This window comes from Pongo pygmaeus, chromosome 10 (assembly GCF_028885625.2).
Source record: "Pongo pygmaeus isolate AG05252 chromosome 10, NHGRI_mPonPyg2-v2.0_pri, whole genome shotgun sequence".
NCBI lineage: Eukaryota > Metazoa > Chordata > Mammalia > Primates > Hominidae > Pongo > Pongo pygmaeus.
In genome coordinates, this window is record NC_072383.2 from 7,972,544 (window position 1) to 8,115,107 (window position 142,564).

The following is a 142,564-nucleotide window of genomic DNA, read 5'->3' on the forward strand; positions in this document are numbered from 1 at the left end:
GAACCTGGGAAGCAGAGGTTGCAGTGAGCTGAGATCACTCCACTGTACTCCAGTCTGGGCAACAGAGTGAGACTCCACCTCAAAAAATAAAAATAAATAAAAGAATTTGCCAACTATATGGTCTATGACAACGACTGAACTCTGCTGTTGTAGCACAAAAGAAGCCATAGAGAATACATAAATGAATATATGTGGCAGTGTTCCAATAAAACTTTATTGAAAGCTACTGAGCTGGGCACAGTGGCTCACACCTGTAATCCCAGCTACCCAGGAGGCTGATGCAAGAGGATCACTTGAGGCCAGGAGTTTGACAGCATCCTAGGCAACATAGTGAGACCCCACCTGTACAAAACATTTTTTTTTTTTTGAGACGGAGTTTCGATCTTGTTGCCCAGCCCAGAGTGCAATGGCACGATCTTGGCTCACTGCAACCTCTGCCTTCTGGGTTCAAGCAACTCTACTGCCTCAGCCTCCCAAGTAGCTGGGATTACAGGCATGGGCCACCACACCTGGCTAATTTTGTATTTTTAGTAGAGATGGGGTTTCACCATGTTGGTCAGGCTGGTCTCCTGACCTCAGGTGATCCGTCCACCTCAGCCTCCCAAAGTGCTGGGATTAGAGGAATGAGCCACCAAGCCCGGCCCAAAACAATTTTTTTTTTTTTTTTTTTTTTTTGAGATGCACTCTCACTCTGTTACCCAGGCTGGAGTGCAGTGACGCAATCTCGGCTCACCACAACCTCCGCCTCCCAAGTTCCAGGGATTCTCCTGCCTCAGCCTCCCGCGTAGCTGGGATTACAGGCATTACCATTTTTAAAAATCAGGCCTAGGAGCGGTGGTTCATGCCTGTAATTTCAGCACTTTGGGAGGCGGAGGCAGGAGGATCGCTTGAGCCCAGAAGATCCTCAGAATTGCTTGAGGACCACAGAGCCTAGGCAACATAGCAAGACCCCATTTCTACAAAAAAATTTTAAAATTAGTTCAGTGTCGTGGTGCAGACCTATAGTCTCAGCCACTCAGGGGGTTGATGTGGGAGGATTGCTTGAGCTTAGGAGGTTAAGCCTGCAGGAGAGCCGTGATTTTGCTGTGTACTCCAGCCTAAGCAATAGAGTGAGACCTTGTCTCTCAAAAAAGACGAATCAAATACAAACAAAATTAGCTGGGAATGGTGGCATATGTCTGCACTTCTAACTACTCAGAAGGCTAAGGCAGGAGGATCGCTTGAGTTCAGGAGTTCCAGACCAGACTGGGTAACATAGTGAGACCCATTCTCTACAAGTGTTTTTTTTTTTAATTAGCCAGGAGTGGTGGCACACACCTGTAACCCTAGGGACTACGGAGGCTGAGGCAGGAGAATTGCTTCAGACCAGGAGTTTGAGACTGCAGTGACTTAGGACAGCATCACTGCACTCCAGCCTGGGTGACAGAGCAAAACCCTGTTTCTTTCTTTTTTTTTTTTTTTTTTGACACAGAGTCTCGCTCTGTCGCCCAGGCCGGAGTGCAGTGGCACCATCTTGGCTCACTGCATCATCCACCTCCCGGGTTCAGAGATTCTCGTGCCTCAGCCTCTAGAGTAGGTGGGATTATAGGCGTGTGCCACTATGCCCAAGCTAATTTTTGTATTTTTAGCAGAGACAGAGTTTCACCATGTTGGCCAGGCTGGTCTTGAACTCCTGACCTCAGGTGATCCTCCCACCTCAGCCTCCCAAATTGCTGGGATTACAGGCAGGAGACACCTTGCCTGGCCAAAACCCTGTTTCCTTAAAAGAAAAGAAAAGAAAAAAAACCAAAAAGACACAGAAATTTGAATTTCATATACTTTTCACAAGTTATAAAATATTATTTTGATTTTTCCCCTAATCATTTAAAAATGTGAAAATCATCCTTAGTTGGCTGGGCGTGGTGGCTCATGCCTGTAATCCCAACACTTTGGGAGGCCGAGGCAGGCGGATCACCTGAGGTTGGGAGTTCAAGATCAGCCTGACCAACATGGAGAAACCCCGTCGCTACTAAAAATACAAAATAAACTGGGGTGGTGGCACATGCCTGTAATCCCAGCTACTTGGGAGGCTGAGGCAGGAGAATCGCTTGAACCTGGGAGACGGAGGTTGTGGTGGGCCAAGATTGCGCCACTGCACTCCAGCCCGGGCGACAGATCGAGACTCTGTCTAAAAAAAAAAAAAAAGAAAGAAAGAAAAATGTGGTACTTAAATTCAGCCTTAAAAGATGAGCAGAGGCTGGGCTCAGTGGCTCATGGGCCCGGCCTTTCCTTCCTTCCTTCTCTTTCTTTCTTCCTTTCTTTCCTTCTCTCTCTTTCTTTCTTTCTTTCTCTCTCTTTCTTTCTCTCTTTCTCTCTCTTTCTTTCTCTCTCTCTCTTTCTTCTTTCTTTCTCTTTCTTCTTTCTTTCTTTTTCTTTCTTTTCTTTCCTTTCTTTCTTTCTTTCGATGGAGTCTCGCTCTGTCACACAGGCTGGAGTGCAGTGGTGCGATCTCAGCTCACCACAACCACCACCTCCCAATTTCAAGTGATTCTCCTGCCTTAGCCTCCCAAGTAGCTGAACTACAGGTGCCACCATGCCCGGTTAATTATTGTATTTTTGGTAGAGACGGGGTTTCACCATGCTATCCAGGCTGGTTTCAAACTCCTGAACTCTCGATCCTCCCGCCTCCGCCTCCCAAAGTACTGGGATTACATGCGTGACTCACTGCGCCCGGCCGGTGATATAATTAATTTTTTTTCCTAGCCGAATAGCAATCTCTGCTCACTGCAACCTCTGCCTCATGGGTTTCAAGCGATTCTCCTGCCTCAGCCTCCTGAGTAGCTGGGATTACAGGCAAGCGCCACCATGCCTGGCTAATTTTTGTATTTTTTTTTTTAGCAGAGACGGGGTTTCACCATGTTGGTCAGGCTAGACTCGAACTCCTAACCTCGTGATCCACCCACCTCGGCCTCCCAAAGTGCTGGGATTACAGGCAGGAGCCACTGCGCCTGGCTGAACTCTTTTACATAATTAAATTTATTTGCTCCTGGTGGCAGGGACCTCTTGCCCCCTCTTCCTCCTACCCCTTTACAATAACTGACATACTCGGATGTCCTGCAATATTCTTACTATTTATTTATTTTTTGTAAAAAGCTTTTAATACTACTCAATTGCAGTAGTGAGAAGGGGGGGGGGAAGTAGAACAAGGAGTTTGATCTGTAACTGACCCTGAACAATCAATTGGGATAACTCACTACGTAGATAATTCACTATTTAGATGCTGTATTATTAGGGTCAACAGCTTTATTTTATCCCACATCAGCTAACTGGAGCAACAGCTAAGATCAAGATAAGAGAATTGTCATAGCTGCTGGACTTCTCTCTCCCCAACATCATCATCACTTCACCTTCCTCAACTCCGCCTACATGTTCTTCTTCCTCCTTCTCTGACACCTACTGAGAAATTGAGAAGGCGATTCTCTTCTGGCCAATAATATTATACTATTCCAGAGCAAGGTTCTATATGCTAAACTTTGCAAGGCATTCTTAGATATTCCTCCTCTCCCTGCGGGCTAGACTTACTAGGGGTTAAAAAGAAACCCTTTTTACATTGGGTCAAAGGTCCCCTGAGGGTAGGGTGGGAAAGAGGAAGTCATAAATACCCTGGCAACAATATTGTTCAAGGTCAGGACTATTGTTTTTTTCCTCCTATTTTTCAGGAACCAAAAAACAGTCAGGACTATTTTTGACAATTCAGTTTGATGGTTTAGTCTTCTGAACTCTCCAGTAGACCTTAGAACTTGGTATACATAGTAATTCAGTCCTTGAATATTAAAAGCCTTCAGTTAGAGTAAGATCTGACGAATTCAAAACCGAGCCATGAGTCAGAAATTTTTTTCTCAGCACCATAGGAAAGAAAATTATAATACAAAAATTAAAAAATTAAAAGAAGAAATTTGTTGTTTTGTTTTGGGTTTTTTTTTTTTGGACGGAATTTTGCTCTTGTTGCCCAGGCTGGAGTGCAATGGCATGATCTTGGCTCACCGCAACCTCTGCCTCCTGGGTTCAAGCAATTCTCCTGCCTCAGCCTCCTGAGTAGCTGGAATTACAAACACATGCCACCATCCCCAGCTAATTTTTGTATTTTTAGTAGAGACGGGATTTTACCATGTTGGTCAGGCTGGTCTCGAACTCCTGACCTCGTGATCCGCCCGCCTCGGCCTCCCAAAGTACTGGGATTACAGGCGTGAGCCACTGCACCTAGCTGCTTGTGTTTTTATAGGTATAACAGGCAAAATAAGTGAAGAATATGCTGTATAATTCCATCTGTAATCTCCAAACTAGCAGTTTCAGTAGCTGTGGTGTTCGTCTTTCCAACATTGGTAATTGGAGAGTAACTCTACCTCCCAGAGGAAGGATGACTGTTGTAAATTAAAGGCTCATTGTTCAAGCCTCATTGAATTGTCAGTGTAGGGGACCTGAGGCAAAGAGCATTGTTGTTTTCAAGAGTTATTTTGTATATCACATTGATGTGCAGTTCAATATTTAAATATAAGGAAATGACTCCTATCCTCTATTTGTTTACAAAACCCTAGTTCTCATTTATGCCCCCCTTCCTTCATCAACAAATAATGATTTTCTACGTTTTGCCTGGCTCTCTCTAGAAAAGTAGTTCTTAAACAATAGCATTCAGAAAAATCACCTGGTTTCAATGGTAGGCTGTCATGAAAAAAAAAAAAATCACAGGGAGAATTTTAAAACACAGATTCCTGGTCCCAACCACCAAAGATTCCTATTCAGTGGTGAAGCCCATCAATCAGCATCTCTAACAAGCTCCCAGGTGGTGCTGAGGATGCTGGTAAATGAACCATTCATACTCTTCTAGGGCTGTAGATAAGACAATAAATTAAACAGGCAAAAATAAAAATAGGCCGGTGCGGTGGCTTACACCCGTAATCCCGGCACTTTGGGAGGCCGAGGTGGGTGGACCACCTGAAGTCAGAAGTTCTACACCAGCCTGGCCAACATGGCAAACCCTGTCTCTATGAAAAATACAAAAAAATTAGCCAAGCATGGTGGTGTCTGCCTGTAATCCCAGCTACTCTGGAGGATGAGGCAGGAGAATCACTTGAACCCAGAAGGCGGAGGTTGTGGTGAGCCGAAATTGCGCCATTGCATTCTAGCCTGGGCAACAAGAGGGAAACTCCATCTCACAAAAAAAAAAAAAAAAAAAAAAAAATTGCCCTCACAGAGCTTACATTCTAGTGATAGTAGGGGGATAAATCAGATAGGTAGGTAGGTAGATACATAGATAGACGGATAGATAGATAGATAGATAGATAGATAGATAGATAGATAGATAGATAGATAGATAGGTAGATAGGTAGATAGATAGACAGATAGATAGATAGATAGACAGACAGACAGACAGACAGACAGACAGTATATTACCTGTGTTGCCTGGCCAAAGGGTAGGTTCACATTTGGCATGTGTGTCAACTCAAGCTGCACTTGACCTTTTATAATCATCTCCAACACTACCTATTGCCCTATCCAAATCCTATCACTTGAATTATTCAAAAAGTCTCCCATTTTCGTTTTGGTGGGATTTGGTCAGCTCCTTTACTGCAACTTGTTTTATCAGGAAGGTCTTTACGACCTGTACTTTGTGCTGACCTCCTGTCTCATCCTATGACTTAGAACACCTTAACCATCTGGGAATGCAGCCCCGTAGGTTTCAGCCTCATTTTACCCAGCTCCTATTTAAGATGGAGTCATTCTGGTTCACACGGCTCTGATAGTAATCTGCTCACTAAGTGTTAGTTGCCGTGTTGTCTCCCACAACTCCCTCCTGTTGCAACCCTGTCTTTGAGTCCTGTTAAAAAGCAGTATTGGAACCCATCATTTTCTCTCATGTCTTTACTCAAACTGTTAGTTTTCTGGAATTCCCTTCTCTCCACATTTTTCCTTCTTAGATCGCTGAAGATCGTCCAGTCTTCCCCGCCCATTCCTCCCCTACCCCAACCTCCATTATTTGTACTCTCTTAGCATCCAGTGTATTTTTTTCCTTACTTATTACACAACATTACAATTATAATTAACATTATAATTGTCTTTTTGGTCTATTTGATCTACTCTACTAAATCTTTTTTTTTTTTTTTGAAACAGGGTCTCACTGTGCCTCCCAGGCTGGAGTGCAGTGGAATGATCTTGGCTCGCTGCAACCTCCGCCTCTGAGGTTCAAGTGATTCTCCTGTCTCAGCCTCCCTAGTAGATGGGATTACAGGCGTGCACCACCACACCCAGCCCAGCTAATTTTTGTATTTTTAGTACAGACAGGGTTTCACCATGTTGGCCAGGGTGGTCTTGAACTCCTGATCTCAGATAATCCACCTGGCTTGGCCTCGCAAAGTGCTGGGATTACAGGCGTGAGCCACCGTGCACAGCCGTTAGCTCATTTTAACACATCCTTAGTCCAGCCTGTTCCAAAAAATCTAAAGTCAGATAGCTTCCTAAACCTCAACTTTATTCCAATTGCTTTCCTTGGCGAAGAATGTAGTAAGTCGGCCTTCCAGCCACCAACCCCCTTCCCTTTGGTCTTTCACTCCGGAGGCTCTTACCCTAGACACAATGGGACAGGGAGCGGGGGATGGGGGAATTCAGCCCAGGCTTTTATGCAAAGACCCCCTTCTGCAAAGAACAAAGCTTCTGGTACCTGCCCTTTCGAGAGCTGTGGGCAAACTCAGCCTCGGTGAGTCTTGGTGGCCTTGACAGCCCCCACTTAACAAACTGTGCTCATTAAGAGAGACAGGAGGGTAAGTTTTTCCCTTTTTTTTTAAAGAAATCATCCTATTTCCTATGAGACACAGACTATCTGCCTGAAGCATGATGTACTTAGCTCCACTCGCCAGCTCCCTGATGCCCCCCTATGCTTAATCTTCTCCCGAATGGTGGTCTGAGGAAAAAGATTACGCCCAATTTCATTTCCTTGTTTCACATCCAGCAATACTTTTCGAGTCTTTGCATTGTAATCAAAAGTCAGCTCGTGTGGGAGCAAAGCCAGCTGCTCCCGGTGCAGACCCAGGAGCAGAGTGCAGAGGAGAACGAGTCAAACAGTTGTGTCTTCAAAAATTACATAATCGGGATTTGCTAAGAGTTTACTTTTTGGTATGAAAGATTGGAAAAGAGAAAGAAATCTTAGGTTTCTTGAATGTTGGGTTTGGGAATAGGAAGGAAAATCGAAAACTGTAGACTTTGTCCGTAAATGTTAGTGCTGGAACCCCACTCTAAAAACTTTGTTCCTTTGGAAAACACCTCCCTTCCCCCAGAAACACACACACACCCACACAAGGTGGGCACGGAGTAGTCTTGAAAGACATGACAAATCACCAGACCTGAGAAGAAGCTAAAGAGCCAGAGGGAAAAAGCCAGAAGTCGACTACCTGGGAGGAGGGATAGACAAGAGACCAAATTGCTGGGATTACAGAGGTGAGCCACCGCGCCCGGCCTTTTTCTTTATTTTTAAAAATATTAAAGTTTTATCCCATTCCTGTTGAACCATATTCCTGATTTAAAAGTTGGAAACATGGTGAACCTCGAAGCATTTGTTGCTGGGTTTGTCTTCAGGTTCTGTTGCCCGGTTTTCTAGTTCCCCACCTAGTCCGGGTTACTCTGCAGCCACTTTTGCATTACAATGGCCTTGGTGAGACTGGTAGACGGGATTAACAGAGAATTCACAAGGGTGGGTCGGTGGGGGGTGTGCCCGCCAGGAGGGGTGGGTCTAAGGTGATAGAGCCTTCATTATAAATCTAGAGACTCCAGGATTTTAACGTTCTGCTGGACTGAGCTGGTTGCTTCCTGTTATTGTGTAGGCGACTCACTTTATCCCAATTTCTTGATACTTTTCCTTCTGGAGGTCCTATTTCTCTAACATCTTCCAGAAAAGACGTAAAGCTGCCTTAACCTTTTTTCCAGTCCACCTCTTAAATTTCTTCCTCCTCTTCCTCAATACTAACATGAGTGTGGATCCAGCTTGTCCCCAAAGCTTGCCTTGCTTCGAAGCATCCGACTGTAAAGAATCTTCACCTATGCCCATGATTTGTGGGCCTGAAGAAAACCATCCATCCTTGCAAATGTCTTCTGCTGAGATGCCTCACACAGAGACTGGTAAGAAAAAAATTTATCCTTGAAAGGCCAAGTTCCTTAAGGGAAAAGAGAGAAGGAGAGAGGGTTAAGGGATCATTTCCCTCTTGAGCAATGATAGACCATTACTATAAGCAAGTGTTATTATCAACTAATCCTCTGGAAACCCCTTTTTCAATTGTAACTTGGTGGCACCTGCCCTTTGAACTATGTCCCAGGTCTCAGGAGTGTGCATTGAGTTGAAGGACACAGAATTCGGCAGTTGAACAGTGTGCAGTAAATTTGAGAACCTATGGGCTTAGGCCTGGTGGAAACAAAAATGTATCATTATAGTTAAACGAAGGTGATGTGTACATCTTCACATAGCGCTGGACACACAGCTATAGCAGATTTATTGCTAATTAGCCGGAAGACCTAACATCATAGCTCAGGGATGAGCATGATGTTTTTGTTTTGCCAAAAATGGCATGACAAATCACGATGAGATTTCTGTAATTAATATATAATTTGGGTAATTCTTTCTATGTCAGTAACAGCTGTCTCTTCTCCATTCTCTGGGTTTCTGGATGTTACTGGGCAGCTCTGAGTTTGGGAGCATCTCCCATGTCTACTTATCCTAAGTCCTGGGAAGTGTTGACCCAACTTTATGGTAAAGATAATTCCAGAAAGTTTAATCTACTGACAGTCAAACAGAATGTAGCTAGAAGTCCAGTTTGGCTTCAAAACCTGTGTTAGTACTCATGCTTCTGACTGGTAGGTGCAAGGGGTGGGGGATACTCGGGATACTCATAGAGCCGCTACCACTTTTTTGAAAATCAATTTTTCAGTAATTTTCAAAAACTTGAGAATGAACCAACTTTACCAAGAATGCCATTGGTAACACTGAACGCTGTAAAATAGCTTAAAAAGCACATTTACATTATGACTACAGTAGTAAAGAGTAGGTTGTGGAAAAGGAATAAGTAAACATGATTGCTATATTTGAGCCTTAGATTTGAATGTCACCCTGCTTTTCTCTTCTTTAGAATCAGGGACTCACTCTGTCACATAGGCTGGAGTGCAATGGTGTGATCATGGATCACTGCAGCCTCAACCCTGAGCTCAAGTGATCCTCTTGCCTCAGCCTCCCAACTACTAGGACAAGAGGCGTGTGTCACTATGCCCAGCTAATTAAAAAAGTCTTTTTGTAGAGATGGTCTCATTTTGTAGCTCGGGCTGGTCTTGAACTCCTGACCTCAAGTGATCCTCCACCCTCAGCTTCCCAAGTCGCTGGGATTACAGGCGCTGACCCACTCTGCACGGCTATTCACCCAGTTTTTCTAAACTTTGCATTAATGTTCTTGCCTTTATAATTTCTTTCTTTCTTTTCTTTCTTTCTTTCTCTTTCTTTCTTTCTTTCTTTCTTTCTTTCTTTCTTTCTTTCTTTTCTTTCTTTCTTTCTTTCTTTCTTTCTTTTCTTTTTTGAGACAGGGTCTCATTCTGTTGCCCAGGCTGGAGTGCAGTGGCGTGATCTCGGCTCACTGCAACCTCCACCTCCCAGGTTCAGGTGATTTCTCCTGTCTTAGTCTCTCGAGTAGCAGGTATTACAGGTGCATGCCACCACGCCTGGCTAATTTTTGTATTTTTTAGTAGAGAAGGGGTTTCGCTATGTTGGCCAGGCTGGTCTCAAACTCCTGACCTCAAACTCCTGACCTCAAGTGATTCACCTGCCTCGGCTGGAATTACAAGCATGAGCCACCGCGCCTGGCCACCTTTATAATTTCAAATGTTAAAAATACATTGCTGGGTTTGGGAATGAGCAAGTGGGGATGTTTTCTTTAGCACACATCAAGTGACAGTTTATATAACTAGCTAATATTTAGGACTTTCCCCAATTCTAATCATTAGTTGAAAGGCTTCCTCTGCTTTTCAGATCTACTTGCAAGAGAGAAGAGATTGTGAATTTTTGCTGTTTTAGAGCCTGTCCGATTGTTCTGTGACTGCAGGGGTAGCATTGAGAGTTGAACACTGGGAAAACCGCAGAGCAATTAGGTATTTAAGTGATGACTAAATCTGGATATTCATTTCTAGTTACAAAATCAGTATATGCCAGGCCCTATGCTAGAGAATTTCAATTAGTTACCTCATTTTAATTAATAAAATAATTTTGGAGATGAGGTCAGAGCTAGTAAAGGGAAAGCCTGGATTGAAACTGAAGCTTATCCAAATTCACATATCCTGCTGGTCCTAGCACTGAGAACTGGGCAGTCAGTTGCTGGTTTTGTTTTTTATTTTTTTGAGACACAGTCTCACTCTGTCGCCCAGGCTGGAGTGCAGTGGCACTCTTGGCTTACTGCAATCACCGCCTCCTGGGTTCAAGCGATTCTCCTGCCTCAGTCTCCCCAGTAGCTGGGATTACAGGCATGCGCCACCACTCCTGGTTAATTTTTGTAATTTTTAATAGAGATGGGGTTTCACCATGTTGGCACGCTGGTCTTGAACTCTTGATCTCAAGTGATCCGCCCACCTCGGCCTCCCAAAGTGTTGGGATTACAGGCGTGAGCCACCCCACCTGGCCGAGGTGCTGGTTTTCTAGAATCCCCCATTCTAATCACGTCATTTAAGCAATTATGTAGGTGTTGATGAAGATCATAAACAGAAAGTGATGTAGCGTGAGATGCAATACGTGAAAATTGGTGGATCTCCATTTTGACCTATTAACACCCAGTGTGGGGGCTTTTGAGCCTCAGTTTAAAGCAAAAGGTGGTAGCGCCGGCCTGGTGAGGTGGCTCACACCTGTAATCTCAGTACTTCAGGAGGCTGAGGCAGGCGGATCACGAGGTCAGGAGTTCGAGACCAGCCTGACCAACATTGAGAAACTCTGTGTCTACTAAAAATACAAATTAGCCGGGCGTGATGGTGCATGCCTGTAATCCCAGCTACCCGGGAGCCTGCGGCAGGAGAATCTCTTGAACCCGGGAGATGGAGGTTGCAGTGAGCCAAGATTGCGCCATCGCACTTCAGCCTGGGCAACAAGAGTGAAACTCCCATCTTAATAAAAAAAAGTGGTAGCGCCGCTCAGCAATGCATTGGCCACCATTATAGATCTCTCCCAGTGCAGTCTATTATATACAAAATGGAGATACTGATAAGACTTCTTGGAGTAATACTGTACAAAGCTTGCCCAAAGTGCCAGGGCTGGTTAAGAAGTTGCTTCTTGGCCGGGCGCGGTGGCTCACGCCTATAATCCCAGCACTTTGGGAGGCCGAGGCAGGCGGATCACGAGGTCAAGAGATCGAGACCACCCTGGCCGACATGGAGAAACCCTGTCTCTACTAAAAATACAAAAATTAGCTGGGTGTGGTGGCGTGCGCCCGTAGTCTCAGCTACTCGGGAGGCTGAGGCAGAAGAATTGCGTGAACCTGGGAGGCAGAGGTTGCAGTGAGCTGAGATCGCACCACTACACTCCAGCCTGGGCGACTGAGCAAGATTCCTTCTCAAAAAAAAAAAAAAAAAAAAAAGAAGAAGTTGCTTCTTCTTACTTAGATCTGGGGTTCTGGGAATTATCAAAGTACTCTGAAAACAATTTTTTTAACAGGATATTTTAATATTTGAAAAATTTTAGACAAAAGTGTCCTTTTATTTGTTCCCAACAGTCTCTCCTCTTCCTTCCTCCATGGATCTGCTTATTCAGGACAGCCCTGATTCTTCCACCAGTCCCAAAGGCAAACAACCCACTGCTGCAGAGAATAGTGCCACAAAAAAGGAAGACAAGGTCCCGGTCAAGAAACAGAAGACCAGAACTGTGTTCTCTTCCACCCAGCTGTGTGTACTCAATGATAGATTTCAGAGACAGAAATACCTCAGCCTCCAGCAGATGCAAGAACTCTCCAACATCCTGAACCTCAGCTACAAACAGGTAGGCTTGTTTTGTCCTTGGCTTGCAATAAGGTGAACAAAAATTAGACTAATTTGCATGGCTAAGATCTCTGTGGATGCATGTAGATGTGTGTACTATATGTCTGTACATCGCCTCTTGCAAATAATTTAACTATGAGGATGAAATGCTTTTGTAACTTTCTTCACCTTTCTTTCCTTAAATACTCTATTATGTGAATAATTATGTCATAATTTAACCACTTTCTTGCACAGACCAATATTGTGAAAATCTTTCCAACGTTTCCTTAATAAAAAAGAAGTATGTAACTCCACTTTCCAGGTTATGAGAATCCCTAACTCACACTGGTTCTCATTAAAATAAAAACTTTTTTTTCCTTTTTTTTCTTTCTGCCAGCAACCTCCAGCTTGTTTTGTTTTTATCTGTGTGCATTTAATAAGTCCAATCATTGTTTATTACTTGTTGGCCATTTTCTTTCATTAATTGGCTTATCCTCTTCTAGGCTTTATTTCCTTCTTTTCTTTTGTTTATTTTTGAGACGGAGTCTCACTCTGTCTCCCAGGCTGGAGTGCAGTAGCCTCATAATGAGACATCGTAATGACGTTAGCATTACTTTGGCTGGTTTAAGTACAAATGAATGAAACCTCCACCTCCTGGGTTCAAGGGATTCTCCTGCCTCAGCCTCCCAAGTAGCTGGGATTACAGTCACCCGCCACTACACCTGGCTAATTTTATTGTATTTTTTAGTAGAGATGAAGCTTCACCATGTTGGCCAGGCTGGTTTTCAACTCCTGACCTCAAGTGATCCACCTGCCTTGGCCTCCTAAAGTGTTAGGATTACAGGTGTGAGCCACCACACCTGGCCCTTGCCTTTATTTTCTATCCAAAATGTTCATTTCTCTCTTTTCTGAGACAGTCTGGTTCTGTCATCACCCAGCTGGAGTGCAGTGATGCAATCTCGGCTCACTGCAACCTTCACTTCCCAGGTGCAAACAATCCTCCCGCCTCAGCCTCCTGAGAAGCTGGGACCACAGACGTGCAGCATTACATCCGGCTAATTTTTTGTATTTTTGTAGAGACAGTGTTTCCTCATATTGGCCAGCCTGTAGCGAACTCCTGGGCTCAAGCAATCTGCCCGTCTTGGCCTTCCAAAGTGTTGGGATTACAGGCGTGAGACATGGCGCCTGGCCAGGAATAAAAGTTAGTAATATTCTTTGATTCAAAGTACCTCTGTATTACTAATATTTTACAATTTCTGTCATTTTTTCCTGCAGGTGAAGACCTGGTTCCAGAACCAGAGAATGAAATCTAAGAGGTGGCAGAAAAACAACTGGCCGAAGAATAGCAATGGTGTGACTCAGGTAACAGGAAACTTCATTCTGTTCTTTCCTTTAGGTGATCTTTCAATCTTGTCCATCCCTGAAACACACAACTGCAGTCACAGACAGTTCTGGTGGTCCTTGTACCCTTTCTGTTAATCCCTCCTTCTCTTTCAGAAAGCCTCAGCACCTACCTACCCCAGCCTCTACTCTTCCTACCACCAGGGATGCCTGGTGAACCCGACTGGGAACCTTCCAATGTGGAGCAACCAGACCTGGAGCAATTCATCCTGGAGCAACCAGACCCAGAACATCCAGTCCTGGAGCAACCACTCCTGGAACACTCAGACCTGGTGCACCCAATCCTGGAACAATCAGGCCTGGAACAGTCCCTTCTATAACTGTGGAGAGGAATCTCTGCAGTCCTGCATGCAGTTCCAGCCAAATTCTCCTGCCAGTGACTTGGAGGCTGCCTTGGAAGCTGCTGGGGAAGGCCTTAATGTAATACAGCAGACCGCTAGGTATTTTAGTACTCCACAAACCATGGATTTATTCCTAAACTACTCCACGAACATGCAACCTGAAGACATGTGAAGATGAGTGAAATTGATATTACTCAATTTCAGTCTGGACATGGCTGAATCCTTCCTCTCCTCTCCTCCCATCCCTCATAGGATTTTTCTTGTTTGGAAACCACATGTTCTGGTTTCCATTATGCCTATCCAGTCAGTCTCATGGAGGGTGGAGTATGGTTGGAGCCTAATCAGAGAGGTTTCTTTCTTTTTTTTCCTATTGGATCTTCCTGGAGAAAAGACATTTTAATAACCTTGGCTGCTAAGGACAACATTGATAGAAGCTGACTCTGGCTATAGATAAGTAGATCTAATACTAGTTTGGATATCTTTAGGGTTTAGAATCTAACCTCAAGAATAAGAAATACAAGTACAAATTGGTGTGATGAAGATATATTCCTATTGTTTGGGATTGGGAGGCTTTGCTTATTTTTTAAAAACTATTGAGGTAAAGGGTTAAGCTGTAACATACTTAATTGATTTTCTTACTGTTTTTGGCTCTGTTTTACTATATCCCCTAGTTTGTTGGTTATGCTAATCTTTGTAGAAAGAGGTCTCATACTTGCTGCATCATAATGACATTACTACGACTTTAGTTGGTTTAAGTTCAAATGAATGAAACAACTATTTTTCCTTTAGTTGATTTTACCCTGATTTCACCTAGTGTTTCAATGAGTAAATATACATCTTAAACATAAATCTTTGTTAAATTTTTGGTTGGGGTGGAGAAGGAAATTAGCTGAGGAGACTGCTGTCTTAGAAATGCGTAGAAATAGCTGAGCGTGGTGGCCCATGCCTGTAGTCCCAGCTACTTGGGAGGCTGAGGCAGGAGAATCGCTTGAACCTGGTAGGTGGAGGTTGCAGTGAGCCAGTATGACACCATTGCACTCCAGCTTGGCGCGACAAGAGCAAAATTCCATCTCAAAAATAAATAAATAAATAATTAATAAATATGCCAGTTTTAGAAAAAAGGGCACTTAGTGTATTGTAGGTAATCTACAAATATAATGGGTTATTTCAGTGTATGAATCTATAATTGATGCTAACATTTAAAGTTCAATCAGAGACCAATATGTAAGTAAATTCTAAGGCTAGTTGAAATAGATTTATGTTCTCACCTTAAGAGCAGCTACGCAGGCATCTGTGAATTATACTAATCATCCTTTACTGTTCTTTTCCCATCTTGTGCCTGCCCTAAATGTATCTGATCTCAGAGCACTTCCCTTCACTCTGAAGTGGCATGATGCAGGTCACCAGAGTGGTTTTTTCCAGTCTTTTCTCTCATTATTTCCCCAATTGTCCAATGTTACTCTCTAAGACTACCCAGTTTAATTCTCTAGATATTGGCCAAGAGAAGAAGTAAGGTATAGTTCCAAGTGTTTGGTTTTTTTTGTTTTATTTTGTTTTTTTTAAGAACAGAGTCTCACTCTGTTGCCCAGGCTGGAGTGCAGTGGAGCGATCTCGGCTCACCGCAACCTCCGCCTCCTGGGTTCAAGTGATTCTCCTGCCTCAGACTTCCAAGTAACTGGGACTAAGGCGTGAGCCACCACGCCCAGCTAATTGTATTTTTAGTAGAGACAGGGTTTCACTATGTTGGCCAGGCTGGTCTTGAACTCCTGACCTCGTGATCCACCCACTTTGGCCTCCCAAAGTGTTGGGATTACAGGCGTGAGCCACTGCGCCTGGACTATTGTTTGTTTTTTAGACAGTCTCGCTCTATTACCCAGGCTGGAGTGTAGTCGCGCAACTCTTCTTTTTTTTTTTTTTTTTTTTTTTTGAGACGGAGTCTTCGCTCTGTCTCCCAGGCCGGGGTGCAGTGGCACAATCTTGGCTCACTGCAACCTCCGCCTTCTGGGTTCAATCAATTCTCCTGCCTCAGCCTCTTGAGTAGCTGGGATTACAGGCACCTGCCACCGTGCCTGGCTAATGTATTTTTTTTTTTTTTATTTTTAGTAGAGATAGGGTTTCACCATGCTGGCCGGGCTGGTCTCAAACTCCTGACCTCGTGATCTGCCCCCCTCAGCCTCCCAAAGTGCTGGGATTATAGGCGTGAGCCACCGTGCCTGGCATAAATTTTTTTTTTTTAATACAGAGTCTTGCTCTGTCGCCAGGCTACAGTGCAGTGGCACAATCTCTGCTCACTGCAACCTCCGCCTCCTGGGTTCAAGCGATTCTCCTGCCTCAGCCTCCTGAGTAGCAGGTATTACAGGCGCCCACCACCATACCCAGCTAATTGTTTTGGTATTTTTAGTAGAGACGGGGTTTCACCATGTTGGCCAGGATGGTCTCGATCTCTTGACCTCGTGATCCACCCACCTTGACCTCCCAAAGTGCTGGGATTACAGGCTTGAGCCACTGCGCCCAGCCTTTTTTTTTTTGAGATGGACACAGCATGGAGTGCAGTGGCACAATCTGGGCTCACTGCAACCTATACCTCCCAGGTTCAAGTGATTCTTTTTCCTGCCTCAGCCTCTCTAGTAGCTGGGAGTAGAGATGGGGATTTGCCATGTTGGCTAGGCTGGTCTGGAACTCCTGACCTCAGGTGATCCACCTGCCTTGGCCTCCCAAAGTGCTGGGATTACACGTGTGAGCCACTGCACCCGCCTTTTTTTTTTTTTTAATTAAATGACTCTTGCTTTATCCCCGGTTTTTGAGTGCAGTGGTGTGATCACAGCTCACTGCAGCCTCTACCTCCGGGGGCTCAAGCAACACTTCTGCCTCAGCCTTCCAAGTAGCTGGGATTATAGGTGCAAGCCAGGGCATTCAGCTCAAAGTTAGTTTCTGCTACAACATAAAGAACAATTCATTTCAAGTGTCCGATACTTCAGTTTCGTGCCAAGCCCTATTTGTTGTGTACCTAGGAGATAATAGGAAGTACTGCTTGAACAACTAAAATAGTATGAAAATTCCATTCTCCAAGTCACTACTTCACACACTCTTACGATTTGAGAAAATTTGAGTATGATTTGTAAAGATCCTGTTGCCTATATTTGGCTTTTTCACTTTAAACACCTTATATCTTAAATGAGAAAAGAAAGAACTCCTCTAACAGATTTAAACTAGGACTTTTTGTTGTTTTTGTTTTATTTTCAAGCAGGGTCTCACACTGTTGCCTGTGCTGAAGTGTGCAGTGGCATGATCTCAGCTCACTGCTGCCTCGACTTCCAGGGCCCAAGTGATCCACCTCAGCCTCCCGAATACTTGGGACTGTAAGCATGCACCACCACACCCGGCTAATTTTAGCATTTTTAGTAGAGACAGGGTTTCACCATGTCAGATTGGTCTCAAACTCCTGGGCTCAAGAGATCCAATCACCTCAGCCTCCCGAAGTGCTGGGATTACAGGCGTGAGACACAATGTCCAGCCACAATTTTTTTTTTTTTAAAGATGGTGTGTAACTAACTTTTTTTGGAGAAAGAGTCTAGCTCTGTCACCCAGGCTGGAGTGCAGTGGTGCGATGTTAGTTCACTGCAACTTCTACCTCCTGGGTTCAAGCAATTCTCCTGCCTCAGCCTCCCAAGTAGCTGGGACTACAGGCGCCTGCCACCAAGCCCAGCTAATTTTCGTTTATTTTTATTTATTTTTTGAGACTGTTTTGCTCTTTTTGCCCATGCTGGAGTGCAATGGTGCGATCTCGGCTCACTGCAACCTCTGTTTCCTGGGTTCGAGCGATTCTCCTGCCTCAGCCTCCTAAGTAGCTGGGATTACAGGCACCCAACACTACACCCGGCTAATTTTTGGTATTTTTAGTAGAGACGGGGTTTCATCATGTTGGCCAGCCTGGTCTCGAACTCCTGACCTCAGGTGATCTGCCTGCCTCAGCCTCCCAAAGTGGTGGGATTATAGGCGTGAGCCACCGTGTCTGGGCAACATTTTTTTTTTTTTTTTTTGAGATGGAACTTTGCTTTTGTTGCTCAGGCTGGAGCGCAATGATGCAATCTCTACTCACTGCAACCTGCACCTCCCAGGTTCAAGCGATTCTCTTGCCTCGGCCTTTCGAGTGGCTGGTATTACAGGGATTTGCCACCACGCCCAGCTAATTTTTTGTATTTAGTAGAGATGGGGTTTCACCATATTGACCAGGCTGGTCTCGAACTCCTGACCTCAGGTGATCCACCCTCCTTCGTCTCCCAAAGTGCTAGGATTACAGGCATGAGGCACAGTGCCTGGCTTTCTTATTTATTTTTTAAGACGGGCTCATTTTGCTGCTCAAACTGGGGTGGGCTTAGTGGCACCATTTCACCTCACTGTAGCCTCGACTTCCCAGGTTCAAGCAATCCTCCTGCCTGAGTCTCTCAAATAGCCCAGACTATAGGTGCACACCACCATGCCAGCTAACTTTTGTGTTTTTAGGAGAGACGGGGTTTCCCCATGTTGGCCAGGCTAGTCTCAAACTGCTGAGCTCAAGCAGTCTACCAGCCTTGGCCTCCCAAAGTGCTGAGATTACAGGCATGAGCCACCAGCCTAGCCCTGTAATATGTTTTCTGAACTTTTTTTTTTTTTAATCACCCAGTATTAATCTTCAACCTCTTGGCATATAAGAATTTAGAGATCTATTTGGAATAATCTTTAAAGTAACAGTAATAACTACACTCAAAAGCAGTAAGATTAGTGGGCCAGGTCCCATGGCTCACACCTGTAATCCCGGCACTTCGGGAGACCAAGGCAGGTGGATCACCTGAGGTCAGGAGTTCAAGTTTAGCATGGCCAATATGGCGAAACCTTGTCTCTACTAAAAATATAAAAATTTGCCAGAGGTTTTGGCCCACGCCTGTAATCTCAGCTACTTGGAAGGTGGAGGCAGGATAATCGCTTGAACCCGGGAGGTTGCAGTGACCCGGGATCATGCCACCCCACTCCAGCCTGGGCGACAGAGCATCACTGTCTCAAAATAAAAATAAAAAAATATAATAGGAGATTAGGCAAAAAGGATAGTACAAGTTTGTGTCGGGCTCTCTGTTTAACATTTCTTCCTTTCCCTAGAAAATTTTGCTTTGTTTTCCCAAAATGAGGTGTGTGTTACTTCCAATAGTATATTTTAGTAGCTTTACCATATTTTAGTTTTTAAAATTCATTTTTTTGATTTCTCAGCTTTCATTTCCATTTCAGTTTGTACCTGAAGGAGAGAAGCATGGATTGAATTGGCCTGGGTTTTCTGAATTTCATAATATAAATTCAAAGCTCAGAAGTGGGAGGAATACAGGCCTTGATTAGTGAATTTCAAGCTCAGTTCTTGGGGTAAAGGACAAGGTTAATTCTACTCTAAATAATCCTACCTACCATTCAGAAAACCTGGTGTGTCTAAGGAAGAAAAAACAGGCTGTGACTACAAACCTAAAAGTAAAGGCAAACAACTGCCAGACAGAGGCAGGAAAACGGGGGAGGACCCTTGGTAAATATTGCATGCCTCCTGGGGCCCCCATGGGCTTTGACTCAAGGGGGAGATGAAGGGAATTTGTTAAAGAAAGAAGTCACTGGGACAGACAAAAGCTTCCGGCACAGGAAGTTAGTTCGACTAAGGATACCGAAATGTAGGAATTTGAATGGGTTCCTGGGTGTGAGGTTGAAGTGAAACTTGATTGAAAAGAAGCTGCTGGTGGTGAGTCTCCTTAAGCTATTCCTGGCTTGTGGGTAGTTGGTGTAAACTCTGGTCCTCGAATAAAGTGTCCTTGAGAATTTTAGAAGGTTAAGCATCTGGGAAATTACTTCAGTGCAATGGTAGCACTACCTCTGATGACACTACCAAGCAAATCATTAAGAAACAGAAAAGCTCACAGATCAAATTAAGATGCTAGAATTGTATTAAATCAATTAAATACATGCAACAGAACAGGCAAAAAGATGGGATACATTAATCCATTTAGGATAAGGTGCATGTGGAGGAGAAAGGGTAGCAGTGTTTATATGTCCTCTGATGCACTGGTGTAGTCACAAGAGCTAAGGACAAGAACCAAGGGTGAGAATTTGAGATTCATTTAGGGCCAGGGATCTTCAGAACAGAGGTACCTGGACACATGGGTGTGAATGCGCTCTTATCAGAGAGACAAAGGGGCAGTTATTGCTGGCCACGAAAGTAGTTCTTGGCTCATTGAACAGCTATGAAATCTATTTGCAGGCCAGGCATGGTGTCTCAAGCTTGTAATCTTAACACTTTCGGAGGCAGAGGTGGGTGGATCACCTAAGGACAGGAGTTGGAGACCAGCCTGGCCAACGTGGCGAAACTCCGTCTCTACTAAAAGTACAAAAAGTACCCGGGCATGGTGGCAGGTGCCTATAATCCCAGCTACTCGGGAGGCTGAGGCAGGAGAATTGCTTGAACCTGGGTGGTGGAGGTTGCAGTGAGCCGAGATCACACCATTGCACTCCAGCCTGTGAGAAAGAGCAAGACCCTGTCTCCAAAGAAAAAAAAAAACCAAAAAAACAGTGAAAATTAAAATGAGTTTCCGTTTGGAGGTAAATACCTTTAAGAGTACTTTAGATTTACATAGCACTGGGCTGGGCATGGTGGCTCACGCCTGTAATCCCAGCGCTTTGGGAGGCTGAGGCTGGTGGATCACAAGCTCAGGGGTTTGAGATCAGCCTGACCAACATGATAAAACCTTGTCTCCACTAAAAATACAAAAATTAGCTGAGCATGGCGGCGCATGCCTGTAATGTTAACTACTCAGAAGTCTGAGGCAGGAGAATCACTTGAACCCGGTAGGTGGAGGTTGTAGTGAGCCGAGATAGCGCCACTGCACTCCCGCCTGGGCAACAGAGCAAGACTCCATCTCAAAAAAAAAAAAAAAAGATTTACACAGCACTCAATTACGTAGGAAAATATTTATAAACTGTATTACACTTGAACCTTAAGCTATACTCTGAGGTTAACTACCATTTGTGGGTTAAGAATCTAAAGCTCTGTTTTTCTTTAAGACAAGTGCAGTAGTGAGAAGTGGGGAAGAGTAGAACAAGGAGTTCGATCTGTAATTTACTGTGAAGAAACAATTGAGGTAACTGACTACCTTCAGACGAGGCTGGAAGTTTTTATTTATTTATTTAGTGACCGACTTTTGGTCTTGTTGCCCAGATTGGAGTGCAATGGCATGATCTCAGCTCACTGCAACCTCCACCTTCCCGGTTCAACCGATTCTCCTCCCTCAGCCTCCTGAATAGCTGGAACTACAGGCGCCTGCCAGCACGCCTGGCTAATTTTTATATTTTCAGTAGTGACGGTGTTTCACCATGTTGGCCAGGCTGGTCTGGAACCGCTGACCACAGGTGATCCACCGGCCTCGGCCTCCCAAAGTGTTGGAGTTAACAGGCGTGAGCCACTGCACCCAGCCACATTATATATTTAAATTTTGATTTAAATTTAAAATTTGAATTTTAACTTTTAAACTAAAATTTAAATTAAGAATTAAATTTCAAAATTAAAAATTAAATTTTAAATTTAAATTAAAAAAATTTAAAACCGTGTTACCCAGACTGGAGTGCAGTGGTGCATTCATGGCTCACTGCAGCCTCAATCTCCTAGGCTCAAATGATCCTCCTGCCTCAACCTCCTCAGTAGCTGGGGCTATAGGTGCACACTGCTACACTCAGCTAATTTTTAAAATCTTTTTTGTAGAGACAGGGCTCTTGCTATGTTGCCCAGGCTGGTCTTGAATTCCTGGGCTCAAGTGATCCTCTCACCTGGGCCTCTCAAAGTGCTGAGATTACAAGCATGAGCCCCTGCATCTGGCCTCAGTAATAATTTTTACGGAAGAAAAAAGCTAAGAGCTTAAGCAACATGCCGAAGGCGGTACTGGCTGTATGTGGTAAAATCTGGATTCAGTCCCTTAATTGCTTGACTCCAAAGCCCCAGATGTTGCTCTCTGTTGCATTATGTTATATAGCTTTGCAATAACCCCAGAAAGTTACATAGTTTGATGTGGAGTGAACTCCCCTCTTCCTTCGAGTCTGATGTCTTATCAGACACCATATGTGAGAACTTGGGAATGAGCTCAAGCTTCCCTCAAGAATGTTAACCAAATTTGATCAGACCCAACCCCAAAGGTGGGTGTTTAGACCTCAACTACTGAACTTCAAAAATACATACAAACTCAAGAGTTTGACGGACACTTTGAGAGCTTAGGCTGTAGCAGGGTTAAACTTTATTGACAGCTTTTCAGAAAATCAAGAGTGCATGCTATAGGCGGGGTGTGGCAGCTCGCACCTGTAATCCCAACACTTTGGGAAGCTGAGACGGGTGGATGGCTTGAGCCCAGGAGTTTGAGACCAGCCCGGGCAGCATAGTGAGACCCCAGCTCTACAAAAAATACAAAAAAAAAAAAGTAGCCAGTTATGGTCGTGCACACCTGTAGTTCTAGCTCCTTTGGAGGCTGAGGCAGGGCGATCCCTTGAGCCCATGATTTCGAGACTGCAGTGAGCCTGTGTGACAGATGAAGACTCTTGTTTGGTTTTTGTTGTTCTTTTGTTTTTGTTTTTTTAATGAGTGTGCTTTCTAATATGCTGCACTCTGCACTCAAGCCCTCTTCTAGCCTCTGAGCTCAGCCTACAGTAGGAAGATACTCTGTTAGCCTTGAAGCTAATCTTTATTTTTCTTTATTTTATTTTATTTTATTTTTTGAGACAGAGTCTCGCTGTGTCACCCAGGCTGGAGTGCAGTGGCGCAATCTTGGCTTACTGCAACCTCTGCCTCCCAGGTTCAAGCAATTCTGCCTCAGACTCCCAAGTAGCTGGGACTACAGGCACACGCCACCATGCCCGGCTAATTTTTGTATTTTCAGTAGAGGCAGGGTTTCACCCTGTTGGTCAGGCTGGTCTCCAACTCCTGATCTCGTGATCCGCCCGCCTCAGCCTCCGAAAGTGCTGGGATTGCAGGAATGAGCCACCATGCCCAGCTTTTTTTTTTTTTTTTTGAGATGGACTATTTTTCTGTCTCCCAGGCTGGAGTGTAGTGGCTCACTGCAACCTCCGCCTCCTGGGTTCAAGCAATTCTCCTACCTCAGCCTCCCGAGTAGCTGGGATTACAGGTGTGTGCCACCACACCCAGCTAATTTTTGTATTTTTAGTACAGATGGGGTCTCAAAAAAAAAAAAAAAAAGGGAGAAAGGATGGCAGTATAAGACGGTATACTAGAGAAACGCTAAAATAAGATAGGCAAAATATGAGCCTTTAAAAGCTTTAAGGAGTAACATACTTAGATTTGCATTTTAGATTGTTCTCCCTGTACTACGGGAAGGTATTGGAAGGGAGCAAGACCAGAGATTAGTCTATTTTAATGATTATGCCTATTTATAAGGGCCTAGATTAGGATTCATTGGAAAACAGTGTGTTACCTATGACAGAAGTAAGGAGATGATCAAAGAATGATTTCATAGCCGGATGCAGTGGCTCATGTCTGTAATCCTAGAACTTTGGGAGGTCAAGGTGAGTGGATCACTTGAGGTCAGGGAGTCCAAGACCAACCTGGCCTATAGGGGGAAACCCCTTCTCTACTAAAAACACAAAAAAATTAGCTAGGCATAGTGGCGGGTGCCTGTAATCCCAGCTGGCTTCAAGCAATCCACCTGCCTTGGCCTCCCAAAGTTTTGAGATTACAGATATAAGCCACTGTTCCTGGCTCAAGTATACCACCCTAATCAAAATTATTTTTGGAGATTTTTTTTTTCCTTCTTCAACAGCTATGTTAGAGATCATGGATTTTTTTGTTTGTTTTTGTTTGTTTGTTTTGAGACGGAGTCTGTCTCTGTTGCCCAGGCTGGAGTGCAGTGGTGTGATCTCTGCTCACTGCAACCTCTGCCTTCCAGGTTCAAGTGATTCTCCTGCCTCAGCCTCCTGAGTAGCTGGGATTACAGGCATGCACCACCACGCCCGGCCAATTTTTGTATTTTTATTAGAGACGGGGTTTCACCATCTTGGCCAGGCTGGTCTTGAACTCTTTTTTTTTTTTTTTTTTTTTTTTTTTTGAGACAGAGTCTTGCTCTGTCTCCCAGGCTGGAGTGCAGTGGCGCAATCTCGGCTCACTGCAAGCTCCACCTCCCGGGTTCAGGCCATTCTCCTGCCTCAGCCTCCAGAGTAGCTAGGACTACAGTCGCCCGCCACCACGCCCAGCTACATTTTTTGTATTTTTAGTAGAGACAGGGTTTCACTGTGTTAGCCAGGATGGTCTTGATTTCCTGACCTCGTGATCCACCCATCTCGGCCTCCCAAAGTGCTGGGATTACAGGCGTAAGCCACTGCGCCCGGCTGGTCTTGAACTCTTGACCTTGTGATCCACCCACCTCGGCCTCCCAAAGTGCTGGGATTACAGGTGTGAGCCACTGTACCCAGGCTTTTTTTTTTTTAGATGGAGTCTGGCTCTGTTGCCCAGGCTGGAGTGCAGTGGCACGATTTCGGCTCACTGCAAGCTCCGCCTCCCAGGTTCACGCCATTCTCCTGCCTCAGCCTCCCGAGTAGCTGGGACTACAGTCGCCCGCCACCACGCCCAGCTACATTTTTTGTATTTTTAGTAGAGACAGGGTTTCACCATGTTAGCCAGGATGGTCTCAATCACCTGACCTCGTGATCCGCCTGCCTCGGCCTCCCAAAGTGCTGGGATTACAGGCGTGAGCCACCACGCCCGGCTTTTTTTTTTCCTTTTAGATGGAGTCTTGCTCCTGTCTGGAAGGCTGGAGTGCCATGGTGTAATCTTGGCTCACTGCAACCTCTGTCTCCCGGGTTCAAGTGATTCTCCTGCCTTAGCTAGCCTCCCAACTAGCTGGGATTACAGGTGCCCACCACCACGCCCGGCTAATTTTGTTTTTGTTGTTGTTTTTGTGCAATTGGTTGTCAGCCTATTTTACACATTCTTCTAGAATTGGCCATTTCTCCAAGAAGCATTAGTTACTTTTAGCAAGGAATAATATTTAGAGATCAAAACTGATTGCTGGTATTGCTATAATTAAGGGTAGTTGCAGATATTGACTTTATGTGCAGACAATTGAAAGGCCAGAAAAATCTCAGAAGTCTTTCTGCAACTTCTCTTCACATATTATCCGAAATTGACATAAGTGCATGATTAAACTAACAATTTGGCAAAGCAAATGAGATCATTGCAATTTGCCTCCCACAGCTGGGTATAGTGGCATACATCTGTAATCCCAGTATTTTGGGGGCCGAGGCTGAAGGATCACTTGAGGCCAGGAGTTTGACACCAGCCTGGCCAACATAGCTAAACTCCATGTCTACAGAAAAATTTAAAAACTTAGCCAGGTGTGATGGTGCGTGCCTTTGGTCCTAGCCAGTCAGGAGGCTCAGGCTAGGCTCAGGCCTGAGCACAGGAGTTTGAGGCTGCAATGAGCTATGATTGTACCACTGCACTCCAGCCTGGGTGACAGAGGGAGACCCTGTGTCTAAAAAAGTAGTAATAAAATAAAATAAGATTTACCTCCTAACTAAAAGACATGGCCTTCAGAAGAAGTTAAGATAATTGTATGTGAATGGAAAACGAACAGTTTCTGCAACATAGCAACCAGTGTAGATCTGCTCTAGCACAGCTACAACTAAATCAATTTTACAAGGTAGAGAGTCCAGGAATACTGCCAAATATATATAGAAACTGCATATTTGATTAAGAATTCTAGTTTAGATCACTATATTATTAGTTAGAAAAACAGGCCGGGAGCAGTGGCTCACGCCTGTAATCCCAGCACTTTGGGAGACTGAGCTGGGCAGATCACGAGGTCAGGAGGTCAAGACCAGCCTGGCCAACATGGCGAAACCCTGTCTCTATTAAAAATACAAAAAGTAGCCGGGCGTGGTGGTGGGCACCTGTAATCCCAGCTACTTGGGAGGCTGAGGCAGGAGAATTGCTTCAACCCAGGAGGTGGAGGTTGTAGTGAGCAGAAACCAAGCCACTACACTCCAGCCTAGGTGACACAGCAAGGCTCTGTCTCAAAAAAAAAAAAAAAAAAAAAAAGAAAAGAAAAACAAGGCACAAAACCATATGAATGATTTATTTTATTTGAATTAAAAAATGTAAGCCACATAGATACAAACATTTTCTGGGAGGATAAAAACATATGCCCAAAATTTACATTTCAGATGAATAGATAAATAATAAATTATTTAGGAAATAGAAGTAACAATTAATTCTCAGTTTGGGGGAAAGTTGATAGAGTCCTGCTTCATTCTAGGTTACATGAAAGCTGGGTGCCATGGCTCACACCTGTAGTCCCAGCAATTTGAGAGGCTGAGGTGGGAAGATCACTTGAGCCCCCGAGTTCTAAACAAGGCTGGGCAACATAGCAAATTCCCATCTCTACAAAAAATAAAATAAGTTAGCTGGACACAGTGGCACTTTCCTGTAGTCCCAGCTGCTTGGGAAGCTGAGGAGGAAGAATCAATTGATCCTGATGGTTGAGGCTGCAGCGAGCTGTGATTGTGCCACTGCACTCCAGCCTGAGCGACAGTGAAAGACCCTGTCTCAAAAAACAAACAATCAAAAAACAATAGGCTGTAAGAGGTTGCTCACGCCTGTAGTCTCAGCATTTTGGGAGGCCTAGGCGGGTGGATCACTTGAGGCCAGAAGTTCAAGACCAGCCTGGCCAACATGGCAAAATCCCATCTCTACAAAAAAATACAAAAATTAGCCGGGCGTGGTGGTGCATACCTGTAGTCTCAGCTATTCGGGAAGCTGAGTCAGGAGAATCACTTGATTGAAACCAGGAGGCAGAGGCTGCAATCAGCTGAGATCATGCCACTGCATTCCATCGAGAGAGTTAGGTGTGAAACTCTGTTTCAAAAAAAGAAAAAAGAAAAGAAAATACACACATCAAAATCTCAGCTCCACCATTATGACCTTGGGCAAATTATTTTGCAGCCTTTTAGGTCTTCCCTTTTGTGTAAATAGAAATAATACTTGAAGTGATTTCTGTCATCTAATATGTATTTTGTCTAGCTCATAGAATATATGCAATTAATGTCAGTTACCTGCATGGCAATGTAAAATGTGATCATCCTTTGATACACCCCCTAGGAATGTATGCCAAGGCATTAATCAAACAACCACATACAGATACTCATTACAGCACTGTTGGTAATAGCTAAAAAAATTTTTATTTTTATTTTTATTTATTTATTATTTTTGAGGCAAAGTCCCAATCTGTCACCAGGCTGGAGTGCAGTGGCATGATCTCGGCTCACTGCAACCTCCACCTCCCGGGTTCAAGCAATTCTCCTGCCTCAGCTTCACGAGTAGCTGGGACTACAGTTGTGCACCACCAACACCAGCTAATTTTTGTATTTTTAGTAGAGACGGGGTTTCACCGTGTTGGCCAGGATGGTCTCGATCTCTTGACCTGATGATTTGCCCGCCTCTGCCTCCCAAAGTGCTGGAATTATAGGTGTGAGCCACTGCGCCCGGCCAAAAAATTTTTTTTAAATCTAAATGTTTATCAATAGGACTTTCCTTAAATGTGTTCTGATATATTGGAGTACTTATGTAGCCATAAAAAACAAAAAAGATGGCCAGGTGCAGTGGCTCACGCCTGTCATCCCAGCACTTTGGGAGTCTGAGGCTGGTGGATCACAAAAAGTCAGGAGTTTGAGACCAGCCTGACCAACATGGCAAAACCCTGTCTCTACTAAAAATACAAAAATAAGCTCGGCATGCTGGCGAGTGCCTGTATCTCAGCTGCCTGGCAGGCTGAGGCAGGAAAATTGCTTGAATCTGGGAGACGGAGGTTGCAGTGAGCTGAGATCGCACCACTGCACTCCAGCCTGGGCAACAGAGTGAGACCCTGTCTCAAACAAAACAAAACAAAACAAAACAAAAACAAAAAGGATGAGGCAGATTTAAATGTATGGGAAAATTCCATTATTAAGGTAAAAAAGCAGATTCGTTTATAGGTTAAGGTGATTCCATTCATGTCATATATGGAGATAAATTAAGTGTGGAAAGATAGATACCGATATAGAAATAAAAGTAATAGTTACCTCTAGGAAATAAAATTAGGAGGCATTTTTTGCTTTTTCTCTATTTTTAGAACATATCAGACAAAAATAATAGATATATCTATTTGGAAAGCATGAGTGGCCTCTAAGGAAATAAATAATTGCTAGTAAAAGTAACATTTCCATGAACATTTTTGAAATATGAAAATAACTCAAGTACTTGTACTAATACCTTTAGGACAAGCTAGAATACTGGAACTCTTGCTTTTGAAACACAGATGAGACTGTCTCTCTTTGGACAAAGCCGTTAAGTCAATGTTAAGCTCACTTAGAGAGTCACACCCCCCTCTAGTGGTCTACCATGGCACTGGGCTCAACAATCTCCCAACTGTTTTACAATGATAGGGAACTTTCCTTAACCATCACATGTTCAGGGACAAGGGAATGGATGCCCAGACATATTCTTCAATTACATGTGGTTCAAGATAGAAATCAATTGACAATGATGGATCAGATATACTCAGATGTACTTGATGAAGTAGAAGGTCCTCTAAATGGAATAAACTGGAGGTCCTAGGGAAAAAAATGGATTGAAAACCTTAGCAGAATAAGTGACACTGCTTTTACAAATGATTGATAGTGGTTATAAACCAAGCCAGCAGGCAGCCATGGAAATGTTCTTGGAAGAGTGTGTTTAGATATTGTAATGAAGATACAAATTTGCTGAGGACATTGGAAAAAAGAAATCTGTTGCTGTGGAGTTTAACTAAAAGTGTATCAGTCTCTTTTATCTTTTTCTTTTTTTGAGACAGAGTCTTGCTCAGTCGCCTAGGCTGGAGTGCAATGGTGTAATCTTGGCTCACTGCAACCTCTGCCTCCTGGGTTCAAGCGATTTTCCTGTCTCAGCCTCCTGAGTAGCTGGGAAGTAGCTGGGATTACAGGCGCTGCCACCATGCCCAGCTAATTTTTAATTTTTGTATTTTTTAGTAGACACGGGATTTCACCATGTTGGCCAGGATGGTCTCAATCTCCTGACCTTGTGATCTGCCCACCTCGGCCTCCCAAAGTGCTGGGTTTACAGGCGTGAGCCACTGCGCCCAGCCTCTTTCTCTTTTGTCACCTATTTAGCTTTAGAAAATTGGGTAGCAAGCCTGCAGGTGTGTATGAACAGGGCCACGGTTGAACAAAGACTAACAGAAGGCAAGCTGAACAGAGTGTCGGAGTCATAGGATTGGCTTCAGCTTCCCTCACAGTTTACAAGAGATCCTTGTGGAGATTCATGGTCAAGGTCATGCGTTAGCTGAGGAAAATTCAGAGTTTGTTAGAATTAGAACATCTAGCACAGCTATAGTATGGGACAGGTGCAGGACATCCAGCAAGATGGCACCAGGGAGGTAGGCTCCTGGGATCTACCGCCAGTACTTGTTAGGGGTGACGTGAGCTAGTCATTTTGGATTGAAAGCTTGATGTTGTAAATATTATGTTGTAGAAATTCTGGATTCTCTTGTGTTCTTCTGGGCATTTTGTATTTTTGTTCTAGTAGGCAAAAACGTTATCTTCCCAGCAACGAGCAACAGCTGATCACTCCATCCTAATCTAGGGTCTTCATCTGCTGCGTTTTGGCCAGGAGACTTACCTGTGCTTACAAAATTCGCTGGTCAGGAATTTGAGCAGAAAATATTATCAGACTTTTAGGAATGACTTTCTCTATGGTTTTTTCCCCCCTTTTTAGTTGTTTTTGGTAGGATTCACTCCTAATTTTTTTTTTTTGAGATGGAGTCTTGCTCTGTTGCCCAGGCTGGAGTGCAGTGGCGCGATCTCGGCTTACTGCAAGCTCCGTCTCCCGGGTTCACGCCATTCTCCTGCCTCCCAAGTAGCTGGGACTACAGGCTCCTGCCACCATGCCCGGCTAATTTTTTTTGTATTTTTAGTAGAGACAGGGTTTCACCGTGTTAGCCAGGATGGTCTTGATCTCCTGACCTCGTGATCCGCCCACCTCGGCCTCCCAAAGTGCTGGGATTACAGGCGTGAGCCACCGCGCCTGGCCCCAGTCATTTTATTTTTAACATTACTTATTTTTATTTTTTACTTTTTTTCAGTTTGCATTTACATGAGCATTTAAATTTTTTTTTTTTTTTTTTTTTTTTTTTTTTTTTTTTTTGAGACAGGGTCTGGCTCTGTCACCCAGGCTGGAGTGCAGTGGATCGATCATAGCTCACCCCAGCCTCGAACTCCTGGGCTCAAGTGATCCTCCTGCCTCAGCCTCTCCAGTGGCTAGAATTACAGACATGCACCACCACACCTGGCTAATTGTTTTTAGGAAATAAAATCCAGGCTGTCCTTGAACTCCTGGCCTCAAGCTATTGTTCTGCCCTGGCCTTCCAAAGAGCTGGGATTATAGGCATGAGCTACATGGGCCGGTCCAAACTTAATGTACTCTTTTTTGTCTTCTCCCAGGCTGGAGTACAGTGGTGCTATCGTAGTTCACTGCAGCCTCCAACTCCTGGGTTCAAGCAATCCTCCCACCTCAGCCTCCCAAGTAGCTGGGATGATAGGTGTGCACCACCATGCCCAGCTAATTTTTTTTTTTGAGATGGAGTCTCCCACTGTTGCCCAGACTGGAGTGCAATGGTGCAATCTTGGCTCACTGCAACCCCCGCCTCCCAGGTTCAAGCGATTCTCCTGTCTCAGCCTACCAAGTAGCTGGGATTAGAGGCACATGCCACCGAACTCTGCTAATTTTTGTGTTTTTAGTAGAGATGAGGTTTTTCCCTGTGAGCCAGGCTGCTCTAGAACTCCTGGGCACAAGTGATCCGTCCACCTTGGCCTCTCAAAATGCTGGGGTTACAGGCATGAGCCACCACATCCAGCCAACCTGGCTTGCTTTTGTGTCTTTAGTAGAGACGGGTTTTGCCATGTTGGCCAGGCTGGTCTCGAACTCCTGGGCTCAAGTGATCCACCAACCTTGGCCTCCCAAAGTGCTGAGATTACAGGCATCAGCCACCATGCCGGGCCAGCATAATAGATACTAATGGCTTAGTATGTAAGTGTGGATTTCTATACCCACAGATAGGGAATGAGGAAAGGAAATCAGATCCTCGGTAATCAGAAAAACTCAGTAACCTGTTTTCAGTTTAAAAACTAAGGCCGGGCGCGGTGGCTCACGTCTGTAATCCCAGCACTTTGGGAGGCCTGAGGCAGGCAGATCACGAGGTCAGGAGATCGAGACCATCCTATCCTGTCTAATGCAGTGAAACCCTGTCTCTACTAAAAATACAAAAAATTAGCCGGGCGTGGTAGCGGGCGCCTGTAATCCCAGCTACTCGGGGGGCTGAGCCAGGAGAATGGCGTGAACCCGGGAGGCGGAGCTTGCAGTGAGCCGAAATCGTGCCACTGCACTCCAGCCTGGGCGACAGAGCGAGACTCCGTCTCAAAAAAAAAAAAAAAAAAAGACAGGGTTCTGCAGCTGCCCACGCCTGCGCAGTGAAGGGGACTTGCGGGGGAGACAGCGCGGCCCAGACCCTGCCTTTTGTAGGGTCTGTAGTTTTGCGCCCCCCACCCCCAACCCCGCCAGCCCGAGACTCATGAGGTGCTGGGGCGGTGGGGAGGTGGGTGGTCGCGGCCGCAGCGCCAAGTCTGGGGCTGGCGGGCTCGGTGCTTGCTGGGCACACGGGCGGCGAACGGGAGGAAGAGGGTGGACGTTGGTGAGAACCGCAGTTTCAGCCACGCCAGTGCAGCGAAGGCCCCCATCAAAAAGACAGATTTTTACTACATGATCCGTCGGTGCCATTCTTTGGGTATCTACAGCTCATGATGAGAGAGGACGGCGTGATGAAGGCCCACAGCGCAGAGCCGGAGCCGAAACCGAACCGGAGCGGGCCGCGTAAGCCTCACCTGCAGCTTGGCTCAAACAGCATCTTGCAGCTCTGACACTGCAGGCCCAGAGGCGCTCCCTCCACCTTTTCCTTGTCTCACTTGCCCAGCCCTCGGCAGGCGATCCCTAGCCCAACCTCAACCAACTGGGGCCACTTGGAACCTTGGCCAAGTTTCTGCAACAAACATTTGATTCCAAGAAAAAAAAAAAAAAAGGAAGGGGGGGGCGTCGGGGTGGGGGACAAGTTTTAACTTGAATTTTCTCTAAAAGCCCAGGTGGCTTTGGGAGGTGTGGAAGGGGGAAATCCCCTCAACCAAATCTCACTATTATCTACCCAGCCATCTAACACTCATTGTGCTAGTTGTCAATTTATTGTCTGTCAGCTCCGAATTCATCCTTCAATACCTGCTTTTAAATGGATGGAATTCCTTTAAGCATTTCCTTTTTAGAGTACTAAGAGCAATGCTTTCTCAGTCGATGGTGCTGGAAGGATACTGCAGGATGAAGGGGGATTCTCTTGCTGGTTCCAGTGGCTGCACCATAGGCCAGCAGTATAGACGAGAGGAAATTTGGTGGTGACCTGCCCCAGCCACACCCTGGCCTGGTGGTCCCTTTTCACAGGGATGCCACACTCCAGGCCTCCCACCCCTCTGGTGCCTCGACTCCGTCTGCACATCTGCATGTCTGGTCACCAGCTGTGTGTTCCGTACTTGCCCAGGGACTGCACACCAGCACTGACCCAGGCAAACCAGCAGACTTCTCTGCTCTCCAGTAAACTGCAACTCTACATTCTCCAGTAAGGTGTGCACCGCAGTTTTGAGGAGATGGCAGTGGCCTTCCTTCCAGGTATGTCCTTTCTTGGATAATCTCCCCCAGCTCTAGGAAACTGCATTTTCTCTTACATCTTACAGTTACTTTTATTATAGTTTGGTACTCTTTATATTAACCTTTCCCTGTTAAAAAAAAAAAGGTGTGATTTTTGTCTTCTGATAGGACCCAGACTGATACACTTAATAAACATCAATTAGGGCTGGGCACAGTGACTCACACCTGTAATCCCAGCACTTCTGGAGGCCGAGGTGGGTAGATCACCTGAGGTCAGGAGTTTGAGACCAGTCTGGCCAATATGGCGAAACCTTCTCTATACTAAAAATACAAAAATTACCCGGGCATGGTGGCCTGCACCCGTAGTCTCAGCTACTCCAGAGGCTAAGGCAGGATAATTTCCTGAATCCAGGAGGCAGAGGTTGCAGTGAGCTGAGATCGCCCCACTGCACTCCAGCCTGGGCAACACGATGAGACTCTCTCAAAAAAAACCCCAAACCAAAAACATAACAACAACAAAAACCACACAAAAAAGTCAATTAAATGTTAGGCAATGTTCTAGGCATGAATAAGTCTGACAAAGTATGCTTCTTATGACGCTTATATTCCACAGACGTTGTTAACTAAGACCTAATTCATAAGATAGATTCAGACATGAAAAACTGAGGCAGAATATCCCAAGCACAAGGGGACAAGTGCAAAAATAACCTAAGTGATAATGAATTTGATGTCTATGACAACTGGAAAGACAAATGGGGCTTGACTTCAGTACGCAAGAAGGACAACGAGATGAAATTGAAAAGGCAAGCCTTTTAGGTAGGGTAACTGTAATAGGGAAGTTTTGAAAATGGATCAAGGCAGGCTGGGCGTGGTGGCTCACCCCTGTAATCCCAACATTTTGGGAGGCCGAGGCGGGCGGATCACCTGAGGTCAGGAGTTGGAGACCAGCCTGGCCAACATGGCAAAACCTGGTCTACTAAAAATACAAAAATTAGCTGGCCGTGGTGGCACATGCTTGTAATCCCAGCTACTCAGGAGGCTGAGGCAAGAGAATTACTTGAACTCAGGAGGCAGAGGTTGCACTGAGCTGAGATCGCGCCATTGCACTCCAGCCTAGCGAATAAGAGTGAAACTCTGTTTCAGAAAAAAAAAGAAAATGAATCAAGGCAATTTAAACTGGGACCTAAGGTCACTAGATTTGTTAGTCATGGTGAAGGAGTCTGGATCTTATTTTAAGTGGTAAGGTGTAATTGGAAGGCTTTAAGCAGCAGAGTGACATGATTCAATTCTAAAAGATCACTTTGGGCTGGGCGTGGTGGCTCACGCCTGAAATCCCAGCAATTTGGGAGGCTGAGGCAGGCAGATCACTTGAGGTAAGGAGTTCCAGACCAGCCTGGCCAATATGGCGAAACCCTGTCTCTACTAAAAATACAAAAATTAGCTGGACGTGGCCAGGCATGGTGGCTCACACTTGTAATCCCAGCACTTTGGGAGGCCGAGGTGGGCGGATCACCTGAGGTCAGGAGTTCGAGACCAGCCTGACCAACATGGAGAAACCCAGTCTCTACTAAAAATACAAAAAAATTAGCCGGGCGTGGTGGCACATGCCTGTAATCCCAGCTACTCAGGAGGCTGAGGCAGAAGAATCGCTTGAACCCAGGAGGCAGAGGTTGCAGTGAGCCGAGATCTCACCATTGCACTCTAGCCTGGACAACAAGAGCGAAACTCATGTCTCAAAAAAAAAAATTAGCCGGGTGTGTTGGCGTGTGCCTGTAATCCCAGCTACTCGGGAGGCTGAGGCAGGAGAATCACTGGAACCCTCCACTGGAGGTGGAGGTTGCAGTGAGCTGAGATCGTGCCACTGCACTCCAGCCTAGGCAACACAGCGAGACATCATCTCAAAAAAAAAAATTACTCCGGTTATACAGAGAATAAATCATAAGAAAGCAAAGGTGGAAAAGAGGGAGCTATGACAATTATGGAGAGGTGGGTGCAGTGGCTCACGCCTATAATCCCAGCACTTTGGGAGGCCAAAGGTGGGAGGATCATTTGAGCTCAGGCGGTTGGAGACCAGCCTGGGCAGCATAGGAAGACCTCATCTCTACTAAAAATTAAATTAGCTGGTCGTGGGTGTGGTGGCACTCCTCTATAGTGCCAGCTACTGGGGAAGCTGAGGTAGAAGGATCCCTTGAGCCCAGGAGGTCAAGGTTGCCAGTGAGCTGTGATCATGCCACTGCATTCCAGCCTTGGTGATAGAATGAGACCTTGCCTCAAAAAAAATTAATAATAATTGTGTACTCACCAGGCACTTTTGGGACAGTCAGGGTATTTCATCTTTTCATTCTTTCTAATATGCACAATTTCACAGTGTAAGGAACATTTTGGGAAAATGGAAGGCTTTATGGAGCACATGACTGGGGTAAATAGAAATAGAAAAGGTGGCTCCTCAAATATTTTCACTATGTGGAATATCACAACTTATAAATGAAGGCATGGAGGTGTGAATGAATATGGTAATGGGGAAGATGTTTTATATAAATAGGAGCTAAGAAATAAATGGTAAGTCAAACTGAAGAGGTAGCAGGGATCTTGTCTTAGAGGGGTTACATGATCCACTGGTGGGTTAAGTTTTTTCTGTAGTTAACTGGAAGCTATTGAAGAATCTCTTTTTTTTTTTTTTTTGAGATGGAGTCTCGCTCTGTCGCCCAGGCTGGAGTGCAGTGGCGCGATCTCGGCTCACTGCAAGCTCTGCCTCCCGGGTTCACGCCGTTCTCCTGCCTCAGCCTCCTGAGTAGCTGGGACTACAGGCGCCCGCCGCCACACCCCACTAATTTTTTTTTTTTTTTGTATATTTAGTAGAGACGGGGTTTCACCGTGTTAGCCAGGATGGTCTCGATCTCCTGACCTCGTGATCCGCCCACCTCGGCCTCCCAAATTGCTGGGACTACAGGTGTGCGTCACCGTGCCCGGCCAAAGGATTTTAAGTAGGATAGTGATACACAGTCCGACTCCTGTATCTGCAGATGCAAAGAACTACAGATGGAAAATATTTGGGAAAAAAGACAATACAATAATAAAAAACAATACAGTTTAACAATTATTTACATTGTATTAGGTATTAAAAGTAATCTAGAGATGATTTAAAGTGCATGAGATGATGTGCATAGATTATTTGCATTTAAATCATCACAATAATAATTTTATGCGTTTTTTTTGAGACCAAGTCTTCCTCTGTCACCAGGCTGGAGTGCAGTGGCATGATCTCAGCTCACTGCAAACTCCGCCTCCCAGGTTCAAAGGATTCTTTTGCCTCAGCCTCCCGAGTAGCTGGGACTACAGGTGTGCGCCACCACGCCCAGCTAAGTTTTGTATTTTTAGTAGAGACGGGGTTTCACCATGTTGGGCAAGATGGTCTGGATCTCTTGACCTCGTGATCCACCCACCTTGGCCTCACAAAGTGCTGGGATTACAGGCATGAGCCACCGCGCCCAGACTATATGCATTTTATATAAGGGACTTGAGTATCTCTGAATTTTGGTATCTAAGAAGGGGTCTGGGAACCAGTCCCCTGGAGACAGCAAGGGAGTACTGTATGTCACATGGATGCCCTGACAGCAGTGTGGGATGAATTGTAGAGAGCAAAGACTGGAGGAGGAAGGAAGTGGAAAGGAACACAAGACAAAAACAGAAAAAAAAAAACTAGTTCTCACTGGGGAAAGAAGGCAACATAATTCATCAAGTATGAAAAGTAAGGCACGAAGGCTTTTTCACTTAATCTTCATAATAAACACATATTGCTGTTCTCTCTCTCTCTTTTTTTTTTTTTTTGAAACAAAGTCTTGCTCTCGTCCCCCAGGCTGGAGTGCAATGGTGCAATCTCAGCTCACTGCAACCTCTGCCTCCTGGGTTCAAGCGATTCTGCCTCAGCCTCCTGAGTAGCTGGGACTACAGGCGCCCGCCACCATACCCGGCTAATTTTTGTATTTTTAGTAGAGACAGGGTTTTACCATGTTGGCCAGGCTGGTCCCAAACTCCTGATCTCAGGTGATCCACCCGCCTTGGCCTCCCAAAGTTCTGGGATTACAGGCGTGAGCCACCGGGCCCGGCCAAATATTGCTATTCTCTTATGTATGAGACTCTAAGAACAGAGTCTCATACAAGTCTCAAGGTCACAACAGGTACTGAGTAGCCAACTCAGGATTTAAAGCTGATTTTGTTGTTACAGGAACAGCAAAAAATAAATAAATAATGTACTCTTGTTGTTGTGTACATTCAGAATTTTTATTTTAAAACAAAGAATCAAACTAACAATAATGGAAAATCCATATGGAAATATTCACAGTCTTCTCAGTGAGAAATAGGAAAACAACTTCCCTGCCTTACTGCCAACCTGTTTGAGGAGCCAGAAGTTAACGTGAAGTTGGAAGGTCACCTTTCCAGCTAAACCCCACTCCATAGCTATGTGCATTTTTATTCAAAGTCTCCATGACCAGAGGGAACAGTGAGAACTGAGAACGAAAATACTGTCATTGGCAAGGGTTTGGCTAAAGGGTCTGAGATGTGTAAGCACCAAGAAGGGAAGAGAGATTGAGCAACATATGAAAAGGGGGCTGTAGGAACAAACACAGAGAAAATAAGTCAACAATAATGTACTTCCACCCAGAGCAAAGTGACAGTGCACATACATTCATCCTCTCAAGTGTGGGCTACACTGCACATTGACTCATACTGTCTAAACGTGGTTTATTGGAAAGATTCAAGTCCCCTGAGGGCACTCGGCATAGGACTACAGTGACATGGTAACAGACATACGCAAGCGTGCCGAGAGCCTAAAGCAACAACACACTTTAGATAATAATCGATCAGAAAAAAATCCTCTCCCAGAGCTGAGTTTACAAATTCCAAGTTTGCTATAAACATTCTTTGGGGAATTCCTTTAAAGGTATGAGTTTAAATAAAACAGAAAATCAACATTTAAAATCTCCTAAAGAACAAAGTGGAGAAATAATGGATCTCTACCAAGAACCAATTATTTTAGGTTTCTCATTTGGATGGCTCTCCCACAAGATAGGTGGCGGGATTACTTCAAAAGTAATGAGACTACTACAAGAAGAAGGAGTTATTTCGTCCAGTGAGGGGAACAGGCTTTCTAGAAATCACTTTCCCTTCCCTCGACTCCATCCAAAATTAGAACCCATCAACTGCCATTAACTACAATGCCCATATTAGTTAATAATCCTAGATTTCAAGTACTACTACATGTAAACTATTATCTTAAAGATAAAGTTCCAAAGGAAATGAGTAGCTTTATTAAATAGGCATACGACTTTTCTGAGAAATCAAAGAGTTTCCATCTGAAGGACAGAAATTGTTAAGAGTAACGTACAGACCTCAGGCACCACATCATTTGCCCTCCAAAACTGAACAACATTTCTCCCTGAATTCTTATTGCACCTTAACCTCTCCAGCATCAAATCTTCTACTCTATAACCTCTCTTTAAACACCTCCCTCTAATCTCAATTTCCTTCTGTTTCTATTATTTGGCAAAATTACACTTAAAAAATAAATATTTATGTAATTAAACCAGAGGATAAGATAAATAAAACTCAAGTTAATTTGCCGGGTAGAGCTGTCCCCCTCTGCCTTCCACACTCATATGTATCTGCTTCCTGATAAGTCTGAGGTTGGGGGAACTGCACCTTACTTTTCCTCTCCTATATCCCCTAGTGCGGCAATATCAGAACCCAAGGGAGGAAAAGCTGGCAAAGTTGTCATATGCCAAGCGGCCAACCCCTCCTGAAATGAAGGTAGTTCACTTGGTCTCTTCTAAGCAGAAGAGAATGTCCAGGAAATAAAATATTTAAAAAGCCATTGAAGATCCAACAAACCCCAGCCTTGGGGTGCTCATGGAGTGCGTGCGATGAGAAAGGAATCAAGTAGCAGCATTCAGAAGCAGTCCTGGGTTCATCCTGGTGAGGTCTCTCCCTTGCTCAGGGAGAGGTGGCTTTCCCATGCTGGGAGGGAGGTGGAAGGAGGCATGACTTAGACATTGGTGGTGGTCTCCTTAGCAGGCTCCATGCTGTTCATCTCCATGACACCGTCTTTCCCAGATCTATCTGCACCGTGTGCCTGCCCTTCAAAGGCCCGTGTGATATCCTCAAAAGTCCTGCCACGGGTCTCAGGGACTTTGAAGAAGGTAAAGGCCAAGAAGGTAATGAGGAAGCCGGTGAAGATAATAAAAACGTAGGCTCCTAAATAGTACTAGTGAAAGGACAGAAAAAAGGAAGGTTAATATAAAAATCTGGTCATTGACAAACTCAATTTCCTTCACATTCATATTTCCAATAGGCTTCAAGCTATAACCCTTCCATATTTAATGAAAACAGGTTTCTTCAGAGATTCACTTAAGATTCTATTGCTAACTTATTATATTTCTCTATATTTTTCTTTTTGTCATTCTTTTTCATTAAAGTTAGATGCTTCCAAATGTCTACTGAGTATTTTTGGACTTTTGAGTATTATTATTATTATTTGGAGACGGAGTCTCGCTCTGTCACCCAGGCTGGAGTGCAATGGCAGGATCACGGCTCACTGCAACCTCCTCCTCTTGGGTTCAAGCGATTCTCATGCCTCAGCCTCCTGAGTAGCTGGGACTATAGGCGCCCACCACCACGCCTGGCTAATTTTTGTATTTTTAGCAGAGATGGGGTTTCACCATATTGGTCAGGCTGGTCTCAAACTCCTGACCTTGTGATCCGCCCGCCTTGGCCTCCCAAAGTGCTGGGATTACAGGTGTGAGCCGCTGCACCCGGCCTTGAGTATTATTTTTAAAATCTGTGTTGCTGAGCTGGGTGTGGTGGCTCATGCCTGTAATCCCAGCACTTTTAGAGGCTGAGGTGGGTGGATCACTTGAGGCCAGGAGTTTGAGACCAGCCTGGCCAACATGGCAAAATCCCATCTCTACTAAAAATATTAAAAAAAAAAAAAATTGCTGGGAGTGGTGGCACGTGCCTGTAATCCCAGCTACTCAGGAGGCTGAGGCAAGAGAACCACTTGATCCCAGGAGGCGGAGGTTGCAGTGAGCCGAGAGCCACCGCATTCCGCCGTGGGCAACAGAGTGAGACTCCGTCTCAAATAATAAAAAATGAATGATTCCCAGTTTTGGCATCCCATTTCAATCTTTTCTGCCATCATTTTTTTCTATGTATTATTGAAAATCTGGTTTATAGCCCTTGATGTCTAATCTTTCATAGCATCAGTAATTACAGTAGTCCCCAGTTATCCAGTTTTTTTTTTTTTTTTTTTTTTTTTTTGAGACAGAGTTTCGCTCTTGTTGCCCAGGCTGGAGTGCAATGGCATGAGCTCTGCTCACCGCATCCTCCGCCTCCCAGGTTCAAGCAATTCTCCTGCCTAAGCCTCCTGAGTAGCTGGGATTACAGGCATGCACCACCAAACCTGGCAAATTTTGTATTTTTAATAGAGATGGGGATTTTCCATGTTGGTCAGGCTGGTCTCGCACTCCCATCCTCAGGTGATCCTCTCGCCTTGGTGTCCCAAAGTGCTGAGATTCCAGGTGTGAGCCACCGTGCCTAGCCAGTTTTGTTTTTGTTTTTGTTTTTGAGATGGAGTTTCGCTCTTGTTGCCCAGGCTTGAGTGCAATGGTGCAACCTCGGCTCACTGCAACCTCTACCTCCCATGTTCAAGCAATTCTCCTGCCTCAGCCTCCCAAGTATCTGAGATTACAGGCGCCTGCCACCACACCCAGCTAATTTCTTGAATTTTTAGTAGAGACGGGGTGTCTCGATATTGGCCAGGCTGGTCTCGAACTCCTGACCTCGTGATCCTCCCACCTCAGCCTCCCAAAGTGCTGGGATTACAGGCGTGAGCCACCTCACCCATCCTCTATTTTCTTCTTCACAATTTTATGGACAAAAGATATTTTCTTAAACTGGGCACAGTGGTGCATGCCTGTAATCCCAGCACTTTGGGAGGCTGAGGTGGGAGGATCACTGGAACCCAGGAGTTTGAGACCAGCCTGGCCAACATAGCAAGCCCCTGTCTCTATTCGTAAATTTTTTTGTTTTGTTTTTGAGATGGAGTCTAGCTCTGTCACCCAGGCTGGAGTGTCATGGCAAGATCTTGGCTCACCACGAACTCCACCTCCTGGGTACAAGCGATTCTCCTGCCTCAGCCTCCCGAGTAGCTAGGACTACAGGTTTGTGCCACCACGCCTGGCTAATTTTTGTATTTTTAGTAGAGATGGTGTTTCACCATGATGGTCAGGCTGATCTCGAACTCTTGACCTCAAGTGATCCGCCCGCCTCCACCTCCCAAAGTCCTGGGATTACCGGCTTTGAGCCACTGCTCCTGGGCACAATTTAAAACTTATGAATTGTTTATTTCTGGAATTTTCCATTTAATATTTTTAGACTGCAGGTAACTGAAACTGCAGATGAGGAGGGACTGCTGTATTATTATTATTATAATATATATTTTTTGAGATGGAGTTTCTGTCTTGTTGCCCAGGCTGGAGTGCAATGGCTTGATCTCGGCTCACCGCAACCTCCGCCTCCCAGGCTCAAGTGATTCTCCTGCCTCAGCCTCCCGAGTAGCTTGGATTACAGGCATGCGCCACCATGCCCGGCTAATTTTGTATTTTTAGTAGAGACGAGATTTCTCCATATTGGTCAGGGTGGTCTCTACCTCCCAACCTCAGGTTATCTGCCCACCTCAACCGCCCAAAGTACTGGGATTACAGGAGTAAGCCACCTCGCCCAGCCTGACTACTGTATTATTAAGGCGTATCTTCAATATATCAGCCTACGTAGGCTGGTTTTAAGATAAGGTGAGTTGGCCGGGCACGGTGGCTCACGCCTGTAATCCCAGCACTTTGGGAGGCCAAGGCGGGCAGATCACCAGGTCAAGAGATCGTGACCATCCTGGCCAACATGGGGAAACCCTATCTCTACTAAACATACAAAAATTAGCTGGGCGCGGTGGCGGGTGCCTGTAGTCCCAGCTACTCGGGAGACTGAGGCAGGGGAATCGCTTGTCAGTGAGCTGAGATCGGGCAACTGCACACCAGGGCGAGACTCAGTCTCAAAAAAAAAAAAATATATATATATATATATAGATAGATAGATACATACATACATATATACATACATACATACATACATAGATAAGGTGAGTTTACTTACAGCAGCAGAGGGGAAGAGCAATCCGACTAGGAAGTTGGAGGTCCAGTTGGAGCAGCCGGCCACTGCCATCGCAGCTGGGCGGGGGCCCTGACTGAAGAGTTCGGCCACAATAAACCAGGGAATGGGGCCTGGTCCAATTTCAAAAAAGGCCACAAAGACCAAGATAGCCCCAATACAGACAAAGCTCATCCCATTATAGTGATCCTGTAAGAGGAGGGAACACAGAAGATTAAATTTAAAGACAGTGTAACCCAAGATCTAGGTTCCCAGAGGCAACTAATGGGAAGCTCCTCCTGTCCTGATGTACAATACAAAGAGTGGCTGTGGAGTGGCTGTGGAATCAAAAGGCTTGGATTTATTTTTATTTTTATTTTTTGAGACAGGGTCTTATTCTATTGCCCAAGCTAGAGTGCAGTGGTGCTAAAACAGCTCACTGCATCATCGATCTCCTGGGCTTAAGCAATCCTCCCACCTCAGCCTCTCAGATCGCTGGGACTTGAGGCATGTGCCACCACACCTGGCTAATTAAAAAAATTTTTGTTGTTGTTTTTTTGGCTGGGCACTGTGTATCACGCCTATAGTCCCAGCACTTTGGGAGGGTGAAGTGAGTGGATTATTTGAGGTCAGGAGTTGGAGACCAGCCTGGACAACATGGTGAAACTAAAAAAACACAAAAATTAGCTAAAAAACACAAAAATTAGCTGGGTGTGGTGGCGCATGCCTGTAATCCCAGCTACCAGGGAGGCTGAGGCAGGAGAATCAATGAAGCCTGGGAGGCAGAGATTGCAGTGAGCCGAGATGGCAACATTGCACTCCAGCCTGGGTGACAGAGCAAGACCCTGTCTCAAAAAACAAAAAACAAAAACAAAAAAATACTTTTTTTTTTTAGAGACAGTTTCTTGCCATGTTGCCTAGGCTGGTCTTGAACTTCTGGGCTCAAGCAATCCTCTCACCTTGGCCTCCCGAAGTGTTGAGATGACAGGAATGAAGCACTGCGCCCAGCCCGGCTTGGATTTTTGAATCCCATCTATGTGATCTCATATATGTCACTTTGTACTGAGACCCCGTCATCATCCATAAAATGTGATTACCTTGATATTATTTTAAGAATTAAATTAGGCAGGGCACAGTGGCTCATGCCTGTAATCCCAGCACTTTGGGAGGCTGAGGCAGGTGGATCACCTGAGGTCGGGAGTTCGAGACTAGTCTGACCAACATGGAGAAACCCTGTCTCTACTAAAAATAAAAAATTAGCTGGGCGTGGCGGCACATGCCTGTAATCACAGCTACTCGGGAGGCTGATGCAGGAGAATCACTTGAACCCAGGAGGTAGAGGTTGTGGTGAGCCAAGATTGCACCACTGCACTCCAGCCCGGGCAACAAGAGCAAAACTCCGTCTCAAACAAACAAAAAAAGAATTAAATTAGATAATTTATTTTATAAACCATAATAATGTTCTATAAATGTAAGGATTCTAACAGTTTACCTCCAGTTCTCTGATGACCCATGTTTCTTAAACTCTGGGCATCCTGCTTCTCTCCTCTGACTTTACTGACAAACTGCAACGTTAACAACCCACCCCTTGTGTCACAGAAGTCAACTGTAACCTCTCTTCCTTTCCCCCTCCCTCGCTTTTCTTCACTCAAAGAGCACTCACCTTTAATAACAAAGAAACAGTCATGAGCGTGGAACAAAAAGCCATCCCTCCAAGGCCTATCATATGCAAAGTCCTTCTTCCTGCCTTTTCCACCAGAAATAGCTGGAAGAAGAATATGACATGAAACTTCAGTTTTCCTTTCCATGAAAACAGCGTCTGAGTTACTTGAAATCTGCCTTACCAACAGCAGGACACTTGTTATGGATACACCTCCTGTGATTTATCATTTTATATACATACATATTGTGTTCCATTCACAGGTCCTGGCTCAAAATCCCCATAGCCCTTGGTAGAGTCTTTTGGTATAATGTTGGGATGCTTTAGGCCTCAGGAGCAGGCCTCAGAAAATAGAATTCTTCTCTGACTTTCTCCTGTCCTCCCACTTGGCAGGACGCTAATCTGACTGTGGGTCATAAAACCCTCATTTCAGAGAGGGTCCTGCCCCACACCCTAGAGGAAGAAATGCTACAGAGAGGCCAACAAATACTCTAAGCAGACAGGCCCAGCTGGGTTCAGATCATTCCCTTTTTATCCAATCACATTTCAGAACAGTTGTCCATGCTTCAATCACGGAGAACCAATGAAGTCTGCATAAAAGGTCCAAAAGGCAGGGTGTGGGGAGCTTCCAGATATCTGAACCCGTGGAAGCTGACAGGAAGGTCAGCAACAAATCATCTATGTGCTAGGAGTGCACCCCAACCCCACAGAGACAGAAGCGCCCATGCTCAGGATCCCTCCAGACCTCGCCCCGTGAATCTCTCTTCAACTGGTTATTTCTGTGCTTTCAAATATCCTTTAAATCAAACTAGGAAACAATTTTCCTGAGTTCTGTGAGCCACTGTAGCAAATTAATCAAACCCAAAGAGGGTGTCGTGGGAATCCTGATCTACAGCTGGTGGGTCAGAAGCACAGGTAAAACAACCTGGAGCTTGTGATTGGCATCAGGAGTGGGGGGCAGTCTTGGGAACTGGGCCACCAACCTGTGAGATCTGATGCTATCTCCAGGTAGACAGTGTCATAATTAAATTACAGGACACCTAGATGGTGTCCACTACAGAACTGATTGCTTACTTGATGGGGACAAATCCTTATATATTTTGGGGGTCACAGAAATCTTCTGTTATTATTGTTGTTTTAGTGTAAAAACAGAGGAATAACAGTTTGAAAGTTTTTCCAAACACCTCTCCTCCAATTCCAAGTTCAAAGCATACTGTATAGTCCCTCCTGTACTTCCTCTTTTCCCATCCATCCCATATTTGCTTGAAGAGTGAAGACTACACTCAGCATTGAATGTATCTCTTTTTTCCAAAGGAAAATTAAACAACAGTCCGGGCACGCTGGCTCACACCTGTAATCCCAGCACTTTGGGAGGCCTAGGCAGGCGGATCACCAGAGGTCAGGAGTTCAAGACCAGCCTGGCCAACATGGCGAAACCCTGTCTCTACTAAAATTACAAAAATGAGTTGGGCGTGGTGGTGCACGCATGTATCTGAGCTACTTGGGGAGGCTGAGGCAGGAGAATCACTTGAACCCAGGAGCCCGAGGTTGCAGTGAGCCGAGATTGCACCACTGCACTCCAGCCTGGGCAACAGAGCAAGACTCTGTCTCAAAAAATTTAAAAAAATAAAAATAACAAAAAAGGTGTAACTAAATAGTGGTGGAGCCATGCAATCCATCTTTGAACATCTGTAGCAAGGATTCTTTTCTCCCCCTAAAATTACCAAACCATCCAACTTACAGAAACTACAGTGAAGACAGTATTAACCACACCCGCGCCGATGGTGGCATAGATGGGATCTTGAACACCTGCATCCTTGAAGATTCCTGTTGAGTAATAGAACACCTAGGAGAAAAGAAAACATGCAACTTTGATACAATTCTGCACACCAGTTACACAGAACCCTCAAAAAATACTTAAGGCTGAGCGTGGTTGCGCAGGCCTGTAATCCCAGCACTTTGGGAGGCCAAGGCAAGCAGATTGCCTGAGGTTAGGAGTTCGAGACCAGCCTGGCCAATATGGTGAAACCCTGTTTCTACTAAAAATACAAAAATTACCCAGGCGTGGTGGCGCACACCTGTAGTCCCGGCTACTTGGGAGGCCAGACAGAACAAGACTCTGCCACCACAAAATAAAATTTAAAAAACACTTAAAAGTCCCAGGAGGTAAGAAGTCCTTTTACTACGATTTTTGTTCAATCCTAATATCCCTTCTGCAAATGAATTATCTTCTGAATCTTATCTCCTTTCTCTTTTTCTTTTTTGACGGAGTCTCAATCTGTCACCCAGGCTGGAGTGCAGTGGCAAGATTACAGGCTCCTGCCACCACGCCCAGCTAATTTTTGTATTTCTTTTTTTTTTTTTTTGGAGACAGAGTCTCTCTCTGTTGCCCAGGCTGGAATGCAGTGGTGTGATCTCGGCTCACTGCAACCTCTACCTCCTGGGTTCAAGCGATTCTCCTGCCTCAGCCTCCCAAGTAGCTCGGATTACAGGCATGTGCCACCAGGCCTGGCTAATTTTTTGTATTTTTAGTAGAGGCAGGGTTTCACCATGTTAGCCAGGATGTTCTTGATCTCCTGACCTCGTGATCCGCCCGCCTTGGCCTCCCAAAGTGCTGGGATTACAGGCGTGAGCCACTGCGCCCAGCCAATTTTTGTATTTTTTTAGTAGAGACAGGGTTTTGCCATGTTGGCCAGGTTGGTCTTGAACTCCTGACCTTGTGATCCGCCCACCTCAGCCTCCCAAAGCGCTAGGATTACAGGCGTGAGCCACTGCACCTCACCCTCCTTTCTCTTTTTAAATGTTCTCAATTTTAGCTACTAATTTCAATTGTTGCTTCTAACTATGCTTATTCCCACTGTTCCATTTCCTCTTGCTTCACCAACTTATATGAAGGTGTAGGCCGGGTGCAGTAGCTCACGCCTGTAATCCCAGCACTTTGGGAGGCCGAGGCAGGCAGATCACGAGGTCAGGAGATCGAGACCATCCTGGCTAACGTCGTGAAACCCTGTCTCTACTAAAAATACAAAAAAAAATTAGCCAGGTGTGGTGGTGGGCGCCTGTAGTCCCAGCTACTGGGGAGGCTGAGGCAGGAGAATGGCGTGAACCCAGGAGACGGAGCTTGCAGTGAGCCGAGATGGCACCACTGCACTCCAGCCTGGGTGACAGAGCAAGACTCCGTCTCAAAAAAAAAAAACAAAAATAAACAAAAGAAGGTGTAATTCCTACTAACTAAAAAAAAAACAAAAATAAACAAAAGAAGGTGTAATTTTATAAGTTGAGACAGCAACTCACTGTGTGTGGTCCTAAACTCTTGGTTTCCAAGTGATCCTCCTGCCTCTCAGCCTCCCAAGTTGCTGGGATTATAGGAATGTGCCATCAGGCCCAGCTAAATGCTTTTTTAATTGACTCTTCCCCAAACCCTCAAGACACTGAAAGGCACATCGATGTCTCAATTTGATAGTGAACTAATTGAATAACCTTATCCTGCTCATTGAATAAGCAGAGGTTGGGCTGTATTTCCTAGGCCTAGGCCCTTTTGAAGTGTTTTATGAAATAATACTAGCTACTATTGTAATTTAATATATATTAAATAAATTACTATGTTTGTTATTTACTAGGCACTGCGCTAAAATGTAAGGTTGCTGGCCGAGCACAGTGGTTCATTCCTGTAATCCCAGCACTTTGGGAGCCCGAGGCTGGTGGATAACCTGAGGTCAGGAGTTCGAGACCAGCCTAGCCAACATGGTGAAACCCTGTCTGTAATAAAAATTAAAAAATTAGCTGGGTGTGGTGGTGGGTACCTATAATCCCACCTGCTTGGGAGGCTGAGGCAGGAGAACCACTTGAGCCTGGCAGGTGGAGGTTGCAGTGAACTGAGATTGTGCCACTGCACTCTAGCCTGGGCAACAGAGCAAGACTCCGTATCAAAAAAAAAAAAAAGAAAAAAAAAAAGTAAGGTTGCTACAACTACCATAGCTATGAGAAATTGGCCATGTGCAGTGGCTCACGCCTCTAACCCCAGCACTTTGGGAGGCCAAGGCGGGCAGATCACCTTAGGTTGGGAGTTCAAGACCACCCTGACAACATGCAGAAACCCCGTCTCTACTAAAAACATAAAATTAGCAGGGCATGGTGGCGCAAGCCTGTAATCCCAGCCACTCGGGAAGCTGAGGCAGGAGAATCAATTGAACCCAGGAGGTGGAGGTTGTGGTGAGCCAAGATCGCACCAGTGTACCCCAGCCTGGGCAGTGAGTGAAACTCCGTCTCAAAAAAAAAGAAAAGAAATATTAAAATATTGGACTCAGACCTCAAGTTAACAAGGGAACATTATCTAGGTTACCCAGGTTTACCTCAGTTTATTTCACCCAGAGTATTTGCCTCCATAGCAATATTTATTAGTCTTTTTGATAATATGGACCTCTACATTGGGATTTACCTTCTCAAGAAATAACTATTTAAATCCCTAAGATGTAAGATGTAAACTATGTATATTTATATTTTCTAAAATAAGATTATAATTGGCCAGGCGCAGTTGCTTACGACTGTAATCCCCGCACATTGGAAGGCTGAGGCGAGTGGATCATCTGAGGTCAGGAGTTCAAGGCCAGCCTGACCAACAAGGTGAAACCCTGTCTCTACTAAAAATACAAAAATCAGTCAGGTGTGGTGGCAGGTGCCTGTAGTACCAGCTACTCGGGAGGTTGAGACAGGAGAATTGCTTGAACCTGGGAGGCAGAGGTTGCAGTGAGCCGAGATCGAGCCACTGCACTCCAGCCTGGGCAACAGAGTAAGACTGTCTCAAAACAAAACAAAACAAAATCTCAACATATTATATGATGATGTCAAGCTTGTGGGGAAAGATATTAGGTTGGTACAAAAGTAATTACTTGAGCAGTTTAAACAAGCAATAAATAGTTATCACAATTATCTTCCTTATCATAATGTCTACACATCAAAAACCCAATGTACATGTACACATCTCAATCAAACTTCTTGGGCCAGGCGAGGTGGCTCACACCTGTAATCCCAGCACTCTGGGAGGTGTAGGCGGGCAGATCACTTGAGGTCAGGAGTTCCAGACCAGCCTGACTAACCTGGAAAAACCCTGTCTCTACTAAAAACACAAAATTAGCCAGGCGAGGTGGTGCACGCCTGTAATCCCAGCTACTCAGAAGGCTGAGGCAGGAGAATCGCTTGAACCCAGGAGGTGGAGGTGGCAGTGAGCCAAGATCACGCCACTACACTCCAGCCTGGGTGACAGAGTGAGACTCCGTCTCAAAAAAAAAAAAAAAACAAAAAAACAAAAAAAATACATCGTTTGCACAAAAGTAGGTTGGAAAAGTGATTTCCAAGCCTGCTATGCATCAGACTGATTGATTGATTGATTGATTTTTAGATGGTACGTACCACCACGCCCAGCTAATTTTTATATTTTTAGTAGAGACAGGCTTTTGCCATGTTGGTCAGGCTGGTCTCAAACTCCTGATCTCAGGTGATCTGCCCGCCTCAGCCTCCCAAAGTGCTGGGATTAGAGGCATGAGCCACCGCCCCCGGCCCAGATTTATTTTTTTACAGGCAATTTCCAGCCCTCTTACATGGAGACTCTCGATTCAGCCGACTCAGGAATCCCATCCCCCATAATTCTGGTGCAGCTAACTTTGGGTGATGATTATATGTGGAGCAAAATCCGCTCATTGACTAAATTGGGAGCCACCTTAGTACAACAATAATTAATGTACAGGCCGGGCATGGTGGCTCATGCCTGTAATCCTAGCATATTGGGAGGCCGAGGCAGGTGGATCACTTGAAGCCAGGAGTTCAAGACCAGACTGGTCAACATAGTGAAACCCCATCTCTACTAAAAATACAAAATTACCTGTTTGTGGTATCGGCCGCCTGTAATTCCAGCTACTTGGGAAGCTGAGGCAGGAGAATCACTTGAACCTGGGAGGTAGAGGTTGCTATGAGCTGAGATTGCGCTACTGCATTCTAGCCTGGGCAACAGAGCAAGACTGCCTCTCAAAAAAAAAAAAGAAAGAAAGAGCCAGGCGCGGTGGCTCACGCCTGTAATCCCACCACTTTGGGAGGCCAAGGCAGGCAGATCACAAAGTCAGGAGATTGAGACCATCTTGGCTAACATAGTGAAACCCCATCTCTACTAAAAATACAAAAAATTAGCTGGGCGTGGTGGCACGTGCCTGTAGTCCCAGCTACTTGGGAGGCTGAGGCAGGAGAATCGCTTGAACCCGGAGGCAGAGGTTGCAGTGAGCCGAGATTGCACCACTGCACTCCAGCCTGGGTGACAGAGCGGGACTCCTCCGTCTCACAAAAAAAAAAAAAAAAAAAGAAAAGAAAGAAAGAATGCACATACCATACTCTGAAGTGGTGGGAGGAGTCTGTTCCTCAGAGTGCTCATGGATCATCTGTAATTTCCCACAGGTGATTTTTTTTTCTAACCCTGTTTTGCAGGGCCCGGACTGTGGTGAGGCAGCTAGGGAGTTGCCTCAGGTGCATTCTTTTATTCTTTCTTTTTTTTTTTTAAACAGGCACAGAACTAACGCAAGGTACATTCTTTAAAGAGGTGCTCATTCTCAGGGCTACACTTGCACATAGCTGCCTCACCTGCCTAGTCCCAGCTCTGCTGCTCTGGAAAGTCTCGGGAGCACATTTTTCTCCAGTAATACGTGTGGCCTACATTATCATTTCCAAATGAGGAAATTTGAGACTGGGATTCATCAAAATCACCTAGGAGGCTTTTTCTAACTACTTTGTATTTCCTCCCAAGTTGGTTTTTTTTTTTTTTTTTTAAGACAGGGTCATGCTATATTGCCCAGGCTTGGCTCCTTGGCTTAAGTGATATTCCCACCTCAGCCTCTGAGTAGTAGCTGGGACTACAGGCATGAGCAACCACCACACCTGGCTCCTTGTACATTCTGATAAAACAGCTTCTAACCCCTCACAAGAAGCACTGCCACTTCAAATACAAATATCCTGGTGTTAGGTAGGAGAAAAGGCCAAGAACCAACTTAGTATTTTGAGCATTTTGATGCTCAAATTTTTGAGTATTTGATGCTCAAAATACTAAGTTTTGCAAAATGCTTTGTTACAAAATGATTTAATCCCATTGATCAAAGACTAATGGAAAACCCTCAGGGGATGAAGTACAAGGGTGCTCTTCATATCCATATTTTATCCACAGTTGACTAGAAGGCGCAGGAGTACTCTCTTCCCACAATCCACACTCAATAGCAGGAAGCTGATATTAGCATGGAATACAAGGGCTACCTGCCAAATGCTAGCCTCTGTTTTGCCACACTCTTTAAACAATCATGCTCCCTATTCTAGTTGTAAAAAACATAGAGACTGGCAAAGTCAGCTCAGTCTGAAGTTGCCAGTGTCCTTCCAGGCTCGCTTGCTTGCTTGCTTGCTTTCTCTCTCTCTCTCTCTCTTTCTTTCTTTCCTTTCTTTCTCTCCTTCTTTCTCTCTTTCTCTCCTTTCTCTCTTTCTCTCTTTCTTCCTCTCTCTCTCTCTCTTTTTCTTTCTTTCTAGAAGGAGTTCTGCTCTGGTTGCTCCGGCTGGAGTGCAATGGCGCAATCTCCACTCACTGCAACCTCCGCCTCCTGGGTCCAAGCGATTCTCCGGCCTCAGCCTCCTGAGTAGCTGAGACTACAGAGGCACACTGCCACCATGCCTGGCATTTTAAGTGAAATATTTTAAGACACATTTGACCCTAAAGTATCATACTCACAGCATTGATCCCAGAGAGCTGCTGAGAGAGCTGCAGCACAATGGAAATGATGATGGGCTGTCGGTAGCTGGACACTCTAAAGAGCTCCAGCACGGTGACTTGCTTTTCTTGTGACATCCTTGCACTCTCATCTTTCATCTCCTGGATGTCTTGGGATACATCCTGGGTGCCCCACAACCGCTGGAGGACTGGTGAAAAGAAGAAAGAGGAAAGGATAAAGACAACGTGCTGCCCCAAATTCATTCTTCCTATAAGGCAGCCAGGAAAGGGCCGCACGAGATGAGGTGATGGATAGCATCCGTTCCTGAACTGCCCTCTCACCTCATTCTTTAGGGGCTGAAAATTTTACTAAAGAGTAATCAGAGCCCAGTGTGGTGGCTCTTGCCCGTAATCCCAGCACTTTGGGAGGCCGAGGCTTATGGATCATCTGAGGTCAGGAGTTCGTGACCAGCCTGGCCAACATGGTGAAACCCCATCTCTAATAAAAATACAAATTAGTCGCTGTTTTGTCTATGGAGTAGCCATTCTTTTATTCCTTTACTTTCTCAATAAACTTGTTTTCACTTAAAAAAAAAATACAAATTAGATGGTCCAGGCACGGTGGCTCACACCTGTAATCCCATCACTTTGGGAGGCCGAGGCAGGCGAATCACAAGGTCAGGAGTTCGAGACCAGCCTGGTCCACATGGTGAAACCCCATCTCTAATAAAAATACAAAAAAAAAAAAATTAGCTGGCGTGGTGGCGCGCGCACCTGTAGTCCCAGCTACTCGGGAGGCTAAGGCAGGAGAATCACTTGAATCTGTGAGGCAGAGGTTGCAGTGAGCCGAGATTGCGCCACTGCACTACAGCCTGGGCAACAGAGCAAGACTCTGTCTCAAAAAAAAAAAAAAAAGTACAAAATTAGCTGGGCGTGGTGGTGGTGGCACATGCCTCTAATCCCACCTACTCCGGAGGCTGATGCAGGAGAATCGCTTAGAACCCAGGAGGCGGAGGTTGCAGTGAGCCGAGATCGCACCACTGCACTCTAGCCTGGGCAACAGCACGAGATTCTGTCTCAAAAAAAGAAAAAACAAACAAGAGTAATCAGAACCGTCTTCACTTGGATTCTGACAGGCAGGGAAATGGTACGACAGAAAATGGGTCCAGTACCCTCACCCTTAAAACAAACCACAACCATATACTTCGTATACTAAAGAGTGAAAGATACTCACTCCGCTTAGCATTCTCCTCTTCTTTTCTGTTAATGAGCAAAAATCTGGGACTTTCAGGGCAACATGGAAGGGCTGCACTTTGCAGGATAGCTGGAAGGATGGTAAAGCCTAATAGCACCGGCCATAGCTCTTCAGACCCAAGGATGAATTCCAGACCAAAGATCTAGAAACCACACAAAGATAATGCTATAAACCCCATACTTCATAGGCCACAAGTTCATTAAAACACAAAAAGTTGGCTAGGCGCAGTAGCTTACGCCTGTAATTCCAGCACTTTGGAAGGCTGAGGCAGGTGGATCAGGAGTTGAAGACCAGCCTGGCCAAGACGGTGAAACCCTGGCTCTACTAAAAATACAAAAATTAGCCAGGCGTGATGGTGGGCACCTGTAATCCCAGCTACTCAGGAGGCTGAGGCAGAGAATTGCTTGAACTCAGGAGGCGGAGTTTGCAGTGAGCCGAGATCGCACCACTGCCCTCTAGACTGGGCAACAGAGTGAGACTCCGTCTCAAAAATAAAACAAAACAAGAGTTCAGAAAATCATACATTATTTTACCATTGAAAAAAATAAAAAAATTGCTAGGCACAGAGGCTCACACCTATAACCCAGCATTTTGGGAGGCCGAGGCGGGCAGATCACCTGAGGTCAGGAGTTTGAGAACAGCCTGGTCAACATGGTGAAATCCTGTCTCTACTAAAAATACAAAAATTAGCCGGATGTGGTGGTGTGCACCTGTAATCCCAGCTACTCGGGAGGCTGAGGCATGAGAATCACTTTAACCTGGGAGGCAGAGGTTGAGCCAAGATCATGCCACTGCACTCCAGCCTGGGCAACAGAGTGAGACTCCCTCTCAAAAAAAAAAAAGGAAAAAAGAAATTGTGCTCCTTTTCCTTTCTCTACTCAACCTGCTTCTTCAGCTACTATCTATTATCTAAAACTTCCATATGTAATTGAACATGTGCCAGATATTCTTCAGTGCTTTACCTATGATAACTTTTTTAATGACCCATGAAACTAACACTCATTAAGTATGAGAAGTTCTAGAGTACCTGGGCCACCAGAATTCCAATAACTATGCCCAGCTGGTTGAGAGTGCCAAAGGCACCCCTCAGGGCAGTAGGCGAGATCTCTCCAATGTACATGGGCACAAAACCTGTGCAGAGTCCGCAGAAAAGGCCAATAACCAAGCGGCCCAGGATCAGCATTTCAACCGACTTAGCTATTTTACACAGTCCCATAAGGCAGCCACCAGTGACAGCCAACAAGTTGACGATCAGCATTGAATTGCGCCTGTAAGGTTAATCAAAGACAAAGTGGAATTAGCAAAGTGAGAGGCTCCTAACCTCTCCTCTTCTGTATTCATTAAATTTCTGCTCTTCTCCAGGCTCATATCAACTCCTTTTTTGGTCTAACTTTTCTTTTTCACTTTCTTTTCTTTTCTTTTTTTTTTTTTTTTTGAGACAGAGTCTCGCTCTGTTGCCCAGGCTGGAGCGCAGTGGCGTCATCTTGGCTCACTGCAACCTCTGACTCCCAGGTTTAAGCAATTCTCTGCCTCACACTCCTGAGTAGCTGGGATAGCAGGCACCTGCCACCATGCCTGGCTAATTTTTTTGTATTTTAGTAGAGATGGGGTTTCACCATCTTGGCCAGGCTGGTCTTTAACTCCTGACCTCATGATGCACCCACCTCGGCCTCCCAAAGTGTTGGGATTGCAGGTGTGAGCCACCACACCCAGCCCTTTTTTACTTTCTATGATCAGAACATTTCTAGTTGGGAGCCAGGCATGATGGTGCCCACCGGTAGTCCCAGCTACTCAGGGAGCTGAGGTGGGAGGATTGCTTGAGACTGGGAGGTCAAGGCTATAGTGAGCTATGATTGGGCCACTGCACTCCAGCCTGGGTGACAGAGCAAGACCCTGCTTCTTGGGCAGAGGGAGGACAGAGGGGGAAGAACATTAGCAAGTAAAATAGGTTGCCTTATCAATTTTTAAATGTGAATTACACTCTTGCATTTCTAGAATACCTAATTGGCAAATTAAAAGAGTTCCTTTGTAAGTCATAACTGAAAATACATTCTACCTTCTAAAATAGATTACTAAGCTAGTATAAAATAAGAAGATTCAGTTTTCAGCCAGGCGCGGTGGCTCATGCCTGTAAGCTTAGCACTTTGGGAGGCTGAGGTGGACGGATCACCTGAGGTCAGGAGTTTGCAACTCGCATGGCCAATATGGTGAAACCCCATCTCTACTAAAAATACAAAAATTAGCCGAGCGTGGTGGCGGGTGCCTGTAATCCCGGCTACTCGGGAGGCTGAGGCAGGATAATTACTTGAACCCGGGAGGCAGAGGTTGCAGTGAGCCGAGATTGCACCATTGCACTCCAGCCTGGGTGACAAGAGTGAGACTCCATCTCAAAAAAAAAAAAAAAGACGATTCAGTTTTCTTTTTTTGGCCATTATCCACATTTGCCATAGACTAAAGATAATTCCTACCAATCCTGTGTAAGATAACAAAAACATTTATATGAGACCCCAGTTTTTTTTTTTTTTAGAAGAGTAATCAACTTTGGACCTTGTAAATTAAGTATGTTTCTGGAAACCCCATAGCTGAGTTTACTAGGGAATAATTCTGAACTATCCCTAGCTGGACTGCAAAGGCCCATCACTCACACAGTTCATCTCTTGCACAGTTGGGTGGGAGCTAGCCAGGGTAGTGGAGCTCCAAGCAAGGGCAGTCATATTCGGGGCCAGTTAGACTAGGTTTCCCTTGATTAGAATTCAAGGTGTTCTTATTCAAAGGCATCATCACCTCCCTGCCCTAACTCTCCACACTTGTCCTCAATGCGGCTGGTAGAGCCCACTTCCTTGCCCAGTTTCTAGTCAATACCTGCCAAAGCGGTTGACAAACAGTCCGACGGAAAAGGAGCCTATCATACCCCCGATGGAGAATATGGCCACAGACCAGGACCAAAGAGACGTGAGCAGCACCTCAGAGGGAGGGGCATTTGTCTTGTCCGTCAAACTTTTATCGATAAATTCCTTTATGATCTGCAAAATAAAAGGTGGGAGGACAGACTATTACAGTTGGATGAGAACAAAAGATACAAATATGCTGGGTGCAGTGGCTCACGCCTGTAATCCCAGCACTTTGGAAGGCCGAGGCAGGTGAATCACCTGAGGTCAGGAGTTGCAGACCAACCTGACCAACATGGTGAAACCCCGTCTCTACTAAAAATACAAAATTAGCCCGTTGTGGTGGCGCGTGCCTGTAGTCCCAGCTACTCGGGAGGCTGACGTAGGAGACTCGCTTGAACCCGTGGGGCGGAGTTTGCGATGAGCCGAGATAGCGCCATTGCACTCCGGCCTGGGTGACAGAGCAAGACTACATCTCAAAACAAACAAACAAACAAAACAAAACAAATATTAGGGATCATTTCCTCCCTCGAGAATCAAGGGAATGAATAGACGGGAATGGAAGAGGCAGATAACATATTGGAATTAATGTTAACTCTCTCTGGAATAGTAATTTTTCATTTGTCCTGAATATCCCAGTAGGGGGCAGCACTGATGTTCACCCCAGCTCTCTGCTAAGCGAACCTGGCCAGCTTGGTAACTAACTAACCCCTAAGGGATAATACAGGAAGTGTATTACTATAGGGTGAAAGAGTGGGAGGAAGAACAGCACCGCCCAGGGTACAAGGAGTAAATGAGCTTTTTCCTTTGATTAAATGACCCCACTAATTTTCCCCACCAATATTGTCTCCATCTTCAGTCTTGGACAGGATAGATACAAAGTTTAATTCCCCTAGTTGGGGGAGGGACCCTCACTAACTGTTGCTCAGGATGGTGTTTAACTCCTGGGCTCAAGTGATCTTTAAGCCTCAGCCTCAGGAGTAGCTGGGACTCCAGGCAGGTGCCACCATGCCTGGCCTTAAATTCTGAATTCTTGAAACCCTACTTAAAGGAATAACTTCCCTATTCCAGATTCTAATTCTTGTGGCCTGGCACTCACCGTCTCAGGAGCATTGATGACCCCAGTGTTGTAGCCAAATTGGAAAGAGCCGATTGTAGCAACTGTGATGGCAAAGATCAGAGCTGGGGTGACCTGGAGAGACAGAGGACAGGGAGGAGAGAATAGTCCTTAAAACTTGTGATTGATGACTGTTTCTTATTAATTATGGAGCTGTATTAGGAGAATCTGACCTATGAGTGGTATGAAAAGGACAAACATCAAATGAGATTTAGATAATTAATGGGGAAGACAAAGGAATAGATTATACTAAAGAACTTATCTGGAGATAAGAATGTGAAGCTAACTTGGTAAAAGTGGAAAAGAAAATTGGGGAAGGAAGAAGTTAAGAGAAACTGGGTTGGTCAGTTTGGAAATATTTAAAAACTTGCATCAGGCAAATGTAGGCATAGAATTCCACTCAAGAACTGGGAGGGCAGAGGACAACACAGCCTTGGGTAGGATTACTAAGAATTGATCATTTTGGAAACAAATACAGTGCAGTCTGATCTGTACCCCGGACTCCACGGAAGCCCAGTGGTGGTGGTAGGGGGAGGTGGTAGTAGTTTGTGTCTTCACTGCTGGGTGGCTCTTTGAGTCTCTTTTCTCTCAGGACCATGTAACCTACTGGATCTACTTACTGCATCCTGGACCCATTTGAGTCTTCTGGTTTATTAAACACTGTTCTGCTATCCCTAACCTAACCCCCGGGTGGGAGAAGAAAGAACACTCGGCTCACTACAAACCTAACAAATAAGACATTTCTGGCCGGGCACGGTGGCTCATGCCTGTCATCCCAGCACTTTGGGAGGCCGAGGCAGGTGGGCCAAGGCAGGTGGATCACCTGAGGTCAGGAGTTCGAGACCAGCCTGGCCAACATGGTGAAACCCCATCTCTACTAAAAATACAAAAATTAGCCAGGCATGGTGGGGTGTGCCTGTAATCCCAGCTGCTAGGAGGGGCTGAAGCAGGAGGATCGCTTGACCCTGGGAGGCAGAGGTTGCAGTGAGCCGAGACCATGCCACTGCACTCCAACCTGGGCAACAGAGCAAGACTCTGTCTCAAAAAAAAAAAAAAAAAGAGAGAGAGAGAGACATTCCTTAGTGGGGAGAACCAGTCATCTTCACCTTGCCTGGAATAATTCAACTGGGCAAGTGGATATTATTTTAGATTTCCACCTTGGGGCAGCTCAATTTTTATACCTGAAGCCATCTTCTATGTCCTTTCCCACACCCCTACCAATCCCTTCAACCTTTCCTATCTTAAATTCCTTTCCTTTCAGGTCAGACAGGGTAGATAACAGGCTGGGAGTTTCAGTAGGAGAACTGACCTTGCCTGCAGCCTCCCAGATGTCTCAGTCACAACTAAGCATCGATATCCTGGAGGGCCCTGCCAGTACAATGCTCTCTGTTAAATCTTTTTCCTTTTAGTAAAAGTCCCTTCTTTCTCCTCTCATCATTCACTATCTTTAAGAGCCTTTTTTTTCATTAGTCTCATAAGTATCCATCCCTTCTCTTATTTTCCTTCATTTTCTTTCTTTCTTTTTTGTAGAGATGGGATCTCAGTGTATTGCCCAAGGCTGGTCTCAAACTCCCAGCCTCAAGTGATCCTCCTGCCTCAGCCTCCCAAATGCTGGGATTATTTTTAAAGGTTACAATTCGAATTAAACTGAGTCTCGAGAATCTAAAAAATGTGTTGACCTGGGCACAGTGGCTCACATCTATAATCCCAGCCCTTTGGGAGGTCGAGGCAGAAGGATCACTTGAGCCTAGCAGTTTGAGACCAGCCTGGACAACACAGTGAGACCCCTTCTCTCTCTCTTTTTTTTTTTTTTTTTTTTTGAGACCCCTTCTCTATCAAAAAAAAAAAAAAAATTAGCTGGGTCTGGTAATGGCAGGTGCCTATAGACCCAGCTACTTGGGAGGCTGGGGTGGGAGGATCACTTGAGCCCAGGAGATAGAAGCTGCAGTGAGCTATGATCGTGTCATTGCACTACAGCCTGGGTAACAGAGTGAGACCCTGCCTCAAAAAAGAAAAAAAAAGTGTGTTGAGAATATTGAGACAAGTGTTCCTTGAGCAAGTGGGACCTAGGAGGAACCTGATGCTCAAAAACCAGTTCTGGACTGGGCTGGCCCCCAAAGCAACAGAGATGTCCAAGCTAGATAATCCTTCACTCTGGCCACTAGAGAAGAGTTGCTCAATATAACTGTTTGCTGATGTGCTTCGAGAGATTGGTTGGTTGAGCTGGGTCTTCAGTGTACATTGGGAGGAGCCTGGCTCAGTCACAGTCACAGCTCTGGTGATGAGGCATGAGGGATTAAGTATGTCAGAATGGGCCAGTGAAGCTAGATGCCCTCAAACACCTATGCTGTGTCATTTGATTCCTTTTGAAATCGTTCTGTATCTTTATTTAAAAAAAAAAAAAAAGAGGAAATGTGATGTGCGATGGGTAAATTTCAAAACAGAGTAACTTAGTGAGAATGTTATAAAATTTACACCTACAGCCTGACCAATATGGTGAAAGCCCGTCTCTACTAAAAATACAAAAATTAGCCGGCTGTGATGGTGTGCGCCTGTAGTCCCAGCTACTCAGGAGGCTGAGACAGGAGAATTGCTTGAAACTGGGAGGCAGAGGTTGCAGTCAGCCGAGATTGCGTCACTGCACTCCAGCCTGGGTGCCAGTGAGACTGTCTCAAACAAACAAACAATCAAAATTTACACCTAATACTTTAATGTAGGTCTGCCTAGAAAAAAAGGAATGAATAGAATAATTGTCTGAGGTCTCTTAGTTCCAAATGCAGTTATCTGCAGAATGTAAATCTCAATCCTAGTTTCATGCAGCTTTGTGGGATGGATGTTTGCTAGTATGATAACCAAGTGGAAAACAAACATAAAATCTAAAGTCAGGGAACACAAGGCTTTAAACACATTGAGGTAAAGACAGGGAAAACTGTCTCTTTCATAAAACAATGTAAGTGGCATTTCAAGACACACTAAAAAGCTAGTAACTGCTCTAAAACTTTGCTTGCATCTGTAATAGTCCTCATAAAGAACAACTTTTGTTAAAGCAACTTTTTAATCTTCCTTTATTAGGTTAGTGTAGGCAGAGTTCACTTTGAATTTGAAAACACTGTAGAAAATAAGTCCTCAGGATTAAGAAAGAAAACATTTGAGAAATGTTGATTTTCCTGTCTAAACTGGGTTTAAATCATCCATCCATCACTCCCGTTGATCCTGAAGGGCCTAATCTCAGCTCTCAGGCCCGTCCCACTTTCAGGAAGGTCTTCTTTCCTCCTCCCTCTCCCTTCTTCAAAAATGAATCCATTCCACATCAGGGCTAGGTGAATTATCCTAAATCAAAATTTGAATCGTGTCAATGTCCTACTGAAATATCTTCAATGATTATCAAATAAAGCCTAGGCCAGTACTGTCCAATACAAATATAATGTGAGCCACAGATGTAATTTTTTTTTTTTGAGACGCAGTCTCATTTGGTCACCCAGGCTGGAGTGCAGTGGCACGATCTCGGCTCACTGCAACCTCTGCCTCCCGAGTTCAAGTGATTCTCCTGCCTCAGCCTCCTGAGTAGCTGGGACTACAGGCATGTGCCACCATGCCCGGCTAATTTTTTGTATTTTTAGTAGAGACAAGGTTTCATCATGTTGGCCAAGCTGGTCTCGAACTCCTGACCTCGTGATCCGCCTGTCTCGGCCTCCCAAACTGCTGGGATTACAGGCATGAGCCACTGTGCCCGGCCCAACCACAGATGTAATTTAAAATTTTTCTGCTGGGTATGGTGGCTCACACCTGTAAGCCCAGCACTTTGGGAGGCTGAGGAGGGCGGATCACTTCAGTTCAGGAATTCAATACCAGCCTGGCCAATATCACCAAACCCCATCTCTACTAAAGACACAAAAAAATTAGCCAGGCATGGTGGCACACACCTGTAATCCCAGCTATTTGGGAGGCTGAGGCATGAGAATCACTTGAACCCGGGAGGCGGACATTACAGTGAGCCTAGATCGTGCCACTGCACACCAGCCTGGGTGACCAAGTGAGATTTTGTCTTCCAAAAAAAAAAGAAAATTTCAGTAGCCACATTAAAAAAATAAAAAGAAACATATTGGTCAGGCGTGGTGGCTCACGCCTGTAATCCCAGCACTTTGGGAGGCCGAGGCAGGTAGATCACAAGATCAGGAGTTCGAGACCAGCCGGGCCAATATAGTGAAACCCCATCTCTACTAAAAATACAAAAATTATCCGAGCATGGTGGCACGTGCCTGTAATCCCAGCTATTCAGGAGGCTGAGGCAAGAGAATCGCTTGAACCTGGGAGGCAGAGGTTGCAGTGAGCCAAGATCACGCCACTGTACTCCATCCTGGGTGACAGAGTGAGACTCCATCTCAAAAAAAAAAGTCAATGTGTTAACTAACTTGTGATTATAATTTCACAATATACATGTATATCAAAACATCAGATGCACATACTTTAAATGTATACAATTTTGTCAATTATACTTCAGTAAAGAAGAAAAGATTTTAAAAACTGTAATAAAATAAATGTAAGATAAAGTATTAAAAGATGGTTAACATGGGCCAGGCGTAGTGGCTCACACTTGTAATCTTTGGGAGGCCGAGGCAGGAGGATCACCTGAAGTTGGGAGTTCAAGACCAGCCTGACCAACATAGAGAAACAACGTCTCTACTAAAAATACAAAACTAGCCAGCCATAGTGGTGCAAGCCTGTAATCCCAGCTACTTGGGAGACTGAGGCAAGAGAATTGCTTGAACCCAGGGGCAGAGGTTGCAGTGAGCCGAGATTGCACCACTGTACTCCAGCTTGGGCTACAAGAACGAAACTTTGTCTCAAAAAAAAAAAAAAAAAAAAGTTCACACGGTAACTGTTTTTCTTCTTTTTTTTTTCGAGATGAAGTCTCACTCTGGCTAGGATTACTGGCATACACCACCACGACTGGCTAATTTTTTATTTTTATTTTTTTTGGGACGGAGTCTCACTCTGTTGTCCAGGCTAGAGTGCAGTAGCGCAATCTTGGCTCACTGCAACCTCTGCCTCCTGCATTCAAGCAATTCTATCTCAGCCTCCCAAATAGCTGGGACTACAGGTGCACGCCACCACGCCCAGTTAATTTTTGTGTTTTTAGTAGAGGCAGGGTTTTACCATATTGGTCAGTCTGGTCTTGAATTCCTGACCTCAGATGATCCACCCACCTCGGCCTCCCAAAGTGCTGGGATTACAGGTGTGAGCCACCACGCCCAGCCTACCTTTTTCGTTGTTGTTGTTATGTGTTTTTGCCACAATTTTTTTTTTTTTTTTGAGACAGAATCTCACTCTGTTGCCCATGCAGGAGTGCAGTGGTGAGATCTCGGCTTACTGCAACCTCCACCTCCTGGGTTCAAGCGATTCTCCTGCCTCAGCCTCCAGAGTAGCTGGGACTACAGGTGCCCGCCACCATACCTGGCTAATTTCTGTATTTTTAGTAGAGACAGGGTTTCACCAGATTGGCCAGGCTGGTCTTGAACTCCTGATCTTGTGATCCACCTGCTTCGGCCTCCCAAAGTGCTGGGATTACAGGTGTGAGCCACCGTGCCTGGCCCACAATTTTTTTAAAAAAATGGAATTTGCCTTAGTAGAATTTTGAATTTGGAAGACCAGGTACCCCTTTCTTCTTTCATATTTCCCCCATTTCCCCCTTTTGCAATGGGAATGTCTAGCCTATGCTTGTCCCACCATTATATTATGGAAGCACATAACTTGTCAGGTTTCCCAGGCTCAGTTTGGAAAAAAATTTGCCTCGGGATTAATCATACCTCTTGTCTCACCCATACCAAATTTAGATGATATTCAGATGAAATTTTGGATTTGGAACTCATGCTGGAATGGGTTAAGACTTTAGGGCCTCCTGGGATAGAGATGAATGTATTTTGCACATGAGGACATAAATTTTGGGGGGCCAGAGGAAAAAGTGTCATGGACTAAATTGCGTCCTAAAATTTATATGTTGTAGCCCTAACCCCTAGTAACTTAGAATGGAACTGTATTTGGAGATGGGGCCTTTAAGGAGGTAATTAAGGTTACAGGAGGTCACTAAGGTGGGGCTCTAGTCCAATAGGACGGGTGTCCTTATGAGAAGAGGAAGAGGCATTAGGCCTGTGAATAGAGAAAAGGCCACGCGAGGACACTGAGAAGACAGCCATCTGCTACTGAAGGGAGAGGTCTCAGGAGAAACTAACCCTGCTGGCACCTTGATCTTGGATGTCCAGCATCTAGAACTTTGAGAAAACAAATTCCTGTTGTTTAAGCCACCTGTTTGTGGTATTTTGTTATGGCAGCCTTAGCAGACAGCAAATATATAATGTCAAGTAATAAGGGAGCATTGTGAAGAATAAAATATCAAGGTAAGGCGATAAAGGGTTGGGGCTGGGGAAGATTAAGATAGAGTGGTTAGGGTTCCTCTCTCAGTGGAGATGATACTTAAACAGAAACCTGAATCACACGAGGAAGTCAACCTTGGGAGTATCTGAAAACAGCATTTCAAACAGAAGGCATGTCAAACGCAGACACCAAAAGGAGGACTCGTGCTTGGCAGGGTGTCAAAAGGCGGATTTGGCAGGAGTGGAGTGAGGCAGGGGCAGAGTGGCAGGAGAAATGATGTTGAAGACAGCTAGGAGTCTGCTCATGCAGGACGCTGTAAGCAGTCATGAACGTTCTGGTTTATATTCCGAATGTGACAGACAGCCAGGAAGCTACGAAGCCATTTTAGTTTTTTGAGCGGAAGCATGACTTGAGTTGATTCGTGTTTTTAAAAAAGTATGTGCTGTTGAATGGATGCTGAAGGAGGGTGCTGTGGTTTAAATGTGTGTTCCCTCCAAAATTCATGCAGAAACTTAATCCTAATTGTGGTGATATTAAGAGGCAGGACCTTTGGGGAAGTGACTGAGTCATGAGGGCTCTGCCTCCATGGAGGGATTAATACCCATACAGAAGGGGCTTCGGAGGCCAGGCTCGATGGCTCATGCCTGTAATCGCAGCACTTTTGGAGGTCAAGGCGGGAGGATCGCTTGAGTCCAGGAGTTCTTATTTCCCCCTTTTGGACCAGCCTGGGCGACACAAGGAGACCCTGTCTCTACAAAACAAAACAAAAAAAAAACAAACAAAAAAAACCAAAAAATTAGTGGGGCATGGTGGTTTGCACTTGTAGTCCCAGCTACTCGGGTGGCTGAGGTGGGAGGATCACTTGAGCCAGGGAGGTCAAGCCTGCAGTGAGCTGTGATTGCGCCACTGAACTCCAGCCTGGGAGATAGAGCCAGACCCTGTCTCAAAAAAAAAAAAAAAGTGGGGTGGGGGGGGCTTCCGAGAGTTTGCTCCTTTTTTTTTTTTTGCCCTTCTGCCTTCCACCATGTCAGGACACAGCACTCGTCCCCCTAATGAGGATGGAGCAACAGTCGCCATCTTAGAAGCAGAGAGCTGCCCTCACCAAACATCAAACCTGCTGGTACCTTGAACTTCCCAGCATTCAGAACTGTGAGAAATACATTTCTACTGTTTATAGATTACTCAGTGTTTTTTTTTTTTTTTTTTTTTTTTTGAGACAGAGTTTCACTCTTGTTGCCCAGTCTGGAGTGCAATGGCGTGATCTCGGCTCATTGCAACCTCTGCCTCCTGGGTTCAAGCGATTCTCCTGCCTCAGCCTCCAGAGTAGGTGGGATTACGGGCACCCACCACCACACCCACACCTGGCTAATTTTTGTATTTTTAGTAGAGACACGGTTTCACCATGTTGGTCAGGCTGGTCTCAAACTCATAACCTCAGTTGATCCACCCACCTGGGCCTCCCAAGGTGCTGGGACTACAGGCATGAAGCACTGCGCCTGGACTGTGTTGTTTCGTTATAGCAGCATGAACAGACTTAGACAGAAGGTAGGGATAAGAGCATAGAGTGGGTTGCTGTTGGATTTGAAATATATTTTCAAGGTGCAACCTACTGGCGGTCTAGATGTTGGGCACAAGAGAAAAAAAGGAGTCGAGAATGATCCTAAAGGTTTTGGCTGGAGCAACTGGAGAACTGGAGTTGCCATTTACCTGAGTCAGGAAAGCAGACAGAGACTTGAGGATCAAATCAAGACTTTTATTTTAGATGGGCTAAGTCTGAGATGTTGTTAGGATATGCACTACAAATAGAGTGTTCCCTTTCTCTTTCATCCCTGGATGCTGGGAACATAAAGATAAAAAACATATTCCTCCCTTTAAGTTCTCATGGTGGTGAAGCGGATGGAGAGGGACATATAAACAAGTGTTTTGCTTTGTTTTTTAATTAATAGGATTTATTGGGGGTGGGCAGTTTTAGGTTTACAGAAAAATTGAGTAGAAAGTACACAGAGTTCCCATGTACTCCCTTAACACCCCTAATACTAACATTTGCATTAGTGTGATACATCTCTTATATTATTATCATTATTATTTATTATTATTATTTTTTTCTTGCACTCTGTCACCCAGGCTGGAGTTCAGTACCGTGATCTCGGCTCACTGCAACCTCCACCTGCCAGGTTTAAGCGATTCTCCTGCCTCAGCCTCCCGAGCATCTGGGATTACAGGCACCCATCACCATGCCCAGCTAATTTCTGTATTTTTAGTAGAGACGGGGTTTTGCCATGTTGGCCAGGCTGGTGTTGAACTCCTGACCTCAGATGATCTGCCTGACTTGGCCTTCCAAAGTGCTAGGATTACAGGCGTGAGCCGCCTGACCGAGCCACATCTGTCGTGTTAATAATTGATGGGCTAATATTGATATATTATTATTACATAAATTCCATAGTTTATATTCAAGTTCATTCTTTGTGTTGTATATTCTATAGGTTTGATAAATATATGATATCATACGGAACAGCTTTACTGCCCTAAAAATCCCATGTTGCAGGCTGGGTGCAGTGGCTAACGCCTGTAATCCCAGAACTTTGGGAGGCCGAGGTGGGCAGATCACGAGGTCAGGAGTTTGACACCAGCCCAACCAACAAGGTGAAACCCCATCTCTACTAAAAATATAAAATTAGCCGGGCGTAGTGGTGCATGCCTGTAATCCCAATTACTCAGGAGGCTGAGGCAGGAGAATTGACTGAACCCGGGAGGCAGAGGTTGCTGTGAGCCGAGATTGCACCATTGCACTCCAGCCTGGGCAACAAGAGCTAAACTCTGCCTCAAAAAAAAAAAAAAAAAAAAAAAAAATCCCATGTTCCACCTCTCTTCCCTACTCCTCCAACCCCTGGCAATCACTGATCTTTTTGCTGTCTTTTTGGATAGTTTTGCCTTTTCCAGAATGTCATACAGTTGGAGTCATACATTATGTAGCCTTTTCAGATTGGCTTATTTCACTTAGTGATATTCATTGAAGGTTCCTCTATGTCTTTTCACGGCTCATTTCTTTTTATCATTGGGTAATATTCCATTATTTGGATGCACCACAGTTTATCCATTCACCTACTGAAGGACATCTTGGTAAGTTTTAGCAACTACGAATAAAACTGCTCTAAACATTCGTTTGCAGGTTTTCATGTAGATGCATGATTTCAACTCATTTGCGTAAGTACCAATGAGGGTGATTGCAGGATCACAGACAAGGGTTTTAAAAGTCATCTTCACTTGATCTTAGGCAAAAGGCCGAGAAGCGAGAAAAGTCTTCTTCTATACAAGTGCCAATATATAAGCAACACAGATAATTGCTTGCATGAAGTGAAGACAGTTCTTTGAGTTCCTTAACTTTTCTCTAGCAGTGCCCTAAAGCTATAAATGTCCTTCTTTCTCTGTGTAGCTATTAGTGGGACACTATCACCAGGATACCAGCCCCCTCCCCCCACTCACAGGAAAACAGCTATATGACTGAAGTGCTTAGCTGACTCACATCTACTCTTTCTTTTTCTTTTTTTGGTTTTTTTGTGATGGAATTTTGCTCTTGTTGCCCAGGCTGGGGTGCAATGGTGCGATCTCAGCTCATCGCAACCTCCGCCTCCCGTGTTCAAGCGATTCTCCTGCCTCAGCCTCCCGAGTAGCTGGGATTACAGCCATGTGCCACCACACCCAGCTAATTTTATATTTTTAGTACAGATAGGGTTTCTACATGTTGATCATGCTGGTCTCGAACTCCCAACCTCAGGTGATCCGCCCGCCTCAGCCTCCCAAAGTGCTGGGATTACAGGTGTGAGCCACCGCGCCCGGCCACATAAATGTTTTAATATAGGCATGCAATGTAAAATAATCACCTCATGGAGAACAGGGTACCCATCCCCTCAAGCATTTATGCTTTGAGTTACCCCCTCATCTTTTTAGACCCTCAGACAACTTAGTCAGCTGACCAATCCTTCCTGAGAAATAAATGTTCTTTTTTACCCTTTGTTATGTCTTCCTGAGGAAGGCTGAGGGTGAATGAAGCACATTAGACTCAGAATAGCTGCTGAGTAGAAAGCCGGTGGGAAAACAGAGAATTTCCTGGAGGCATGGGAGGGGCATGCTGTGATGAGTGGGAATGTCACAGGCACTGTTTCAAAAAGAGTGGATAAAAGCCTGAGAATGCAGCTGTAAAGGCTACTGGAAGGCTCCTCGGGCAGGGGACAGGATGTGAGCCCCTGGAATAGACTCATAAAAGAAAATGTTAGCACATACCATTGAATTCACTGAGACACATGAGAAAATATGGGAAAGTAGGAGAGTGGAAGAAAATGTAAAGACCCCCCTCCTCCCCAAAGAGTATGTTGTGTAGTGGGGTAGAGTGGAAAATCAATCCAAGAAAAGTAGCATACGGACCCAAAGATGAAGAGGAAGAAAAGAAACAGCAACACGAAAAAAAGAAGCCACCAGATTTGTTGCAACATTGATGTAAACCTGGCCCTCTTCCTGAACCCAGGGTTTCCACTTCCCTTTACTGTCATCTTGCTCAAGTCTAGAAGCTGAAATATCATCATAAACTCGACATGAGGGGATAACCTCTGGATCCACTCATCAGATCCTCATCAGACGTTCCAATTACAAAACTGAACCTCTTCTTAGTGCTGGGGCGGTTAGAATGCAAACATTTCAAGAAAAAAAACCATTGTCTTCTAGTGGTGATAGAATTGAGGGTGAGTCCTTCCCTCCTTTATTTGTGTCTTTTCCTTTGTTTTTTCTTCTTTACTGAAGTACACATACAATAAAGCAGATAAAAATGTACTAATCTGGAGTTTACAGTTGGGTGAATATTTATATCTGTATTCACAGGCATAACCATTAACCAGATCAAGATCTAGATTCTTTAACATTTCTTGCTCCTCAAAAAGTTTCCTTGTGCTGGTTCCAGTCTATAGCCTCCTTCTCCAGAAGAAACTACTATTTTTACTTCTGCCATCATCAATGAATTTTGTTGTTCTTGACCTTTAAATGGAACCATACAGTATGTACTCTTTTGTGCTCAGATGTTTTTTCACTAAGCATCGTGTCTACGAGTACTATTGTAGTTGTGTTGGTAGTTCACTCCTTCTTACTGCTGAGTAGTATTCCACTTTTGGCTATGACAACATTTACATATCTATTCTCCCACTGATGTACGCATCATTGTTTCCAGTTCGAGCTGTTATAAACATTCCTGATATTTGCTGAATGTATGAATTCTTTTCTCTCGGTTGTATACTTGTTGTATGATTAGGAATGAGATTGCTGGGTTGCTATTTTTTGCCAGTAAATAGTAAATTCCTTTTTTTTTTTTTTTAGACAGGGTCTCACTCTGTCGCCCAGGCTGGAGTTCAGTGGCACAATCTCGGCTCATTGCAGCCTCCACCTCCCAGGTTCAAGCAGTTTTCGTGCCTCAGCCTCCCGAGTAGCTGGGATTACAGGAAAATGCCACCACATCCAGCTAATTTTTACATTTTTAGTAGAGAGGTGTTTCACCATATTGGCCAGGCTGGTCTCGAACCCCTGACCTCAGCTGATCCACCCGCCTTGGCCTCCCAAAGTGCTGGGATTACAGGTGTGAGCCACCACGCCGGGCTGTAAATCGTAAATTCTAAGCAAAAACAAGTGAGCTACATCTTTGTCTTAATATGTATATGGTATTTTAATAATCTTTTTATCCATTATTTCAATTGATCCTCAAAACTTTTGTGGGAAGTAAGTAAAGTAGTTAACATGATCACCATTTTATAGGTGCAAAAACTGAAAGAGAATTTAAATGATCAATTTAAGGTCAGAATATTAACAAGTTGTGAATTACGACTAGAAACTGCATTTTCTGATCCCTAGCCAAGTTCATTTTTCCTTATACATTCCTTCTATTTCACTAGCCTCATGAATGGAGAGGTCACCCAATCACCCCGTTTGCCCAGGACTATCTCAGTCTTAGCACTGAAAGTACCTGGGCAAACCTCTATGGTTGGTCATTTTACCAAACAAAGAAAGGGGTCAATGGATATCACAGCTTGCAAATGGCAGAGAAAAACAAAACCAACTTGATTTAGTTTATTCATGCTCCTGCATTCCCAAAGGAAAGTTATTTTTAATCAAGGAATAATAAAATATCCACACATTTATGTACTATGTATGTCAACTGTATTGCTTGACTTCAGAAATCATCTAGACTAGTGCTACTCAAATTGTGGTCCAGGGACCAGCAGCATCAGGATCTCCCAGGATCCTGTTAGAGATGCAAACTCAAGGCCAGGTGTGGTGGCTCACGCCTGTAATCCCAGCACTTTGGGAGGCCGAGGCGGGTGGATCACGAGGTCAGTAGATGGAGACCATCCTGCCTAACACGGTGAAACCCCGTCTCTACTAAAAACACAAAAAATTAGCCGGGCGTGGTGGCAGGCACCTGTAGTCCCAGCTACTTGGGAGGCTGAGGCAGGAGAATGGTGTGAACCTGGGAGGTGGAGCTTGCAGTGAGCTGAGATCGCGCCACTGCACTCCAGCCTGGACGACACAGCGAGATGCCGTCTCAAAAAAAAAAAAAAGAAATGCAAACTCAAGGCCAGGCGTGGTGGCTCACACCTGTAATCCCAGCACTTTGGGATGCCAAGGCGGGTGGATTTCCTGATCTCTGGAGTTCGAGACCAGTGGGGGCAACCTGGCAAAACCCCATTTCTATCAAAAATACAAAAAATTAGCTGGGCGTGGTGGTGCACGCTGTAAACCCAGCTACCCAGGAAGCAAAGGCAGAAGAATAGCTTGAGCCTGGGAGGTCGAGGCTGCAGAGAGCTGAGATGGTGCCACTGCACTCCAGCCAGGGTGACAAAGGGAGACCTTGTCTAAAAAAAAAAAAAAAAAGAAAGAAAGAAAAAGAAGAACTAGTAATGCAAACTCAAGCCCCTCCTAACCCCCCAGACCTACAGAATCAGAATTACTGAGAATAGAGCTCAGGAATTTGTGTCTAACCGGCTCTCCAGGTGGAGGTCAAAGGAAATGGTGGAAAAAGGGAGCTAAAGTTTGAGGGAAAACTGATCTAACCAATTTTATTTACAGATATATGGATATTTATATAATTTAAAGATCTCTGAGCAGAATTATTCCATTGCTTTAACTCACTCGATAACCCTTCCCTACATGAAACAAATCCCATTATTGGTAAAAAAACAAAACAAAACAAAACTTTATCCTTATTAAATCTCTTATCTAACATTCTGGTCCTAAATAAGAGTGGATAATATCATTTCAGGTTGATTTTTTTTCTTTATTGGTCTTTTTCTAAGGGCATTCCAAGTGTATTTCATGTACCACTTAAAGTATGGTGTGCTGGAGTGTAATGGCGTGATCTCGGCTCACTCCAACCTCTGCCTCCTGGGTTCAAGTGATTCTCCTGCCTCAGCCTCTGGAGTAGCTGGGATTACAAGCGCCCGCCACTATGCCCGGCTAATGCTTTTTGTATTTTTAGTACAGACGGGGTTTCACTATGTTGGCCAGGCTGGTCTCGAACTCCTGACCTCATGATCCACCCTCCTCGGCCTCCCAAAGTGCTGGGATTACAGGCGTGAGCCACCACGCCTGGCCCTGAATATTCACAAATTTTAAAAGAAAATATACATGTGGCGGCCGGGCGCGATGGCCACTCCTGAAATCCCAGCACTTTGGGAGGCCGAGGCGGGCGGATCACCTGAGGTTGGGAGTTCGAGGCCAGCCTGACCAACATAGAGAAACCCCATCTCTACTAAAAATACAAAATTAACCAAGTGTGGTGGTGCATGCCTGTAATCCCAGCTACTCAGGAGGTTGAGGCAGGAGAATCACTTGAACCCGAGAGGCAGAGGTTGCGGTGACCCAAGATCGTGCCATTGCACTCCAGTCTGGGCATCAAGAGCGAAACTCTGTCTCAAAAAAAAGAAAAGAAAAGAAAAGAAAAGAAAATATACGTGTGAGGCCGGGCGCGGTGGCTCACGCCTGTAATCCCAGCACTTTGGGAGGCCGAGGTGGGTGGATCACGAGGTCAGGAGATCGAGACCATCCTGGCTAACATGATGAAACTCCGCCTCTACTAAAAATACAAAAAATTAGCCGGGCGTGGTGGTGGGCGCCTGTACCCAAGTAGCTCAGTCCCAGCTACTTGGGAGGCTGAGGCAGGAGAATGGCATGAACCTGGGAGGCAGAGCTTGCAGTAAGCCAAGATCACGCCACTGCACTTCAGCCTGGGCAACAGAGTGAGACTCGTCTCAAAAAAAAGAAAAGAAAAGAAAATATACGTGTGGCTGATCTGAGTACAGTGGTGTTTACAACTAACTGATCTCAACCAATTATGAATTTCTTTGTTCCTTTTCCACTTACACTGCTTCACTTGACTAGCTTTAAGAAGAAAAAAAGAACTACACATGTTTAAGAATCACAAGACCTAGAAACAAAGAAAGAAAGAATAATTCATCTGAATCACAAGGAAGGGAAAACAGATGACAGGTTAATTTACAACAGAAAGGATTTGCTGAATGAGTTTTGCCAGCAGGGACTGGATTTGGGCTCCCAATTTGTGTTTTCTTAGGGTTTTGTGTAACTTGGCTGGTATCAGTCTTCATAGTTTCTCTGTACTCTGTTCTAGGACTCAATCCAAAAGGTCACCTTCCAACTCCAATCTGGCTTCTCTTAGCCGATCTATTCTAGCTCTCTCTTTTCCTTCCCCTCATTCTTCCCCAGAGAGAGGTTGCTATGGGGATGGCAGCATCATAGAAAGCCAGCTGGTAGAGAGAAGCAGTGACAGAAGCAGAAACAAAAGGGTGCAGAAAGAAAAATAAAAGACGAAGATAAAAACAATAGGCACAGACATAGGTGAGAATTGAGATGGTCAAAAGAGGAACTACACAGGTGATAAAATGCCATCAACACATTTACTTCTAGAAATGGATGGAGGCATTGCCCACAGTTAGAGGAACACAGCAGAGGAACCAAGGCAACAGACATGAGCAAACCCAGGGACCTGAAATAGATGTAGAGACACAGGAGGAAAGAGACATGGTCAGATGACAAACCCAATTTGCAGGATTCTGCAGAAAGCAGCTGCAGACAGAATCTAGCTAAGCATACAGGCTGTTTCAAGGCAGCGTTTATTTATCCTCATCTGCCTCCCTGAGTCATTTCTGTTTCCAAGGAGTGAACCAGTGGGAGGTTATAAAGGGGTTACCTTCACTTCCCTATTGTTTTCCACTTTGTTTTCTTGCCTGTCATCTTCTGACATGCACAGAAAGGAACCTCCCTAGGACAACCAAAAGACAGGAATATGTCCCTGAGACACAACTCTTATGTCTTGACTGTTCTCCTGCCATCTCTTCAAATTTGTATCTCAGTTTGTCTTTTTTTATTATTTTTTTTACAATTCCCTTTCTTGTTCTTTTTTTTTCTTTTTCCATTTGCCCCAGGTAGCCACCAACTTAATGCTCCTTATGTCTATTCCATTCTCTTTTCCAGTCTCTATTACCTAGTCATCCTTGTCCCCGCCCATCCTAGCCAAAAATTTTGCTTTTTCCAATTCCATTTTTTTTTTTTTTTTGACACAGAGTTTTTGCTCTTGTTGCCCAGGCTGGAGTGCAATGGCGCAGTCTCAGCTCACTGCAACCTCCACCTCCTGGGTTCAAGCAATTCTCATGCCTCAGCCTCCGAAGTAGCTGGGATTACAGGTGCCCGCCACCATGCCCGGCTAATTTTAGTATTTTTAGTAGAGATGGGGTTTCACCATGTTGGCCAGGATGGTCTCGAACTCCTGACCTCAGGTGATCCACCCACCTCAATCTCCAAAAGTGCTGGGATTACAAGCATGAGCCACCGCGCCCAGCCTCTTTTTTTTTCTTTTTTTGAGACAGAGTCTTGCTCTGTTCTCCAGGCTGGAGTGCAGTGGCGCGATCTGGGCTCACTGAACTCCGCTTCCCGGGTTCAAGTGATTCTCCTGACTCAGCCTCCAAGTAGCTGGGATTACAGGAACCTGCCACCTTGCCCGGCTAATTTTTGTATTTTTAGTAGAGACAGGGTTTTGCCATGTTGGCCAGGCTGGTCTGGCACTCCTGACCTCAGGGTAGTCAGCCCACCTCCATCTCCCAAAGTGCTGGGATTACTGGTCTGAGACACTGCTCCCGCTTTAACTGAGTTCTTATTTGGACCTCTCAATCTTCGGACAAGATAACACCTTGATAAAAACATCCATACGTTGGTGGCTCATGCCTGTAATCCCAGCACTTTGGAAGGTCGAGGTGGGAGGATTGCTTGAGTCCAGGAGTTCAAGACCATCCTGGGCAACATGGCAAAACTTCATCTCTACAAACAATACAAATAATTAGCCAGGTGTGGTGGTGCCCACCTGTGGTCCTAGCTACTTGGGAGGCTGAAGTGGGAGGATCCTTCAAGCTCTGGAGGTTGAGGTTGCAGTGAGCCATGATCATGCCACTATACTCTAGCCTGGGCAAGATAGCAAGACTGTTACACACATAAGTAAATCAAGAAATAACAGCTTTCTAAACCCAGAAAGAATTGAATGAGCTTTTTTTTAAAGGTGATGAAAAAAATTAAAATGTATATGGATATATATTGAAAAAGTCTGAGCTGGGTGCAGTGGCTCACACCTGTAATCCCAGCAATTTGGGAGGCCGAGGCTGGCGGATCATGAGGTAGGGAAATGGAGACCAGCCTGGCCAACCTGGTAAAACCCCGTCTCTACTAAAAATACAAAAAAAAAATTAGCCGGGTGTGGTGGCGGGCACCTGTAGTCCCAGCTACTCCGGAGGCCTTGAGGCAGGAGAATCGCTTGAACCTGGGAGGTGGAGGTTTCAGTGAGCCGAGATCAGGCCACTGCACTCCAGCCTGGGTGACAGAGCGAGACTCCATCTCAAAAAAAAAAGGAAAAAGTCTACAAAATGCACAACACTCTGCAGTACAATGCAGGGAACCCAAAGTCCCTGACCTCAAGTTACAATCTGGTGCTGGAGGGGACAAGACAAGAAAGTGCTGAAAAAAAAAAAAAAGAGCCAAGAATCATGAGATTTTATTCACGTGGAAACACCCAGAAAGGCTTCTTGAAGTTGGTATTTGGAAGGGATCTTGGAAGATGGGTAGCCTAAGAGATAAGAGATAAAGATTAGAAAAGACCATTTCAGTAAGGTGGCATGGCCTGGGCACATGTCTGGTGGTAGGCAGTTTGTGGGAAGGCTGGGGAATGGTGCTTAGTCCAGTTTAGCTGAGGAATAAGGCACTTACAGAAGTCTAGTAAGAGATAATGCTGGAAAAGCAAGTTCGGGGATGCTGCAGCAGTCTTTGAATACCACTGGTGCTACTTCAAGTGTAAGCCCTCAGGTGAGGAATTAACTAATTTATTTATTTATTTATTATTTATTTATTTATTATTATTATTTTTTTGAGACGGAGTCTTGCTCTGTCGCCAGGCTTGGAGTGCAGTGGCGTGATCTCAGCTCACTGCAACATCCATCTCCTGGGTTCAAGCCATTCTCCTGCCTCAGCCTCCCACGTAGCTGGGATTACAGGCATGCACCACCACACCTGGCTAATGTTTGTATTTTTAGTAGAGACGGGGTTTCACCATGTTGGCCAGGATGGTCTCGATCTTTTGACCTCGTGATCCACCCACCTCGGCCTCCCAAAGTGCTGGGATTACAGGCATGAGCCACCAGGCCAGGCCATTTATTTATTATTTATTTATTTTTAAGGCTAGTCAAGTGAAGCTGTGAGAGTGGAGAAAGAACAAAGAAAATTGTTACTGGTTGTGATCAACTAGTTATAAGGACCACTGCATTCAGACCAGCTATGAAGTAAAATCTTAGGGCATTTTTTTCTCTGTCACAGCACCTACATACTACTTGTATTCCAGATATATCAAATGTGTCTCTTTTATCCTAGATGCTTTGCCCCAATTAAAATGTTTTTTCTTGGTCTGTGCTTTTTTCACTTTTGCTTTTCCATTGTTTTCCTCGACCTCAACCCTGAATCCCAATTTGGCTGCTTCAGAGGCTTTCTCGAGAGAAACACACTTGGTACAACAGCGGAAAGCATTTTCTGCAAGCAGTCTTCCCTCACCTGTGTTTTTAGAACAAAGACAAGGTTGGAAGTTAGAAAACGTAAGTATCAGCACAGACTGTGGTACAGACTATGCTACAGACTGTGCTGAAAACTTAAGTCATTAAACCTGTGTCTCAGTTCTCTAATTCTAGAAGGTGGTCTTATGGCTGAAGAAGGATACTAGCTATTTTATTCTGTGCAGTCTCAAGCGTTCTACAAATACACTGCCCAAACAAGTACTTCCTGATCCATGCATCTGAAGTAGTCATCACCCCGGAAGAAAGGTGAAAAATTATATAAATATTTCAACTACAAATCAGGTATTCACTTATCAGTCCTCTTTCAAATATATACTTGAAACTGCCAAGTGTTTGGAGCCTTTCCTTGGTTCATGTTTGGGTCTGGAACATACAGACATAGTGAATATATAATTGAATAAATGACTGGCTGACTGAATAAACCTCTAGCTCTAAATATAAAAGCACTGAGATCAGGAAACATCACTGTTCTCTATCTTAAAAATAATGAAAATGTAATAAGGAAAAAAGCATTAGGAAAAGATTATTTTTGCCACTAGATTCTAAGTGGTTAACACAGAATTTGAAGAATCAGAAGCATGTGAAAAGAGTGACTTAGTTGTATCTGGGTATGGCTGAGAAAGAATTTTTCTCCCCTTTCATCTTTTAATCTCCATCAGACATTGCTCCTCTCAGGTAGCCTGAGAATGAAGCTATTTACTTTTGTCTCATTAGTTCTTCTTTGATCCTGACAGCTGCAGTCAACACAAAAGAAATGCCACAGCCCCAGGAAAAGATTCCAATGTCCCCAGGTGGAGGACGTGCAGAGACAGCATCATTCTTTGTCTCCCACATTCTTACCTACCTGGTGATAGGACAGTGACTTCTGCCCCCATCTCTCTCACTAATAAGTAGCTGGTCAACATGATTAGTATAGCCTCATTCCAAAATAGCTACATGTCTCACTAGGGGTCCTAAAAGATAAGAACGAGCTTCTAGTTTAAGTTGTATTGTATTTACTTAGTTTTTAGAGATGACAGAAGAAAAGCGGGATTACTTACCTCCTCAAGAAAAACCTTACAACTGTAACAAATGAATAAACGTGGGGAAGAGACAAAAGGCCAGAAAGGAAAATGAGATATGGTGAAAGTATAATTTTTCTTTAAATAACAGTATATGAACATTGTGTCCAAATTTAATCACTGGGCACTGTAAATATTTTAAACATTATGGAGATTGAGAATGGTGACAGAAAAATGTAAACTTTTCCATTTTACAAAAGTGGAAAAAAGCAGTGCTTCATTTTTTCCCCACTAAAGTCTAGAAAGATTATTCACAGATGATTTGTATGTAATAAAAGAAGAGAGCAGTGATTAGTTGGAAGTAGAATTATTTCATTAAGTTTAAAATTTATCTAACTTTTTCCCATAAAGTTAATAAAATCAGAGAAATACCATAGTCCTAAATATGGATATTACTGACATTTGGGGCCAGACAATTATTTGTTACAGAGGCTTGTCCCATGCATTACGGAATGGTTAGCAGAATCCCTGGCCTCTCCCCACTAGAAGCATGTAATCCCTTTCCTGAAATCATGACAACAAAAATATCTCCAGATAGTGCCAAATGTCCACTGGGAGCAAATCACCACTGTTTGAGAACCACTGCCTTAGACAGACACCATGCACCTTGATTTCAGCAAGACATCTCAGAAAATCTCCAATGAGATCCTGTGCAAAAGGCTGAAATAACTCACCCATCTGACACTCAACTGTTTGGGAAACTCATTTATTTTGTATTTAGTGTAGAGGAAACAAAGAAAAAAGAAAGGTTTTCTCACTAAAATTCAAAGCACAACTCATAGAAAGGCTTTGGTCTCTCTCAGGAAGCACATACTCTGTCTCTTCTTTTAAATTATTGCAAAATATCCCAAACATACAAAGCAAAATGTTAATATCTGATAGCTTCAATTGGTTATTTGATTTCCAAATCCAACAATGGATTAGATGAAAATAAGAAGAGACATTGTATGCCACAGGTAGGAACACTGACACACTAATGACAATAAGAAAGAAAACACGGCTGGGCATGGTGGCTCATGTCTGTAATCCCAGCACTTTGGGAGGCTGAGGTGGGTGGATCATGAGGTCAGGAGTTCGAGAGCAGCCTGACCAAGATGGTGAAACCTCGTCTCTACTAAAATTACAAAAATTAGCTGGGCATGGTGGCGCGCGCCTGTAATCCCAGCTACTCAGGAGGCTGAGGCAGGAGAATCGCTTGAACCCAGGAGGTGGAGGTTGCAGATCATGCCATTGCAGTCCAGCCAGAGCAACAGAGAGAGACTCCATTTCAAAAAAAAAAAAAATTAGCCAGGCATGGTGGCGCGCCTGTAGTCCCAGCTACTTGGGAGGCTGAGGCAGGAGAATCTCTTGAACCCAGGAGACGGAGGTTGCAGTGAGCCAAGATCTCACCACTACACTGCAGCCTGGGTGACAGAGCAAGATGCTGTCTCAAAAAAAGAAAAGAAAAAGAAAAGAAAACAGATGAATTATAAAAGGCAAACATATTTCTGAAAGAATGGCAAATCCGAGGGATGACAGTCCTACATTTTGTATATGATTATTCTGGTCACGTTAGTCCTTGGCATCCTACCTTATATGGCATATGACCAACCAGGATGATGACATGTCTAAAAACAGGTCATGAAGAACAGCTGGAGAAACTAGAATTGATTGTTTAGCTCAGAAAATAAAAGATGTTGGGAGAGAATGTGATAACTTTCTTCCAATATTGAATGTGCTTAGAAAAGTGTGTACTTTTCAGGAACCCCGAATGGAAATGGGCATCAAATTTATATAACATTTATAGTCACCTTAGTGCAACTGCAAGAACTTTCTGATAACTGGAGCTATCCAAAATATAATGGGTTAGTTAAGTTTTTCACTGATGGTTTTCTCCCTGACTTCCAGAGTCAATATCACTTGATTTTGGCCAAAAGGCTGAGAAGTGATCAGAGTCATATATATATATCTATAGCCTGTCTTATTTGTATCTGGGTGGTCAAAAAGCCTCTCAAATTAATCATAGCCAAAGGAGAAGTCCTGTTTATCTTTCAAACTCCCAAATCTTTTCCTTCTCTAGTCTTTTACATCTCAGTAAATATTTTATCACTATTCACCAAACTGCAAAAGCTAGGAGTTATTCAGGATTTTTCTCTTTCCCACACCTTCCATATCTAATCCACCAACAAAAACTGTTACCGTTATCTCCAAAATACTCTTAGATTCCTTCCACTTGCACGTCTGCTACGCCATACTTGTCAAAGCCATTATAAACTGTCCCTTGATCTACTGAAGTAGTCTCCTAATCAGTCTCACTGATTCCTCTCTCTTGTTTTTTGTTTGTTTGTTTGTTTTTTGAGATGGAGTTTCACTCTGGTTGCCCAGGCTGGAGTGCAATGGCCCACGAGTGCAATGGCTCACAATAGAGTGCGATCTCGGCTCATGGCAACCTCCGCCTCCCGGGTTCAAGCAATTCTCCTGCCTCAGCCTCCCGTGTAGCTGGGATTACAGGCATGTACCACCACACCTGGCTAATTTTGTATTTTTAGTAAAGATGGGGTTTCTCCATGTTGGTCAGGCTGGTCTCAAACTCCTGGCCTCAGTTGATCTGCCCACCTCGACCTCCCGAAATTCTGGGATTACAGGCATCTCACTTTATTATTTTATTTTTTATTTTTTGAGATGGAGTCTTGCTCTGTCGCCCACGCTGGAGTGTAGTGGCACAATCTCAGCTCAATGCAACCTCCGCCTCCCGTGTTCAAGCAATTCTCTGCCTCAGCCTCCCGAGTAGCTGGGATTACGGGTGCCTGCCACCACGACCGGCTAATTTTTGTATTTTTAGTAGAAACAGGGTTTCACCATGTTGGCGAGGCTGGTCTTGAACTCCTGACCTCGTGATCCACCCACCTCGGCCTCCCAAAGGGCTGGGATTACAGGCATGAGCCACCGCGTCCAGCCAGGTATCTAACTTTATATATAGCTTGGGAAATCAATGAGCATCATCTGCCCAGTAAGATGTCTTCATCACTTCCCAGAGTAACCCCTTGATTCCCACTCTGGGCATTAGGCATTCCATCTACATCCTCTTAAGACAGTTAAGTCAATTTCAATTTCTTTTCAGGGAGGGCAGGTAAAACAAAAGCATGCTTCCTCTATTTGTTTTCATTTTTATTTCTTGGAGATGGGGTCTCCCTATGTTGCCCATAGACTGGTCTCAAACTCCTGAGCTCAAGCCATCTTCCTGCCTCAGCCTCCAAAAATGCTGGGATTACAAGCATGAGCCACTGCTTTCAACTCTTTGTTTGTTTTTTGATGACCACCCCCTTGTTCCCCAAATGGCTGTATCAGCAAAGTTGGGAGCTTAAGAAGAAATCTAAACAGGCCATTACTACCCCTGCAGCTGCCTATTCTCCTCAACCAGTGTGATGCCCCCCTTACCCTAAACGTTTACACATTTACCACTGCTTCTTCCACAAATGCTCCTTTTTTTTCTTTTTCTTTGTTTTTGTTGAGACAGGGTCTCACTCTGACGCCCAGGCTGGAGTGCAGTTGCATGATTTCAGCTCACTGCAACCTCCGCCTCCCAGGTTGAAACGATTCTCCTGTCTCAGCCTCCTGAGTAGCTGGGATTACAGGCTCACTCCACCAGCCCGGCTAATTTTTGTATTTTTAGTAGAGATGGGATTTTGCCATGTTGGCCAGGCTGGTCTCGAAATCCTGACCTCAAGTGACCCGCCTGAGCCTCTCGAAGTGCTGGGATTACAAGTGTGAGCCACCGCGTCTGGCTTACAAAAGCTCCCTCTCAATGCACCAGCCTCACAACATGAAGTAGACTTTTAAAAAATCATTTTATAATTATAATTAGCCATACCATATTGTAAAAATTTTTATATTTTTAATGCAAAACCAGACATGTAAAATTCTGACTAATTTGGTTACACGTATTTAACAAAGTCATTTTCCAAAACTTCAGCTTTCATGGGTTTTGTTTCCTAAAACTGGTTTTCTTAAGAATGTGCCTGTCCAGCCATAAGTGGTGCGTGCCTATAACCCCAGGTAGTTGGGAGGCTTAGGCGGGAGGATCACTTGAGGCCAGCAGTTCTGGGCTGAAGTGCACTTTGCACATCAGGTGTCAACACTAAGTTTGGCATCAGTATGATAATCTCTCATGAGCGGGGAGCCACAAGGTTACCTAAGGAGAAGTGAACTAGCTTCTCCACAGAGCATGGCCCATATAAGTCCCGTGCTGATCCGCAGTGGGATGGCGCCTGTGAATAGCCAGTTATTGCACTCCAGCCAGAACAACATAGCAAGACCCTGTCTCAAAAACTAATGTGTGTGGTTTGCTCATTTTTCTTTTCTACTTCTCACTACTTTCTTCTACTTTGCAAAAGAAAAGCTATCTCTAACCCATGTTAAACTTTTACTGTGGTGCAAGATGCGTGATTTAAGAGTGCACAGCTGCTGAGGAAGAGCACTATTGGATGCTCCTTGAGGAAGAGCATCAATGGAAATTATTAAATGGAGCACCACCCTACTTTATCCAAGTGTGATTATCCATGGATGAATACCATCCGTATCTTCAGGGAGTCTGTTAGACATACAAATTCTCAGCTCCACCCCAGGCCTGCTGAGTCAGAATTTCAGCAGAGTGGGATCAGGAAATCTGTATTAACAAGCCTTTGAAGTGGGTATTAATGAATGCTAAATTTTTTTTTTTTTTTTTTTTTTGAGACAGGGTCTCGCCCTGTCGCTCAGGTGGGAATGCAAAGTTTTAGAAGGATCAATTGGTAAACAAACCCTAGTAAAGTTCCAGAGTATATTTGTTTTAGGATTAAGAAGATGGTTGGGCCAGGCACGGTGGCTCATGCCTGTAATCCCAGCACTTTGGGAGGCCAAGGCGGGCGGATCACGAGGTCAAGAGATCGAGACCACCTTGGCCAACATGGTGAAACCCCATCTCTACTAAAAATGCAAAAATTAGCTGGGTGTGGTGGCACGTGCCTGTAGTTCCAGCTACTTGGGAGGCTGAGGCAGGAGAATCGCTTGAACCCAGGAGGTAGAGGTTGTAGTGAGCCAAAATCTTGCTACTATACTCCAGCCTGGGCGACAGAGCAAGAATCCATCTCAAAAAACAAAAAACAAAAAACAAAAAAAACATAAACAAAAACCATTCGTAAAACACATATAGGCCAGGCACGGTGGCTCATGCCTGTAATCCCAGCACTTCGGGAGGCCAAGGTGGGTGGATGACTTGAGGTCAGGAGTTTGAGACTGGCCTGACCAAAATGGTGAAACCCCATCTCTATCAAAAATACAAAATTACCCGAGCACAGTGGTGCACACCTGTAATCCCAGCTACCTGGGAGGCTGAGGTAGGAGAATCACTTGAACCTGGGAGGTGGAGGTTGCAGTGAGCCAAGATCGCGCCATTGCACTCCAGCCTGGGCAACAAGAGTGAAACTCCATCTCGAAACAAAACAAAACAAACACATATATTCCTTTCTAAAAATTAAATAGTTCTCTTGATCTTACCTTCAGCTTGAGAGGATAGAAGAGTACCCTATATGTGTGCTCCCTTTTATTTATTTTTGACAGAGAGTCTCCCTCTGTTGCCCAGGCTGGTCTTGAACTCCTGGGCTCAAGCAATTCTCCTGCCTCAGCTTCCCAAGTAGCTGGGATTACAGGCAGGTGCTGCTGGTCCTGGCCCACATGGTCCTTTTTAAAGCAAAATTCCAGGCCAGGCATGGTGGCGTGAACACTTTGGGAGGCCAAGGCAGGAGGATCACTTGAGGCCAGGAGGTTGAGACCAACCTGACCAACATGGTGAAACCCCGTCTTTACTAAAAACAACAAAAAAATTAAAATTAGCCTGGTGTGGTGGCTTGCACCTTTAATCCCACCACTTGGGAGGCTGAGGCATAAGAATTGTTTGAGCCCAGGAATTGGAGGCTGGAATGAGCCGAGATCGTGCCACTGCACTCCAGCCTGGGTGACAGAGCAAGACTCTTGTCTGAAAAAAAACAAAAACAAAATTTCTCCATTTCCTTAAATAATTCCCTATTGAACCTATACCAGTAAGGCATTTGCCCCATTTCTCTATTTGAACCATTCCTGTCAGTCATCAACAAACACTATCTTATGAAATCCAATGGTCAATTCTCGAGCCTTCTTACTCAACCACTCAACATCTGACAAAACCTATCATTCTCTCCTTGTTCAAATAAATGGGTTGTATTTTATTACTGAGTTGTAAAAGGACTTTACATATTCTAGATACAAGCCCCTTATCATACACATGATTTGCTATAATTGTCTCCCATTCTGTGGGTTGTCTTTTCACTTTCTTGGGTATCCTTTGAAACACAAAAATTTTAATTTTCTTTTCTTTTCTTTTTTTTTTTTTTTTTTTTTTTTTTGAGATGGAGTTTCTCTCCTGTTGCCAAGGCTGGAGTGCAATAGCATGATCTCAGCTCACCACAACTTCCGCCTCCCGGGTTCAAGCGATTCTCCTGCCTCAGCCTCCCGAGTAGCTGGGATTCCAGGCATGTGCCACCACACCCTGTTAATTTTGTATTTTTACTAGAGATGGAGTTTCTCCATGTTGGTCGGGCTGATCTCAAACTCCCAACCTCAGGTGATCTGCCTGCCTCAGCCTCCCAAAGTGCTGGGATTACAGGCGTGAACCAACCTGCCCAGCCCAAAATTTTAAATTTTGAATATATCCAGTTTTTCATTTGCTCATGCTTTTGTTGTCATAGCTAAGAAATCATTACCCAATCCAAGATCACAAACATTAACATTTATGTTTTCTTCTAAGAGTTTTATGGTTGTAGCACTTTCATCCATTCTGAGTTAATTTTTGTATAGAGTATGAGATAAAGGTCCAATTGCATTTTTTGGCATACAGTTATCCTCTTGTCCCTTCACCATTTGTTGAAAAGACTATTCTTTCCCCCATTGAATAATCTTGGCACCCTTGTCAAAAATCAGTTGAACAGTCTGGGCATGATGGCTGGTGCCTGTAATTCCAGCACTTTGAAAGGCGAGGAGGGTGGATCACCTGAGGTCAGGAGTTGGAGATCAGCCTGCCCAATATGGTGAAACCCCATCTCTACTAAAAACACAAAAAGTTAGCCAGGTGTAGTGGCGCACGCCTGTAATCCCAGCTACTCGGGAGGCTGAAGCAGGAGAATCACCTGAACCCAGGAGGCAGTGGTTGCGATGAGCCAAGATCATGACACTACACTCCAGCCTGGATGACACAGCAAGACTCCACCGTCTCAAAAAAAAAAAAAAAAGAAAAGAAAAAAAATTTTGGAAAGGAAGTGATAGTCAATGTGAGGTGCAAAATATACAGGTTTTGCAAGGAGCCCATTTATTATAAATGACCAGGGCTAGGGTATTAACCATGGGAATAAATGACTGAGGTGGACTGGAAAACAAGATGATCGGAAATGAGTGGACAAGAAACTGAGGACCAGTTGTCTCCATGCATCATGGAATAGCCAGGACCGATGACAGTAGGAATGGTGTAAACCAAGAGAATGAATCAGGCTTCTAAATTTTCAGAGAATGTGGGGGAAGTGACCCAGGAGATCAGCAGATTATTACAATATCCTGATGGCATGCACTGAAAAGGAGCTGAGTTTTTAGGGGTTAGCAACAGTTTGAAGTAGGCAAAGAGCAGCTTGATAAGAGTTACAAACGAAATGCTGAACCTACCCTGTAGTACTTTCAGAGAAGTGAGATCCTCTAACTTGAAAGATCAGGAAGGGGATCATGGGAAAAGCGGCATTTATATGGACCTTGAAAGATGAAAAGAATTTTGAGAGAAATAGATTTGGAAAGATAATTCCAGGCAGAGAGACGCTATTACCAACCAAAGAGCTGACACTGCTCCGCCCACGCCTGGTGCTTTTGCAAATCCGCCTCCAGAGCCCGTTGCTGTGGTGCTAACAGCATCCTTGGTATTATCAGAGCTGGTTAGCAGTTGGCCACCAGGTGGCAGTGTATATCTTTGCGTCATCCCTCCCAGTACCGGCTCCGGAGAAAAACTAGAAGTGAGAATTAGCACAGGTACAGCTGAGGTGAGATCAGCGGCTTGTGGATTGTGTATTTAGTTAGGCCTGAAGAAGCAAAGCCCTCAGAGAAGAGGATAAATTTGGGAACATTTAGGGAAAAGATCAGGGAGAAGATAAAAGGTAAGGACATTGCCTCAGGGCGAGAGTATAATGAGGTCTAAAAAGTAGTAGAGGGCTCTTGGAGGGACAGCCATGTCCTCCTGGCCATTCCTTGAGGAACTAGTTGGGATAGCCACGCCGCCCTAGGCTTTACAAAACTCCGGAAATACACTCTTGGAACCAGAGGTGACAATTCACTGAATGCGGATTACCCCAACCAGCCACAGCATGAAATCCTTGGAGAAGGTGTGCACTGATTGGATCAGATGCACAAAGGAAAAGAATTCCAGCATGAAGGACCAGTTCGAATGCCAAGACTCCATAAATCACTGCAAGAAAAACGCCTTATGGTGAGGATTCTGGGATTTGGGATCATTTCCAGATGAGAATCCACAAATGACTCACTGCCTCACACAGTCCTTCTGAGGTTGTTAAACAGATTGCTTCCATCAGTATTGAGTCAGGAATCGAGGCTGCTCACCACTGCACTTACTTGCCAACTTTTTTTTTTTTCTGAGACAGAGTTTCACTCTTGTTGCCTAGGCTGAAGTGCAATGGCGCAATCTCGGCTCACTGCAACCTCCGCCTCCTGGGTTCAAGCGATTCTCCTGCCTCAGCCTCCCGAGTAGCTAGGATTAGAGGCATGCAACACCATGCCCAACTAATTTTTTATTTTTAGTAGAGACAGGGTTTCTCCATGTTGGTCAGGCTGGTCTCGAACTCCAGACCACAAGTGATCCACCAGCCTTGGTCTCTCAAAGTTCTGGGATTACAGGCGTGAGCCACTGCGCCCAGCATCAACTGTTTTCATAAATTAATTATCAGTTGTTTAAAGAAAGAAGCAGCCAAAAGGAAGAACCAAAGAGAGAGGGGAGATGTGAAGATTTGTAGTGCGAGGTGAGGAAAAGGCACCAGAGCAACATTGGAAGAGAGTTCGGAGCAAGTCTTTTTTTTGGGGGTGGGGGGGGAGGCTTGTTTATTCCCCATAATAATTTTCAAAAACTATGTATTTCCCCTACACATTTTTAAGTTGACATCTAAGAAAATTTTTTTATGTTTAAGTTGCTTCCAGGGATTAAATTCTGCTGTCTATTATCTGGTATATATGCTTTCAGCGCCACTGCTAGCTTTTCCATTGCTTTTGTGCAAATTAGGCAAAGGTGCCCTTTTGGGAAAAAGCAGGTTTTCTAGGAACGGTACTCTTGTGTAAAGAAAAATGTGCCCCTTCCTCTGGATGAGGAGGAGAGCCTGGCCAGTGGATTGCAGGCTGTATTTCAGCCTCTACTTACCCCATGAAATTGCGCAACTAAGTTTCAGCCCTCTACTTATCCCGAAAACTATACAAACCATACATAAAAGCTTTGTAAACTTTAACTGAAAAAACAGGCCATGTGTGGAGGCTCACGCCTGTAATCCTAGCACTTTGGGAGGCCGAGGCAGCAGATCTCCTGAGGTCAGGAATTCGAGACCAGTCTGGCCAACATGGTGAATCCCCGTCTATACTAAAAATACAAAAATTAGCCAGGTATGTTGGCGCACGCCTGTAATCCCAGCTACTCGGGAGGCTGAGGCAGGAGAAATGCTGGAACCCGAGAGGCAGAGGTTGCAATGAGCTGAGATTACGCCACTGCACTCCAGCCTGGGTGACAGAGCGAGACTCCATCTCAAAAAAAAAACAAAAACAAAGGCCAGTACGGTGACTCAGGCCTGCAATCCCAGCACTTTGGGAGGCCAAGTCAGGTGGATCACGAGGTGAGGAGTTTGAGACCAGCTTGACCAACATGGTGAAACCCCGTCTCTACTAAAAATACAAAAATTAGCTGGGCGTGGTCGCGCATGCCTGTAATCCCAGCTATTCAGGTGGCTGAGGCAGCAGAATTGCTTGAACCCAAGAGGTGGAGGTTGCAGTGAGTCGAGATCACGCCACTGCACTCCAGCCTGGGCTACAGAGCCAGACTTCGTCTCAGAAAAAAAAAAAAAAGAAGACACCAAACCACGTGCAGTGGCACATGTCTGTAATACCAGCACTTTGGAAGGCCGAGACAGGCGGATCACTTGAGGTCAGGAATTTGAAACCTGCCTGGCCACCATTGTGAAACCCCATCTCTACTAAAAATACAAAAAAATTAGCTGGGCGTGCTGGTGCATGCCTGTAGTCCCAGCGACCTGGGAGGCTGAGGCAGGAGAATGAATCCAGGAGATGGAGGTTGCAGTGAGCTGAGATTGCGCCACTGCACTCCTGCCTGGGCAACAGAGCAACTCCATCTCAAAAAAAAAAAAAGAAAGAAAGAAAAAAAGAATAAACAAACAAAAACCTTGGAATACAGACATAGCTCATTCAATTTATGGACATATAAACTAAATGACAAACCTGCTGTTTATGGAGAAACCTGTGAGCCACATCTTTTGGCTTGGGAAGCCAAAAGCCTAACTTCCTTTTTTTTATTTCAAATGAAAACTTTAATATATGTCCCTATATCAACCGTCTTCCTTTTTTTTCTTTTCTTTTCTTTTTTTTTTTTTTTGAGACGGAGTCTCACTCTGTTGCCCAGGCTGGAGTGCAGTGGCACGATCTCAGCTCACTGCAACCTCCACCACCTGGGTTCAAGCGATTCTCCTGCCTCAGCCTCCCAAGTAGCTGGCACTACAGGCATGTGCCACCATGCCTGGCTAATTTTTTGTGTTTTTCAGTAGGGACAGGGTTTCACTGTGGTAACCAGGATGGTCTTGATCTCCTAACCTCGTGATCTGCATGCCTTGGCCTCACAAAGTGCTGGGATTACAGGCGTGAGCTACCGCGCCCGGCCACCACATTGTTTTGATTACAGCTTACTGCTGAATTTTGAGAGTGCTTTACATTCTCTAGAAACAAATCCTTTGGGATATGTGGTTTGCAAATATCTTCTCTGAATGTAGCCTATATTTTCACCATATACATGGGGCCTTTTGCAAAGCAAAAGCTTTTCATTTTGATAAGCCCAAATTTATCAATTTTTCCTCTTGTGGCTTGAGCTTTTACTATTTGTTGTTGTTTTTTTTTTTTGAGATGGAGTCTTCCTCTGTCGCCCAGGCTAAGTGCAGTGGTGCAATATCAGCTCACTGCAACCTCCGCCTCCCGGATTCAAGCCATTCTCCTGCCTCAGCCTTCCAACTAGCTGGGACTACAGGTGCACACCACCATGCCTGGCTAATTTTTTGTATTTTTAGTAGAGACGGGGTTTCACCATGTTAGCCAGGATGGTCTTGATCTCCTGACCTCATCATCCGCCGGCCTCGGCCTCCCAAAGTGTTGGGATTATAGGCATGAGCCACTGCGCCCGGCTGAGCTTTTACTGTTAAGTCTCTTTTACTGTAACACAGACATGCTCACTTGTTTATGTAATGAACATGGCCGCTTAAATGCTGTGACGTTGGAACTGAGTAACTGTAGTGGTGACTGAGCCGCTATGGCCCACAAAGCCTCTATCTGCACAAAAAGCGTCAGCCGACCCAGGCTCTAATCGGATAAGCCTTCATACTCTAGGGTATTTTCATATGCCTTTCCCTCTATCTGAAACACTCTTTCTCCAGATCTCCTCACGGCCGGCTCTTTATGTCATTCTGGTTTCTGCTCAAATTTACCGTAAAGAGGCCTTCCCTGACCACACTACAGGCATATCTCGCTTTATTGCATTTTGCTTCATTGCATTTTGCTCCTATTGCGCTTTTTTACAAATTGAAGGTTTGTGGCAATCCTGTGTTAAACAAGTCTATTGGCCTCATTTTTCCAACAGCATGAGCTCACTTTGAGTCTCTGTGCTACATTCTGGTAATTCTTGAAATATTTCAAACACTTCGTTATTATTATATGTTATGGTGATCTGTGATCAGTGATCTTTGATATTACTATTGTCATTGTTTTGGCATGAACCATACCTATATAAGACAGTGAATGTGGGCCGGGCACGGTGGCTCCCACCTGTAATCCCAGCACTTTGGGAGGCCGAGGCAGGCAGATCACGAGGTCAGGAGATCGAGACCATCCTGGCTAACATGGTGGAACCCCATCTCTACTAAAAATACAAAATATTAGCCGGGCATGGTGGCACATGCCTGTAGTCCTAGCTATTCGGGAGGCTGAAGCAGGAGAATCTCTTGAACCTGGGAGGCAGAGGTTACAGCGAGCCGAGGTCGTGCCACTGCACTCCAGCCTGGGCGGCAGAGTGAGACTCTGTCTCAAAAAAAAAAATGAAAAAAAAAAAAAGACAATAAATCTAATCAATAAATATTGTATGCATTCTGACTGCTCCACTAACTGGCCATTCCCCGTTTCTCTCTCCTTGTCTCTCTTCTCAGGCCTCCCTATTTCCTGAGACAATAATATTGAAAATTAGGCCAATTAAAAACCCTAAATGGCATCTAAGAATTCAAGTGAAAGAGTCAAACATATCTCACTTTAAATCAAAAGCTAGAAATGATTAAGTTTAGTAATAAAGGCATGTCAAAAGCCAAGAGAAGCCAAAAGCAAGGCCTGTTGCACCAAAGAGTTAGCCAAGCTATAAATACAAAGGAAAAGTTCTTGAGGAAAATTAAAAGTGCTACTCCAGTGAACACACAAATGATAAGAAAGTGAAACAGGGGCCGAGCATGGTAGCTCAAGCCTGTAATCCCAACACTTTGGGAGGCCGAGGTGGGTGGATCATCTGAGGTCAGGAGTTCGAGACCAGCCTGGCCAACATGGCGACCCCGTCTCTACCAAAATTACAAAAATTAGCCAGGCATGGTGGCGTGCACCTGTACCCAGCTAATCCCAGCTACCCAGAAGGCTGAGGCAGGAGAATCGCTGGAACCCAGTGGGCAGAGGCTGCAGTGAGCCAAGATTGCACCACTGCACTCCAGCCTGGGTGACAGACCAAGACTCTGTCTTGAAAAAAAAAAAAAAAAAAGAAAAGAAAGTGAAACAGATGTATTGCTGATATGGAGAAAGTTTTAGTGGTCTAGATAGACCACTAAACATTTTCTTAAGCCAAAGCCTAATCCAGAGCAAGGCCCTAACTTTCTTTAATTTTTTTCTTTTTTCTTTGAGATGGGGTCTTGCTCTGTCGCCTAGGCTGGAGTGAGTGCAGTGGCATGATCTCGGCTCACTGCAACCTCCGCCTCCTGGGTTCAAGCTATTCTCCTGCCTCAGCCTCCCAAGTAGCTGGAACTACAGGCGCCTGCCACCACGCCCAGCTAATTTTTATATTTTTTAGTGGAGACAGGGTTTCACTATGTTGGCCAGGCTGATCTAGAACTCCTGGCCTCAGGTGATCCACCCGCCTCAGCCTCCCAAAGTGCTGGGATTACAGGCATAAGCTACTGGGCCCAGCCAACTTTCTTTCATTTTATGAAGGCTGAGAAAGGTGAGGAAGCTGTAGAAGAAAAGTTAGAGGTAGCAGAAGTTGGTTCATGAGGTTTAAGGAAATAAGCTGTCCCTATAACCTAAAAGTACAAGGTAGGTGAAGCAGCAAGTGCTGATATAGAAGCTAAAACTAGTTATCCAGATCTAGCTAAGATAATTGATAAAAGTGGCAACACTATACAACAGATTTTCAGTGTAGATGAAACAGCCTTATATTGGAAGAAGATGCCATCTAGGACTTCCGTGGTTTTTTTTTTTTTTTTTTTGAGACAGAGTTTCACTTTTGCCACCCATGCTGGAGTGCAATTGCGCGATCTTGGCTCACTGCAACCTCTGCCTCCCGGGCTCAAGCGATTCTCCTGCCTCAGCCTCCCAGTAGCTGGGACTACAGGCACGCAACACCAAGCCAGGCTAATTTTTGAATTTTTAGCAGAGACGGGGTTTGACAATGTTGGCCAGGCTGGTCTCAAACTCCTCACCTTGTGATCCACCCACCTCAGCCTCCCAAAGTGCTGAGATTACAAGCGTGAGCAATCGTGCCTGGCCTATGCCAGAGAGGAGAAGTCAATGACTGGTTTCAAAGCTTCAAAAGACAGGCTGACTCTCTTTTCAGGGGTATTAGCTTCATTATGTAAATCTGCTGTGCTTATGCCCTATAAATGGAGGAACTTAGCCTGGATGACAGCATATCTCTTTATAGCATGGTTTACTGAATTTTTTTTTTTTTTAATTTTTAACTTTTTGGCTGGGCATCGTGGCATATACCTGTAATCCCAACACTTTGTGAGGCTGAGGTGGGAGGACTGCTCGAGCCCAGGAGTTCAATACCAGCCTGGGCAATGGAGCAAGACCCCATCTCTTAAAAAAATTAATTTTTGACTGGGCGTGGTGGCTCACACCTGTAATGCCAGCACTTTGGGAGGTGGGGGCGGGAGGATCTACTGAGGTCAGGAGTTGGATACCAGCCTGCCCAACATGGCAAAACCCAGTCTTTACTAAAAATACAAAAAAATTACCTGGGCGTGGTGGCGGGTGCCTGTAATCCCAGCTACTCAGGAAGCTGAGGCAGAAAAATCGCTCGAACCTGGGAGGCGGAGGTGGCATTGAGCCAAGATTGGGCCACTGCACTCCATCCAGCCTAGGCGACAAGAGCGAAATTCCGTCTCTCAAAAAAAAAAAAAAAAATTGTTATGGGTATATACTAGGTGTATATATTTACGAGACACAAGAAATATTTTGATACCAGTGTACAATGTGTAATAATCACATGAGGGTAAATGGGGTATCTATCACATCAAGCATTTATGATTTCTTTGTGTTACAAATTTTCCAATTATACTTTTCAATTTTCTATTTTTTTTTTTGAGACAGACTTTCCCTCTTGTTACCCAGGCTGGAGTGCAATGGCGCGATCTGGGCTCACGGCAACCTCTGTCTCCTGGCTTCAAGCGATTCTCCTGCCTCAGCCTCCCAAGTAGCTAGGATTACAGGGATGCGCCACCATGCCCAGCTAATTTTGTATTTTTAGTAGAGATGGAGTTTCACCATGTTGGTCAGGCTGGTCTCAAACTCCTGACCTCAGGTAATTTGCCCGCCTTGGCCTCCCAAAGTGCTGGGATTACAGGCAGGAGCCACCATGCCTGGCCAAATTATTTTTAAATGTACAATAAACTGTTGACTGTAGTCACCTGGTTGTGCAATCAAATGATAGATCTTATTCACTCTACTTAACTATATTCTATATATAGGTGATCTGCCCGCCTTAGCCTCCCAAAGTACTGAGATTACAGGTGTAAGCCACCATGCCCAGCCTATATATATATATATTTGAGACAGAGTCTCACTCTGTCGCCTAGGCTGGAGCGCGTGATGCAACCTTGGCTCACTGCAACCTCCACCTCGCAGGTTCAAGCAATTCTCATGCCTCAACATTCCTACTAGCTGGGACTACAGGCATCCCCACCAAGCCTGGCCAATTTTTGTATTTTTAGTAGAGACGGGATTTCACCATGTTGGCCAGGCTTAACTGTATTTTTGTACCCATGAGCCATCCCCACTCCTCCCACCTCCATTACTCATCTCAGACTCTAGTAATCATCATAGGCTGGGCACGGTGGCTCACACCTATAATCTTAGCACTTTGGGAGGCCAAGGCGGGTGGATCACCTGAGGTCAGGAGTTCGAAACCAGCCTGACCAACATGGTGAAACCCTGTCTCTACTAAAAATACAAAAATTAGCTGGGCATGGTGGCGGGCACCTGTAATCCCAGCTACTCGGGAGGCTGAGGCAGGAGAATCGCTTGAACACGGGAGGTGGAAGTTGCAGTGAGCTGAGATGGCGCCATTGTACTCCAGCCTGGGTGACACAGTGAGACCTTCTCAAAAAAACAAATAAAACAAAACAAAAAATCATCATATACTCTTATCTCCATAAGTTCAATTGTTTTAATGTTTAGCTCCCACAAATGCATAAGAACATGTAAAGTTTGTCTTTCTGTGCCTGGCTTATTTCACTTAACACAATGGCCTCCAGTTTCATCCACGTTGTTGCCAATGACAGGATCTCATTCTTTTTTATGGTTGAATAGTACTCCATTGTGTATATGTACCACATTTTCCTTACCCATTCAACTGTTGATGGACACTTAGGTTGATTCCAAATCTTGACTGTTGTGAATAGTGCTGCAATAAAAATGGGAGTCCTGATATCTCTTCAATATACTGATTTTCCTTCTTTTGGGTACATACCTAGAAGTGGGATTGCTGGATCATATGATAGTTGTAGTGGCTGTATTAATCTACATTCCCACCAAGAGTATACGAGGGTTCCCCCTCCTTCATATCCTTGACACCATTTGTTATTACCTGTTTTTTGGATAAAAGCCATTTTAACCGCAGTGAGATGGTATCACATTATAGTTTTGATTTGCATTTCTCTGATGATCAGTGATGTGGAACACCTTTTCATATACCTGTTTGTTATTTGTATGCCTTCTCTGAGAATGTCTATTTAGATCCTTTGCCATTTTTAAGTGGGAATTTCCGGTTTTTTTTTTTTTTTTTTTGAGACAGAGTCTCACTCTGTCGACCAGGCTGGAATGCAGTGGTGAGATCTCGGCTCACTGCAACCTCTGCCTCCTGGGTTCAAGCGATTCTCCTGCCTCAGCCTCCTGAGTAGCTGGGACTACAGGCACGTGCCACCACACTCAGCTAATTTTTGTATTTTTTAGTAGAGACAAGGTTTCACCATATTGTCCAGGCTGGTCTTGAACTCCTGACCTTGTGATGATCTGCCCGCCTCGGCCACCCAAAGTGCTGGGATTACAGGCGCGAGCTATCGCGCCTGGCTCATTGTTTTTTATTTTTTTTCAGACGGACTCTCGCTCTGTCACCCAGGCTGGAGTGCAACGGCAGGATCGCGGCTCACTGCAACCTCCACCTGCCAGGTTCAAGCGATTCTCCTGCCTCAGCCTGCCGAGTAGCTGGGATTACAGATGCCCACCACCACACCCAGCTAATTTTTTTGTATTTTTAGTAGAGACAGAGTTTCACCATGTTTGTCAGGCTGGTCTCAAACTCCTGACCTCAGGTGATCCACCCGCCTCAGCCTCCCAAAGCGCTGGGATTACAGATGTGAGCCACCATGCCCAGTCCTACGGAATATTTTTTAAGACTAATGTTGAGACTTACTGTTCAGAGAAAAAGGTTTTTTTCAAAATATTACTGCTTATTGGCAACACCTGTACTCACCCGGGAGCTTTGATGGAGACATACAAGACTGATGTTTTGTTTTCGTACCTGTTAACACTGCATCCATGTGGCAGCCCACAGATCAAGGAGTAATTCTGACTTTCAAGTCTTATTATTTAAGAAATATTTTTCATATGGCTTATAACCACCGTATATAGTGACTTCTTGGATGGATCTGGGAAAAATAAATTGAAAATCTTCTGGAAAGGATTCACCATTCTAGATGCCATTAAGAACGTTCGTGGCAGGGCATGGTGGCTCATGCCTGTAATCCCAACACTGGGAGGCAGAGGCAGGTGGATTGCTTCCTTGAGTCCAAGCTGGACTTAAGCCCAGGAATTTGAGATCAGCCTGGGCAACATGAAGAAACCCTGTCTCTACTAAAAATAGAAAAAATTAGGTCAGGGGAGGGGTGGGACACAGTGGCTGGTGCCTGTAGTCCCAACTACTTGGGAGACTGAGGTGGGAGGATCACCTGAGCCTGGAAAGTTGAGGTTGCAGTAATCTGTGATCGTGCCACTGCACTCCAGCCTGGGTGATGGGAGTGAGACTCTGTCTCAACAATAAATAAATAAAAATAATTTCCTATCTCTAAATAAAAAAAAAAAATTCATGCCGGGCGCAGTGGCTCACGCCTGTAATCCCAGCACTTGGGAGGCTGAGGCAGGCGGATCACAAGGTCAGGAGATTGAGACCATCCTGGGTAACACGGTGAAACACCGTCTCTACTAAAAACACAAAAAATTAGCCGGGCGTGGTGGTGGGCGCCTGTAGTCCCAGCTACTCTGGAGGCTGAGGCAGGAGAATGGCGTGAACCCAGGCAGCGGAGCTTGCAGTGAGCCGAGATCTCGTGCCACTGCACTCCAGCCTGGGCGACAGAGCGAGACTCTGTCTCAAAAAAAAAAAAAAAAAAAAAAAAAGAACATTCGTGATTCATGGGAGGAGCTCAAAATGTCAACATTAACAGAACTTTGGAAGAAGTTGATTCCAACCCTTATGGATGACTTTGATGGGTTCAAGACTTGAGTGGAGGAAGTAACTGCAGATGTGGTAGAAATAGCAAGAGAACTAGAATTAGAAGTAGAACCTGAAGATGAGACTGAATTGTTGCAATCTCATGAGAAAACTTGAATGGATGAGGAGTTGCTGCTTATGGATAAGCAAAGAAAGTGGTTCTTGGCTAGGTGCAGTGGCTCACACCTGTAATCCCAGCACTTTGGGAGGCTGAGGCAGGCGGATCACAAGGTCAGGAGTTTGAGACCAACCTGACCAATATGGTGAAACTCCATCTCTACCAAAAATACAAAAATTAGCCAGGTGTGGTGGCAGGTGCCTGTAGTCCCAGCTACTCGAGAGGCTGAGGCAGAAGAATTGCTTGAACCTGGGAGGTGGAGGTTGCAGTGAGCCGAGATCGTTCCACTGCACTCCAGCCTGGGTGACAGAGTGAGACTCTGTCTCAGAAAAAAAAAAAAAAAAAGGAAGTGGTTCTTGACATGGAACCTACTCCTAGTAAACGTGCTGTGAATATTGTTGAAATGACGGCAAAGGATTTCGAATATTACGTAAATTTAGTTAATAAAGCAGTAAGAAGGTGTGAGAGAACTGACTTGAATTATGAAAGAAGTTCTACTGTGGGTAAAATGCTGTCAAACAGCATCACATGCTACAGAGAACTCCTTCGTGAAAATAAGAGTCTATAATAGATGCAGCAAACTTCATTGTTGTCTTACTTAAATAAATTGCTACAGCCACCCCAGCCTTTAGTAACCACAACCCTGATCAGTCAGCAGCCATCAATGCTGAGGCAAGACCCTCCAGAGGCAAAAAGATTATGACATGCTGAAGGCTCAGATGATTGTTAGCATTTTTTAGCAAGAAGGTATTTTTAAATTAAGGTATATACATTTTGTTTAGACACAATGCTATTGTACAGGAAATACACAACAGTATAGTGTAAACATAACTTTTATATGCACTGGGAAGCCAAAATATTTCTGTGACTCGCTTTATTGGATATTAGCTTTCTCTCAGCAGTCTGGAACCAAACCTGCACTATCTCTGAGGTATGCCTGTATTTAGAATAATCAAAATCCTCCCCGTCCATTCCACCATTTTCTATCCCCTTCTCTTGCTTTATTTTTCTTCTTAGAATTTATCACTTCCTTCTCTATCAGGGCAGTCCTAGGCAACAACAGTGCCTGCAGTATAATAGCTACTCGAGAAATATTTCAGTGAATAAATGAGTCATAAAGAACTACTACATCTTCCCAGAAAAATGCTACATATTAGCCTGTAAATTGTTTTGTTAGAGAAAAAATACTTAAATAAAAGAATATGTTTGGTCAGGCACAGTGACTCATGCCTGTAATCCCAGCATTTTGGGAGGCCGAGGCAGGTGGATCACCAGAGATCAGGAGTTCAAGACCAGTCTGGCCAACGTGGCAAAACCCTGTCTCTACAAAAATGCAAAAAAATTATGCCAGGCTCGTTGGCTCAAGCCTGTAATCCCAGCACTTTGGGAGGCTGAGGCGGGCAGATCACTTGAGGTCGGGAGTTCGAGACCAGCCTGACCAACATGGAGAAACCCCATCTCTACTAAAAATACAAAATTAGCCAGGCATGGTGGCTCATGCCTGTAATCCCAGCTACTCAGGAGGCTGAGGCAGAAGAATCGTTTGAACCCAGGAGGTGGAGGTTGCGGTGAGCCGAGATCACACCATTGCACTCTAGCCTGGGCAGCAAGAGTGAAACTCCATCTCAAAAAAAAAAACAAAGTGTCGACTAAGTATGCTCTGCCTCTCTAAGTGTGACATTAAAATATTCAGAAAAAATCTGGGAGTCGGAGATGCAAGGCATTCAAGATGCAGGTGAGTTCCCAGAAAATAAGCTTAGTGAAAGTCTTTCCAGAGGTGAGCACATGTGGCAAATTAGGCATTATGTAATTTAACCACCAGATGCCGCCTATCCTACCCTCCAGCCCAGTCCAAAGGCTCATATGTTGCTGAATACATTTTCTTGATCTTTATCACAGTATGCAAGTACAATGACTCAGTCACACTCTATAGTCTGCTCTAGAAAAAGTTATTATTATTGTGTACATTCATATATTACTCTATGTTACTCTTCACGCCTGTATAGCCATGGTTCTTTCCAAGGAAATTCCCTCAAAACAAGTTGCATATGATTATTACGGAGGCCTGTTTGCAATTACAATGCTGATCATAAATATTTTATCATTCGTCTTGTTCTTGATAATATTAAAGCACAAAAGGCTGCAAATGGCAAAGAGTAATTACTTATGAATAAAAAGATTTTGGGAATGTACCAAGTCCGTTGGCTGGAACAGTCTCTCCCACCACCACTTACTTATATTACACATTATCAAGACATGAAAAGTTTAGGAAGATGATAGGTACTGTGATTATCAACATAACCCTGACAAACCAATTTGATATCTGACATCAGTTTTAATACTCACATTCTGTCTGTTGTCCATCTCTCTGCTATCCTAGGAATTGACTCCCTCTCCAACTTCTCTTCAAGGTACTGCTTCCTGTAAATTGTAATTGTCTAGTTATTCACTTACTCCATCTACTTAAGCTCCTTGAGGGAATAGGCTGTGATTTAGCCCCCTCGCCAATGGGCACTCCAATAAATACTTCTGGAAGAAAAGTGAAAATTTATGTAATTCTAATGATGTTTTAGATTAACTCAATTCTGGGATCCTCAACAAAGCTTATTCTACTCATTGAGTAGCCATTGAGAAGCATTTCTTCAAATGAGGGTTCTGGGGAGAGACAGATGAAGGTAAGGTAAAAATGTCTCTCCTATATTTTGAGTTGTTTCTCTGTCACCAACTAGCAGTTTCCCCATCTGCAAAATGAGCAAGGATTGGATTAGGTGATCTTACTGTCATAAAATTCTGTGATTTAATGTGGTTTACCTTGCCATATAAAATGTAAAACACTTAGAACAAGCCACCTCTCCTCATAGCATCACCTCAGCCTAAACTGCTTCAGTGAGCCACAGTGAAGCTGGAAATCATGATTCTGCTTAACCAGTTACCAAATGTGAGTCTGTTTCCTCCTCTACCAGCTCTCCTGACTTGGATTGATAGTTCTGAAGGTCTGCTGAGATACGTTATGTTGAACACCTGTATTATTTCCTGAGTCTATCAGGAGGAGGAAGAGAATTAGGACAGACTGTCCCTCCCACTATTCCACATCCTCCTTATTTCATTTTCATTTCTCTCTGCTACCTTCCCCACCCCGCGCCTCACTGTTTTTGTTCCTGTATCAGCTAGTTCTTATCTTCTAGGTCATTCACACTTGGACAAAACAAATAAAGTCAAACCAAAAAAAAACCTCAGAACTCTTTTAACTCAAATAAATATACTTTTCAAAAAAAGTAAAGTAGTATGGTCAGCCCAGCTCCAAGAACCCAGTGAAGCCCCCACCCACCTGAAGCCAAAATGTCCAGCAAATGGACCAAAGCCAAGACCACCAAGAAGCGACCACAGCACAGGGGGCCACATCCAATGTCTTCGTGATGTTCGACCAGTTCCATATCCAGGAGTTTAAGGAGGCTTTCAACATGATTGACCAGAACCACAATGGCTTCACTGACAAGGGGGACAGCACGACAAGCTGGCTTCACCGCAGAAGAACCCCAAGGATGAATACCTGCAGGGCATGATGAGCGAGGCCCCAGGGCCCATCAACTTCACCACTTCCCTCACCATGTTTGGGGAGAAGCTGAATGGAACAGACCCCCAGGATGTGATCCAAAACACCTTCACCTGCTTCAATGAGGAATCCTCAGATTTCATTCATGAGGACCACCTCCAGGAGCTGCTCACCACCATGGATGACAGCTTCACAGATGAGGAAGTGGATGAGATGTACTGGGAGGCGCCCATTGATAAAAAAGGCAAGTTCAACTAGGTGGAGTTCACCTGCGTCCCAAACATGGTGCCAAGGGCAAAGATGACTAGGCCACCCCAGCCTTCGTGACATCCTGGCCCCCCCACCAGTCACCCCCCCCACCCCCCGCACACACTGGTCTGTACCAGCTCTCTGACCACGACCTTCTCTCAGGGGATCGTCCGTTTGAGGGCTTCGGGTCCCAGCTCCCAGTGGAGAAATCAGGCCAAGAGAAGTGCAGTGCAGGACTGAGGCAGGTGTTCCCACCGTGACCCTAGAGCCCTGGGCTGGAGTCTCTGACCCCTCCAAGGAAAGACCACCTTCTGAAGAGATGGGCCTCCAGGACCTGGAGGCACTGAGGGAAGGCCCCCAAGACAGCCATTCCTGGGCTGCTCCCCAAGGAGGAAGGCAACCTGTGTGCCCCCAGGAGGAAGGGACCCTTAGTCCTGAGATCCAATACCAATTCACGTGCATCCCCACCCAAACGCAAGTTCACCAAAGTCCCCTCTCAGAGGACAGGACACTAGACCCCTCTCCTACACCCTGTCGAGCCACCAGCGCACACCCACCCAGAGCAGCCACCCACCTTGGGAGTGTGCTCAAGAAGACATCTGTCCCAGGGGAGGCAGAATCTCCAATAGAGGGCTGAGCACGGAAAAAAAAAAAAAAAAAAAAAGGAAAAAAAGTGAGGCACTATTTACTTATCTGTAAAATTAACTCAGATTAATTCTTCTTAAAAATCAATGGAAATTCTAAATTTAGTCTGTGTATTAAACTGGGACAAAACTAATAACAGTATTTTGCCAAGGGCACTTGGCCTTACTCCCATTCTCTCACACTTCAGACATAAATCACTGAATGAATCCAGCACTGAATAAATGAATGATCCATAATTTCCTAAGACAATTCCAATTTTCATCTTGCACAAATCTACAAAGCTGATGCACCCACACAGCACTTGAACTCCTGGTAGGTATCTTTCAAGGCCAAGGCAGTTCCTCCTCCCGAATCCAGTTCCCTCCGCCTGGATCATGCTCCCAAGGCTCCCTCATTTCATTCAGGTCTCCTGCCAAAAGACACTTCCTCACAAAGGCCTCTCAGACCGACCCCTTCCCCACTCCCAACTTTACAGTCCACTCCCCTAGCCCTACTACATTTTTATTCATGAAGATTTACGGCATTTTGTTACATATCTATACATCTTCTTGTCTGTCTCTTCCCTAGAATATACAGTCCAGGAGGGCAAGGGCTGGGGTGGCTTCGTTTGCTGTGGGATCCCGGCACCTAGAGCGGAGCCCAGGACATAGTAGGTGCTCAGTAAATCACAAATCTCTTCTCCAAGGCTCCAAGGCTAGTTTCCCAGAGCCGCAGCTCTCTTCTTTCTTAGCCCGGCCCACCTCTACTCCAGCTCGGCCACCTCTACCCCAGCTCGGGTCCTCATTCCCGCACCCCCGGCCGCAGGGACGGCGCGGCGCACCCACCTCCCAGACCCCGCGACTGCGGTTGGGCCCCGCGGCTTCGCTCAACCGCGCACCTCCCGGGCCGCTGCGCCTCTGCGCTGGCCCCAGGCCGCCGCCGTGCCCGGCAGTGACAGTGACAGCGACCGCGCCGCTGCGCTCCCGCCGGCCCCGCCCGCAGCCGTTGGGACCCACTAACTGCCTCAAAAAGCCTGGGATTCGACTTTGAATGGTCCGTTAATGTGGTCGCAAAACGTGACTCGGTTCATCGGGCGCTCCCTGTAAGCAAGACAAGCACCCACCTGGGGTCCGAGCAGGGGTCCCGCTCGCGGTCGGGGTTGTCCGGCCCCTCCCGGCTTCTCACCTGCGCACCGCACGGTCCAGCCCTGGCGGCTGCTGGGGATCCCTCCGAGCGCCCCCTCAGGCGTCTTCCTGCCACCGGGCGGGGGAGCTCTTTACGGGGAAACAGTTTGGGGCCCCACCACCCTTGGCGCCGCCGTTAGGAGGGTGTGAACGTATCTATTTTCAAAGATACCCGAGCCCGTCACCGCCTGCAGCAGGAAGGTAGTGCCCGGGCTATCCCCGCGGGCGGGCCGGCAGGGCTGGGAAGGCCCAGGGCGAGATCCTGTAAAGAGTTATTTCGGGCCGCGCACGGTGGCTCACACCTGTAATCCTAGCACTTTTGGAGGCCGAGGAGGGCGGATAACTTGAGGTCAGGAGTTCGAGTTGGCCAATATGGCGAAACCCAGTCTTTACTAAAAATACCAAAATTAGCGGGCTTGGTGGTGGGCTCCTATAGTGCCAACTACTTGGGAGGCTGAGACAGGAGAATCGCTTGAATCCAGGAGGCGGAGGTTACAGTGAGCCGAACTCCGCCATTGCACTCCAGCCTGGGTAACAGATCAAGAATCCGTCTCAAAAAAAAAAAAAAAAAAAAAAGGTTATTTCGGACTCAGGAGATCTTTTTGGATGAAAAGCCCCGCGGTCGTTCTCTCCACCTCCTGGAAAAGACTCTCTAGGGTTTTCGGCTTTGGAGTAATAAAGATCATCCCCGGCTGCCCCATTGGTGCCATCCAGGGTAAGGCCCCTGCAGACAGCACAAACGTGTTTTGGAGAGATTGTTCTCCCCCAGCCCAAGCATAAGGCTTACCTTGGAATTACCTGGAGCCTTACCACGACAGCATGGCCTTCAGTACAGTATTGACAAGTCAATAGCAAACAAGGGCCATTAAAAGGGTCTATACTGCATTTCTCAAATGAGGATATCTCAGTCAACAATAAACATGTCAAAAGGTGTGCAACTGAATTGTTGATCAGGGAACTTCACATTAAAACTACATGAGATACCAGTTTGTGCCCACTAGAATGACTAAAACAAAGATGGGAGTTGGGGTATGGAGAAAAAAGGAAGTGAATGCCAAACCTGGGGAATGTGGAACATTCAGAACTCTCACACATTTGTTAATGGGGTACAAATCGATAAATTGTTTGGCAATATTTATTAGAACATATGCCTACCCCATGATCCAAGAATTCCACTCTTAGGTATATACTCAACAGAAATGCACACATATGTTCACCAAAAAGTAGGTACTAAAATGTTCATCTCAGCCTGGCCTTTGTGTTGAGTATTTTAAAAGTATATTTAGGCAGGATGCGGTGGCTCATGCCTGTAATCCCAGCACTTTGGGAGCCCAAGGCAGGTGGATCATGAAGTCAGGAGTTCAAGACCAGCCTGGCCAACATGGTGAAACTCTGTCTCTACTGAAAATACAAAAATTAGGTAGGCATGGTGGCACATGCCTGTAATCCCAGTGACTCAGGAGGCTGAGGCAGGAGAATCACTTGAACCCAGGAGGGGGAGATTTCAGTGAGCCGAGATTGTGCCACTGCACTCCAGCCTGAGCAACAGAGCGAGACTCCATCTCAAAAAAAGAAAAAGAAATATGTCCATTAAAGTACAATAAACTTATATTTCCTTCATGGTAATATTATTTACATGTGCATTCTTTTTACTTGGTCAGTCTTTTCAGATGATTTTATTAATCTCATCAAAGAACCAACTTTTGGCTTTATTGCTTATCATTTTACTATGGAGTTTGTTGTAAATTTTATTGGGGGAACCAGCCCCCAGTATTTCAACGTAGGTTCCTTCTATTTTCCATAAGTGTCAGCCAGCTGAGAAATAAAGAGAAAGAGTACAAAGAGAGGAATTTTACAGCTGGGCCTCCGGGGGTGACATCACATATGGGTAGGACCGTGACGCCCACCTGAGTCGCAAAACCAGCAAGTTTTTATTAAGGATTTCAAAAAGGGAGGGGGCGTACGAACAGGGAGTAGGTCACAAAGATCACACGCTTCAAAGGGCAAAAGGCAGAACAAAGATTACGTGCTTTTGAGGAAATAGGACAAGGGCAAAATTGGAACTACTGATAAGGGTCTATGTTCAGCTGTGCACGTATTGTCTTAATAAACATCTTAAATGAAGGAAAACAGGGTTCGAGAGCAGAGAACCAGTCTGACCACAAATTTACCAGGGTGGAGTTTCCCAATCCTAGTAAGCCTGAGGGTACTGCAGGAGACCAGGCTGTATTTCAGTCCTTATTTCAGTCCTTATTTCAGCCGCATAAGACAGACACTCCCAGAGCGGCCGTTTATAGACCTCCCCCAAGGAATGCATTCCTTCCCCAGGGTATTATTAATATTCCTTGCTAGGAAAAGAATTTAGTGATATCTTCCCTACTTGCATGTCTGTTTATAGGCTCTCTGCAAGAAGAAAAATATGGCTCTATTTTGCCAGACCCCACAGGCAGTCAGACCTTATGATTTTCTTCCCTTGTTCCCTGAAAATCGCTGTTATTCTGTTCTTTTTCAAGGTGCACTGATTTCATATTGTTCAAACACACGTTTTACAATCAATTTGTACAGTTAACACAATAGTGGTCCTGAGGTGACATACATCCTCAGCTTACAAAGATAACAGGATTAGAGATTAAAGTAAGATAGGTGTAAGAAATTATAAGAGTATTATTTGGGAACTGATAAATGTCCATGAAATCTTCACAATTTATGTTCCTCTTCTGTGGTTCCAGCCAGTCCTTCCATACGGGGTCCCTGACTTCCCGCAACAAAATTTGTTGCATCTCATGATTTATTGATTCCAATGTCATGTATTTTTGACTAACATCACAAGGAAATTTATTAATTTCAACAGATAGCTCTTTTCCTTCCTTTTCTTTATCTTTCTTTCCTTTTTCTTTCTTTCCTTTTTGGAGATATGGTCTCACTCGGGCACCCAGACTGGAGTGCAGTGGTGTGATCATAGCTCACTGCAACCTCAACCTCCTGAGCTCATAAAAACCTCCCATCTCATGTGGTTCCATGTAGCTGGGACCACAAGTGAATGCCACAACACCCAGCTAATTTTTTTATTTTAGTAGAGATGAGGTCTTGCTATATTACCAAGGTTGGTCTCAAACTCCTGAACTCAAGCAATCCACCTGCCTTGGCCTCTAAAGTGCTTGGATTACAGGCAGGAGCCACTGTGCCCAGAGGGAAACTATTATTATTATTATTTATTTATGTATTTATTTTTTGAGACAGAGTTTTGCTCCTGTTGCCCAGGCTGGAGTGCAATGGCACAATGTCAGCTCACTGCAACCTCTTCCTCCCAGGTTCAAGCGATTCTCCTGCCTCAGCCCCCCGAATAGCTGGGATTACAGGCACTCACCACCACACCTGACTAATTTTTGTATTTTTATTTTTATTTATTTATTTTTGAGATGGAGTCTCGCTCTGTCACCTAGGCTGGAGTGCAATGGTGTGATATCGGCTCTGCAACCTCTGCCTCCCGGGTTTAAGCCATTCTCTGCCTCAGCCTCCCAAGTAGCTGGAATTACAGGTGCCCACCACCACACCTGGCTAATTTTGTCTTTTTAGTAGAGATGGGGTTTCACCATCATGGGCAGGCTGGTCTTGAACTCCTGACCTCAGGCAATCCATCCACCTCGGCCTCCCAAAGTGCTGGGATTACTTGCATGAGCCACCACGCCTGGCCTGGGAAATTGTTTTTAATTTTCTGTTCTTTTTATGAAAATCTTCACTAAGTTTTAGTAAGTTTACTTTTTCTTTGCTCTATGTTTTCCACCAATATACAACATTGCTAACTTAGGAAAATCAAATATATTCTCACATGAAAGATTTTTGACTATGATCTGAAAGTCAAATTTAGCTGCAGCTTGATCTTATTCCACAGATCTTTTTATACAGAAACAACCAGCTATGCCTTGGGATCAAAATCCAGAACAATCAAATGGAAATTACAGTGAAAATGAACAAAAGGGAAAGCAGAAATGGAGAGAAGGAGGAGGAGAAGCAGGTGGAAAGAGAGAGCGAGAAAAAGAAGAGGAAAATGAAAAGGAGCTGGAAGATGAACAGGAAAAAAAAGGGAAAAGAGAAAAGAAACAATGTTCCAAGGGAAGATTAGTCAGTAAATCCCTCATGGACGCTTTCTGGGCAAAGTTTAAGTTAAACAGGTGCCCCACAATACAAGAGAGTCTATTACTCTCATTTGAATTTGGCATGACACATAAACAGGTATGACATTAATAGACATTTCTTCATTGATAGACAAAGTCACTTGTATAGTACTGTTACTCATATAGACCAATATCCTTATTCCTGTATTAATCACCTCCCACAACTCATTTTTTGCAGATAAGTCAATGGTTTTGTAAAAAGAGGAAGAAATGGCCGGGCGCGGTGGCTCACGCCTGTAATCCCAGCACTTTGGGAGGCTGAGGCGGGCGGGTCACCTGAGGTCAGGAGTCTGAGACCAGCCTCAACATGGAGAAACCCCATCTCTACTAAAAATACAAAATTAGCCGGGCGTGGTGGTGCATGCCTGTAATCCCAGCTCCTTGGGAGGCTGAGGCAGGAGAATTGCTTGAACCTGGGAGGCGGAGGTTGCAGTGAGCCAAGATCGCGCCATTGCACTCCAGCCTGGGCAACAAGAGCAAAACTCCATCTCAAAAAAAAGAAAAAAAAAAAAGGAAGAAATATAATAAAGAAATGTCCAAGAGAAAGCATAAGGAAAAACAAACTAAGTAAGAAAGTGTTTCTTGTAAAATAAAAGGAAGTAGAAGGAATATATTGACTTCCGGAGTTGGTTTGTGTTTCCATTGTTGCTGGGTATGCCTATAAACTTTTTCTTGTTCCAGCCAGTGGGAGAAAAACCACTTACTGTCTTATTTTTCACTCTACTCAAAACACACACAGGCACACACTCACATATACATGCCACCATCTAACATGTAATCATATTACCAAATGTACAAATACAGACATTAGCTTTTTATTGATTGCAGTACACAATTGATAATTTTGTCCTATTTGTTCCTTCGATGCTAAATATATCTGATGATTGTCTTTCCTCTCTAGTTATTGGCAGAAGCTCATGTGATTTTTGGAAGGAATTAAGGACAATATCAAGTTTTTTTGTTTGTTTTTTGTTGTTGTTGTTTTTCTTTCTTTCTTTTTTTTTTTTTGAGACAGAGTTTCGTCCTTGATGCCCCAGGCTGCAGTGCAATGACAGATCTCAGCTCAATGCAACCTCCGCCTCCAGGGTTCAAGCGATTCTCCTGCCTCAGCCTCCCTAGTAGCTGGGATTACAGGCATGCGCCACCACACCCGGCTAATTCTGTGTTTTTAGTAGAGACAGGGTTTCTCCGTGTTGGTCAGGCAGGTCAAGAACTCCCTGCCTCAGGTGATCCACCTGCCTCAGCCTCCCAAAGTGCTGGAATTACAGGTGTGAGCCTCTGCACCCAGCCCAATATCAACATTTTTAACATCACTGGACTGTATATAGAATTTTAATATATTATTTATCTATATTTATGTAGAAATGTTTAAATATTATCTCACTTGATCATTGTTTTTTGTTTTTTGAGACAGAGTCTCACTCTGTCACCCAGGCTGGAGTGCAATGGCGCGATCTCTGCTCACTGCAACCTCTACCTCCTGGGTTCAAGTGATTCTCCTGCCTCAGCCTCCCAAGTAGCTGGGGTTACAGGCACGCACCACTATGCCCAGCTAATTTTTGTATTTTTAGTAAAAACCGGATTTCACCATGTTGGCCAGGTTGGTCTCAAACTCCTAATCTCAGATGATCCGTCTGCCTCGGCCTCCCAAAGTGCTGGGATTCCAGGTGTGAGCCACCACGCCTGGCCTCACTTGATCATTAAGCAAAATATGGTGCACTCAGTTATCAGTCCCAGGAGAGCAGAACACTGAACACTGGTTACCAACACCGAGGGAATGACTCCCACCACATGGAGGATTGCAAAGATCATCACTGTGCCAACCAACAAGAATAGAACTCCAAATGTCTCCGCTCAATGCACCTCGGTATCAGAGTTGCGCAAAACAATGCAGTCAAGCCATGAGTAGAGCAATGCTTTACTTACAGAGCAAGATCAGCTTCCTGGCAGCCAGTGCAGGGAAATTGGCTATGCTTACCCCTCTGGCGCACTGGGCTTGCCACAGCGAAAGACAGTCTCACAGAAGACAATAAGCCAGCACAGGTTACATGGGCTCTTTTTTCTTTTCTCTTTTTTTTTTTTTGAGATAGAGTCTTGCTCTGTTGCCCAACTGGAGTGAAATGCACAATCTCAGCTCACTGCAACCTCCATCTCCCAGGTTCAAGTGATTCTCCTGCCTCAGCTTCCTGAGTATCTGGGATTACAAGCACCTGCCACCATGCCCAGCTAATTTTTGTACTTTTAGTAGAGACGGGGTTTCACCACGCTGACCAGGCTGGTCTTAAACCCTGATCTCAGGCGATCTGCCTGGCTGGGCCTCCCAAAGTGCTGGGATTAGAGGCATGAGCCACTGCACCCGGCCTCTTTTTTTTTAAAATTTGAGACAGGGTCTTGCTCTGTCACCCACGCTGGAGTACAGTGGTGCAATCTCGGCTCACTACAACCTCCATCTCCCAGGTTCAAGCAATTCTCGTGCCTCAGCCTCCTGAGTAGCTGGGACTACAGATGTGTACCACTCCACCAGGCTAATTTTTGTATTTTTAGTGTAGATGATGTTTTACTATGTTGGCCAGACTGGTCTGTACTCCTGGCCTCAAGTGATCTGCCTGGCCCACAAAGTGTTGGGATTACAGATGTGAGCCACTGCACCCGGCCGGGGTCTTTTATCTCTTGGTAAAGAGGTATTCCAGGCCCACGGTCTATTCTTATGAGGCCAAGTCAGAATTGAAAGACTACGTGCATGAGACTGCACTTCCCGCAATTATTACTCTAAATTATAAATAAGGAAGCTGAATTGCTAGGAAAACACGTGATTTCATCAATAAATAACAGTTCTTGGCTGTCTGAGCCTGAATTTGTACTCTCATGTCTTAGTTTCATAAGCTGTATATTTTCAGTTATAACTTGAGACATAGTCTAGGCTCTATCAATTTGTTTCATAAGTAGTGTTTGGATGCTCTTAGTGTCCTCTGTTAAAATTCCACTGTGATAGTTTTTTGGTTTTTGTTGTTGTTTGAGACAGAGTTTCGCTCTGTCGCCCAGGCTAGTGTGCAATGGTGCAATCTCGGCTCACTGCAACTTCCGCCTCCAGGGTTGAAGCAATTCTCCTGCCTCAGTTTCCGAGTAGCTGGGACTATAGGCACCTGCCACCACGCCTGGCTAATTTTTTTTTTTTTTTTTTTTTTTAATTTATGAAGTATTTATTGATCATTCTTGGGTGTTTCTCGGAGAGGGGGATATGGGAGGGTCATAGGATAATAGTGGAGAGAAGGTCAGGAGATAAACACATGAATAAAGGTCTCTGGTTTTCCTAGGCAGAGGACCCTGCGGCCTTCTGCAGTGTTTCTGCCCCTGGGTACTTGAGATTAGGGAGTGGTGATGACTCTTAAAGAGCATGCTGCCTTCAAGCATCTGTTTAACAAAGCACATCTTGCACCGCCCTTAATCCATTTAACCCTGAGTTGACACAGCATATGTTTCAGAGAGCATGGGGCTGGGGGAAAGGCCATAGATCAACAGCATCCCAAGGCAGAAGAATTTCTCCTAGTCAGAACAAAATGGAGTCTCCTATGCCCACCTCTTTCTACACAGACACAGCAACAATCTGATCTCTCCTTCCTTTCCCCACACTTCCCCCCCTTCTCTTCAACAAAACCGCCATCGTCCTCATGGCCCGCTCCTGATGGTCGCTGTCTCTTTGGAGCTGTTGGGTACACCTCCCAGACAGGGCAGCCGGGCAGAGGCGCTCCTCACCTCCCAGACAGGGCGGCCGGGCAGAGGCGCTCCTCGCTTCCCAGACGGGGCCGCCCGGGCAGAGGCGCTCCTCGTTTCCCAGACGGGGCCGCCCAGGCAGAGGCGCTCCTCACTTCCTCCCATACCGGGTGGCAGCCGGGCAGAGGCGCTCCTCACCTCCCAGACGGGGCGGCCGGGCAGAGGCGCTCCTCACTTCCCAGACCGGGTGGCCGAGCAGAGGCGCTCCTCACTTCCCAGAGGGGGCGGCCGGGCAGAGGCGCTCCTCACTTCCCAGACCGGGCGGCCGGGCAGAGGCGCTCCTCACTTCCCAGACGGGGTGGCCGGGCAGAGACGCTCCTCACTTCCTCCCAGACGGGGTGGCGGCCAGGCAGAGGCGCTCCTCACCTCCCAGACAGGGCGGCCGGGCAGAGGCGCTCCTCACTTCCCAGACTGGGCGGCCGGGCAGAGGCGCTCCTCACCTCCTAGACAGGGTGGCCAGGCAGAGGCGCTCCTCACTTCCCAGACGGTGTGGCGGCTGGGCAGAGGCGCTCCTCCCTTCCCAGATGGGGCAGCCAGGCAGAGGCGCTCCTCACTTCCTCCCAGACGGGGTGGTGGCCAGGCAGAGGCGCTCCTCACTTCCCAGAGGGGGCGGCAGGGCAGAGGTGCTCCTCACTTCCTCCCAGATGGGGTGGCGGCCGGGCAGAGGCACTCCTCACCTCCCAGACGGGGCGGCCGGGCAGAGGTGCTCCTCATCTCCCAGACGGGGCAGCCGGGCAGAGGTGCTCCTCACTTCCTCTCAGACGGGGTGACGGCCGGGCAGAGGCACTTCTCACCTCCCAGACGGGGCGGCCGGGCAGAGGCGCTCCTCACCTCCCAGACGGAGTGGCCAGGCAGAGGCGCTCCTCACTTCCCATATGGGGTGGCGGCCGGGCAGAGGCGCTCCTCACTTCCCAGATGGGGCAGCCGGGCAGAGGCGCTCCTCACTTCCTCCCAGACGGGGTGGCGGCCAGGCAGAGGCGCTCCTCACCTCCCAGACGGGGCGGCCGGGCAGAGGTGCTCCTCATCTCCCAGACAGGGCGGCCGGGCAGAGGTGCTCCTCATCTCCCAGACGGGGCAGCCGGGCAGAGGTGCTCCTCACTTCCTCCCAGACGGGGTGACGGCCGGGCAGAGGCGCTCCTCACCTCCCAGACGGAGTGGTCAGGCAGAGGCGCTCCTCACTTCCCATATGGGGTGGCGGCGGGGCAGAGGCGCTCCTCACTTCCCAGATGGGGCGGCCGGGCAGAGGCGCTCCTCACTTCCTCCCAGACGGGGTGGTGGCCAGGCAGAGGCGCTCCTCACTTCCCAGACGGGGTGGCCGGGCAGAGGCGCTCCTCACTTCCCAGACGGGGTGGCCGGGCAGAGGCACTCCTCACCTCCCAGACGGGGCGGCCGGGCAGAGGCGCTCCTTACTTCCCATACGGGGTGGCAGCCAGGCAGAGGCGCTCCTCACTTCCCAGATGGGGCAGCCGGGCAGAGGCGCTCCTCACTTCCTCCCAGACGGGGTGGCGGCCGGGCAGAGGCGCTCCTCACTTCCCAGACGGGGCGGCCGGGCAGAGGTGCTCCTCACTTCCTCCCAGACGGGATGGCGGCCAGGCAGAGGCGCTCCTCACCTCCCAGACGGGGTGGCCGGGCAGAGGCGCTCCTCCCTTCCCAGCTGGAGTGGCCAGGCAGAGGCGCTCCTCACCTCCCAGAGTGGGCGGCCAGGCAGAGGCGCTCCTCACTTCCCAGAGTGGGCGGCCTGGCAGAGGCGCTCCTCACTTCCCATACGGGGTGGCAGCCGGGTAGAGGCGCTCCTCACTTCCCAGATGGGGCAGCTGGGCAGAGGTGCTCCTCACTTCCTCCCAGACGGGATGGCGGCCAGGCAGAGGCGCTCCTCACCTCCCAGACGGGGCGGCGGCCAGGCAGAGGCGCTCCTCACCTCCCAGACGGGGCGGCCGGGCAGAGGCACTCCTCACCTCCCAGACGGGGCGGCTGGGCAGAGGCGCTCCTCACCTCCCAGAAGGGGCGGCTGGGCAGAGGCGCTCCTCACTTCCCATATGGGGTGGCAGCCGGGCAGAGGCGCTCCTCACTTCCCAGACGGGGTGGCGGCCAGGCAGAGGCGCTCCTCACTTCCCAGATGGGGCAACCGGGCAGAGGCGCTCCTCACTTCCTCCCAGACGGGGTGGCGGCCAGGCAGAGGCGCTCCTCACCTTCCAGACGGGGCGGCCGGGCAGAGGTGCTCCTCATCTCCCAGACGGGGCAGCCGGGCAGAGGCGCTCCTCACTTCCTCCCAGACGGGGTGGCAGCCGGGCAGAGGCGCTCCTCACATCCCAGACGATGGGCGGCCGGGCAGAGGCGCTCCTCACTTCCCATATAGGGCGGCCGGGCAGAGGGGCTCCTCACATCCCAGACGATGGGCGGCCAGGCAGAGATGCTCCTCACTTCCACTGCACTCCAGCCTGAGCACCATTGAGCATTGAGTTAGCGAGACTCCGTCTGCAATCCCAGCACCTCGGGAGGCCGAGGCAGGCAGATCACTCGAGGCCAGGAGCTGGAGACCAGCCCGGTCAACACGGTGAAACCCCGTCTCCACCAAAAATACAAAAACCATTCAGGCGTGGCGGCGCGCGCCTGCAATCCCAGGCACTCGGCAGGCCGAGGCAGGAGAGTCACAGGAGCCCGAGGCAGGGAGGTTGCAGCGAGCCGAGATCATGGCAGTACAGTCCAGCTTCGATAACAGCGGGAGACCGAAAAAAGAAGGAGAGGGAGACCGAAGAAAGGGGAGGGAGAGACCGAAAAAAGAAGGAGAGGGAGACCGAAGAAAGGGGAGGGAGAGGGAGAGGGAGAGGGAGAGGGAGAGCTTTTTTTGTATTTTTAATAGAGACAGGGTTTCACCATGTTAGCCAGGATGGTCTCAATTTCCTGACTTCATGATTGGCCCGCCTCAGCCTCCCAAAGTGCTGGGATTACAGGCATGAGCCACCGTGCCCAGCCAATTTTGTATTTTTAGTAGAGACAGGGTTTCATCATGTTGGTCAGGCTGCTCTCTAACTCCTAACCTCAGATGATCCGCCCGCCTCGGCCTCCCAAAGTGCTGGGATTACAGGCATGAGCCACGACGCCCGGCTGTTTTTTGTTTGTTTTAGACAGGGGTCTCACTGTGCTGCCTACACTGATCTCAAAACTCCCGGGTTACAGGGATCCTCCTACCTCAGCCTCCCGAGTAGCTGGGATTGCAAGTGTACATTACCATGCCCAGCTGATGTGATGGTGTTTCTAATGTTCCTGCACCATTTCTGCCTCCACAACTTTCTTACCCCTACGAAATGTTAAAATGTATTTTAGAAAGATTACTTTGTCCTTCAATAAAAATTGTTTTCCAGATTTAACATATTCTGATGTATATTAAATATATAGACCATGTTGTGAAGCTTTTCTTTACCTTTTTTTTACAGATGGAAGCTCTATGAGTTGCCAAGGCTGGTCTCGAACTCCTGTCCTCAAAGGATCCTCCCACCGTGGCCTCCAGAAGTGCTGTGATTCCTCGCATGAGCCATTGTGCCTAAGATGTTTTTTCTTTTTTCTTTTTTGAAACAGAGTCTCACTGTGCTGCACAGGCTGGAGTACAGTGGCTAGATCTCAACTTACTGCAACTGCCACCTCCCGAGTACAAGCAATTCTCCTGCCTCAGCTTCCTGACTCTGGCTGAGACATTTTATATGACACCATTCTCATCAATAAATGGAGTTCTGAAAGGATAAACAAGAAAATATTAACAATCATTAATTCCATGGAGTAGAACTAAATGAAGGAGCACAAAGAAGTTCCTATATATCCTATTTTTACACTACTGTGGTTTTAAAGTTTTTATAATGGACATTGATTTTATTTCAGAAAAAAGTCAATAAATAAATTACCAACCTCTCGAAATGTCGTGAGACTGAAAGGGAAATCCACTGTAGAAGCTACTGAGTTCAGAGCATTCTACAACTTGTCAATATATCTCTAAACATCCCTTCCAGGCCTGGCGCGGTGGCTCACGCCTGTAATCCCATCATTTTGAGAGGCTGAGGCAGGAAGATAACTTGAGGTCAGGGGTTCGAGACCATCCTGACCAACATGGTGAAGCCCCATCTCTACTAAAAATACAAAATTAGCTGGGTGTGGTAGCACATGCTTGTAATCCCAGCTACTTGGGAGTCTGAGGCAGGAGAATTGCTTGAACCTGGGAGGCGGAGGTTGCAGTGAGTTGAAATCATGCCATTGCACTCCAGCGTGAACAACAAGAAAGAAACTTTATCAAAATAAATCAATAAAATAAAATAAACATCCCCTCCAAACATGGCATTTCTCAACAAACCTGATTATGCTCCTGGAAAGGTGATTTTTTTTTTGGAGACAGGAATTATTATTGCTAAAATAGTTGAAGCCTCTTTTTTTTTTTTTTTTGAGACAGTCTTGCTCTGTCACTCAGGCTGCAGTGCAATGGTGCAATCTCAGCTCACCACAACCTCTAACTCCCGGGTGCAAGCAATTCTCCCTGCCTCAGCCTCTGAGTAGCTGGGATTACAGGCACCCGGCACCATGCTCAGCTAAGTTTTGCATTTTTAGTAGAAATGGGGTTTGCCATGTTGGCCAGGTTGGTCTTGAACTCCTAACCTCAGGTGATCTGCCTGCCTTGGCCTCCCAAAGTGCTGGGATTACAAGTGAGAGCCACCACCCCTGGCCGAAGCCTTCTATTTGTACTTCCCTGACAACACCCCTCTTCCCATGAGAATAAAATTATCTTGCATTTTGCATTTCGCATTTCCACACACTTAATATTTTACCATGCCTGCATGCATCCTAAAGCAATATATGATACTGTATTGCATGCTTTAAAATGTATATGAATGTTAGATCTCATTCCTTTGCACTTTACTTTTTACCTAAAAATTGGTTTTTTGTTTTGTTTTTTTTTTTCTGAGATGGAGTTTTGCTCTTGTTGCCTAGACTGGAGTGCAATGGTGCGATCTCGGCTCACTGCATCCTCCGCCTCCCAGGTTCAAGCAATTCTCCTGCCTCAGCCTCCCAAGTAGCTGGGATTACAGGCGCCTTCCACCATGCCCGGCTAATTTTGTATTTTTAGTAGAGATGGGGCTTCACCATGTTGGCCAGGCTGGTCTCGAACTGCTGACCTCAGGTGTTCCACCCTCCTCGATCTCCCAAAGTGCTGGGATTACAGGCATGAGCCCCTGCACCCAGCCTTTTCGTTTGTTTTTATTTGTTTGTTTTTAAGACAAAGTCTTGCTCTGTTGTCCAGACTGGAGTGCAGTGGCACAAACACAGCTCACTCCAGCCTCAAATTCCTGGACTAAAGCGATCCTCCCACCTCAGCCTCCTCAGTAGCTGGTACCATGGGCACAAGCCACTATGCCGGGTTAATTTTTTTTTTTTTTTTCATAGAGACAAATTCTCACCATGTTGCCTAGGCTGATCTTGAACTCCCGGGCTCAAGCAATCCTTTTGACTTGGCCTCCCAAAGTGCTGGGTTTATAGGCATGAGCCACCACACCCTGCCTGAAATCTAACTTTTAAAAAGAGCTTTATTGAGATATAATTTCAAATACATACAGGTCACCCATTTAAAGTGTATGATTCAATAGCGTTTGAACATTTCATTATTTTGTGGGGAATCTAAGTTTTTTTTTGTTTTTTTGTTTGTTTGTTTGTTTCTGAGATGGAGTCTCACTCTGTCTCCCAGGCTGGAGTGCAGTGGCATGATTTCGGCACACTGAAACCTCTGCTCCCCAGGTTCAAGCGATTCTTCTGCCTAAACCTCCCGAGTAGCTGGGATTACAGGCCCCTGCCACCACGCCTGGCTAATATTTGTATTTTTAGTACAGACAGGGTTTCTCCCTCTAGGTCAGGCTGGTCTTGAATTCCTGACCTCGTGATCCACCTGCCTCCCAAAGTGCCGGCATTACAGGTGTGACCCACCAAGCCCAGCCTAATGTCTAGTTTCTTTTGAATGACTAGGTGACAGCATTCTATGTCATGAAAATATTTTCGAAGGCTGGGGGCGGTGGCTCACGCCTGTAATCCCAGCACTTTGGGAGGCCGAGGCGGGCTGATCACCTGAGGTCAGGAGTTCCAGACCAGCCTGACCAACATGAAGAAACCCCGTCTCTGCTAAAAATACAAAATCAGCCGGGCGTGGTGGTGCATGCCTGTAATCCCAGCTACTCAGGAGGCTGAGGTAGGAGAATCGCTTAAACCTGGGAGGCAGAGGTTGCGGTGAGCAGAGATCACGCCATTGCATTCCAGCCTGGGCAACAAGAGCAAAACTCTGTCTAAAAAAAAAAAAAAAAAGGCCGAGCACGGTGGCTCACACCTGTAATCCCAGCACTTTGGGAGGCCGAGGCAGGTGGATCACGAGGTCAGGAGATCGAGACTATCCTGGCTAACACAATGAAACCCCGTCTCTACTAAAAATTCAAAAAAATTAGCCGGGCGTGGTGGCGGGCACCTGTAGTCCCAGCTACTCGGGAGGCTGAGGCAGGAGAACGGCATGAACCCAGGAGGCGGAGCTTGCAGTGAGCCGAGTTTGTGCCACTGCACTCCAGAGCCTGGGTGACAGAGCGAGACTCCGTCTCAAAAAAAAAAAAGAAAATATTTTCTTCACAGGATGGTTTCCTTTTACATAGCCTGCTAAGAAAATTTCTTTCTTTTTTTTTGAGACAGTCTCACCTTGTCCCCTGGTCTGGAGTGCAGTGGTGCGATCCTGGATCACTGCAACCTCTACCTCCTGGGTTTAAGCTATTCTGCCTCAGCCTCCCGTGTAGCTGAGGCTACAAGCATCTGCCACCAAACCTGGCTAATGTTTGTATTTTTAGTAGAGGCAGGGTTTCACCATGTTGGCCAGGCTGGTCTCAATCTCGTGATCTGAAATGATCCACCCACCTCACCGTCCCAAAAGTGCTGGGATTACAGGCGTGGACCATGGTCCCAGGCTGAAAATTTCTCTTAATTTGCAATATTATGCAGTCCATGGCCCCTCTTCCTCAAATACTGCATTAAGAATATTGTTACTGTGGGCTGGGCACAGTGGCTCATGCCTGTAATCCCAGCACTTTGGGAGGCTGAGGCGGGTGGATCATGAGGTCAGGAGTTCGAGACCAGCCTGGCCAACATGGTGAAACCCCGTCTCTACTGAAAAGACAAAAACTAGCCGGGCATGGTGGCATGAGCCTGTAATTCCAGCTACTCCGGAGGCTGAGGCAGGAGAATTGCTTGAACCCGGGAGGTGGAGGTTGCAGTGAGCCGAGATCGTGCCACTGCACTCCAGCCTGGGCCAGAGAGCAAGATTCCATCTCAAAAATATATATAAATATATATTTAAAAAATATATAAATATATATTTTAAAATATATAAATATATATTTTAAAATATATAAATATATTATATAAATATATATATATAGTTTCTTTGGGAGACCAAGGCAGGCAGATTACCTGAGGCTAGGAGTTCAAGGCCAGCCTGCCCAACATGGCAAAACCCCACCTCTACTAAAAATACAAAAATTAGCGGGGCATGGTGATGCACGCCTGTAATTCCAGCTACTTGGGAGAATGAGGCCTGAAAATTGCATGAATCCGGGAGGCAGAGGTTGCAGTCAGCCAAGATTATACCACTGCACTCCAGCCTGTGTGATAGAGCGAGACTCCCTTTCAAAAAAAAAAACAAAATTAAAAAAAAATTATTGTTATGAATTGAATGCTTCTACTCCCTCAATATTAATATGTTGAAATTCTAAACCCCAATGTGCTGGTACTAGGATATAGAGCCTTTGGAATGTGATTAGGTAATAAGAGTGGTGTCTCATAAATAAGATTAGTGTACTTATAAAAGAGACACCAGGGCCAGGCTCAGTGGCTCAAGCCTGTAATCCTAACACTTTGAGAGGCCAAAGCAGGCGGATTACCTGAGGTCAGGAGTTCAAGACCAGCCTGGCCAACATGGTGAAAGACCCCGTTTCTACTAAAAATACAAAAAATTAGCCGGGTGCAGTGCCACATGCCTGTAATCCCAGGTACTCTGGAGGCTGAGGCAGGAGATTCTCTTGAACCCAGGAGGCGGAGGTTGCAGTGAGCTGAGATCGTGCCACTGTGCTCCAGCCTGGGCTACAGAGCAAGACTTTGTCTCAGAAAAAAAAAAGAGACACCAAGCTGGGTGCAGTGGCTCATGTCTGTAATCCTAGCACTTTGGGAGGCCGAGGCGGGCAGATCACTTGAGGTCAGGAATTTGAGACCTGCCTGGCCAGCATTGTGAAACCCATCTCTACTAAAAATACAAAAAAATTAGCCAGGCATGCTGGCACATGCCTGTAGTCCCAATTACCTGGGAGGCTGAGGAAGGAGAATGGCTTGAACCTGGGAGGCGGAGGTTGCAGTGAGTCGAGATTGCGCCATTGCACTCCAGCCTGGGTGACATAGCAAAACTCCATCTCAAAAAAAAAAAAAAAAAAAAAAGAGAGACAACAGGCAGCTCTCTCCTGGATTTTTCCTTGTGAGGACGCAGCAAGAATACAGATACCTGTGAACCAGGAAGCATGCCCTCCCCAGACAGTGCATTTGCTGGGGCCTTGATCTTGGACTTCCCAGCCACCCAAATCAAGTGTTGGTGCTGAAGTGGAGAAAAGAGAAAGTGTTTACATTGGTGGAAATGTAAATTGGTGCAGCCATTATGGAAAGCAGTATGGAGATTCCTCAAAAAATTAAAACAGAACTACCCCATGATCCAGCAATTCCACTTCTGGGTATATATCCAAAGGAAATGAAACCAGCACCTTGTAAAAATAACTGCATCCCATATTCATTGCAGCATTATTCACAATAGCCAAGATATGGAAACAATCTAAACGTCTGTGAAGAGATGAATAGTAGCCTGGCCGACTTAATGAGACCTAAGCTCTGTCAAAAATTTTAAAACTCACTGATGCCAGGAAAGTTCTGGGTACAAAGAAAAAAAAATTAGGCGAGTATGGTGGCATACACCTGTAGTCCCAGCTACTCAGGAGGCTAATGTATGTATTTGACTGTTCCTATATCCCATATATAAGAGAGTTCATGTAATATTTTTTTTCTGTCTGGCTTATTTCAATTAGCATGATATCCTCCATATTGCTGTGAATGGCAAGATCTTGTTTTTTAAAGCTGAATAATTTTTTTTCTTTTTGATATGGAGTCTCGCTCTGTCACCCAGGCTATAGTGCAGTGGCGCAATCTCGGCTCACTGCAACATCCGCCTCCCGGATTCAAGTGATTCTCCAGCCTCAGCCTCCCAAGAGCTGGGATTACAGGCACATGCCACTCGGCTAATTTTTGTATTTTTAGTAGAGACAGGGTTTCACAATGTTGGCCAGGCTGGTCTTGAACTCCTGACCTCAGGTGATCCACCCGCCTCAGCCTCCCAAAGTGCTAGGACTACAGGCGTGAGCCACCATGTCTGGCCAAAGCTGAACAATATTTTTAAATTTTGTTGACACAAGGTCTTGCTCTGTTACCTAGGTTGGAGTGCAACAGCATGATCACAGGTCACTGCAGCCTCAACCTCCTGGGCTTAGGAGAGAGAGTACAATTTTTTTTTTTTTTGAGATGGAGTTTCGCTCTTGTTGCCCAGGTTAGAGTGCAATGGTGCGATCCTGGCTCACTGCAACCTCCACCTCCCAAGTTCAAGAGATTATCTCGTCTCAGCCTCTGGAGTTGCTGGCAATACAGGTGTGGGGCATCACGTCCAGCTAATTTTTGTATTTTTAGTAGAGGTGGAGTTTCACCATGTTGGCCAGTCTGGTCTGAAATTCCTGACCTCAGGTGATCCACCCGCCTCAGCCTCCCAAAGTGGTGAGATTACAAGTGTGAGTCACCACATCCAGCAAAAAAACTGTTTTACATTTTTGTTTTAAATTCTATTTATTTATTTAGAGATGAAGTCTCACTTAGTTGGCCAAGCTGGAGTGCAGTGGCGCCATCTCAGCTCACTATAACCTCCAGCTCCTGGGTTCAAGCAATTCTCTTGCACCAGCCTCCCGAGTAGCTGAGATTACAAGCACATGCCATCATGCCCAGCTAATTTTTGTATTTTTGGTAGAGAAGGGGCTTCACTATGTTGGTCAGGCTGGTCTTGAACTCCTGAGCTCGTGATCTGCCTGCCTTGGCCTCCAAAAGTGCTGGGATTACAGGCTTGAGCCACCGCGCCCGGCCTTATTGTTTTTTTGTTTTTTGTTTTTTGTTTTGAGACAGAGTTTCGCTCTTGTTGCCCAGGCTGGAGTGCAATGGTGTGATCTTGGCTCACAGCAACCTCCGCCTCCTGGGTTCAAGGAATCCTCTTGCTTCAGCCTCCCAGGTTGCTGGGACTACAGGTAGCAGCCACCATGCCTGGCTAAGTTTTGTATTTTTAGTACAGACAGGGTTTCACCATGTTGGCCAGGCTGGTGTCAAACTCCGGACCTCAGGTAATCTGCCCGCCTCAGCCTCCCAAAGTGCTGAGATCACAGGTGTCAGCCACTGTGCCCAGCCCTGGGTTCAAGCAATTCTCCTGCCTCAGTCTCCTGAGTAGTTAGGACTACAGGCACCCACCATCATGCCTAGTGAATTTTTGTATTTTTAGTAGAGACAGGGTTTCACCATGTTGGCCAGGCTGGTCTTCAACTCCTAATGTCAAGAGATCTACCCACCTAGGCCTCCCAAACTGCTGGGATTACAGGCATGAGCCACCCTGCCCAGCCAGTTTTAAATATTTTTAGATGGTTAAAGTATATACTGTGGGTGTATATTTGTACTCTTGCTAACATTTTACCAGAAAAAAATAAAAACATAGTGAAATATCTTTCTCAAGTAAAATGAGTGTATTAATATGGAAATTGGGCCAGGCTGGGTGGCTCAGGGCGATAATCCCAGCACTTTCAGAGGCCAAGGTGGGCGGATCACGAGGTCAGGAGACTGAGACCATCCTGGCCAACATGGTGAAACCCTGTTGCTAATAAAAATACAAAAATTAGCTGGGCATGGTGGCACCTGCCTGTAATCCCAGCTACTCAGGAGGCTGAGGCAGAAGAATCACTTGAACCAGGGAGTCGGAGGTTGCAGTAAGCTGAGATCCTGCCACTGCACTCCAGCCTGGGCAACACAGCAAGACTCTGTCTCAAAAAAAAAAAAAAAAAAAGAATTTGTCTTTCTTTTTTTTCCTCAACCTTACTCTAGAAGGTGGGGGTGTCTGAAGCCCATTCCTTTGGCTTTGGCTTTTCAGACAGCATTATCTTATAACTGTCCTTGAAGTGAGTTGCTTACATAGGAAAACTTGTTCTTCTTTTCTTTTTAACCCTTGCCTTACCACATTCCGGGCCTTAGCTCTTACTTTTCTTGGAGTGAATAAATGCCGTACTTATTATTATTATTATTTTAACGTCTGCCTCAGCTTGAAGCCAGGAGTTCCAGACCAGCCTGGAAAACCTAGCAAGACCTCAACTCCGCAAAAAAAAAAAAAAAAAAAAAAAAAAAAGTTGCACCCCAGCCTGGATGACAGAGCAAGGCCCTTTCTCAAAAACAAAAAAAGAGGCCGGGTGCTGTGGTTTATGCCTGTAATCTCAGCACTTTGGGAGGCCAAGGGGGGGGCGGATCAACTGAGGTCAGGAGTTCAAGGCCAGCCTGCCAAACATAGGGAAACTACATCTCTACTAAAAATACAAAAAAATTAGCCAGGCATGCTGGCGGGTGCCTGTAATCCCAGCTACTTGGGAGGCTAAGGCAGGAGAATCGCTTGAACCCTGGAGGTGGAGGTTGCAGTGAGCCAAGATCACGTCACTGCACTCCAGCCTGGGCAACAAGAGTGAAACTCCGTCTCAAAAAATAAATAATAAAAATATAAGAACAAGTTTTTAGGCCAGGCACAGTGGCTCATGCCTGTAATCCCAACACTTTGGGAGGGCAAAGCAGGAGGAACACTTGAGCCCAAGAGTTCAAGATCAGCCTGGCCAACATGGTGAAACCCCATCTCTACTAAAAATACAAAAAATTAGCCAGACATTGTGGTTCGTGCCTGTAATCCCAGCTACTAGGGAGGCAGAGACAGAAGAATCATTTGAACCTGGAAGGTGGAGGTTGCAGTGACCCGAAATGGCACCACTGCACTCCAGCCTGGGCCTCAGAGTGACATCTCCAAAAAAAAAAGAAACAACAGGCCGGGCATCGTGGCTCACACCTATAATCCCAGCACTTTGGGAGGCCGAGGAGGGTGGATCACCTGAGGTTGGGAGTTCAAGCCAGCCTGACCAACAAGGAGAAACCCCATCTCTACTAAAAATACAAAATTAGCCAGGCGTGGTGGCGCATGCCTGTAATCCCAGCTACTTGGGAGGCTAAGGCAGGAGAATAGCTTGAACCTGGAGGCGGAGGTTGCAGTGAGCCGAGATCGCGCCACTGCACCCTAGCCTGGGCAACAAGAGCAAAACTCTGTCTCAAAAATAAATAAATAAATATTTTAAAAAGAAACAACAACAACAACAAAAACACACACAAAAAATCAAGGCTGAGGCAGGAGAATCGCTTGAACCCAGGAAGTGGAGGTTGCAGTGAGCCAAGTTCACACCACTGCACTCCAGCTTAGGCAACAAAGCAAGACTCTGTCTCAAAAAAAAAAAAAAAAAACTGATTAATCAATATTAATCAATATTGATAACAGAATTCCATCAAGATTACTACTGAGGCCGGGTGTGGTGGCCCATGCCTGTAATCTCAGCACTTTAGGAGGCTGAGGCCAATGGATCACGAGGTCAGGAGATCGAGACCATCCTGGCCAACATGGAGAAACCCTGTCTCTACTACAAATACAAACATTAGCTGGGTCTCAAAAAAAAAAAAAGAGAGAAATTGGCCGGGCGCAGTGGCTCATGCTTGTAATCCCTGCACTTTGAGAGGCTGAGGCGGGTGGATCACAAGGTCAGGAGTTCAAGACCAGCCTGGCCAACACACTGAAACCCTGTCTCTACTAAAAATACAAAAATTGGCCAGGCGCGGTAGCTCACGCCTGTAATCCCAGCACTTTGCCAGGCTGAGGAGGGTGGATCATCTGAGGTCAGGAGTTTGAGACCAGCCAGACAAACAAGGTGAAACTCGTCTCTAATAAAAATACAAAAAATTAACTGGCGTGGTGGCAGGCGCCTGTAGTTCCAGCTACTCAGGAGGCTGAGACAGGAGAATGGCGTGAACCCGGGAGGCGGAAGTTGCAGTAAGCAGAGATCGCCCTGAGAGGTGACAGCGTGCTGGCAGTCCTCACAGCCCTTGCTCAGTCTCGGTACTTCCTCTGCCTGGGCTCCCACTCTGGCGGCACTTGAGGAGCCCTTGAGCCCGCCGCTGCACTGTGGGGGCCCCTTCCTGGGCTGGCCGAGGCCGGAGCCGGCTCCCTCAGCTTGCGGGAGGTGTGAAGGGAGAGGCGCGGGCGGGAACCGGCTGCGCGCGGTGCTTGCGGGCCAACACGAGTTCGGGGTGGGTGTGGGCTCGGCGGGCCCCGCACTCGGAGCGGCTGGTCGGCCGCCCCTGCCAATAAGGGGCTTAGCACCTGGGTCCGCGGCTGCGGAAGGTGTGCTGGCTCCCTCAGCAGTGCCGGCCCACCGGGGCTGGGCTCGATTTCTCACAAGGCCTTAGCTGCCTTCCCGTGGGGCAGGGACCTGCAGCCCGCCATGCCTGAGCCTCCCCGCTCCGTCTCCGTGGGCTCCTGTGCAGCCCCAGCCTCCCCGACAAGCGCCGCCCCCTGCTCCGCGGCGCCCAGTCCCATCCACCACCCAAGGGCTGAGGAGTGTGGGTGCACGGCGCAGGACTGGCAGGCTGCTCCACCTGCAGCCCCAGTGGGAGATCCACTGTGTGAAGCCAGCTGGGCTCCTGAGTCTAGTTGGAACTTGGAGAACCTTTATGTCTAGCTAAAGGATTGTAAATACACCAATCGGCACTCTGTATCTAGCTCAAGGTTTGTAAACACACCAATCAGCACCCTGTGTCCAGCTCAGGGTTTGTGAATGCACCAATCCACACTCTGAATCTAGCTACTCTGGTGGGGCCTTGGAGAACCTTTATGTCTAGCTCAGGGATTGTAAATACACCAATCGGCACTCTGTATCTAGCTCAAGGTTTGTAAATACACCAATCAGCACCCTGTGTCTAGCTCAGGGTTTGTGAATGCACCAATCGACACTCTGTATCTAGCTACTGTGGTGGGGACATGGAGAACCTTTGTGTCTAGCTCAGGGATGGTAAAGGCACCAATCAGCGCTCTGTCAAAACAGACCACTGGGCCACACAATCAGCAGGATGTGGGTGGGGCCAGATAAGAGAATAAAAGCAGGCTGCCCGAACCAGCAGTGGCAACGGGCTTGGGTCCGTCTCCACAGTGTGGGGGCTTTTTTCTTTGTCTCTTTGTAATAAATCTTACTGCTGCTCAGTTTTTGGGTCCACACTGCTGTTATGCGCTGTAACACTCACCGCGAAGGTCTGCAGCTTCACTCCTGAGCCAGCGAGACCACGAACCAACCAGAAGGAAGAAACTCCAAACACATCCGAACGTCAGAAGGAACAAACTCCAGATGGCGCCGCCTTAAGAGTTGTAACACTCACTGGGAGGGTCCGCGGCCTCATTCTTGAAGTCAGTGAGACAAAGAATCCACCAATTCCGGACACAGCGCCACTGCACTCCAGCCTGAGCAACGGAGCCAGACTCCCTCTCAAAGAAAAATAAAAAAAAAGATGTTTACTTGAGGCCAGCGTGGGCAGTGGCTCACTTGTGGCCTCAGCACTTTGTGAGGCTGAGGCAGGCGGATCACTAGAGATAAGAGGTTCAAGACCAGCCTCGCCCACGTGGCTAAACCCCATCTCTACTAAAATTAGCCCAGCGTATTGGCGCACGCCTGTAATCCCAGCTACTTGGGAGTCTGAGGATGGAGAATCACTTGAAACTCAGGAGGCAGAGGCTGCAGTGAGCCGAGATCCGGCCACTGTACTGGAGCCTGGGATGAGTGAGGCTGTCTCAAAAATATATATATTTACTTGAGACTTGTTCACCATATGGAAGTTGTTTCTCAACTCAAAAAAAGGAAAAAAAAACTAGTACCCTTAAATGCTCTTTTGGCTAGGCGCGGTGGCTCATGCCTGTAATCCTGGCACTTTGGGAGGCCAAGGTGGGCGGATCACAAGTCGAGTTCAAGACCATCCTGGCCAACATGGTGAAACCCTGTCTCTACTGAAAATAAAAAAAATTAGCTGGACATGGTGGTGGGCGCCTGTAATCCCAGCTACTCGATAGGCTGAGTGGGGAGAATCTCTGGAACCCGGGAGTCGGAGGTTGCAGTCAGCCAAGATCATGCCATTGCACTCCAGCCTGGGTGACAAAAGCAAGTCTCAGTCTCAAAAAACAAAAAAACCCAAAACCAAACAAACAAAAGAAACCACAAATGCTTTTTCTTTTTCTTTTTTTTTTTTTTTGAGATGGAGTCTTGCTCTGTCGCCCAGGCTGGAGTGCAGTGGCGCAATCTCGGCTCACTGCAAGCTCTGCCTCCCGGGTTCGCGCCATTCTCCTGCCTCAGCCTCCCAAGTAGCTGGGACTACAGGCGCCTGCCACCACAACTGGCTAATTTTTTTGTATTTTTAGTAGAAACGGGGTTTCACCATATTAGCCAGGATGGTCTTGATCTCCTGACCTCGTGATCCACCAGCCTCAGCCTCCCAAAGTGCTGGGATTACAGGCATGAGCCACCGTACCCAGCCTGAATTTCCTTTTCAACATCACACTATGTGCCATAAGTTTGAACTCTTTCTTTCACATAATTAAACTTATTTACTCCTGGAGGCTGGGACCTCTTGCTCCTTCTTCCTCCAACCCCTTTGCAATAACTGAAATACTCTGATGTCCTGCAAAATTTTAAGTATAATATTTATTTATTTTTGTAAAAAGCTTTTAATACTAGTGAAGTGCCATAGTGGGGGGGGTGGGGAAGAGTAGAACAAGGAGTTTGATCTGTAACCGACCCTGAACAATCAATTGGGATAATTCACTACGTAGATAATTCACTATTTGGTTGCTGTATTATTAGGGTCAACAGCTTTATTTTATCCCACGTCAGCTAACTGGAGCAACAGCTAAGATCAAGATAAGAGAATTGTCATAGGTGCTGGACTTCTCTCTCCCCAACATCATCATCACTTCACCTTCCTCAACTCTGCCCACATGTTCTTCCTCCTTCTCTAACACCTACTGAGAAATTGAGAAGGCGATTCTCTTCTGGGCCAATAATATTATACTATTCCAGAGCAAGGTTCTATTTTTGTTTGTTAAACTTTGGAAGGCATTCTTAGGTATTTCTCCTCTCCCTGCAGGCTAGACTTACTAGGAGTTAAAAAGAAATCCCTTTTTACATTGGGTCGAAGATCCCGAGGGTAGGGTAGGAAAGAGGAAGTCATAAATACCCTGGCAACAATATTGTTCAAGGTCAGGACTATTTTTTTTTCCTCATATTTTTCAGGAACCAAAAAACGGTCAGGACTATTTTTGACAATGCGGTTTGATGGTTTAGTCTTTTGAACTCTCCAGTAGACCTTAGAATTTGGTATACGTAGTAATCCAGTCCTTGAATATTAAAAGCCTTTAGTTAGAGTACAATCTGAGAAATCCAAAGCTGAACTATGAGTCAGAAATTTTTTTTTCCAGCACCATAGGAAAGAAAAAATAATAATTAAAAAGAGCCAGGTGCGGTGGCTCACGCCTGTACAGCATTTCGGGAGGCTGAGGCGGGCGGATCACAAGGTCAGGCATTTGAAACCAGCCTGGCCAACGTGGCAAAACCCCATCACTACTAAAAATACAAAAATTAACCGGGGGTTGTGGCAGGCGCCAGTAGTCCCAGCTACTCAGGACGCTGAGGCAGGAGAATCGCTTGAATCCAGGAGAGGGAGGTTGCAGTGAGCCGAGATCATGCCATGGCACTCCAGCCTGGGCAACAAGAACGAAACTTCGTCTCAAAAAAAAAAAAAGTTCTTGTAACTCTCCAATTTTCTGAATGTTAATGTTTTAGCTATTGGAAATGATTCATTAATTTGTTAAATTGGTAATTTTTTTTTCAGGCTGCCAAGCACCATAGTTTGAGCAATGCTTTTCTAATTTAGTATATACAAAAATCAGAGATTCTTTCAAGCTCTATATCATGGGGAGGGAAAAAAGAAGAGTAAACATACAAACAAACAAACAAAAAGCAGAGATTCGTAAAGGACAGATTTCTGGGCCCACCTACAAGATTCTTATTCAGTGGATCTCGGGTGATGCCCAGCCCAATAAGTGACGCTCATCGTGGAAAAAGGAGTCAATGGTGCCTCACATAATTTTCTGTTAGTTGAATCTTTTATTCCACTTCAAAATTTCTTCTCATGGTAAGGTCATTGATGAAACAGCCATGAGCAAGTTAATTAAACGGGATCATAGATACATATGTGAAGATTTATTGTATTGTTCACTATGTAAGTTTGAAATTTTTCTTTTCTTTCTTTCTTTTTTTTTGAGATGGAGTCTCACTGTCACTCAGGCTGGAGTGCAGTGGTGTGATCTCAGCTCACTGCAACCCCCACCTCCCAGGTTCAAGCAGTTCTCTGCCTCAGCCTCCCGAGTAGCTGGGATTACAGGCATGTACCACCACGCCCGAACAGCCTTATTTTTTTTCTTTTTTTTGAGACAAGGTCAGGCTGTCCCTGAAGCTGGAGTGCAGTGATGCAATCAGAGTGCAGTGATGCAATCAGGGCTCACTGAAGCCTTGACCTTCTGGGCTCAAAGGATCCTCCCACCTCAGCCTCCCAAGTAGCTGGGACCACAGGCATGTGCCACCTCACCCAGCTAATTAAGTTTTTTAAATTTAATTAATTAATTATTTATTTATTTTGAGACAGAGTTTTTATTTGTTGCCCAGACTGGTCTCAAATGCCTGGGCTCAAAGCAGTCCTCTTGCTTTAGTCTCCCAAAATGCTGGGAGTGCGTGAAGTACCGCAGCTAGCTAAAATTTTTCATAATAAAAAGGTTCTTTTTGTGTTTTTATAGGTAAAATAGGCAAAATAGTGAAGAATATGCTGTATAATTCCATTTGTAATCTCTAACTAAACTAAGTAGTTTCAGTAGTTGTGGTGTCCATCTTTCCATCATTGGTAATCGGAGAGTAACTCTACCTCCCAGAGGAAGGAAGACTGTTAGTTGTAAATTAAAGACTCATTGTTCAAGGCTCATTGAATTGTCAGTGTAGGGGACCTGAGGCAATGACCACTGTTATTTTTAAGAGTTATTTTGTATATCACATTGATGTGCAGTTCAATATTTAAATGTAAGGAAATGACTCCTACCCTCTATTTGTTTACAAAACCCTGGTTCTCATTTATGCCCATTCCTTCATCAACAAATAATGATTTTCTTTTTTTTTTTTTTTTTGAGACTGAGTCTTGCTCTGTAGCCCAGGCTGGAGTGCAATGGTGCGATCTCGGCTCACTGCAACCTCCGCCTCCCATGTTCAAGCAATTCTCCTGCTTCAGCCTCCTGAGTATCTGGGATTACAGGCACCCGCCACCACACCCGGCTAATTTTTGTATTTTTAGTAGAGACGGGGTTTCACCATGTTGGCCAGGCTCGTCTCCAACTCCTGACCTCTGGTGATCTGCCAACCTCGGCCTCCCAAAGTGCTGGGATTACAGGCCTGAGCCACCGCACCCGGCCAAATAATGGTTTCCTACTTTTTGCCTGATTCTCTCTCGAAGAGTAGTTCTTAAACAATAGCATTCAGAAAAATCACCTGGTTTCAATGGTAGGCTGTCATGAAAAAAAAATCACAGGGAGAACTTTAAAACAGATTCCTGATCCCAACCACCAAAGATTCCTATTCAGTGGTGAAGCCCATCAATCAGCATCTCTAACAAGCTCCCAGGTGGTGCTGAGGATGCTGGTGAATGAACCATTCATACTCTTCTAGGGTTGCAGACAAGACAATAAATTAAACAGGCGAAAAATGAAAGTAATTGCCCTCACAGAGCTTATATTCTAGTGATAGCAGGTAGATAAATCAGATAGATAGATAGATAGATAGATAGATAGATAGAATGTATATTACTTACCTGTGTTGCCTGGCCAAAGGGTAGGTTCACATTTGGCATGTATGTCAATCCAAGCTGCACTTGACCTTTTCTAATCATCTCCAAGGCTACCTATTGCCCTATCCAAATCCTATCACTTGAATTATTCAAGAAGTCTCCCAACTGTCATCTCTGTTGGCACCCATGCCTTCCTATAACCTAGTCCCAATGTATTGATCAGAATGATTTTTTTGTTGTTTTTTAAAGACGGTCGTATCAAGATACTCCTTAGCTCAAAATCTTCCTTTGGCTTTCTCTCATTCAGAGTCACAAGTCAAACTGCTGAATCATAGAATCCTTCCTCTGGCCCTGTACTTTACACTCTGTCTTTGCCTCCTTGGGTTCTCCCACAGCACCATGAAGTTGGCCCTTCATTGATCCAGGAAGAAGGCAGGAAATCTCCAGAATCAGGGCTTTTGCCACCAATGTTGTCTCTCTGGTTCTTCCTCCAGAAATCTACCTAGCTCTAATATGACCTCCTTAATGCAGTGTCCCCCTCCCTATCCTCCACTTGATTCTTCATTATAGCACTTAGGGAAGGTCAACTGCAGCTTCAGTGGGCACACATGCCAAATGTGAACCTACCCTTTTGGCAAGAGAAACAGGTAATCTCCACCCCAGCAGTCCTGTGACACAAGCAGTAATGAAAGAAATAAAGAAATGCACGTTTTTAAAAAGTATAATCATTTTTTGACATTCTGCTGGTTCACCAAGCCCTTGTTCATGTGATGATCAAAAACTCACTCAACGGTGGAAAACAGAAGCATATGAAAGAAATAAAATTACAAGAAAGATGCCTTTGAATTCTAGACATATTTTGAAGGCATAGTTGACAAAGATGGCTTCAAGATTTTGGACTGGCTGGATGCAGTGGCTCATGCCTGTAATCCTAGCATTTTGGGAGGCCGAGGCTGGCGGATCACAAGGTCAAGAGATCAAGACCATCCTGGCCAATATGGTGAAACCCCGTCTCTACTAAAAATACAAAAATTAGCCGGGCGTGGTGGTGCGTGCCTGTAGTCCCAGCTGCTCTGGAGGCTGAGGCAGGAGAATCACTTGAACCTGGGAGGTGGAGGTTGCAGTAAGCTGAGATCGTGCCACTGCACTCTAGCCTGGGCAACAGAGCAAGTCTCCGTCTCAAAAAAAAAAAAAAGAAAAAAGAAATATCAGGAGAATATAGACTAATTAGAAGAGATTTAATTTAAAGCTTACAGTCCTTTTCTACCTGTGGTCACCTACTTACTTCTCAGGTCTCTGGACTCTAATTTCCAATGACCGATTTGATACTCCATCTCTATATAAACCAAGATGATCGAATATATACATACACAGGTATCAGGCCTTGGGCTAGATATAATTAAGATGGCTACAATATGGACAAGACAGTGCCTCATGCATATTAATGTTACAGGAAAAGGGTCCCGATCCAGACCCCAGAAGGGTTCTTGAGTACAAGAAAAAATTCAGGGCAAGTCCGCAAGGCAAAGTGAAAGCAACTTTATTAAGAAAGTAAAGGAATAAAAGAAAGTCTACTCCATAGACAGAGCAGCCCAGAGGGCTGCTGGTTGCCCTTTTTTTTTTTTTTTTTTTTTAAGACTGAGTTTCACTCTTGTTGCCTAGGCTGGGGTGCAATGGTGTGATCTCGGCTCACTCCAACCTCTGCCTCCCGGGTTCAAGCAATTCTCCTGCTTCAGCCTCCCAAGTAGTTGGGATTACAAGCATGCACCACCGTGCCTGGCTAATTTTGTATTTTTAGTAGAGACAGTTTTCTCCATGTTGGTCAGGCTGGTCTTGAACTCCTGACCTCAGGTGATACACCACCTCGGCCTCCCAAAGTGCTGGGATTACAGGCATGGGCCACCGTGCCTGACCTGGTTCCTCTTTTTTTTTTTTTGAGATGGAGTTTTGCTCTTGTTGCCCAGGCTGGAGTGCAGGGGTGCGATCTCGGCTGACTGCAACCTCTGCCTCCCACGTTCAAGCGATTCTCGTGCTTCAGCCTCCCAAGTAGGTGGGATTACAAGTGTACGCCACCACGCCCGACTAATTTTTCTATTTTTAGTAGAGACAGGGTTCCATTATATTGGTCAGGCTGGTCTCGAACTCCTGACCTCAGGTGATCCACCGGCCTTGGCCTCCCCAAGTGCTGGGATTACAGGCATGAGCCTGGTCGCCTGGTTGCCCATTTTTATGGTTATTACTTGATGATATGCTAAACAATGGGTGGATTATTCATTCCTCCCCTTTTCGGACCATATAGGGTAACTTCCCCAGGTTGCCTTGGCATTCCTAAACTGTCATGGCGCTGATGGGAGTGTAGTAATGAGGATGACCACAGGTCACTTTCGCCGCCATTTTGGTTTTGGTAGGTTTTGGCTGGCTCCTTTACTGCAACCTGTTTTATCAGCAAGGTCTTTATGACCTGTATTTTGTGCTGACCTCCTGTCTCATCCTATGACTTAGAACACCTTAACCATCTGGGAATGCAGCCCAGTAGGTTTCAGCCTCATTTTACCCAGCTCCTATTTAAGATGGAGTCGTTCTGGTTCACACGGCTCTGATAGTAATCTGCTCACTAAGTGTTAGTTGCCGTGTTGTCTCCCACAACTCTCTCCTGTTGCACCCCTGCCTTTGAGTCCTGTTAGACAACAGTATTGGAACCCATCATTTTCTCTCATGCCTTTACTCAAACTGTTAATTTTCTGGAATTCCCTTCTCTCCACATTTTTCCTTCTCAGATCGCTGAAGATCGTCCAGTCTTCCCTGTCCATCCCTTCCCGACTCCATCCTCCATTATTTGTACTCTCTTAGCATCCAGTGCACTTTTTTCAGTACTTATCACACAACATTATAATTTTTTTTGGTCTATTTTGATCTACTCTACTAAATTGTTAGCTCATTTTAACACATCCTTATGCCAGCCTGTTCCAACCAATCTGAAGTCAGACAGCTTCCTAAACCTCAACTTTATTCAAATTGCTTTCCTTGGCAAAGAACATAGTAAGTTGGCCTTCCAGCCACCAACCCCCTTCCCTTTGGTCTTTCACTCCGGAGGCTCTTACCCTAGACACAAGACCCAATGGGACAGGGAGCGGGGGATGGGGGAATTCAGCTCAGGCTTTTATGCAAATTCCCCTTCAGAAAAGAACAAAGCTTCTGGTACCTGCCCTTTGGACAGCTGCGGGCAAGCTCAGCCTTGGTGAGTCTTGGTGGCCTTGACAGCCCCCACTTAACAAACTGTGCTGATTAAGAAAGACAGGAGGGCAAGTTTTTCCCTTTTTTAAAAAAATCATCCTAGACATGGACTACCTGCCTGAAGCATGATGTATCTAGTTCCACTTACCTCCTCCCCGACGCCCCCATTCTGACTCTTCTCCAGAATGGAGGTCTGAGAAGAAAAATGATATGCCGCATTTCATCTCCTTGCTTCACACCCAGCAATACTTCTACTCTCAACAGTTGGAGTCTTTGCATTGTGAACAAAAGTCAGCTTGTGTGGGAGCAAAGCCAGCTGCTCCCGGTGCAGACCCAGGAGCAGAGTGCAGAGGAGGATGAGTCAGAGTTGTGTCTTCAAAAATTACGTAATCGGGATTTGCTAAGAGTTTACTTTTCTGTTTGGGAAACTGGAAAAGAGAAATAAATCTTACGTTTATTTATTTATTTATTTTTCGAGACAGGGTCTCACTGTCACCCAGACTGGAGTGCAGTGGCACAATCTCGGCTCACTGCAACCTCTGCCTCCTGGGTTCAAGCAACTTTCCTGCCTCGGCCGCCCCCCCACCCCCCGAGTAGCTGGGATTACAGGCGTGTGCCACTGCAGCCCGGTTAATTTTTTTGTATGTTTTAGTAGAGACGGGGTTTCACATGTTGGCCAGGCTGATCTCGAACTCCTGATCTCAGAGTTATTTGCCCACCTCGGCCTCCCAAAGTGCTGGGATTACAGGCGTGAACCTTTGCACCTGGCCAGGTTTCTTGAATGTTAGGTTTGGGAATAGAAAGGAAAATGGAAAATTTTAGATTTTTTTAATTTTTTTTTGAGATGGAGTTTCACTCCATCGCCCAGACTAGAGTGCAGTGGCGCGATCTCAGCTCACTGCAACCTCTGCCTCCCGGGTTCAAGCAATTTTCCTGCCTCAACCTCCTTAGTAGCTGGGACTACAGGTCCGTGCTACCACACCCAGCTAATTTTTTGTATTTTTAGTAGAGACGGGGTTTCATCATGTTAGCCAGGATGGTCTCCATCTCCTGACCTCGTGATCCGCCCGCCTTAGCCTCCCAAAGTGCTGGGATTACAGGCGTGAACCACAGCACCCGGCCACTTTAGATTATTTATGTCCGTAAATGTTAGTGCTGGAACCCAACTCTAAAAACTTTATTCCTTTGGAAAACATACCTCCCTCTCACCTCAAAAAACAAACAAACAAACCCAAACACACAAGATGGTCATGGGGTAATGTTGAAAGACATGACAGTATCATCATTCCTGATTTAAAAGTTGGAAACGTGGTGAACCTCGAAGTATTTATTGCTGGGTTTGTCTTCAGGTTCTGTTGCCTGGTTTTCTAGTTCCCCACCTAGTCTGGGTTACTCTGCAGCTACTTTTGCATTACAATGGCCTTGGTGAGACTGGCAGAAGGTGGCAGATGGGATTAACTGAGAATTCACAAGGGTGGGGGGTGTCCCCCCCCAGGAGAGGTGGGTCTAAGGGTGATAGAGCCTTCATTATAAATCTAGAGACTCCAGGACTTTAGCGTTTTTCTGGACTGAGCTAGTTTCCTCCTGTTATTGTGGAGGCGACTCATTTCATCACAACTTCTTGATACTTTCGCTTCTGGAGGTCATATTTCTCTAAGATCTTCCAGAAAAAAGTCTTAAAGCCATCTTAGCCTTTTTTCCAGTCCAGCTCTTAAATTTTTCCCACTCTTCCCCAAGAATGACATGAGTGTGGATCCAGCTTGTCCATAAAGCCTGCCTTGCCCCCGAAGCATCTGACTGTAAAGACTGGTCACCTATACCTGTGGTTTGTGGGCCTGAAGAAAACCATCCATCCTTACAAATGTCTTCTGCTGAGATACCTCACACAGAGACTGGTAAGAAAGAAATTTATCCTTGAAAGAAAGGCCAATTTCCTTAAGAGAAAAAGGAAGGAGAGAGGGTTAAGGGATCATTTCACTCTTGAGCAATAATACCCCATTACTATAAGCAAGTGCTAATATCAACTAATCCTCTGAAAAAACCCACCTTTCAATTGTAACTTGGTGGCACCTGCTCTTTGAACTATGTCCCAGGTCTCAGGAGTGTGCACTGAGTTGAAGGACACAGAATTCGGCAGTTGAACAGTATGCAGTAAATTTGAGAACCTATGGGCTTAGGCATGGTGGAAACAAAAATGTATCATTGGCCAGGCGCGGTGGCTCACGCCTGTAATCCCAGCACTTTGGGAGGCCAAGGCGGGCGGATCATGAGGTCAGGAGATCGAGACCTTCCTGGCTAACACGGTGAAACCCCGTCTGTACTAAAAATACAAAAAATTAGCCGGGCGTGGTGGAGGGCACCTGTAGTCCCAGCTACTGGGGAGGCTGAGGCAGGAGAATGGTGTGTGAACCTGGGAGGCGGAGCTTGCAATGAGCCGAGATTGCGCCACTGCACTCCAGCCTGGGTGATAGAGCGAGACTCCATCTCAAAAAAAAAAAAAATGTATCATTATAGTTAAATGAAGGTGATGCGTACATCTTCACATAGCACTGGACACACAGCTGTAGCAGATTTATTGCTAATTAACAAGAAGACCTAACATCATAGCTCAGGGATAAGCATGATTTTTTTTTGTTTTGCCAAAAATGGCATGACAAATCATGGTGAGATTTCTGTAATTAATATATAATTTATGTAATTACCTTCTTTCTATGTCAGTAAGGGCTGTCTCTTCTCCATTCTCTGGGTTTGTGGATGTTAGTGGGCAGCTCTGAGTTTGGGAGCACCTCGTATGTTTACTTCTCATCAGTCTTGGGAAGTGTTGACCCAACTTTATGGTAAAGATAATTCCAGAAAGTTTAATCTACTGACAGTCAAACAGAACGTAGCTAGAAGTCCAGTTTGGCTTCAAAACCTGTGCTAGTACTCATGCTTCTGACTGGTAGCTGCAAGGGGTGGGGGATATTCAGGATACTCATAAAGCCACTACCACTCTTTAGAAAATCAATTTTTCATTAGTTTTCAAAAATTTAAAAATGAACCAACTTTAGTTACAAAATCAGTATATGCCAGGCCCTATGCTAGACCATTTTAATTGGTTACCTCATTTTAATAAATGAAGGAATAATTTTGGAGATGAGGTCAGAGAGCTAGTAAAGGGAAATCCTGGATTGAAACAGAAGCCTATCAAAATTCACATATCCTGCTGGTTCTAGCATTGAGAGCTGGGCAGTGAGTTGCTGGCTTTATTTTTTATATTTTAAGACACAGTCTCGGTCCGGGCGTGGTGGCTCACGCCTGTAATCCCAGCACTTTGGGAGGCCGAGGCGGGTGGATCACCTGAGGTCAGGAGTTCGAGACCGGCCTGGGTAACCTGGTAAAAACCCGTCTCTATTAAAAATACAAAAAAGTTAGCTGGGCATGGTGGTGGGTGCCTGTAATCCCAGCTACTCGGGAGGCTGAGGCAGGAGAATCACTTGAACCCAGGAGGCGGTGGTTGCAGTGAGCTAGGATTGCGCCATTGCACTCCAGCCTGGGGGACAGAGGGAAACTCTGTCTCAAAAAAAAAAGACACAGTCTCATTCTGCTGCCCAGGCTGGAGTACACTGGTGCGACATCGGCTCACTGCAACCCTCGTCTCCCTGGTTCAATTGATTCACCTGCCTCAGCCTTCCTAGTAGCTGGGATTACAGGCTCATACCACCACTCCCAGCTAATTTTTGTAATTTGTAGTAGAGATGGGAATTCACCATGTTGGCCACACTGGTCTTGAACTCCTGACCTCAAGTGATCTGCCCGCTTCCGCCCTCCAAAGTGCTGGGATTACAGGTGTGAGCCACCATGCCCAGCCGAGATGCTGATTATATAGGGTCCCCAGATTCATGTCATTTAAAAAATCACTTAGGTGGCGATGAAGATCATAAACAGAAAGTGATTTAGGGTGAGATGCAATAGGGGGGAATTGGTGGATCTCTGTTCTGACTTATTAATAGCCAGTGTGTGGGCTTCTGAGCATCAATTTGAAGTAAAAAGTGGTATCCCCGCTTAGCAATGATATTGGCCCCACCGTTACAGATCTCTCCCAACTTGTTCCATTATGTGCAAAATACTGATAAGACTTCTTGGATTAATACGGTACAAAGCTTGCCGAAGTGTCCAGGGTCGGTTAAGAAGGTGCTTATTGGCTGGGTGTGGTGGCTAACACTTGTAATCCTAGCACTTTGGGAGGCTGAGGCAAGCGGATTGCCAGAGTTCAGGAGTTCGAGACCAGCCTGGGCAACACAGTGAAACCCCCATCTCTACTAAAATACAAAAAGTAGCCAGGCGTGGTGGCGTGCGCCTATACTCCCAGCTACTTGGGAGGCTGAGGCAGAAGAATTGCTTGAACCTGGGAGGCGGAGGTTGCACTGAGCTGAGCTTGCACCACTGCACTCCAGTCTGGGCGACAGAGCAAGACTCTGTTTCAAAAAAAAAAAAAAAAAAGAAGATGCTTATCATGGGCCGAGCGCAGTGGCTCACGCCTGTAATCCCAGCACTTCGGGAGGCCTAGGCGGGCAGATCACGAGGTCAGGAGTTCAAGACTAGCCAGGCCAACATAGTGAAACCCTGTCTTTACTAAAAATACAAGCAAATCAGCCGGACATGGTGGCGTGAGCCTGTAGTCCCAGCTACTTGGGAGGCTGAGGCAGGAGAATCGCTTGAACCCGGGAGGTGGAGGTGGCCACCAGCTGAGATTGTGCCACTGCACTCCAGCTTGGGCAACAGAGTGAGACTTTGTCTCAAAAAAAAAAAAAAAAGAAGGTGCTTATGGCCGGGGCGCAGTGTCTCACGCCTGTAATCCCAGCACTTTTGGACGCCAAGGCGGCTAGATCACTTGAGGTCAGGAGTTCAGGACCAGCCTACCCAACATGGTGAAACACTGTCTCTACTAAAAATACAAAAAATTAGCCAGGCATGGTAACAGGTGCCTGTAATCACACCTACTCAGGAAGCTGAGGCACAAGAATCTTTTTTTTTTTTTTCTGAGACAGTTTTGCTGTTGTTGCCCAGGCTGTAGTGCAATGGTGTGAACTTGGCTCTCCGCAACCTCCACCTCCCAGGTTCAAGTGATTCTCGTGCCTCAGCCTCCCAAGTAGCTGGGACTACAGGCATGTGTCACCACGCCCGGCTAATTTTGTATTTTTAGTAGAGACGGGGTTTCTCCATGTTGGTCAGGCTGATCTCGAACTCCTGACTTCAGGTGATCCACCTGCCTTGGCCTCCCAAAGTGCTGGGATTACAGGCGTGAGGCACCGCCCCCGCCGAGAATCCTTGAATGTGGGAAGCGGAGGTTGCCGTGAGCGGAGATCACCCTACTGCACTCCAGCCTGGGCGTCAGAGCAAGACTCTGTCTCTAAATAAATAAATAAATAAGAAGGTGCTTATTACTTAGATCTGGGGTTGTGGGGATTATCAAAGTACTTTGAAAACAATTTTTTTAACAGGATATTTTAATATTTGAAAAAAGTTTTAAAGAAAAGCATCCTTTTATTTGTTCCCAACAGTCTCTCCTCTTCCTTCCTCCATGGATCTGCTTATTCAGGACAGCCCTGATTCTTCCACCAGTCCCAAAGGCAAACAACCCACTGCTGCAGAGAAGAGTGCCACAAAAAAGGAAGACAAGGTCCTGGTCAAGAAACAGAAGACTAGAACTGTGTTCTCTTCCACCCAGCTGTGTGTACTCAATGATAGATTTCAGAGACAGAAATATCTCAGCCTCCAGCAGACGCAAGAACTCTCCAACATCCTGAACCTCAGCTACAAACAGGTAGGCTTGTTTTGTTGTTGCAATAAGGTGAACAAAAATTGGACTAATTTGCATAGCTAAGATCTCTATGGATGCACATAGATGTGTGTGGTATGTGTCAGCACACTCCCTCTTGCAAATAATTTAAGTATGAAGATGAGGTATGTTACGGCTTAACCCTTCACCCTTCACCTCAATAGAGTTTTTATTTTATTTTATTTTGAGACAGAGTCTGGCTCTGTCATCCAGGCTGGATTCACTGTGACTCAATCTCGGCTCACTGCCTCAGCCTCCCGAGTAGCTGGGATTACAGGTGCCTGCCACCACGCCCAGCTAATTTTTGTATTTCAGTAGAGACGGGGTTTCACCATGTTGGCCAGACTGGTCTTGAACTCCTAACCTGAGGTGATCTGCCTACCTTGGCCTACCAAAGTGCTGGGATGACAGGCGTGAGCCACCGTGCCCGGCCTCAATAGAGTTTTTAAAAAAATAAACAAAGCCTCCCAATTCCAAACAATAGGAATATGTCTTCATCACACCAATTTGTACTTTATTTCTTATACTTGGGTTAGATTCTAAACCCTAAGGATATCCAAACTAGTATTAGATCTACTTATCTATAGCCAGAGATAGCTTCTATCAATGTTGTCCTTAGCAGCCAAGGTTATTAAAATGTCTTTTCTCAGGGAAGATCCAATAGGAAAAAAGAAAGAAATCTCTCTAATTAGGCTCCAGCCATACCCCACCCTCCGTCAAATTGACTGGATAGGCATAATGGAAACCAGAACACGTAGTTTCCATACAAGAAAAATCCTATGAGGGATGGGAGGAGGGGAGAGGAAGGATTCAGCCAGTGTCCAGACTGAAACTGAATGATATCAATTTTACTCATCTTCACACGTCTTCAGGTTGCGTGTTCGTGGAGTAGTTTAGGAATAAATCCATTGTTGTGGAGTACTAAAATACCTAGCAGTCTGCTGTATTACATTAAGGTCTTCCCCAGCAGCTTCCAAGGCAGCCTCCGAGTCACTGGCAGGAGAATTTGGCTGGAACTGCATGCAGGACTGCAGAGATTCCTCTCCACAGTTATAGAAGGGACTGTTCTAGGCCTGATTGTTCCAGGATTGGGTGTTTGAGTGTTCCAGGTCTGAGTGTTCCAGGAATGGTTGCTCCAGGACTGGATGTTCTGGGTCTGGTTGCTCCAGGATGAATTGCTCCAGGTCTGGTTGCTCCACATTGGAAGGTTCTTCACCTCTTTCTTTCATTAAATATCTATTACGTGAATGTGATAATTTAACCACTTTCTTTCCTTGCATAGACCAATATTGTGAAAATCTTTCCAATGTTTCCTTAATTAAAAAGAATTATGGGCCACACGCAGTGGCTCACACCTGTAATCCCAGCACTTTGGGAGGCCAAGGCAGGCAGATCACCTGAGGTCAGGAGTTTAAGACCAGCCTCGCCAACATGGTGAAACCCCCGTCTCTACTAAAAATACAAAAAATTGCTGGGCGTGGTGGTGGTTGCCTGTAATCCAAGCTACTTGGGAGGCTAAGGCAGGAGAATTGCTTGAACCCATGAGGTGGAGGTTGCAGTGAGCCGAGATCTTGCCACTGCACTCCAGCCTGGGCGAAAGGGCAAGACTCCATCTCAAAAAAAAAAGAAAAAAAGAATTACATAACTCCACTTTCCAGGTTAGGAGAATTCCTAACTTACACTGGTTCTCATTAAAATAAAAACTATCTCTTCTTTTTCCTTTTTTTCTTTCTGCCAGCAGCCTCCAGCTTCTTTTGTTTTTAGCCCTTATTTTCTATGGAAAATGTTCATTTCTCTTTTTTCTTTTTCTTTTTTTTAAAACAGTCTTTCTCTGTTGCCCAGGCTGGAATGCAATTGTGCAATCTTGGCTCACTGCAACCTCCACCTCCCAGGTGCAAGTGATCCTTCCATCTCCACGCCTGAGTAACTGGGACCATAGGCACATACCATTATGCTGGGCTAATTTTTTACTTTATTTTATTTTTTTGAGATGGAGTCTCGCTCTGTCGCCCAGGCTGGAGTGCAGTGGCACAATCTCGGCTCACTGCAAGCTCCGCCTCCCGGGTTCAAGAGATTCTCCTGCCTCAGCCTCCCGAGTAGCTGGGACTACAGGCGCGTGCCGCCACGCCCAGCTAATTTTTTTTTTTTTTTTTTTTTTGTATCTTTAGTAGAGACGGAGTTTCACCATGTTAGCCAGGATGGTCTTGATCTCCTGACCTCATGATCCGCCCGCCTCGGCCTCCCAAAGTGCTAGGATTACAGGCGTGAGCCACTGCGTATGCCTGGCTAATTTTTTTAATTTTTGTAAAGACAGGGTTTCACCATTTTGGCGAGGCTGGTGCGAACTCCCGGGCTTAAGCAGTTCACCCACCTTGGCTTCCCGAAGTGTTGGGATTACAGGCGTGAGACATGGCGCCTGGCCAGGAATAAAAGTTAGTAATATTCTTTGATTCAAAGTACCTCTGTATTACTAATATTTTACAATTTCTGTCATTTTTTCCTGCAGGTGAAGACCTGGTTCCAGAACCAGAGAATGAAATCTAAGAGGTGGCAGAAAAACAACTGGCGGAAGAATAGCAATGGTGTGACTCAGGTAACAGGAAACTTCATTCTGTTCTTTCCTTTCAGTGATCTTTCAATCTTGTCCATCCCTGAAACACACAACTCCAGTCACAGACAGTTCTGGTGGTCCTTGTACCCTTTCTGTTAATCCCTCCTTCTCTTTCAGAAAGCCTCAGCACCTACCTACCCCAGCCTCTACTCTTCCTACCACCAGGGATGCCTGGTGAACCTGACTGGGAACCTTCCAATGTGGAGCAACCAGACCTGGAGCAATTCATCCTGGAGCAACCAGACCCAGAACATCCAGTCCTGGAGCAACCACTCCTGGAACACTCAGACCTGGTGCACCCAATCCTGGAACAATCAGGCCTGGAACAGTCCCTTCTATAACTGTGGAGAGGAATCTCTGCAGTCCTGCATGCAGTTCCAGCCAAATTCTCCTGCCAGTGACTTGGAGGCTGCCTTGGAAGCTGCTGGGGAAGGCCTTAATGTAATACAGCAGACCGCTAGGTATTTTAGTACTCCACAAACCATGGATTTATTCCTAAACTACTCCATGAACATGCAACCTGAAGACGTGTGAAGATGAATGAAATTGATATTACTCAATTTCAGTCTGGACACTGGCTGAATCCTTCCTCTCCCCTCCTCCCATCCCTCATAGGATTTTTCTTGTTTGGAAACCACGTGTTCTGGTTTCCATTATGCCTATCCAGTCAGTCTCATGGAGGGTGGAGTATGGTTGGAGCCTAATCAGAGAGGTTTCTTTCTTTTTTCCTACTGGATCTTCCCTGAGAAAAGATATTTTAATAACCTTGGCTGCTAAAGACAACTTGATAGAAGCTGTCTCTGGCTATAGATAAGTAGATGTAATACTAGTTTGGGTATCTTTAGGGTTTAGAATCTAACCTCAAGAATGAGAAATAAGCTGGGCATGGTGGCTCACGCCTGTAATCCCAGCACTTTGGGAGGCCAAGGCGGGCAGATCACAAGGTCAGGAGATCAAGACCATCCTGGCTAACACGGTGAAACCCCGTCTCTACTAAAAAATACAAAAAAATTAGCTGGGCATGGTGGCGGGTGCCTGTAGTCCCAGCTACTCGGGAGACTGAGGCAGGAGAATGGTGTGAACTCGGGAGGCGGAGCTTGCAGTGAACTGAGATCTTGCCACTGCACTCCAGTCTGGGCAACAGAGCAAGACTCTGTCTCAAAAAAAAAAAAAAAAAAAAAAAAAAGAATAAGAAGTTGATGTGATGGAGATATATTCCTATTGTTTGGGATTGGGAGGCTTTGTTTATTTTTTTAAAAACTCTATTGAGGCCGGGTGTGGTGGCTCACACCTGTAATCGCAGCACTTTGGGAGGCCAAGGTAGGCAGATCACCTCAGGTTAGGAATTCAAGACCAGTCTGGCCAACATGGTGAAACCCCATCTCTACTAAAATACAAAAATTAGCTGGGCATGGTGGCAGGCACCTGTAATCCCAGCTACATGGGAGGCTGAGCCAAGATGGTGCCACAGCAATCCAGCCTGGATGACAGAGCCAGACTCCATGTCAAAATAAAATAAAAACTCTATTGAGGTGAAGGGTGAAGGGTTAAGCTGTTACATACTTCATTGATTTCCTCAGCCCTTTTTGGCTCTGTTTTACTATAGCTCGTATTTTGTTGGTTATGGCTAATATTTGTGGAAAGAGGTCTTGTGTTTACTGCATTATAATGGCATCAGTACTACTTCGGCTGATTTAAGTACTAATGAATAAAACGACCATTTTTCCTTCAGTTGACTTTGGCCTGATTTCTCCTAGTGTTTCAATCAGTAAAAATACAGCTTAAACATAAATCTTTGTTACGTTTTTGGTTGGGGTGGGGGAGTAAATTAGCTGAGAACACTGCTATCTTAGAAATAGATAGAAAAAGCTGAATGTGGTGGCTCATGCCTGTAGTCCCAGCTACTTGGAAGGCTGAAGCAGGAAGATTGCTTGAGCCCTGGAGGGCTCACTCCAGCCTGGGCAACAGTGAGTCCCCTGCCTCAAAACATTGATAGAATTGAGGAAGTGGCTGGGCGAGGTGGCTCAGGCCTATAATCCCAGCACTTTGGGAGGCTGAACTGGGTGGATCATGAGAGGTCAGGAGTTCGAGACCAGCGTGGCTAACATGGCGAAACACCATCTCTACTAAAAATAAAAAAATTTGTTGCAGGAGGTTGCAGTGAGCTAAGATCGCACCACTGCACTCCAGCCTGGGCAACAGAGTGAGATTCCTGACGTCAAGTGATCTGCCTGCCTCTGCCTCTCAAAGTGCTGGGATTACAGGTGTGAGTCACTGCGCTTGGCCTTTTTTTTTTTTTAAGATGGTGTGACACTAACATTTTAATAAAATTATTGGTTCTTACAAAGGGCAGATAATGAAGCTCCAATAAATTTGAGGAAATATTAAATAGTAATTCAGAGCCTAGAAATTTTGGAAAAAATATCTGGCTTCTCTTTGCTTCGGATTAAGTTCAGCTACAAAGCATGGGGATAGTTTATATTTCTGTTATCCTGATGAGAAATCTGATGTGGTAGATACCACCCTCCACCTGCCGAAAGGATAATCTTGAGTAGATAATGGAACCAGTTTTACTTACCTAATGAGCATAGGAATTGTTCAGGGACTTGGTGGGAGTTAACACGTGTGTGATGGCTGTGTGGGCAGCACTGATGGAATCTACAGGGCCTCCCCCCGTTTGGGGGATGTTAAGTATGACTGCAGGATTACTGAGAGGCTGAGGAAAGATGCCTGACTTGAGGTCTGGGATCTGCGAGAGGGAAGATTTTGAGATGCACATAGGCTTGAAGCATCTCTTATGTTGAAAGCATCAAGCTGGGGACTGAAGAAAGGAAGTAAGAGATGAGAGAAAAAAAGGAGATTGGTGTCTGGTTTTCACTGTTTAATTTGCTTTTGGAAATTAACCATTAATGGAAATACGACTTGTTTCCTACATCCAATAGGTCAATATTCAAGTTGAGTTGAAGACCTAGGGCAGAAGGTAGTAAAACCCACAGTCACCAAGAAACCAAAGAAAGGCTGTGCGCAGTGGCTCACACCTGCAATCCCAGCACTTTGGGAGACTGAGGCAGGCGGATCACTTGAGGTCAGGAGTTCAAGACCATCCTGGCCAAATATGGTGAAACGCCATCTCTGCTAAAAATAAAAAAATTAGCCGGTTATGGTAGCTCACACCTGTAATCTCAGCTACTTAGGAGGCAGAGGCAGGAGAATCACATAAACTCTGGAAGTGGAAATGGCAGTGAGCTGAAATTGCACCACCGCACTCCAGCCTGGTGGACAATGAGACTTCAGCTCAGGAAAAAAAAAAAAAAAAAGAAGAAGAAAAAAGAAAATTTTCTTCTTTTCTTCTTTTTTCTTTTCCTGAGACACAGTCTCACTCTGTCACCCAGGCTGGAGTGCAGTGGCGTGATCTTGGCTCACTGCAACCTCTGCCTCCCAGGTTCAAGTGATTCTCCTGCTTCAGCCTTTGGAGTAGCTGGGATTACAGATGTGTGCCACCATGCCTGGCTAATTTTTGTATTTTTAGTAGCGACAGGGTTTCACCATGTTGGTTAGGCTGGTCTTGAACTCCTGACCTTGTGATCCTCCAGCCTCGGCCTCCCAAAGTGTTGGCATTACAGGCGTGAGCCACTGCACCCGGCCTGATTCCTTTTCTTTTTTTTTTTTTTGAGATGAGTCTCGCTCTGTCACCATTTTTTTTGAGATGAGTACAGTGGCACGATCTTGGCTCACTGCAACCTCTGCCTCCCGAGTTCCAGCGATTCTCCTGCCTCAGCCTCCCAAGTAGCTGAGACTACAGGCACGTGCCACCATGCCCAGCTAATTTTTGTATTTTTAGTAGAGGCAGGGTTTCACCAT

At 45.6% G+C, this 142,564-nt stretch overlaps 3 protein-coding genes, 1 long non-coding RNA gene and 1 pseudogene across 10 annotated transcripts; 4 read left to right on the forward strand and 1 right to left on the reverse strand.

Annotated features, from left to right (window-relative positions):
- The first annotated feature begins 7,798 nt into the window (after positions 1 to 7,798).
- Positions 7,799 to 14,482, forward strand: NANOG (Nanog homeobox). Of its 2 annotated transcripts, XM_063647239.1 has the most exons (5): positions 8,034 to 8,145; positions 10,034 to 10,152; positions 11,757 to 12,019; positions 13,273 to 13,359; positions 13,495 to 14,482. In XM_063647239.1, the coding sequence occupies exons 3-5, from the start codon at positions 11,777 to 11,779 to the stop codon at positions 13,909 to 13,911; spliced, it is 747 nt and encodes a 248-aa protein (XP_063503309.1). In that variant the 5' UTR covers positions 8,034 to 8,145; positions 10,034 to 10,152; positions 11,757 to 11,776; the 3' UTR covers positions 13,912 to 14,482. The 2 variants fall into 2 exon arrangements, with proteins under 2 accessions (XP_054300327.1, XP_063503309.1); XM_054444352.2 differs by lacking the exon at positions 10,034 to 10,152 and having other exon boundaries at positions 7,799 to 8,145; positions 13,495 to 14,481.
- A 22,286-nt stretch (positions 14,483 to 36,768) lies between these two features.
- SLC2A14 (solute carrier family 2 member 14) lies at positions 36,769 to 100,040 on the reverse strand. 5 transcript variants are annotated; one of them, XM_054444271.2, is made up of 11 exons: positions 99,915 to 100,005; positions 96,712 to 96,786; positions 56,335 to 56,427; positions 55,210 to 55,370; positions 53,375 to 53,615; positions 52,327 to 52,489; positions 51,114 to 51,301; positions 45,105 to 45,209; positions 43,367 to 43,468; positions 41,710 to 41,913; positions 36,769 to 38,770 (listed from the first exon to the last, which is right to left on the reverse strand). In XM_054444271.2, exons 2-11 carry the CDS (start codon positions 96,727 to 96,729, stop codon positions 38,552 to 38,554), a joined length of 1,494 nt encoding a protein of 497 aa, XP_054300246.1. In that variant the 5' UTR covers positions 96,730 to 96,786; positions 99,915 to 100,005; the 3' UTR covers positions 36,769 to 38,551. The 5 variants fall into 5 exon arrangements, with proteins under 5 accessions (XP_054300246.1, XP_054300245.1, XP_054300248.1 ...); XM_054444270.1 differs by lacking the exon at positions 99,915 to 100,005 and adding an exon at positions 99,637 to 99,806; XM_054444273.1 differs by having other exon boundaries at positions 36,778 to 38,770; positions 99,977 to 100,040.
- On the forward strand, positions 97,705 to 98,226 carry LOC129010258 (myosin regulatory light chain 2, smooth muscle major isoform-like; annotated as a pseudogene).
- LOC129010259 (uncharacterized) lies at positions 99,787 to 111,824 on the forward strand. 2 transcript variants are annotated; one of them, XR_008492961.1, is made up of 3 exons: positions 99,787 to 99,893; positions 103,868 to 104,208; positions 111,356 to 111,824. It is a non-coding gene; the product is annotated as an uncharacterized LOC129010259 (long non-coding RNA). The 2 variants fall into 2 exon arrangements; XR_008492962.1 differs by having other exon boundaries at positions 99,877 to 100,176.
- Positions 111,825 to 135,649: 23,825 nt separating this feature from the next.
- On the forward strand, positions 135,650 to 139,979 carry LOC129010260 (homeobox protein NANOG). The gene is made up of 4 exons (XM_054444275.2): positions 135,650 to 135,687; positions 135,815 to 136,077; positions 138,599 to 138,685; positions 138,821 to 139,979. The coding sequence occupies exons 2-4, from the start codon at positions 135,835 to 135,837 to the stop codon at positions 139,235 to 139,237; spliced, it is 747 nt and encodes a 248-aa protein (XP_054300250.1). The 5' UTR covers positions 135,650 to 135,687; positions 135,815 to 135,834; the 3' UTR covers positions 139,238 to 139,979.
- Positions 139,980 to 142,564: the final 2,585 nt, after the last annotated feature.

Excerpts from the sequence above, each read along its gene's own strand:
- NANOG (XM_054444352.2), top strand. The coding sequence starts at position 7,995 with ATGAGTGTGGATCCAGCTTGTCCCCAAAGCTTGCCTTGCTTCGAAGCA. Across the intron at positions 12,020-13,272 it reads TGAACCTCAGCTACAAACAG|GTGAAGACCTGGTTCCAGAA; the intron begins GTAGGCTTGTTT and ends TTTTTCCTGCAG. Across the intron at positions 13,360-13,494 it reads ATAGCAATGGTGTGACTCAG|AAAGCCTCAGCACCTACCTA; the intron begins GTAACAGGAAAC and ends CTTCTCTTTCAG.
- SLC2A14 (XM_054444271.2), bottom strand. Across the intron at positions 55,371-56,334 it reads TCATCAATGCTCCTGAGACG|ATCATAAAGGAATTTATCGA; the intron begins GTGAGTGCCAGG and ends TTTATTTTGCAG. Across the intron at positions 52,490-53,374 it reads TTGGAATTCTGGTGGCCCAG|ATCTTTGGTCTGGAATTCAT; the intron begins GTACTCTAGAAC and ends TGTGGTTTCTAG.
- LOC129010260 (XM_054444275.2), top strand. The coding sequence starts at position 135,835 with ATGGATCTGCTTATTCAGGACAGCCCTGATTCTTCCACCAGTCCCAAA. Across the intron at positions 136,078-138,598 it reads TGAACCTCAGCTACAAACAG|GTGAAGACCTGGTTCCAGAA; the intron begins GTAGGCTTGTTT and ends TTTTTCCTGCAG. Across the intron at positions 138,686-138,820 it reads ATAGCAATGGTGTGACTCAG|AAAGCCTCAGCACCTACCTA; the intron begins GTAACAGGAAAC and ends CTTCTCTTTCAG.